General features: G+C 44.2%; 9 protein-coding genes across 17 annotated transcripts; 7 read left to right on the top strand and 2 right to left on the bottom strand.

The window, feature by feature from the left end:
* The first annotated feature begins 14,011 nt into the window (after nucleotides 1-14,011).
* Nucleotides 14,012-16,209, top strand: HJV (hemojuvelin BMP co-receptor). The gene is made up of 3 exons (XM_060087065.1): nucleotides 14,012-14,108; nucleotides 14,523-15,085; nucleotides 15,586-16,209. The coding sequence occupies exons 1-3, from the start codon at nucleotides 14,012-14,014 to the stop codon at nucleotides 16,207-16,209; spliced, it is 1,284 nt and encodes a 427-aa protein (XP_059943048.1).
* Nucleotides 16,210-27,664: 11,455 nt separating this feature from the next.
* Nucleotides 27,665-31,843, top strand: TXNIP (thioredoxin interacting protein). Its single transcript, XM_060087053.1, has 8 exons — nucleotides 27,665-28,186; nucleotides 28,710-28,782; nucleotides 28,885-29,032; nucleotides 29,242-29,344; nucleotides 29,478-29,734; nucleotides 29,836-29,992; nucleotides 30,106-30,257; nucleotides 30,387-31,843. Exons 1-8 carry the CDS (start codon nucleotides 27,937-27,939, stop codon nucleotides 30,420-30,422), a joined length of 1,176 nt encoding a protein of 391 aa, XP_059943036.1. The 5' UTR covers nucleotides 27,665-27,936; the 3' UTR covers nucleotides 30,423-31,843.
* Nucleotides 31,844-43,511: 11,668 nt separating this feature from the next.
* POLR3GL (RNA polymerase III subunit GL) lies at nucleotides 43,512-53,760 on the bottom strand. Its single transcript, XM_060120134.1, is given in 9 exon segments — nucleotides 43,512-44,015; nucleotides 44,299-44,412; nucleotides 44,537-44,610; nucleotides 44,851-44,907; nucleotides 45,250-45,318; nucleotides 46,177-46,306; nucleotides 46,648-46,815; nucleotides 53,487-53,649; nucleotides 53,756-53,760. Coding segments are annotated over 9 exon segments (867 nt in total). The 3' UTR covers nucleotides 43,512-43,928.
* A 1,578-nt stretch (nucleotides 53,761-55,338) lies between these two features.
* On the top strand, nucleotides 55,339-58,753 carry ANKRD34A (ankyrin repeat domain 34A). 3 transcript variants are annotated; one of them, XM_060087044.1, is made up of 3 exons: nucleotides 55,339-55,409; nucleotides 55,659-55,790; nucleotides 56,338-58,753. In XM_060087044.1, exon 3 carries the CDS (start codon nucleotides 56,454-56,456, stop codon nucleotides 57,942-57,944), a length of 1,491 nt encoding a protein of 496 aa, XP_059943027.1. In that variant the 5' UTR covers nucleotides 55,339-55,409; nucleotides 55,659-55,790; nucleotides 56,338-56,453; the 3' UTR covers nucleotides 57,945-58,753. The 3 variants fall into 3 exon arrangements, with proteins under 3 accessions (XP_059943027.1, XP_059943016.1, XP_059943008.1); XM_060087033.1 differs by lacking the exon at nucleotides 55,339-55,409 and adding an exon at nucleotides 55,894-55,957 and having other exon boundaries at nucleotides 55,600-55,790; XM_060087025.1 differs by lacking the exon at nucleotides 55,339-55,409 and having other exon boundaries at nucleotides 55,600-55,790.
* Nucleotides 58,754-60,223: 1,470 nt separating this feature from the next.
* LIX1L (limb and CNS expressed 1 like) lies at nucleotides 60,224-81,485 on the top strand. Its single transcript, XM_060090429.1, has 6 exons — nucleotides 60,224-60,614; nucleotides 69,469-69,632; nucleotides 72,123-72,263; nucleotides 78,242-78,337; nucleotides 78,652-78,729; nucleotides 79,262-81,485. The coding sequence occupies exons 1-6, from the start codon at nucleotides 60,323-60,325 to the stop codon at nucleotides 79,502-79,504; spliced, it is 1,014 nt and encodes a 337-aa protein (XP_059946412.1). The 5' UTR covers nucleotides 60,224-60,322; the 3' UTR covers nucleotides 79,505-81,485.
* A 3,008-nt stretch (nucleotides 81,486-84,493) lies between these two features.
* Nucleotides 84,494-86,257, top strand: RBM8A (RNA binding motif protein 8A). 2 transcript variants are annotated; one of them, XM_060090427.1, is made up of 6 exons: nucleotides 84,494-84,644; nucleotides 84,923-84,982; nucleotides 85,113-85,187; nucleotides 85,369-85,505; nucleotides 85,796-85,932; nucleotides 86,044-86,257. In XM_060090427.1, exons 1-6 carry the CDS (start codon nucleotides 84,578-84,580, stop codon nucleotides 86,087-86,089), a joined length of 522 nt encoding a protein of 173 aa, XP_059946410.1. In that variant the 5' UTR covers nucleotides 84,494-84,577; the 3' UTR covers nucleotides 86,090-86,257. The 2 variants fall into 2 exon arrangements, with proteins under 2 accessions (XP_059946410.1, XP_059946407.1); XM_060090424.1 differs by having other exon boundaries at nucleotides 84,501-84,644; nucleotides 85,110-85,187.
* A 3,171-nt stretch (nucleotides 86,258-89,428) lies between these two features.
* Nucleotides 89,429-91,957, bottom strand: LOC132484183 (gonadotropin-releasing hormone II receptor-like). Its single transcript, XM_060090428.1, is given in 5 exon segments — nucleotides 89,429-89,509; nucleotides 90,869-90,993; nucleotides 91,163-91,247; nucleotides 91,249-91,388; nucleotides 91,881-91,957. Coding segments are annotated over 4 exon segments (357 nt in total). The 5' UTR covers nucleotides 91,383-91,388; nucleotides 91,881-91,957; the 3' UTR covers nucleotides 89,429-89,496.
* An 11-nt stretch (nucleotides 91,958-91,968) lies between these two features.
* Nucleotides 91,969-97,759, top strand: PEX11B (peroxisomal biogenesis factor 11 beta). Of its 2 annotated transcripts, none has more exons than XM_060090422.1 (4): nucleotides 91,969-92,186; nucleotides 92,948-93,063; nucleotides 93,469-93,670; nucleotides 96,552-97,759. In XM_060090422.1, the coding sequence occupies exons 1-4, from the start codon at nucleotides 91,969-91,971 to the stop codon at nucleotides 96,955-96,957; spliced, it is 942 nt and encodes a 313-aa protein (XP_059946405.1). In that variant the 3' UTR covers nucleotides 96,958-97,759. The 2 variants fall into 2 exon arrangements, with proteins under 2 accessions (XP_059946405.1, XP_059946406.1); XM_060090423.1 differs by having other exon boundaries at nucleotides 92,036-92,128.
* Nucleotides 97,760-98,544: 785 nt separating this feature from the next.
* On the top strand, nucleotides 98,545-114,288 carry ITGA10 (integrin subunit alpha 10). Of its 5 annotated transcripts, none has more exons than XM_060090418.1 (30): nucleotides 98,545-98,668; nucleotides 100,136-100,247; nucleotides 100,447-100,556; nucleotides 101,152-101,243; nucleotides 101,470-101,584; nucleotides 102,288-102,415; nucleotides 102,587-102,735; nucleotides 103,383-103,533; nucleotides 103,662-103,902; nucleotides 104,041-104,114; nucleotides 104,346-104,490; nucleotides 104,716-104,864; nucleotides 105,086-105,229; nucleotides 105,368-105,568; nucleotides 105,869-105,999; nucleotides 106,734-106,900; nucleotides 106,997-107,139; nucleotides 107,569-107,682; nucleotides 107,879-107,964; nucleotides 108,119-108,260; nucleotides 108,410-108,502; nucleotides 108,678-108,754; nucleotides 108,914-109,003; nucleotides 109,446-109,530; nucleotides 109,701-109,814; nucleotides 110,075-110,155; nucleotides 110,301-110,414; nucleotides 111,784-111,879; nucleotides 112,156-112,269; nucleotides 112,567-114,288. In XM_060090418.1, the coding sequence occupies exons 1-30, from the start codon at nucleotides 98,617-98,619 to the stop codon at nucleotides 112,630-112,632; spliced, it is 3,576 nt and encodes a 1,191-aa protein (XP_059946401.1). In that variant the 5' UTR covers nucleotides 98,545-98,616; the 3' UTR covers nucleotides 112,633-114,288. The 5 variants fall into 5 exon arrangements, with proteins under 5 accessions (XP_059946401.1, XP_059946400.1, XP_059946403.1 ...); XM_060090417.1 differs by having other exon boundaries at nucleotides 105,365-105,568; XM_060090420.1 differs by having other exon boundaries at nucleotides 103,737-103,902; nucleotides 105,365-105,568; nucleotides 112,567-114,287.
* The last annotated feature ends 843 nt before the right edge of the window (nucleotides 114,289-115,131 follow it).

Below are 115,131 nucleotides of genomic sequence, written 5' to 3'. Positions count from 1 at the left end.
AAATGGTTAAAATTGTGAACTTTATGTTTTATGTATTTTACCACAATTTAAAACTTAGTAAAGGGGAAATCCTAGCAAGATTTTTTTGTAGATATAGACAAAATTATTCTAAAACTTGTATGGAAAGGCAAAGGAACTAGAATAGCTAAAACACGTTTTGAAAAAGAATTAAGTGAGAGGAATCAGCTTATCCATTTTCAAGACTTATTAAAAGGCTACAATAGTAAAGATGGTATGGTATTGGCAGAAAAATAAATATACAGATCAATGAAACAGAATAGAGAACCCAACAGTTGACCCATACAAATATGCCAACTCATGTTTTTTTTAACAAAGGTGAAAAAGCTATTCCGTGGAGAAAAAATAGCTCTTTCAATACATATTGCTGAAGAAATTGGACATCCATAGGCAAACAAATAAACAAAAAGCAAACAAATAAACAAAACCCTCAACCTAAGTCTCATACCTTATACAAAAACTAACTCCAAAGTGGATCAGGAGCTTAAATGTGAAGTATAAAACATTTAGAAAAAACATAGGAGAAACTCTTCATGGTCTAAGGCTAGGCAAAGTTTTGACACCAAAAGCAATCCGTAAAAGGAAAAATCAGTAAAGTAGACTTCATCAAAATTAAATGTTTGCTCTGCAAAAGACCTTATTATGAGAATGAAAAGACAAGCTGCTAGCTGGGAGAAAATATGTGTAAACCACATACCCAACAAAGGACTATTGTCTAGAATATATAAGAACTCTCTAACTCAACAGTATAAAAAACAGTCCAGTGAGGAAATGGTCAAAAGTCAAGAAGGAACATTTCCCCAAGAGGATATACAGACAGCAATAAGCACATGAAAAGATGTTCAGCATCATTAGCCATTGGAGAAATACAAATTAAAACCACAATTAGATATCACTACATACCTATCAGAATGTCTAAAATTAAAAATAATGACAACCTCAAATGCTGGTGAGGATAATGCAGGGAAACTGGATCACTCATACATTGCTTGTGGGAATGTAGAATGGTACAAGCACTCTGGAAAACAGTTTATTTTTTAAAAAAACAGTTTATTAAAAAAACCCTAAATATGCCATTTTCATATGAAGCAGAATTTGCACTCCTGGGCATTTATCCCAGAGAAATAAAAACTAATGTTCATATAAAAACTTATGCACAAACCAGTGTAAAGCAATTATACTCCAATAAAGATGTTACCAAAAAAACCTATGCACAAATGTTTATAGCAAATTTATTAATGAAAGCCAAAAACTGGAAACAAGGCAGATGTCCTTCAGCAAGTGAATGGTACATCTATAGCATGGAATACTACTCAGCAATAAAAAGGAACAAACTATTGATATACACACAACTTGGATGAATCTCCAGAAAATTATGCTGAGCAAAAAAAGCTAATCCCCAAACGTTACATACTGTAACCTGTTTATATAACATTCTTAAAATAACAAAATTTTACAAATGGAGAATGGATTAGTTGTTGCTAGATGTTAATGTGGAGATGGAGATTGGAGGGAAGTGAACGTGGCTACATGGGGGATCCTTGTGATGGAAATGTCCTGTATCTTGCTAAAGCAAGGATAGTCCATACAGTGAAAAGACTTCTGCTAAACCAGTTTAGGTCATGGTGGTGTGAGACCACCTAGGATTAAGAATATCTAGTAGTATTCCCTCAACCAGAGTGGTACCACCTCCTGGGAGGCCTTTGGAAATATGCAGGGGCATTAAAAATTTACATTGACTGGAGATGCAGATGGCATTTGACAGGGGAGGGGAGACAAAAATGCTAAATGTACTGCACTGGGCAGGACAGCTCCACACACACACAAAATTGTCCCTCCCATAATGTCAATAAGGCCTCACTGAGGAACACTGAAGGCAGCTTTACACTCAAGGTCCCTAAGACACACCTCAATATGTTTTGAACCCTAATCTCTCTTTTTTCATTACTTTCACTGCCTGCTCTACCTTTTCTCAGTTACTCACATTCACCTTCATATTCAAAAGGATAATCCTTTTTTCAGATGTTAGAAGATCTGTGGCTTCCATAGAGTCCAGGAGCCTCTGGTGGTTGGCTCCATAAAAAATAAATAAATAAATAAATAATGTCTTTTTAATAGTGTGCTAGTGGTCAGGACTTTGCACACACCACAAAAGAAACATGAAACATAAAAACACTTTATGGCAACATGACATAATTTTCTACCCAAATAGTTAATAGAGAGTTCCCCCTCTGTAAGACCTCAAGATAGAAATTAATAGAAACCCAAATAAACAAAACAAAATCTATGAGGGCATATACTGTAGGGGATATTCTTCAGCAACTTGGGTATTTTTTAGAACTACTTGATGACCATAATAGAATTGCTTCAAAGAGAACGCAAAATGCTCTTGGAGCAGGAAGAGCAGAATCTGTTTGCCTATGATTCTATTATTGCTTTGAGCTACATATTGACTGACTTACTCAAGGTTGATTTAGCAAGTGTCTACCTTGCTCTTACTGCTATCCACAATAAAGGCTCCCTGCCTAGGTTGTGACTAGGAATCTGCACTATCACAGCAAAGAGGGGTCACATCTTATCTAGTCTAGCCTTCTAGTAAGAGGCATATATATCCCCGAGAAATTGTGGTTGAAAAGTCAAGTACTCGTACTTGAGCATTCTTCTGAGGACAGGGCCCATATCTCTCATTAGGTTTTCAAAAGGAGTTTGTGACCCAAAAAGTTCAGAACCATTAATTTATAAACTCTCAATCCCAAGTAATCTCACACGGCCAACCTCCTAATCAGTTCAACAAGAGGAAACTTATCTTTTACTGCGTTGGCAGTCTTAGATTTTAGAAACATTTTATATTTGGAACTCTTACCTTCATACAGGGAAATGTAAGCACCACTTTCTTCACCTTTGCAGGAATTGATAAAAACATCAAATGTGTGGGTAAAGGTGGCACAAAGCCCTGGTGGCACAGTGGTTGAGAGTTCGCCTGCCGATGCAGGGGACACGGGTTCGTAACCCGGTCCATGAGGATCCCACATGCCGTGGAGCGGCTGGGCCCGTGGGCCATGGCTGCTGAGCCTGCACGTCTGGAGCCTGTGCTTTTCAATGGGAGAGGCCACGGCAGTGAGAGGCCCACATACCACAAAAAAAAAAAAAAAAAAAAGGTGGCACAAAGAATACGTCTTTATATAATAGCTCCAAATGAATAAAATGGCAAAATTCCAAGCTATGAAAAAGTGAATGCTCTTTTATTTAATTTAAATTTCCAAAAATATTTGATTTACTTTTATGTTTTGGGAACGTTTTTCCAAAAAGAGATTTGAAGTGAGGTGTTAAAAGTAAACACCTCACTTGTAACCACATACAGCAAACAGCTAACATAAAAATAGAAGATTCAAAAGCTTTAGAAAAGACAAACTATAGAGCAAAAACCTGAGCTAATATAAATACTATAATTGAGCATTATATTTACCTCTGGATTTATGAACAGTAAAAAAGAAAAAGAAAATGAGTTATATAATTCCCATTGCTTCTTAAAAGGAAACACATCAAGCTGTCAAAAGAGGCAAACTTTTTTTTTGTTTTGCTTTGGCTGCATTGGGTCTTCGTTGCTGCACGTGGGCTTTCTCTAGTTGCTGCGAGTGGAGGCTACTCTTCGTTGCGGTGTGTGGGCTTCTCATTGTGGTGGCTTCTTTTGTTGTGGAGCATCGGATCTAGGGCCACGGGCTTCAGTTGTTGCAGCACGCGGGCTCCAGTTGTTGCAGCACGCGGCCTCAGTAGTTATGGCACACTGGCCCAGCTGCTCCGTGGCACGTGGGACCCTCTCGCACCAGGGATCAAACCCATGTCCCCTCGCACTGACAGGCAGATTCTCAACCACCGCGCCACCAAGGAAGTCCCACAAACTTTTATTACAAGGTGAATTTATCAAGTAGGCCCTTATACCCATAACAAGGGAACACCATAACCGTCACTGGCTTTATCTGAAATGAATTTGAAAAAGTATCTTGTTTCCTTGTTTTTTTTTTTTTTTTTCATTTGACACAAAATAAAGAGGCTATCAAATGATTATCTTCTTTTTTTTTTAGCATACTGCTATAAGTTAAGGGTTTAGTAACATAGCTTAAATGAGTCACAACACAAATTTTGTTGAACTCCTTAGGTATATAAAAGCTGGATGCCAGCCTGTCTCTATTCTTATTATTTACTAATGATAGGCCCATTCTCCAAGCCAGCATTCTAATTTGAAGATCTAGAGATTGTTCCTTCTGTTCTGCCAATACTGTCTCTCACATCCCTGTCTAAATCTGTATCTTTTCTGTTTTCCTTTTCATCCTTTAAACTCAGCCACCTTTGAACCTATAAACGACATTATAATGCAAAGAGTATTGGCTCCTGAGTCAGGTAAATCTGGGCTTGAATTAGGTAAACCTTGGGCAAGATGGTCCTTTGAACTTCAGCTTCCATATCTATAAAATCTACCTTTCAGGGTTGTTGTAAGGATTAGAAATATTATCATGCAGATCACTCAGCATAGCATATGGCACCAGCAGATATTCAGCAATGCTATTATTTAAACTACTTTTATTATTATGATTACCCTTATCCAGATCGGTCTGCTTTACTGTGTCGCATGACAATTCTCCCTACCCATTTCTAAGACTACTCCCCTATTGTAAAACCAACATAATACTCTCTGCTGTGTTTCTCCTATCATTTAACCTTGTCTATACTTTCAAAGGTAGCACTACCCTCAGCCACAGCTGGGATGTTTTTTATCCTAGCACAAAGAGTATACAAATTAGTAGCTGTTATCTAGTTCATTCCACTACTTTTCCTGTTGCAGCTTCTTTACAGCTTCCTAACACTGAATGAACATGTAGTAACTTACAACTACAATATAAGTGAATCCAAAGGGGTAAAGGAGACAGGTCTGTAAATGGGATGGGAAAAATCTAAAGGACCTGAGCCATGCTCCAAATCATCCTGGGGCAACAATGAGTTAGTGACCATCTTCTAGGACAGAAGGGAAACTTTTCCTATCAAAAGCCATGGATTTAGAGAAAATAGACTAGTTTATAGCTTTATAAGGAACAGAATCATGAGAGAAATGATCTACCTTTAAAAATAGACATTGTTGGGGCTTCCCTGGTGGCGCAGTGTTTGAGAGTCTGCCTGTCGATGCAGGGGACACGGGTTCGTCCCCCGGCCCAGAAAGATCCCACATGCCGTGGAGCGGCTGGGCCCGTGAGCCATGGCCGCCGAGCCTGTGCGTCAGGAGCCTGTGCTCCGCAACGGGGGAGGCCACAACAGTGAGTGGCCCAAGTACCAAAAAAAAAAAAAATTGACATTGTCAAAAGTAGTAAAAATTAGTCTCAAGAACAATATCTGAGCATCAGCAAGTCCTATAGCTTTACCTGGATTATGATATTATGGTGTTTTGATTTATACTTTTTTTCCTCCTCTTTCTTATCTTCTTTTGAATTAATCAAGTTTTAGTCTTATTTTGTTATTTTAATTCCCCTTTTTCTCCTCTTGGTTCAGAAATAACATACTCTATTTTTTCCTATTATTTTGGTACCTACCCTTACAATACATATTTAAATATTAATTAATTAAAATAATTAATTAAAGCATAAATCCAATAAATCTTGACAAACAATATGACAGCTTTAATTACAATTCCTCTCCTGCTTTATGTGTTACTATTGTGTTTTTTTTTTTACTGCCAGAAGCAGTCATTTTTTTTTTCTGTGGGTTTGTCATATCTGGCATTTATTATGTTGAGATGGGTTCCCTCTATGCCCACTTTCTGGAGAGTTTGTATAATAAATCGGTGTTGAATTTTGTCAAAAGCTTTTTCTGCATCTATGGACCTGATCATATGATTTTTATTCTTCAGGTTGTTAATATGGTGTATCACATTGATTGATTTGCTTATATTGAAGAATCCTTGATCCCTGGGATAAATCCCATGTGATCATAGTGTATGATCCTTTTGATGTATTGTTGGATTTTGTTTGCTAGTATTTTTTTTTTTTTTTTTTTTTTTTTTCGGTATGCGGGCCTCTCACTGTTGTGGCCTCTCCCGTTGCGGAGCACAGGCTCCGGACGCGCAGGCTCAGCGGCCATGGCTCACGGGCCCAGCCGCTCCGCGGCATATGGGATCCTCCCAGACCGGGGCACGAACCCGTATCCCCTGCATCGGCAGGCGGACTCTCAACCACTTGCGCCACCAGGGAGGCCCTGCTAGTATTTTTTGAGGATTATTTCATCTATATTCATCAGTGATATTGGTCTGTAATTTTCTTTTTTTGTAGTATCTCTGTCTGGTTTTGGTATCAGGGTGATCGTGGCCTCATAGAATGAGTTTGGGAGTGTTCCTTCCTCTGCAATTTTTTGGAAGAGTTTGAGAAGGATGAGTGTTAGCTATTCTCTAAATGTTTGATAGAATTCACCTGTGAAGCCATCTGGTCCTGCAGTTTTGTTTGTTGGAAGATTTTTAATCACCTTTTCAGTTTCATTACTTGTGATTGGTCTCTTCATACTTTCTATTTCTTCCTGATTCAGTCTTGGAAGATTATACCTTTCTTAGAATTTGTCCATTTCTTCCAGGTTGTCCATTTTATTGGCATAGAGTTGCTTGTAATAGTCTCTTAGGGTGCTTTGTATTTCTGCGGTGTCCATTGTAACTTTCCTTTTTCATTTCTGATTTTATTGATTTGAGTCCTCTCCCTCTTTTTCTTGATGAGTATGGCTAAAGGTTTCTCAATTTTGTTTATCTTCTCAAAGAACCAGCTTTTGGTTTATTGATCTTTCCTGTTGTTTTCTTTGTTTCTATTTCATTTATTTCTGCTGTGATCTTTACGATTTCTTTCCTTCTCCTAACTTTGGGTTTTGTTTGTTCTTCTTTCTCTGGTTCCTTTAGGTGTAAGGTTAGATTGTTTATTTGAGATTTTTCTTGTTTCTTGAGGTAGGATTGTATTTGTATAATATTTCCTCTTAGAACTGCTTTTGCTGCATTCCATAGGTTTTTGATCATCCAATTTTCATTGTCATTTGCCTCTAGGTATTTTTTGATTTCCTCTTTGATTTCTTCAGTGATCTCTTGCTTATTTAGTAACATATTGTTTAGCCTCCATGTATTTGTGATTTTTACTTTTTTTCCCCTGTAATTGATTTCTAATCTCATAGCGTTGTGGTCAGAAAAGATACTTGATATGATTTCAGTATTCTTAAATTTACTGTGGCTTGATTTGTGACCCAAGATGTGATCTATGTTGGAGAATGTTCCATGTGCACTTGAGAAGAAAGTGTAATCTGCTGTTTTTGGATGGAATATCCTATAAATATCAATTAAATCTATCTGGTCTATTGTGTTATTTAAAGCTTGTGTTTCCTTATTAATTTTCTCCCTGGATGATCTGTCCATTGGTGTAAGTGAGGTGTTTAAGTCCCCCACTATTATTGTGTTACTATCAATTTCCTCTTTTATAGCTGTTAACAGTTGCCTTATGTATTGAGGTTCTCCTATGTTGGGTGTATATATATTATAATTGTTATATATTCTTCTTGGATTGATCCCTTGATCATTATGTAATGTGCTTCTTGTCTCTTGAAACATTCTTTATTTTAAAGTCAATTTTATCTGATTTGAGTATTGCTACTCCAGCGTTCTTTTGATTTCCATCTGCATGGAATATCTTTTTCCAGCCCCTCACTTTCAGTCTGTATGTGTCCCTAGTTCTGAAGTGGGTCTCTTGTAGACAGCATATATATATGGGTCTTGTTTTTGTATCCATTCAGTGAGCCTGTGTCTTTTGGTTGGAGCATTTAATCCATTCACATTTAAGGTAATTATTGATATGTATGTTCCTGTTACCATTTTCTTAATTGTTATCAGGTCTCTTTTGTAGGTTCTTTTCTTCTTTTGTGTTTCACACTTAGAGAAGTTCCTTTAGCGTTTTTTGTAGAGCTGGTTTGGTGGTGCTGAATTCTCTTAGCTTTTGCTTGTCTGTAAAGCTTTTGATTTCTCCGTCAAACCTGAATGGGATCCTTGCCACGTAGAGTAATATTGGTTGTAGTTTCTTCCCTTTCATCACTTTAAATATATCATACCACTCCCTTCTGGCTTGTATAGAGTTTCTGCTGAGAAATCAGCTGTTAACCTTATGGGAGTTCCTTTGTGGGTTATTTGTCATTTTTCCCTTCTTGCTTTCAATAATTTTTCTTTGTCTTTAATTTTTGTCAGTTTGATTACCGTGTGTCTCTGCGTGTTTCTCCTTGGGTTTATCCTGCCTGGGACTCTCTGTGCTTCCTGGACTTGGGTGGCTATTTCCTTTCTCATGTTAGGGAAATTTTCGACTACAATCCCTTCAGATATTTTCTTTGGTCCTTTCTCTCTTTCTTCTCCTTCGGGGACCTGTATAATGTGAATGTTGTTGCGTTTAATGTTGTCCCAGAGATCTCTTAGGCTGTCTTCATTTCTTTCCATTCTTTTTTCTTTATTCTGTTCCACAGCAGTGAATTCCACCATTCTGTCTTGTAGGTCACTTATCCATTCTTCTGCCTCAGATTCCTTCTAGTGTAGTTTTCATTTCAGTTATTGTATTGTTCATCCCTGTTTGTTTGTTCTTTAATTCTTCTAGGTGTTTGCTGTTTAATTCTTCTAGGTCTTAGTTAAATGTTTCTTCCATCTTCTCGATCTTTGCCTCCATTTTTTCCCCGACATCCTGGATCATCTTCACTGTCATTATTCTGAGTTCTTTTTCTGGAAGGTTGCCTATGTGCACTTCATTTAGTTGTTTTTCTGGGGTTTAACCTTGTTCCTTCATCTGGTACGTAGTCTTCTGCCTTTTCATTCTGTCTATCTTTCTGTGAATGTGGTTTTCATTCCGTAGGCTGTAGAATTATAGTTCTTCTTGCTTCTGCTGTCTGCCCTCTGGTCGCAGTCATTTTTTAAATGCAGTATTTATTGGTTCAGATTTAGCCACACATTTCTTTGTTTACCAGTTCTTCTCCCATCTAATCCATCCTCTTTGCTCAAATCATCCTTTCTGTAGTAAATCTTTTTAACAGTTTTTTTTTTTATTAACAGTTCTTTTGACAAGGATATATTAGTGGTAAATTCCTTCAGGTTTCAATCTGTTTGAAATGTTTTACTTATTTTTAATTCTGGAATAATATTTTAGCTGAGTATAAAAGTCAAGGTTGGCAATTATTATCTCTCAGCTTATCGGACCCACATTGCAACTTCGTTTGGAATAAAACAGAGACAAGACCACTCTGCAATTACAAAAATGTGCAAACATCTCCTCTTAACATGCATATTTGCTACTTTTTGTTGTTGTTTTGACCAATCTTAGCTCCAATCCCTCTTTAATCCTTCCACCTCCTAGATAAAAATTTAGACACCCAACCATTGAAATGCCCCTGCTTCTTGACAATATTCAGTCCAGAATTGGCCCTTACTATTCTAAACTCTAGTTGAGAATCATCCAACAGCAGCCCAGTCTCTACAAGAGGCTCCTCCTAACCTCCCCTTACTGAACTGATCCCATAGTCCCACTGCAGCATTCTCTTCCTTGCTGCAGCAAGAAACCCAATTTTTTTACTTCAGGTTTGTTCCCAGTGGTCTTTGGTCAATGGGCTTTGACAAGGATGTTGGTAAAAATTCTCCAATAATCTCAAAGGGCCCACAGATGACTTCTGATTTTTAAATCTTATTATGGAAATTTTCAAACATTTACAAAAAGAAAGAGACTAGTATAACAAATCCCTGTGTATCCATCGCCCAGTTTTAACAATGATCACTTCATGTTTCAATCTTATTTTACCTCCACCCACTTCTCCCCCACCTTGGATTATTTGGAAGCAAACCCCAAGTGTCATATCTTTTCACCTGCAAATATTTCAAGATGTATTGCTAAAAGATAAGCACTTTTTAAAAAATGTATCACATCAACAACTCTAATAATAATTCCTTATAAATCATTAAGTATCCAGTAAGTGTTCATCAACATTCAAGTTTCCCCATATATCTCAAAATTTTTTTTCTTGAATTAGAATACAATAAAGCCCGTACTCTGCAACTGCTTGATGTCTCTTAATTCTTTTAGGCTATAGGTTTCCTCTCCATCTTTATCTTTTTTTTTTCCCCCATTTTATTTGTTGAAGAACCCAGGTCATTTGTTCTGAAGAGTATGCCCATAGTCCGGATTTGCACCTCTGAGATACCATTTTATGTCTCCTGCATTCCTTCTAAATAAGTAGTAAGCTGACTACCGGTTGATCAGATTCAGACCGAAGGGGTTGTTTATTTTTTTGCAGGACTACTTCGTAGGTGGAATTGTGTACTCCACCTATGATCAGAAGGACGTGTTTGTCTCTCCTTTTGTGATGGATAACAGCTATCGTTGATCATTGCCTAGATACATTAATTCATTAGGAGTTACAAAATGCTGATATTGTAGTGCTGATATTGTAAAATGCCATTCCTTCTTCATTCATTTGCTGGGAAACTTCTATAAAGAGAAAATTTCCCCTCATCTTGTGTTCCCACAGAAAAAATAGGATAAATGCTTAATGCTTTCCAGTTTCAACATAATGAATTAGTTGTTCCCCTAGCATTCTCCAACAATGACCAATGAGTTTGTATGTTTAAGAATCATTGTGAACTCATAGATTTAAACATACCTGATATGTTTAGATCCATTGCATACAGTATCCATTTTGACACTCAAATTGTCCCATCTTTGGCCAGTGGGAACTGTTCTAGTTGCTTCTGAGTCCTTTTGATAGAATTCTAACAGTTTTTGAAAACTTCCTTGCTTATCTTGGACAATTCCTGCCCCATACCTGAAATTAGCCATTTCTCCAAGGAGTTCCTTTTAGTGTGAAATGGTATTGAGATAGCTCAGATTGGACACCAGGGGTGCTTATTGCTACTGGGTTATCGTTTCTAGGCCTTTTCAGGATAAAGTTAGGATATGTTTTAGGATAAAATACACCATGAGCTCTGTATAGCTATGAGTATATACCATATATAAAAGTATAACTCTGAATTATACTTCCAATTTAAATTCAGAATATAGAGTTTTTACTTAACTTCATCAATCATAAATCTGTATCTCTTTATTCTACATCAAAAATCCTGGTTCACAAAGACACTAACATTATTACTCATTTGTTTTATCCCACAGTACACCCACAATACTTTCAGAATAACAATAACAACAGTACCACCAACAATATGACTACCTAAAATGTTTTTGCAGTTCTTTTTGTCCTTAGAGTATATCCCACTTGGGATGTCATAGTCAAATTATTGTGTTTTAAAATCATTTGGATAGTTTGGTTGGGGTCATTTTACATTTTTATAATAAAAGCCCTTGTGATATGGCTTCATGTGGTGGAGAGAAAAATTTTCAGATCTATATGTATAAAAAAGAGAAGAGTACTCTGTGGACTTCTAAATTCTGAATTAAATGTAGAGCAACTTAAGATGCTTTAATGACAGTATTTGGAATCAGTCCTTCTGTTAATTTCACTTGGCAAGTACTAAGAGATGATGATGATCCCTGGTGCCTATGGCTGCAAAAATACAACATGGCTAAATTCCTTGGTTGCAATATCTTAAAAGGTCACTGGATTATGCTACTTCACAAAAGTATCTTTCTGAATCTCTTTTTCTCTCATTTTCTCTCTCCAAGTTCTTCTTCCCTGTGGATTACTAACCTTCAAAAAATTCTATCCCCATTCCTTCTTCTTCTCTTTGCCTTTGCTAGCTTCCTCCCCAGAAACTCAGGAGCTTATATGTTTGTATGTATACTTGGGAAGAGGAATTGCTACATAAACAAGGGAGTGAGAATGGAGGAGGTAGGGGGATAGACAGCTGCAAGGATCTGAGCTGGTAGACTGAAACAAACCCTCATCCTAAACAACTCAGAGCTCAGATTTCTTCTTTAGACAGCTGGCTTTTTTAGTCCTTCTGAAATCTCTACAAAAATGGGGGAGGGGCTGTGAACTACCTCTGCTATGCACCTTATTTAAAGTCAGCTACCTCCTAGATATGTTCTGTAGAAACTAAACGCAATATTCAGTACAGCAGGGATGAGGATGGTGAATGAAATGCGTACAGTTGTCCACTCTAATTTTTAAAGGCCAGGAGCTCATTACTGACAATGCTGAAGGGCTGCCTGCAGTAGGCAGTGACTAGAATCATATAAGCTTGAACTGGATATCTGACTTGCTTGTCATATTTCTGTCCTCCCCCCCGCACTTGGCACCCTATACTCCATATTGTTTCTAATCCTCCTACCCTCCCCACTCCCCCCACTCCAACACCCTACCCCCACCAATGCTCCTGGAATCTTGGACTTAGCTATTTTTAAAACAGTCAACTCAGTAGCCACCTCCCTCCCCTGCTCAGCTGTCCAGTACTCCAGCCACCCACACCAGACCTTCTCTGGTTCCCTGACCTCAGTGAGATTGCAGCCGGTCTGGGGACCTAGGGGAGACATGGAGAAAGAGACGGGGGATCCCCTGGCTGGAGCTGACTGACAGTAGACAGTCATGGCTGGAGAATTGGATATCAGACTAATGTTTGACCTCTGGAAACAGTAAGTCAAAATGAAACTGCAATTCCTTTAATAAGCTTTTGGAGTTAGAATTGAAGTTAGAATTTCATAAAATTATGACATCTACTTGGATGTCTCTGGTCCAAAAGCTAGGATCTCTCCCATACCAAGGTGCCCCAATCTCCATTTCTCCTTCTGTCTTATTTCTTTCTGGCCTCTGGCCATTAGAAATTTAAACCTCCGTCTCTCCTCTGAGAGTCAGCTCTCTTCTTATCTTGTTACCTCAAGACTTCTGATGAAGTCTCCTTCTTTAATATGTGTCCCACATTTCCTATTTTGTGTTTTTCTCACCAAGGCCAAATTTAGCCTGAGATGATTAGTCACTGATACCCTTCTATCCTGCTCCTACTTAGCAGTGCCCTTCACATTGCGCTTCCAAGGGTGGGGGTTACTCCTTGTTGTAAATGATTTCTCCCCACAACTCTAGTCCCATCATCCTATTCTTCCTCCTGCATGACTCTCCCTCAATCGTATCCTTATCCCAGGAGAGGGTAATTTGGCAAAAGGGAGTTAGCCTCTCCCCAACCTCTGTTCTCATCAAAAGATTGAGAACTTCTAAACTTGCAAGGTAAGGTTAATGGAAAGAGTGGTTCTTCAGTGAGGTTTGGAAAAATACAAGAAGAAATGTTGACTTACAAACAAATATTTATTTGCATGCTTGGCTTGCATCCCATTATCCCCTGAGAGAGAGGGATTATAATTTTTGCACTCTAGAGTAGATGAAAGAGACTGGTTCCCTTTTCATTTGAATACTGACGTTCTAGAGAACAGGGATGGTTATACCACCCTTACCCCTTCTCGCTGAAAATTCTGACACAAAGGAGGAAAATAAATGAATGACCTCTGGAGGGTGTCCCCTCCTGATAGGGAAGGGCAAATAAGAGGTATGTTTCTGAAGTATTTTCAGATCCTAATTCTGTTGGGGAGCCCACTGGTATGATTGAGATCTGATCTATCCACATGATTCCTCCTTTTTTGACATTTCTGCTGTTTGGTAGCTCAGAATGGGGCAATACAGTGGACTCTGCCCCCCTGAGTTCACTCAACCTTTCTTCCACCCCCACCTAGGGGTATTGCATAAGGGACCTGAAAGTGGCCACAAGAGCAGGGCACAGAGGCTTAACAGCCTTGCTTTTACTTCAGGGAGCCCCATTCTCCCCAAACTCCAGTCTGCTCATCTTTTTCCTGATCTCCAGAGATTCTCTTCACACGATTCTGAACAATCTTCAACTCTTCTCTTTCCCCATGCCCAGCCAAATTTCTTTTTTCAGTCCCTTACAGGACGTCCGGTCAAAATTCACTAGGTAGGAGGGTCACCAGCTGGAAAGAACCGGAACCTGGGGGGACCTGGCTGGATAGGTATGGGGGATCCAGGCCAGTCCCCTAGTCCCTGGTGCCCCCATGGCAGTCCCCCAACTCTAAGCATTCTCACTCTCCTGCTGCTCCTCTGTGGACATGGTAAGGAAGGGTTAGATAAGGGTTTGGGGAATCTAGGGGGTAGGCTGCTATGTAGGGGTGGGCATGTGAGCTTGGGTGAGTGAGAAGAGATGGGTGCTGAGGAATTCCAGTCACTCGCCCCACTCTCAGATAGGTATATTTTATTCTCCATTCAACTTGGGGAAGGGCACTGGGAAAGCCCTTGATCCACAGGGAGAATAGATCTAGCAGGGCTTACACATGTTTAGCAAGATTGAAAGAGGACAAGACTAGAAAGCTGGGGGGCTGGGGGCTCGCGGCTGTGCACTGGGGTCTGTGGAAGGCTCTCAGTTGGGTTTTAGGACCGGCTGGAATCCCCTGATGAGGTTTGGGAGAGTTATGGTTGAGCGGGGATCTGGGGACCATCTCACAATCCTCTCTCCCTTCCGTCCTCAGCTCATTCTCAGTGCAAGATCCTCCGCTGCAATGCTGAGTATGTATCTTCCACTCTGAGCCTTAGAGGTGGGGGTTCACCAGGAGCCCTTCGAGGAGGAGGCCGGGGTGGAGGGGTGGGCTCCAGCGGCCTCTGCCGAGCCCTCCGCTCCTACGCGCTCTGCACTCGGCGCACGGCCCGCACCTGCCGCGGGGACCTCGCCTTCCATTCTGCTGTGCACGGCATCGAAGACCTGATGATCCAGCACAACTGCTCCCGCCAGGGCCCCACGGCCCCTCCCCCACCCCGGGGCCCAGCCCTTCCAGGCGCAGGCCCGGTGCGCTCCTCTGGTCCCCCAGCCCCGGACCCCTGTGACTATGAAGGCCGGTTTTTCCGGCTGAACGGTCAGCCCCCAGGCTTCTTGCATTGCGCCTCCTTCGGGGACCCTCACGTGCGCAGCTTCCATCACCACTTTCACACGTGCCGTGTCCAAGGAGCTTGGCCCTTGCTGGATAATGACTTCCTTTTTGTCCAGGCCACCAGCTCCCCCGTGGCAGCGGGGGCCAACGCCACCACCACCCGGAAGGTCAGGGACTCAATTGCTCCTCCAGATCCTCCCAGGGTCACCTCAGGGTACCACTCCCATGCCATTGCCACTATTTCTCAGCAATGCTCCCTATTCCCTTTCCTCCTCAACCGCTCTCACATCTTGAATCACGCCCTCCTACCAAACACTCGCTCCTGTAAATCACTTTCCCTCAGTGGGAATTTCACGCCAATGCAGAAAACACTGAAGAGAAATTTGGAAAGAGGAAAGTTGAGGAGCCCTGGGTTGAGGAGATACAGAAAGGAAACTTTTCCTTCTCTTGTGGGAGCTTCCGAGGTTGAGACCAAATAAGAAAGAGAGGGGTTGAGCAGGGATAAAGCAATATTGGAACATAAAGAAGGGATCAAGGAGTGAGAACCATGATAAGCCTTTCATCTCTGCTGGGATCAGATCCCTGACTATGTAATGAGGCCTGACTGGTGGAAGCGGGTAGGATGTACTGAGCCCAAAATAAACTGTTTTCCCTCTTGCCCTCACAGCTCACCATTATATTTAAGAACATGCAGGAATGCATTGATCAGAAGGTCTACCAGGCTGAGGTGGACAATCTTCCCGCAGCCTTTGAAGATGGTTCTATCAATGGAGGTGACCGACCTGGGGGCTCAAGTTTATCCATTCGAACTGCTAACCCTGGGAGCCATGTGGAGATCCGAGCTGCCTACATTGGCACAACTATAATCATTCGGCAGACAGCTGGGCAGCTCTCCTTCTCCATCAAAGTAGCAGAGGATGTGGCCAGGGCCTTCTCAGCTGAGCAGGACTTGCAGCTCTGCGTTGGCGGATGCCCTCCAAGTCAGCGACTCTCACGCTCAGAGCGCAGTCGTCGAGGAGCTATAACCATTGATACTGCCAGACAGCTGTGCAAGGAAGGGCTGCCAGTTGAAGATGCTTACTTCCATTCCTGTGTCTTTGATGTTTTAATCTCTGGTGACCCCAACTTTACTGTGGCAGCTCAGGCAGCTCTGGAGGATGCCCGAGCCTTCCTGCCAGACTTGGAAAAACTGCACCTCTTCCCCTCGGATGCTGGGGTTCCTCTTTCCTCAGCAACCCTCCTAGCCCCACTCCTTTCTGGGGTCTTTGTTCTGTGGCTTTGCATTCAATAACTAGGCCAGAAATCTCATGACTGGTTTAGAAGTGATTTGTGGATAGAGATGGGCCAGGAAGAACATAAAGAATCACTGAAGGAAACAGTGGGGACTAAGAGACACATGAAACAGTGACATTTATCTAGAGTGAGAGAGGCTGCAGTCCAGGGTTGAAATGATCACAGAGTGAGGATTCTGGGCAAGGTTTCTGCATTCCAGACCTCAGTAGGGGCTCTTCACTAATTTTCCCAGTCTTATTTATAGTAAGCAAATTGTTCCAGTCCATCTATTCCTGAGATCACCCCTACAAGCTTAGAGGTTATGGGGTCCTGACCATCAGTAGAAAATTTAAGGGTTGAGACCTTTAATAAAGAAGAACTGAAAGAGAAAGAGATGATCATTACCCATCAGAAACTCAAAATCTAATGATATTTTCTCTTGGAAGGTGGAAAGAGGAGGAAATGATAGGGAGAAGAGTCTATTTGATAAGTATATGTGGGTAAGATGTGTTCTGCTTTCTTGGTTCAGAGATGAAGTGGGGGTTGTCTGGATTTTTGGTGAAGGGAATCTCTGTCTTTGGAGAATAGCACAGATAGGAAAGAAACTATCATCCCCACCCCTAACTAATCTGTTATTAAAGTTATGAATTCTTCACATTTATTGCCTATGTTGAATCTCTTTACAGACGCTTAAGATGGCATAAAGACAATGTGTTCACTCCACTGAAAGAGGGCTCAGAAGTATCAGATATTGTTTCTGCCCTCAGGAAGTTTACAGAGAGACAAAACTGATTCACATGAAGGAGTGATGAGCGTGTAATTATTCACTAAATTCTATGGTACTATAAATCCAAATGGGAAGATGGTTGATGAGAACTCAAGATATAATAAGAGGTAGTAGAGGAGATGGGATTTGAAGTGATCTTTGAAGATTAGGTAGGATTTGAATTAAGGACCTTCCAGGCAACGGACACCATCTGGAGTTATACATAGATTCATGATTCAGTGAGGAAATCAGCAAAACTCAAATGAAGTAGACAAGAAGCAATGGGATAGAAGGGTAGATGGACAGAGGCCAGATTATGAAGTGCCTTGAAAGTGGGGCCAAAGAGTTTAAATTCAATTAACAGCTAACATTTATTGAGAGCTTAAAACTTGCCAGGTAATGTTCTAAACACTTTTTTTTTTTTTTTTTTTTTTGGCCATGCGGCATGGCTTAGTTCCCCAACAAGGGATTGGACCTGGGCCCATGGCAGTGAAAGCGCCAAGTCTTAACCACTGGACCACCAGTGGTTCCCTAAACACTTTAAAATTATTAATGCATTTAATCCTCACAACTCTCTAAGGAAGGTAATATTCTTATCTCTATTTTTATACAAGGAAACTGAGGTACAGGAAGATTAAGCAACTTGCCCACAGTAATACAGCTAATAAATGGTAGAGCTAGAGACTGAACCCAGGCAATTTGGCTCCAGAGACCTAACTAACTCTAAACCACAAAACTATGCTGTCAAGGAAACAGCCATTAAAGATTTTGGTTGTGGAGCTTGGCAGGGAAGGGGAGCTGCAGGCAGTGGCTGCCACCACAAAAACTATTCTCTTCTTCTATCATATGAAACCCAAAAGGGAGAGCTGGAAAGGGGTGGGAAAGGCCCCAAATTGAAGGAATCTAGTTTGTAGAAGAAAAGACTGAAAATAGAAGCTGTTCTAGTTCAGGATGTTCTAAAGTAACAGTTCTGTTCTGAACAAAACTATGAAGCCTGCTTCTGGTCTCAGTCTCCCCTTTAGGCACTCCATTATCTAGGGCCTGCCCTCCCTAACATAATTGTGTATTCACCCTGTCTCATCCCTCTTCTCTCAGTCTCACCCACCTGAGCAAACTCCCCCAGGATACATATACACACCAGCCATTGCTTACCAGACGGGGTCCTATCTGGGCTGCCATTTCAAATTTCTTTTGCAATTCTTCATCCTCTATTCCGGTCTCTCCACCTTCTCTTAAGGACCATAGCCACTCTGCCATTCCCACAAAGTACAGTCTCTACAATTTTTTTCTTTTTTTTTTTTTTTTTGGCCACACCACGAGGCATGTGGGGTCTTAGTTCCCTGACCAGGGATGGCACCCACACCCCCTGCAGTGGAAGCAGGAGTCTTAACCACTGGACCGCCAGGGAAGTCCCTATATGACCTTTAGCTAATCTAGAAAACAATCTGTTCTAATGGAAGAAAACTGAAGGAAACACATCCATTGCTGTCTTCACTTACAGATAACTTAGGCATTTTAACTCAAAACATCTTTTTTAGAAACTGCTCCTTATATTGGTTCTCTTAACTCAAAAGAGTATGTAACTTTGTCCCTCAGGTGTGGGAATTTCAAGTGAGTTAAGAAGAATTTCATAGCGAATTGGTGAGTGAGATTCTCTTATGGCACCTGTCATGCAACACTGCTTCCTTTGCCCAAACTTAGGTTAACCCTATTACCAATGGAGTATTTAAAAATGGGGAGCTCAAAATAAGCACATGAAAAAATGCTCAACATCATTACTCATTATGGAAATGCAAATCAAATTAAAAAAAATAAGAAAACACTACACACCCACCAGAATGGCTAAAATTTAAAAGATTGACCATATCAAGTGTTGGCAAATTGTGAAGCTCTCACATACTACTGGTGGGAAAGTAAAATGGTACAACTACTTTGTAAAATGGTTTGGCAGTTTCTTTAAAAGCATATACTTACCTTACAATCTAAACATTCCACTTCTAAGTATTGATACAAGAGAAATGATAACGTGTCTGCACAATGACTTGCATACAATATCACTCAGCAATAAAATGAAATAAACTACTGATACACACAACAATATGATGAATTTCAAAATAAGAATGGAAGTGAAAGAAGCCAAACAACAACAAAAAAGACTACATACTGTATACTTCCATTTATATAAAATTACAGAAAGTGTAAACTAATATATAGTGACACGAAAAAGATCAATGGTTGCCTGGGGATGGTCAGGGGGAGGGAGGGAGGGATGGTTTACAAAGACACCTGAAGAAATTTTTTGGAGTAACATGTTCATTATCTTGATTGTGGCAGTGATTTCATTTCAAAAGCCATGAAAATACACACTTCAAATATGTGCAGTTCATCAAACATCCAGTATACCCAATAAACATGTAATTTATAAAAATAGGTAGCCTGCATTTCCCTCTTCCTTTGGTGGATCAGTCGAAGGCTTAGAATGACCACAGTATAAAAAGGAAGATTAGAACAGAATTTCCTTCTTCTAGGAAAACACAGAAAAGAGGAGGATGATGGGGAAAGGAAAGAGAATATTTAAATATTGTACACTCTCTCTTCTACTCTTATCACAAGGACCATATTCCTTCCTCCAGATTGTCATTCTCCAGGTCAGAGATCATAGAAAGGACATTTTCTGGTTTAAAAACATCAGCCCTGTGCCTCAGTTTTGTCTTTCCAATTCACTTCACTTCACAGTCAGCAGATAGTACTGATGACTAAAAAGAATTACCCAGTGGGGATGGAGCAAGCCTTCAGGAAAAAGAAAATTAATTTCTTCGATTATCTGATCTGTTGACCATTTGAGAGAAAATATTAATAAGTATTTGACAGAATTGGCATTTCAGACATAAACTGAGGATAGGTGCATAATAAACTAAATAAATTGCTTAAATAATTATAACTTCATAACAAACAAAGCGTTGTTCAGGACACAAAACAATCAAAATACACTACTTGGCTCCACAATTGATGCTATTTACACAGTGATAATAATGTAAACAATGACTACTGATTTGGCCAAAACTGTTATATAACTCTATAAGGAGGATGAGGTAGGAGGAACAGGAAGGTAGGGATACAATGTGATGTAAGATGCTTAAAATTTCAAATACTATAACAAAAAAAGAGCAGATATGTCTAATATTTCTAAATTAAGAAACAAAAGAAGAAACATATAATTTAGAAATATGAAGTAAATACCAGATGAAAAAGCTGAAATAATTGGAAGAGACTATCTCAGTGGAGTGAACTGAGGACTGCTGGGTTTTTGCATAAGCATCAAATATTATGTGATTTTTAACTTCATTATGTTACATTATTTTGATTTTAAAAAGAGAGGGCATTTCCACCTTGGCCAGTCCTGAGCATTTTCCCTTAGCTTCTTATACTTGTGGACACCGCAACCATTTCTCAGGTCTACCCAACCCCCTTCTTACCCACTTCACCCCTCCTTGTATACTTCATGGCAAGTTCCTTCCCACATTTCTTCTCAAGGAAACAGATAATTTTCACGGTCCAGTAATTACACGTTCTCAAAATCAGTGCCAAGAAACTGCACCAGCACTAAGGAAAGGAAGGAAAGTAGAACATTAGAAAATAATAGGCCTTCCTCAATTTTTCTGCCTACTCCCACACCAAATTATTCATCACCCTCCTAATAGTTAATAAGAAGAAATAAGTTACATACGTTTCCTGAGGTAAAATTTGTGTGTGAATGGAGGGTGGGTTTTGAGAAAGTGAAAGAGAAATCAGGAAAGATAACTGGATTCTGCCTCCACTGAAGGGCTATTATGGAATCATTCTTTGCTACTGGTTCAATATTTTTAGTATCAAGGGTTTTGTGTAATCGGTCTTTGATACAGCATTTCTACTTCTACCTATGAGGAACTAGTTAAGCTGGATTTTTTTGAAAAAGTAATCAGTGTCTTCATCCTGCCCTCCAACCCTGTCTCACCCCAGCGAAGAATCGAAAGGTCCTTTGCTGAAACTGTAGCACCTGGAACAGAAAATGTTCTGCCATGGTTTAATTTTCTCTTTATGGAGATCACTGGCCTGCATCTACCATGACCAAGCCTGGGGAGAATACCATCAGTGCTGGAGAAGAAGCCAAAACCAGAAGGATGAGCAAAGGGATGGGCTAAATATGCTACACATTAGCTGATCAGGCTAAAATAATCCTCTATGGACTGACTTTTACCCTTATTTAGAATTTTTGAAGCACCTAAACTATGCCAGGCCATAAGACAACATGGTTCCTATCTTTGGGAAACTCAGTTTAGTGGGAAGGAACAGACAAATAAACAGATAAATGATCAATATTCATAATATATATAAGTATGTCCAATATGCTGTTAGGAATACAAAGAAAGTGACAATTAAATCTGCTTGTAGAAATCAGAGAAATCTCTACAAAGGAGGTGACTTTTTTTTTTTTAAAGGATAAGAGATGCTCTAGTGGAAAGATTTTTGAGCCATAAATTAGATGAATTTTGTCCTAATTGCGTGAAGTTAAAGTCACTTGAGCTCTCTACATTGCAATATTCCTTTCTACAAAATATCTGCCTGCCTATCTAGTGAGAATCTAATGTTTGTGCAATTGCTTTACAATGCACATGTATATTTAGCTCTATGTACATTTATAAAATGCTATTAACATAGAAAGTACTGTTAAATGGATAAAAAACAGAAAACTGTTTTAATATGTAATTTCTTCCTCTCAGTCACGAACACCATATTCCCTCCTCTGCTCCCTTCTCAGGATCAAAGAATCATCTTCGTCGCTCAGGGGAGTGGTCTGGGTCAAGTTTCAGGTCTCAGAAAAGCTCCTGTATGGACTAAGGATCTCAATAGTACTTTAATTTATCCACTGGGGGGCAGGGCTGAGCCAACTGGATTACTGAATTGTGTAAGAAAGAATTTCTCAGAAAAGGGGAAGTTGGTTTAAGCACAAAATGTCCCATCTCTCTCATGTTTATAAACATCAATACAGTCCAAATTTCCCTCATAGAGAAATAAACCGTCACCCCTCACCACCTCACCACCCTCACCACCCTTGCTCTATACATAATTGGGCCACAGGCTTTGAGGAGGGACTGGTTATGTTCAAGTATAGCAGAAGGAACTGAGATTGAGGTTTCTTATTGTTGATAAGAAACTATACTAGGTTCTGAATTAGTAACATATTCTACTCCAGAGACATATCCCAGTCTACCAATGCAGTTTATATTTAATAACATATTTTCTCTATGAAATGTACTCTGCTAGATGCTCTGAAGAATAAAAAGATTAAAAAGACAAAGATCCTGCTCTCTAGGAATTCATTACCTAGCAGAGAAAAGAAACTTTACATATAGGTTCCATATGAGAAATATAAACAATGTGGAATGGAGTATTCAAAGAGAATGAAATCCTATGTGGTTACAAGGTGAGAGATGAGGGGATTTGGGAATCAGGAAAGGTTTCATACAGGAAAATTCATTTGGCTGTCTACTGAAGAGTGGGTAGGATTTCAAAAAGTAGAGATGGGGAGAAAAGTCAGGCATTCCAGGTAGAGAGAAAAGCATAAACAAATGCAGAGAACAATATATTAGAGGAATACTGAGTACTCAGGTTTGGCTGATGTGTAGGGTACATTTCTGAGGAAGCAGAGAGAAATGAGACTGGAAAGTTTGGTTTAGGTCAATTTGTGAAGGCTTTAAATACCAGATTGAAGCATTTGAATTTGATTCAATAAGCAGTGGGTTTTGGAGCATCACAGGAACAGATAGGGACTCAATTGTGTTAGATTAATCTACTCACGGTCTATAGATTATAGCAGAAAGATCAGCTAAAAGCTATTAAAATAATCTAGGCAAAAGTAACAAGGACATGAACCAGAGTGATGGCAGTGGAGTAAGAAATAAGAAATTCTAGAAACACTGGAAAGATTGCCTCTTCAGAATTTGGCAGTCGACTGAACGTGGGGAATGTCAGAGAGGAAGGAACTGAAGACAATTTCGGGACTTTATGCCTTGATAACCAGGGGAATATATAATGGTCCCATTAAAAGAAACAAGGGTAAGACCTGAGGTTGAGCACAGGGGAAGATTATGAGCTCCACACTAGACAAGTTGAATTTGAGATGCCAACTGGAAATCTCAAGACAGGCTAGAGGTTTCCTTGAGTGATGTACAGATGGGCAAACTGAACAGCAAAGCTTGAAGACAGAAAAGGAGAGGGCCAAGGAGAAAAGCTTTCGGGAGGGGGTGGGCAGAAAAAAAATGAATTGCTAGCAAGGGAGAAAAAGGATAAAATCCAAAAGTCAAGGTGAACGTTTAAATTTAAAAAGATGGCAATTTTCAAATCATATAGGAGTCAAGGGAAATAAGGCCTAAAAAACTACTCTGGTTTCCTCTGGAAAACTTTAAGAAAAGCATTTCAGTGATAGCAGAAGCCAGACTACAAAGGGGCAAGTTTAGCCAACAGAGAAAGCTGGTATAAGTTACTCTCTTAAGAAATTTGACAGTAAAGGAAAGAAAAGATATGGGTAATAGCATGAGAGGGGGAAACAATTTTTTTATATAATAAGGCAACTTTAAGAAATATGTCTGCAGTAGTTCTGAGCAAATTAATTTACCTCCTCTCCCCATCTTTCCCTGAAGTTGGACAACTTCTACATCTCCATTCCTTCCTCAACATAGTAGAAAAATAACCCCAATAAACATGAAATGTGGGCTTCCAGATGAGGGTTTTTTTTTAATTGAGGTGTAATTGCCATACAACATTATATTAGTTTCAAGTGTACAACATAATGATTGGATATTTGAATATGTTGCAAAATGATCACTACAATAAGTCTAGTTAACATCTGTCACCATATATAGTTACAGAATTTTTTTTTCTCGTGATGAGAACTTTTAAGATGTACCCTCTTAGCAACTTGCACATATGCAATACAGTATTATTAACTATGGTTGTCATGCTGTACATTACATCCCCATGACTTATTTATGACTAGAAGTTTATACCTTTTGACTCCCTTCACCCATTTCGCCCACCCCACAACCCCTGGCAACCACCAATCTGTTCAGATGAAGTATTTTTTGATAATTAAAGCTAAACTGAAAAACAAGAACCCTTACAAAGCAAACTAGAGATAAGACTCTAGATTAAGTATTAAGAATCCTGGGTTTGGAGAGTGGCTCCACCAGTTACTAGCTGTATGTCCTAGGGCAAGTCACTTAACTAAAATAAGGGAATAGTCTTTTTTAAAAAAGACTGCTAGAGTCCCCTTTAACTCTAACATTTTATGAGTCTTGCTCTGAATCGTTTACAGTGAAGATCAAACAGGATACCATGTGTTAAAGCACTGAGAGGCAGGACAACACATTAGAAAGGGTACATATAGACAGATCTCGGCTCAACATCTTGCTCTATTTACAAAATCTGTGACTGCAGGCAAATTACTTAACCCTTTGAGCCTGACTTCATCAACCCTGAGTCACAGGGTTATTGTGAGAATTAAATGAAATAATCTACCCTTAAATCCTTTCTGGAACAAGATGACAGATGAACCTATAAATAAAATATTATTGAGGTAATTATGTAAAGGAACTGGTCCATTATAGGTGCTCAATAAATAGCCAAAAAGTCACTTTGAACTCTAAGTTCTCAGTTATCTATGACTTGGAGGCATACGCAAACTTGGTCAGCCTCACATGCCACACTCCCTTTATTTGTCTCTAAAATAATATTCCCTAGAGGAGAATGGAAAAGATAAGAGTAAAAGGGAAGTTTACAGAGTGGAGATGACAGTAGCAATTAAAAGGAAAAGAGAAGGGGTTATTAGGAAACTTGAGTCTTTAGAGTCCTAAATGTTTATCACACCAGAGGTTAAAGAAAAGAGAAATGCAACCAGCTCCTTGTCTCTGATTGGCAGTTGAGCACTGAGGGCACTTCTCTTCATGAACCCTTTGGCTTTACTCAACCACCTCCTGTAAAGCAAACAACAATCACCACTTGGTTTCCTATTGGCACTGGGATTGAAGAGGGTGGGGAAGGAGCAGGTAAAGATGATCTAATTTGCACAACTGGACTTAGCCCTCCTTTGCTGTTCCTTACTGGACCTGCCCTTTTTCTCTCTTGCACCCCACAAGTGTTTGTACTCTGTTTTCAGGACAGCAGTTTACAAGATTTTTTCTTCTTTGGCACAGGAACTGAGAAAGAAGAATCAGAAGGCACATTTTCATCAGAATACCAGGTTATAAGGTGAAAGGTTGTAAACAACTCTGCCAGGGGGGGACTCCATTTCAGAACATGCTTTGGCTACAAGCCTGGTAGGCAGCAGCTGCTGCCAAAGTGAAATAGGTTTTTGGCATTTAAGGGAACCCAGTCCCCGTAGCACAGCCCAAACAAGTGGTCTGTACCAAGTTTTGAACGGGAAAGAAGAAACTGGAGCCCAAGAGAGGAACTTAGAGCAAAAGGGAATGGTACTATGGGTTTTTTTTAAAGTCAGAAGTTCACAGATGTGTCCAAATAGATATCAGCATTCCCTTTTTCTAAGATGTCCCAAATCAACACCACCCTGGTCTGTTACACTCACCTCTCCTCTCAGTCCCTCAAAATTTATGTAGTTACACATCACACAGTTTAACAATATTGATTCATGTATTTCTTTGTAAACATTTTGATATTTCATATTTATGTACTTTCATATCTATCAAGCTAAAAATTCTCTCAGAAGCTACAATTCAAAATTTAAAAATCACTTTAATGAGAGCCCCACCTTCCCTGCTCCAGATAACTCAATCAATGCTGTTTACCGACTGAAAATAACTCAGGCCTTATTGGTTAACTTTCTTGAACAGGGTGCTGACTCAAACCCACATATCCTAAGGATCAACATGTTCCCCTTTTTGTTCCTGGGGGTTGGTGCCGTGCGTGTGTGTGTGTTTTCCAGTAGTCTTGATGCCTGATTTTTGAGTTTGCTTAATGGTGGAGTTGAGTTGTAACTTGTTAGTCTTAGAGTGTCAACCCACTTAGGGTGTGTGAGGAAGGAAGAAGGATCTTTCACAGCAATGAATAGCCGTCTTTTTGCTGAGAGGGTAGGATTTCTGGATATTCTAATGCTTCTTATTTACTTCCCCATCTCAATCTTGGGAACATTGTCTTTCTCTTTCCAGCACAAGAAATGAGGTCATCTCCTGATTCCCCAACAAATGGGAGGGAATCAGGAATCAAAGACAAGGGAGAAGAATCCCTGTATCTCTGCACACAAGTTTTTCTTATTGCATTCATGAAAACTATCTCAGGAGTCGGTTCCTAAGGCATCTCATGGCCACCAAGGAAAAGCCCATCTGACAGAGAGCCAAACGACAACACAGGACGAAGAGTCAAGGCTTCTTTTAGCATGAATATATAGTGTGCTAGTAATCCTTCTGTTTTCTCTTCCCTTTCTCAACAATTTCTAAACAGCTTAGGGAAAAAAACAAAACACAACAAAAAACGAAAAACTTTTCAAAGACAGGAATGCTTCCTTCAAACAGGAATACGGCCATCTTTCCTCGGACACTTTGGTTACAAACAAGAGAACTTTCCTGCTTTTCACTAATTTGAAGGCTGTGAGGAACACAGGCAGCAGATTTAGGATGTACCTTTGATTTCGTAAGTTGGAGAGGGGACGAAGACAAGAAAGAGTTAAAGTAACAGCGGGGGGCAGTGAAAAGAGTGAAACACCCTTTTTTTTCCTTTCCTGGAGAAGCTGGGAGTGAGAGATAATCAGAGCCTAAAAAACACACTACTAAAGAGGTAATTAGGTAACTGGCGGAACATAGTGTTCCCCAACTTTGCAGTTAGGGACTGAAGAGATGAGGGGATAAGCAAGAGGATGTGGACACGCCCGCACTGTTTCCGGTCCCGAGAACAGAGTGGAGGGCACATGGGCTGAGGCACACAGCCCCGAGCCCGGGGGGCTAGAAAAGGAGGGAGAAGGCCGACCAGTCCCACATACTCGCTTTCCTGTGAGCGCTGAAGAGAGGTTAAAATTTTGTGACAAGCTCTCTTTTCCTTCCCACACAGCAGGTTTTTTTGGGGGGTGGGGTGTTGTTTGTTGGTTTTTAAGAGGTGCGGGGCAACAGAAGGACAAAGGGGATGTTCCTGAACAGTAACAGCGGCACTCTCTGTCCTCCGCCCCGATCCTAAATTATTCTGGAGCTCTGAGATTGTTTTTCACACGACTTGCGATTTGTGAGTCGGAAATAAACAGTTGCCTCTAAATTAATTGCATTGGCTGAGGCTAGGCACGAAATTCCCTCATAAGCACATTTTCCTTTTACCTCAAAACACCGCTGGCACCCCAAAAGTATTCTTCGAAGGACTCCGGCCTCGGATAAATTTTAGGGGCAGCGAAGCCTTACTTCCTTTGGGCCCAAGGGAAGCCGCCCCACAGCCCCTCCGCCCCCTCCTCCTGGCCCTGCAGCGATGCACAACAACTATTTTCCCCGCCAGGAGCACACTGTGTCCACGCGCTGGTGCGACCTCACTGATTGGCCGGGCTCCTGGTAAACAAGGAACGGGCAGCCAATGGGAGGGCTGTGCACGAGGGCAGCACGAGCCTCCAGGCCAGCGCTCGCGTGGCCCTGCCTGCCGGGCTACTATATAGAGCAGTTTCCGGCTCTTAGTTGCACTCTCTTTTCCTCTCCTCAGGCGGTGTCATTTTAGCCTTTCCGCAGAGATCCGGGGCTCTCTTCCAGCTGTTGGAGGAAAGAAAGAAAAGAAAGGGTTTATTTTTCTCTTGAAATCTCTTGGCCTAAGCCGCAGCTTACAATTTTTGTGGACATTTTATCGAAACTTTAGTAGAGGATTGAAGAGTGAAATAATTTTAACTTAATGCTAAGGGTCCTTTAATTTGGGGTTCTGTTTTTCCTCCCTCGTTTTTAACTTTTAAGCCAACCCAGCCCGATTATGGTGATGTTCAAGAAGATCAAGTCTTTCGAGGTGGTCTTTAACGACCCCGAAAAGGTGTACGGCAGTGGGGAGAAGGTGGCTGGCCGGGTGATAGTGGAGGTGTGTGAAGTCACTGGAGTCAAAGCTGTCAGGATCCTGGCTTGCGGAATGGCCAAAGTCCTGTGGATGCAGGGATCCCAACAGTGCAAACAGACATTGAACTACCTGCGCTACGAAGACACGCTTCTCCTGGACGACCAGCCAACAGGTGAGTGACCCAGCTGTTTGCTGGAAGGTGAAAGCTGATTCGAGAAGAGAATTGATACGAATAAATGGAGCCTACAGTATAGATTCTAAGTTGCTCAGATTGTGTGGTTTGCATTTTGTGTGGCTTCTTTATCTTTTTTAGTTTTAATTTGCAAACTCCTCCCACCCCCCACCCAAAAAAGGGTGATGTGTTCAATTTCTTATGGTGCTGTGTTCTGTAGTTGATCCTGAGGGATGTTGCCTTAGCTATTGAAAGATTTTCTGTGTGCATAACTTGTTTATTCTGTTTGCTTCCTGTTTGAGATGATAGTAGCTTAACTGTCCTGGTTGAGCCTTTGAGCACTGCAGGGCTTTGCAATTTTTTGGCCCAACGAAATGCATCAGAATCTCTCGTTTAATAACATAAGGGATGAAAATGGGGGTTCTACAATACTCTTGTGTGCTGCCCAAGAATTCCATATCGCACAGATGCATTTTAAGTGTAACAAGAAACCTAATGGCTACTCGCTTTTCTCTCCCTTCAGGTGAGAATGAGATGGTGATCATGAGACCTGGAAACAAATATGAATACAAGTTTGGTTTTGAGCTTCCTCAGGGGTATGTATCAGCTAAATGCATCTGTGGACTTATCTTCCCCTCCTTTGATCAGTTACTCTTCCTGGAGAGCATTTTTTAATTGTTTCTTTTTTCTTGATAAAGGCCTCTGGGAACATCTTTCAAAGGAAAATATGGGTGTGTAGACTACTGGGTGAAGGCTTTTCTTGATCGCCCCAGCCACCCAACTCAGGAGACAAAGAAAAACTTTGAAGTGATGGATCTAGTGGATGTCAATACCCCTGATTTACTGGTGAGGTTCATTTTAAGATTCTATTTTTCTGGGTTTCAGAGATAATAAGTGTCTAGGGCATTAGAGTGAAGCCCCTCAGGGAATCAAGTCCTAAGTCATCAAGGTGGGAGGGAAAGCTGCCTATTCTGAATTAGCAGTGGAAAGGAAAGAGAAGCAGAGAAAGGATCTCTAGAAATTCTCAAAACGTTTTTCCCCTCCATTCTACATAGGCACCTGTGTCTGCTAAAAAGGAGAAGAAAGTTTCCTGCATGTTTATTCCTGATGGGCGGGTGTCCGTCTCTGCCCAAATAGACAGAAAAGGATTCTGTGAAGGTAAGGATTTAGTGCTTAAAATGGGAGACTATTAAAACAGGAACTGTGGGTTTGGGGGTGAGGGCAGGAGACAGGGACAGATGAAAAGTCATCAACTGTACTAAGCATCAGTTTTCATCTTTCTCATTGCTAGGTGATGAGATTAACATCCATGCTGACTTTGAGAATACAAGTTCCCGCATTGTGGTCCCCAAAGCAGCCATTGTAGCCCGCCACACTTACCTTGCCAATGGCCAAACCAAGATGCTGACGCAGAAGTTGTCATCGGTCAGAGGCAATCATATTATCTCAGGAACTTGCGCATCATGGCGTGGCAAGAGCCTTAGGGTGCAGAAGATCAGGCCTTCTATCTTGGGCTGCAACATCCTTCGAGTTGAATACTCCTTACTGGTGAGTGGGTGGGGCTGGAGAGAGAAATTGTTCATCTGTCAGAATAATAGTGATGTTTTCTCCAGATCTCCAGTCTAACGAACTGCCGTCTCCTTTTCTAGATCTATGTTAGCGTTCCTGGCTCCAAGAAAGTCATTCTTGACCTGCCCCTGGTAATTGGCAGCAGGTCAGGCCTCAGTAGCCGGACATCCAGCATGGCCAGCCGAACCAGTTCTGAGATGAGTTGGGTAGATCTAAACATCCCCGATACCCCAGAAGGTGAGCTAGACCTAACGTCTGTTCTTCCTCTCTGGCCTGCTTGGATTTGTAAAATTGGTGATGCTCAAGCATTCCTTGGCCAGGCTTCTTATCCCCATACTTTCTCTCCCTAGCTCCTCCTTGCTATATGGATATCATTCCTGAAGATCACCGATTGGAGAGCCCCACTACTCCTCTGCTAGATGACACAGATGGTTCTCAAGACAGCCCTATTTTTATGTATGCTCCTGAGTTCAAGTTCATGCCACCACCTACTTACACTGAGGTGAGAATTGTCATTTTACCACTACATTTGCCCTAAGCCTACTATAGGAAGTTGACTTGGAGGGATTGCTAAACTGGGTTGTTCTTTTAGTTCTTACCCAAACTAAAATGTTTTCTTTCTTCCTCCCAGGTGGATCCCTGCATCCTCAACAACAATGTGCAGTGAGCATGTGGAAGAAAAGAAGCAGCTGTACCTACTTGTTTCTTTTCATCTCTCTTCCCGGACTCGTACTTTTTTAGAGACTCGGCAGTCTCTACAGTGGGGTACCGGTCCACCCCAGCCTCTGACTCTCCAGTGTAGGAGGTGATCAGCGTGCAATCTCCTGGGCTTTAATGGGTGCGCACTCGTCCTCAGCCAGTGAGATGTGATACGGGGTATTTTACTGGATGGGTTTAAAAACATACTAGAAAAATTCAAGCCAATCCCATTTTCTTAAATCTCTTTGAAAATTGAGGCATTTTCAGTCCTTTTGAATAAGGGGTAGAAATGGCCTCCTGGCATGGTCTTCCCAGTGTTTTATGGAGGGGATTATAGATTGGTATAACAATAGACCTTGAACCTCTGCCATGTAGAGGAGAGCCAATTTAGCAAACTAGGAAAATGAAAAGGAAAAAAATCACGGCCAAAACTTTGGGAAAAGGATGTTCTTAGAATCGTTGCTCCCTTTGTTTGTACACTTATAGAAAAAAAAAAAAAACCCTCCAGAGCTGATTTGGTTTGGACTTTGGAGTGAGCTTCCCATGTGAATTAAAGGGAAGAAGCTCAAAGGTTGTCTTTGTTCAGAAAGTACTTTAATCAGGTGTAAAGCGGTAGTAATTGTGCCCCACCAAAGGTCTTAAAAGCCATTTTTAGAGCCTATTGCACTGTGTTCTCCTGTTGGCAAACGTTTTCACGTGGGAGAATGTGTTTTTCTTTCCGTGTGACTCCTTGGAATTGATTCTGAGGTGATGTTCTTAGCACTTTAGTTTGTGTCAAATTTGGGATTTTTTTCCTTTCTCAAGTGTAAGCTAAAACTGGTCTACTATGTCTCTAGGGGTAAGCACAATGACAAAAAAAAAAAAAAAAAGTGTTAGTGCTTTTGAGACTTTGTCCCAGTGTACAGAATTCTGCAATTCTGACACTCTAATTATATGAGAAGGGTTGCTGCTATCAGCCTTGCCCACTGTGACTTCTGCAAACCCAAGGAGGAACTCTAGATCAAAATGCCCCAACACTGTGATTAGAGCATCCAGATGTTGCCATGAGAAACTAGAGGGCAGGTCTTCACAAAAGCTGTGCGGGCTCCCTTCCTGCCCAGTGTTAGGAGACAGGGATGTTGACAGCCCCTCTCTCACTGCAGCCTCTAGCACTTGCTCAGTCTCCCTCAGCCTTAGCACTTTGTTCACTGTCCTGTGTCAGAGCACTGAGCTCTACCCTTTCCTGAGAAAGTATGTGGGCTGAAGGTGGTTTCATTGTTTTTGTTGTTTTTTAATTGTATATCTTTTTGTATGACAAAAACTATATTTTGTACTTAACCAGATATATTTTTTCACCCCAGGTGGGGGTATTCTTTGTAAAAAATAAATAAATAAAATAAAGTTTTTTTTAATGGCAAAAAAGTTTGTTTTCTTGTCTCTGAGATGGTGTTGAAGACATTATTAGAAAGAAAATGTGCCCAAAGGAGCTTTCCCCCTACTTCACAATTCACATTGTTGAAAACCCTGTAGAGAAAACATTTCCTATTGACCAAAATGAATATAGTCAGAATGCGGGTTGGTGGGGTGAAGAGGGAAGGAATTTGAGCTACATTGTCTTTTGTCGAATTCACTGAAGAACTGTAGTGGGATCTTCTGGTGGTCCAAGCTAGTTTTCTACATCTATAGTTAATCATTACTAAATTCCTTCAACTTCGGAGTGCATGAAGCTTTGATTTTTGTTTTGTTTAATGAGCTCTTGAAATACAGGGAAATGAAGTTTGTGAGGGGATTTGGAAGGAAAAGGTTATGGGTCTTTTTCATAATTTGGTTTCATCATAGTTTCTTCCCAGTATAAGCCTGGTCTATATGGATTTAGAGTTACGACCATCAAGTTATTTGAAGGCAGCTACTGTTTTTTTTTTAAACATTTATTTATTTTATTTGGTTGTGCTGGGTCTTAGTTGCTGCATGTGGGCTCCTTAGTCGTGGCATGTGAACTCTTAGTTGCAGCATGCATGTGGGATCTAGTTCCCTGTCCAGGGATTGAACCCCAGGCCCCCTGCAGTGGGAGCACGGAGTCTTAGCCACTGCGCCACCAGGGAAGTCCCCAGCTACCATTTTTTATCTCTGCAGCTCCCATTACAGTTCGTATCCAAGTACACGATCATAACCTAGTAAATGTTTGCTGAATATTCAAACCAACCCTCATTCCTTACGATATGCTTCAGCAGTTTCTGTTACTTCCTTGTAGAGTAATAACAGATTGATGGCGCAATTCCACCTCTAATTGAAATGATTTTTATTATTCCGAAAGGAGTGACTAGTGATGAGAAACCCTGAGATGGCAGAGGTTAGCGTACGTTCTGATTTCTGGTTCATTTAAATCTTTGCAGACAAATCTAGTCCTAGCCCTTATTTGGGGGTTGGCTTTTCTATGGACCTCCACATAGTAATTCCAGACCTCAAGCTCTTGGAAGTTCATAAAATCAATGTAAATTGAACAGAAAGTAGGATTGAAAAGATTCTTTTCCACTTCAGTCTTTGTCTGCATCTTTCATTTGCAGCAGCTCTTTTGCTTTCTCCTGGCCGTTGTCATTTTTTTTTTTTTTACCAAGGTGTCAGTCTCTAGCTCTGCTGCCATGGTGACTGTGACCTTCACTCTCACCTCTGCCTCCTTTTCTTACCTGTTCAAGAATTTAGTGCCTCCGCCCTTTTTCAACTCTGACCAGGAAACTAAGTCAAAGTTGATGGAAAAGTTTTTCTGGAGCTTGTTTTGCAGGGACTGGAGGGATAGAGCAAGGACAAGAGCAGGCCAGAGGGCAGGACAAAGAGATGGAGAGACCATGGAGCACAAAAGCCTGGTTGTTTGTGTATACAGCCTGGCTACTGGTACGTGATATGAGAAGGGGATGGAGAGGGTAGATAACTTACACCCAAGGTCTGATAGAGATTTGATCCTTGAAGGGCCAGAACATATGCACCACCTACTGATACCCTAATACCTCAAATCCAGCACTGTCCAACAGAACTTTCTGTAATGATGGAAAAGTTCTATATTTGCCCTAATACGGTAGCCACTATCCACATGTGACTAATGAGCTCTGAAATGTGGCTACTCTTCCTGATGAACTGACTTTATTTCTGTTTATTTTAAATTTAGTTAGCTCCCTGTGACTAGTGACTATCATATTGAACAGCACAGCAAAATCTGAGGAAGGAAGGAAGCATCTATAGCTGTTCACCCAGAGGAAATGCATCCCTCCCTTAGAGCACAAAAGTCTCCACTGGACTTCCTTTTGCCTTCAATACACAACTTCTACCCCACCCCAGGACATCTGCACATAGGCTTGCTTTAAGTACTCTTCCTTAGGTCCCCGCCCAGCTGTTTCTCCACTTAAGTGGGTGGATATCTTGGGTCTTCCTTTCCTTTGCTCTTCTCATATGCCTTTTAATTTTTAAAGAGCTATAACCTACATGTACAGCCATTTGAGGAGATCCAGTTCTTGGTATCATTTATTCATTAGGCCCAATCTGGTATAGGAAGATCTGAGAGAAGACAGAAAGAAAACTAAAGAGAGAAAAGAGCTAGAGAAAGTAAAATTAACAAGGAAAGAACAGATACTTCCACAACCAGGATCCTTGGCTACCTTGATAACTCTAAACAGACTGGAAAAACAAGGATATAACTTGGGTTGAGGCATCGGGAGGGAAAAGTATGGAGAGAAGATCTGACCAAACACCTGGTCAACAAAAAACAATCACCTAAGAGCTGAAGGTTATGAAGTGGGGTAAAAGAGTTACTTTTGCCCAATTCTTTCAGTAGTATACAGACCCCTTCCTAGTATTCTTTCCTCGGACTATCTCTAGGTGATGGAATGCATAAGATGGCTAAGGAAAATGTTTTACTGACCCTCTGATGGCCCCTGTCCCAAGCATCCTGACCTCAGTAGTTCTGGAGTGGAAAGAAACTTTTGTCCCATTCTCTGTTCTGACCCTACATTCACTTCCATTTCCAAAGCTGAAAAACTCCCTCTCAGAGATGACTGCAGAACAAGGGCTGCAGGTCCTGGCCCAATAGGTGAGTCTATAGCCTAGAAAAAGTTTGGGGATCAGCCTCCCTATACTATTAAGGAGAAATAGTATAGTGTGGTAATTAAGCACAATACCAACTGGAGCCAAACGATCTAAATTCAAATCCTACTTCCCCCACTTTACTAGCTGTATGACCTTGCAACTTGTTTAACCTTCTCTGTGCTACAGTTTATCTGTAAAATGGGAAAGAGTAATAGTAACTACCTTAGAAGTGAGGATTTTAAAAATATATGTGGGGAGGGGAGTCGCCATGGCGGCGGCGGGAGCACATGTGGCGGCTTCGGGGCCCACGTGGTGGCTGGTGGGGCTGCAGGAGGAAGACGCTTCCCGCCCGCGCCCCAACCTGTGAAAAGGGGTCATGCCCGCTCCTCCCGGCACCGTGCCTTCATTTCCGGCCGCCCCGCGCAGTTTATCCCCACCTTCTCAGTGATGATTGAGGCTGGATTTTCATCACTTTCAGTTATTTCCAGAATGCAGCCACTTTAGCCAGTTCTGGGGGAGAACACTGAACCCGCCTTCCTGGATGGTCCCAGCCACAGACTGTGATCCACATCCAGCGAGGAAACTCCACTCTTTGTGCAACTACTAAGTGGCTATTGACTGGCTTCTGACCAACAGAATACAGCAAGTCATGGGAGGCAATGGAAAAAATGATGCTGACTGAACCAGAATATCCATGATGCTTTAGAGATCAGTGACCTTTGAAGACGTGTTTGTAGAACTCACTCACAAAGAGTGGGACCTGCTGGACACATTGCAGAGAAATAGGTACATAGATGTGATGCTGGAGGACATCCATTGTCTCATCTTCTGGCAAAAATCGTGACCATTAAAAGCAAGAAATAATATCCAGGCAAGTCATTTTCCTGGTGGTCCAATGTAGCTGTAAGAAAATAGTAAAGTTCTTTAAGTGTGAACCCTGGTCATCCACATGTGAAACCTGGGAATGAGGAAAAATGAAAGACATTCTCACACAAAAGCTGAAGGAGTTCAGTACCATAATACCTACCCTTCAAGAAATGCTAAAGGGAGTACTGGAGGATGCCAGTAACTTGAGGCCATATGAAAATATAAATTTCTCTGATAAAGTGTTCCAGGACTGACACCCTCCTCAACCCCAGCACCTATAACACGGATTTGATTGAACTAACCTGGTGATGCACCTGCTTCCCAACTAGGATGTGACATCTAATTTCTCACTGTCTTCAGCTCCTGTGTTCATGGCTTGCCTCAGCATATTGGAGACACTTATATGGTTCCTCAGTGAGTTGTGTGCCTTCCAAGGCCAACCACTTGGTGACAAAAACATAACTTCTTTACTTCTTTTGTGAATACGTGGCCTCACAAAGGCTGAAATATTTAGTGAAAACGTACTAAGGACATAATTTCTTTTTCACTCCCTGACCTACACTCTTAGTCACAGAGGCATGTGGTAAAACAACAGGGAATCACAGTCATGGTCATGACTTGGCTGGGTCAAGTTCTAGGCCATGTGGGAAGACTCCTCTCTCCTCTGAGAAGAGACTTCTGCTTCAACTAACAGGGAGCAGCTGCTCTTATGGTCTGAACTGAAACCCCATAAATTCATATGTTGAAGTCCAGACCCTAGTACTTCAGAATGTGACTGTATTTGGAAACAGGGCCTTAAGAGAGGTGATGAAGTTAAAATGAGGTCATATGGCTGGGCCCTAACCCAATGTGCTGGTGCCCCTATAAGAAGAGAAGATTAGGACACAGACATGCACACTCAGCTTATAGAGGAAAGTCCATGTGAGGACACAGCAAGAATGTGGCCAGGGGCTTCCCTGGTGGTACAGTGGTTAAGAATCTGTCTGCCAATGCAGGGAACACGGGTTCAAGCTCTGGTCTGAGAAGATCCCACATGCCGCGGAGCAACTAAGCCCGTGCACCACAACTACTGCACCTGCGCTCTAGAGCCCGTGAGCCACAACTACGGAAGCCCATGCACCTAGAGCCCTTGCTCCGCAATAAGAGAAGCCACTGCAATGAGGAACCTGCATGCAGCAACGAAGACCCAACACAGCCAAAAATAAATAAAATAAAATAATTTTTTAATTAAATGAAGAAAAAAAGAATGCGGCCATCTGCAAGCAAGGGACGGAGGCCTCAGAAGAAACTAAACCTGTGGACACCTTGATCTTGGACTCAAAGCCTCCAGAACTGTGAGAAAATTAATTAAGCCTCCCAGTCAGTGGCATTTTGTTCTGACAACCCTAGCAAACTAATACAGCTTTATTTCTCCTCAAAAAAAAAGTATGTGTATATATATACATATATATATATATATGAAGTGTTAGAACAATGGCGAAGTTATTGTGCTTGTTATCTAAAATAAAAGAGGAGGCATATTCACCACCACTACCTTGATTAGCTCACTCCCAGGCATGTCCCCAAATTTGTTCCTCCTCTCTGACCTATCATAAGTAACACCACTCTCTCTTTGCTCCTCTTGATTCCCTTCCTGTGTTGGGGGAGCAAAACAGTCTGAGAAGAGGTCAGTGTACAGAAGCTGACTCAACCTGTAGTTAATTTTGTGGTGGGAGAGGTGGCCCACTACTGGGACTCCCACCCCCGGGCCAGGACAGGCCTTCTGCACACCCCCATGGTATAGCTCTGGGACCACTAGAGTTTTCTCTCTCATACTCCCAGCGTGCTTCACAGGCCTCTGGAGTAACTCTATCACCTTCTGGGAATTAATTAATTGAGCTTTCTTAACTTTTCAGTATACAACTCCAGGGGAAAGCTTCCCACCATCTGGAGTGATAATCTGAGAAACAGAGAGTGCTGTTTGTGACACTACAAAGAACTGTCAGACTACTTATTTGAAGGTATTGCATCTCATTTGATTTATTTCCCTGAGGTGGGCTAGACTGAGTAGCACAAAAGCCAGTGGAGGTGAGCCCCACTGATGAGGCCCAATTTAGCCTATTTAGGCTATCCCTGTCTTGTCCTGACCTTTCCCTTGGTGTGACTCTGCTGTACTTTCTATGGAGCCCGTTATGAAAAGGATGGACAGATTGAAGACTGGGATTTTTCTGACTACCAACTGATTGGTCATCTCCAGGCCATGGAGTGATGGAAGAAGGAAGAGGAAAGGCAGAACATGGGGACAGAATTGTGACACCCATGGGCCTTGAGTCCTGGAATGTCAAGCAAGGTCCATTCTCATTCCCTGTTGGGTGATGGAGCTGCTGACCACCTCTCCCAAGTCAATCAGATGGTCGGTAAACAGGTTCATGGAAATGTCTGGCTGGGTACCCAGCTAAGATATTTTTAACCTCTTGGACAGTTGGACAGGGGAAGGATTTCAGTTGCTGGGAGGGGAGGTGGGGTTCAGGAGCGTGAGAACTGTGTTTCCCTTATATGGTTCTGTGGCTAAAGACCCCTCCCTCTCCAGTTTAACTGTCTAAATTCTGACTTCCTCCTTCATCTATCCAGACTCACAGCTTCCTTCCTTCATCTCCTGTTCTCCCATTTCTCTCCATGCGTGGGCTTTCATGCTTGTCTCATCTTCCAACTCTGAGGAATCTTTGGTTTCTGTTCCAGACCCCAATGTTTTTAGCTCCATATCCCTGATCCCAAGATCAGGGAAAAGGTGGTTGGGCAGGGACCAATGGCTCCTTCTCTCCCGCTGGAGAAAGGTGTCACCTGCCATTGGTACCCAAAGGCTTCTCTTCAGTTCTACCTCCCCAAGCTGTCCTGCAGGAGAGCTCCATTCTCCCCTGTAACCTCATGAAGCTCACTGCCCCCAGCACTTGGGAACAGAATTTGAGACCTTGGAAGCCCAGATTTGGGCCACATACACCTTTGGGAAGTGGAAGAAATGTTGATAGAGGTCAGAGGCAGCAAACCGAGGGCCCATAGGTGGAATCAGCTTGCAGGCATTTAGAAACTTGTACAGCTTCTTCCTAAATATTTGAATTGGTTGTAAACATTAAAAAACCAGATCCCACTAAAATCTATTGTCTGGCTTCCCTTAAAAAGCAACCACATTTGGTAACACTGAGCCCACATTCCTTCATGGCATCAACCTGCTAGAGCTAAAAGGGTCAGGCAGACTTATATCTGCCAGTTCTCACCACTCCCTATTGCATTACACTCACCTGCTTCACTCATTTATACCCTTGGCTCTTGTCTGGTGTTAAGGTTTTTGCCTTAGGTTGTCACCTCTGCTCTAAGTAGAGCTTCTCAAATATTTCCTCTGAAGGACCCCTAAGATTAGGGAAACTGAATTTTCCCCCGAGCTTCTGGAACAGTCCAAAGTAGCCTGTCACAAGCCAGAAATGTCTTTGAAGTACCCGTTTTATGTTTAAAAAGTGCAAATTTTGATTCACACTGCATAATATATTTGTGTAAATTTAGTATAAGAATAATTTATCTTCCCCCAGCAAATCTTTTTTTTTTTTTTTTTTTTCTTTTTGCGGTATGCGGGCCTCTCACTGTTGTGGCCTCTCCCGTTGCGGAGCACAGGCTCCGGATGCGCAGGCCCAGCGGCCATGGCTCACGGGCCCAGCCGCTCCGCGGCATATGGGATCCTCCCAGACCGGGGCACGAACCCGTATCCCCTGCATCGGCAGGCGGACTCTCAACCACTGCGCCACCAGGGAGGCCCCCCCAGCAAATCTTAAAAGTAAAATTGACATTCTGGAAGATGTGTAGTCTGTGGCTCCAAATATTCCTCACCATATCACCCATTGATAACCTAATTTAAGTAGCATAATGCTAAAGACGTGAGGCAAAGAGAGACATGGAGAGGAAGACGTGGTTAGAGAGTCAGAAAAGGAAAGGAATCTGAAAGACAATAAGAATGAGTATGAGTGACAAGCTCTCTTTCTGGCTCTTAGCCACCCCTCCTGACCTGGCCCAGTCCAGCTCCTGAGAAGTTTATAAACATCCCTGATAGCTCTGGACAGGTGTTAGAATGGTGGCTCAGGATGCAAAGCAAGTCTCAAAACAGGAGCCAAGTAAGGAAGAGGTGAGGGGCCAAGAGCATCCAAGTATGGTCAGACAAGAAAGACTGTCCAAGGGCCAAGAGAGAGGCTTGGAGACAGGAAGCAGAGGGCTGAGGAAAGGACCGGTCAGCATTTGTCCTTCCTCTCACTGAGGCCATCTTTGTTTCACATCTTCTTACCACCCCTGCCCGCGAAAAATGAGGTAAAAGAGTTATCTTGACCTCCTTAGATGAGGGAATTTCCCCTCTAGAATGGCTACTTCTCTGGCCATAGCAGAGCACAAGGAGGATGAGTACCAGGGCTTCTTTCCCTGTCCACATGGGATTTCATCTATTCTCTCCAGGATAGGAAATATCACAGATCTGTGTCTGTGACTCAGGTTAGTTTGTCCCCCCCATCCTTTTGGGTAAGGCAAAGACAGGTCTAACCTCCTTCCTATTCTAGCACTATTAAGGCTGCCCTGAGTGTAACAGAGAACGTAAGAGAGAGGATTTGGATATTTCTCCTTGTCTATTTTATACCAAGGGAAATGGAATTAGAGAATGGAGAAGACTCAAGGAGAGGCAGGGGTCCAAGTCTTGGGAACCTCAGCCCATAGCTGAGAATCCCAGGAGGAGGAGAGGTTTGAGAATGGAGAACAGTCCCAGAGTCAGAGGTCACCGGGGCATAGCCCCTCCCTGCATTGGTCAGGACTGGGTCTGAGGAATCCCTGGATTCCTTCCCCCCAAATTTTGGGTGCCCAGGGTGCCCACTTAGTCTCTCAGGTCCCGCACTTAGGGTTGGATCACTGTCTTTCTACTGACTCCCATTAGAGTTGCAGGGGGAACCTCCCTTCCCTCCGGAGTACAAAATGGCAAATTAAGTCCTGTTGGGGATAAGGCAAAGACCTTTCTGAGGTGATACTAGGAAACTAGAACTTGTTATTTCCCACTTTATGGTCCCAAATGACCTTGGGGAAAAAGTGAGCCTCAGTAGGGGAAAGGTCAGTGGAGAAAGGGTCACCACTGGTCTGGCCAGATTAGCTAACTGAACTATTCCTGTCTAGCTCATTTCTCTTCTCTGTCCTCTGGCCAGACATGCTACATGAGGGGAGATAGGGAGGACCTGCCCCACAGGCCCCCTCCTCAGTCAGAAATTCCTTGGTGGCCTGCTTGATTTGAGTCCTGGCTTGCTGATTGTGACCTTGAACTCTGCTGCAGGGGTATCTCCTTCCTTGCTAGTTAATGGACTTGCTGATCCTTCTGCTACTTGGGCTGAAGCAGGTTCCTGGAAAGGACTGGCTAGTTGCCTGAGGTATGTTTAGCCTGCCCAGCTGAGATTAAGATGGGGAAATCCAGCAGACGGAATGAATTCAGCAAAAGTTGGACACATCCTGACCTTTGTTCTCAGAACCATTTGGATTCTTGCAGGTGGATCAACATCAGCTTGAAGGATTTCCTCGTGGACATCTAACTCAAATTCTTTTTCATACATGAGGAATTTGATGCTTGAAGACTAAATGACTTTCCCAAGGGTACAGAGCTCTGGAGTGGTGAAACTAGGACCATAAACCAGTGCTTTGCCCAGTTGAGATGGCAACTTTTCCCTTTGGCTTAGTTCTTAAACTAGCCTAGGCCTACAAGCCACCCTTCGTTCCTTTCAAACAGCAATAAAAATGAATTGAGGAAAATACGTGTCTTTACCTCACCAACCATGGGTGTCCTGTCCACCCAATAGTTTACCCTCCAATTTTCTTTGGTCTCTACTCCCAATCTTCTAAACTGCATGTTGTATCCAGGTCTCTCATTCAGCCCTCCCTCAAATCACTTGAGTCCCTGAGCTTAAATTTGCAGACCCCAATCTCAAGCTTCCTGCCCAAGGTGGGAGGGGACCAGTAGGCTAGGGATGGAACATGGGGTATGGAAGGATAGGATTCTTGACTGAGAACCTACCCTGCCTGGGGCCAGAGCAGCCTAGGCTGTGGGCATGGGAGCAATCTGTTCAACATAAGCAGGCACGCAGTACAGGGCTGAGCAAGAACCGCGTGGGGCCTCTCTAAATGTTTGCAAGTAGTGCTTGGACCTCTACCCTCTCAGGTGGTCCTCCGGAGGACTAGCAGCCCTGACTCTATTTACTGAGTCTTAGGCTTCTGCCTCAGCCTGCCCAATAGTACCTATGGAAAGTAGGGGAAAGGTCAATGGAAACAGTCTAGCTCATTCCTGGAACTGTTCCGGAATCCGGGGAAGCTGCTGGGTCCCCTGTCTCTGGCTTTGTTCAGCAAGGTCACCTGCCAGGAAGGGCAGGAGGCCAGATAGGAAAGAGTCCAAGAATGGTCTGGTCTCTCTGACACTTTGTCTTTGAGGAAGTACAAGTGATCCCAAGAGGCCACTCTAACCTTTATCCTTCCCCTATTTCATGGGAAAAGGATGTGTGTGTATAGAGGTGGGGGCAGGGGTGTGTTCAGTTCTCCTCTACTGTCTCTTGTCTAGAATCTTCTTTGTTCCCACTCTTTTAAGTACACATGCTGGCATTAGGTGGGATTTAGGAGGTCAACTGTGCCCCCAACATAGACACAAACATAGTTAACCAGATTAGGTCTGGTATGTGTGTATATGCAGGGGAGAAAGGTAAAAGGAGATTTTCCAGGGTCTTTTATTTTTGTTTTCTGCTAATTTCTCCCAAGCCATAATCACAGGCTACAGTGTGACTATGGGAAACCCCAGTGACAGGTCCCCTGGCCCCTCCTCCTACTCCACTCACACAATACCTCAGAGAACTAGAAAAGGAAACACATCATCATCCAAATTGCTCAATAACTCTGGAATATTCTATTTTATTCCTGTTTCCTTCTCTGTTCTCTTGGCTCCTACCTTAACACCTACTACCACACCCAAACCAGGCTTTTAAGGTGCTTTCCCTCAATGGAGTCACAGCCCCTATTCATTCTTTACAATTGGGTCAGAAATATCTAACATTAGATTGCCAGTCTCTATCACTTGATGCCATAGGGAATTCAGTCTGCCTACCTGAATATGTCTGGGGAATTTCTTGAAGATTCTCCTACATCCCATCTTTATGGCTTTCAAATGTTTAGTAAGGTCGCTATGACAGCATCCCAGCTATCTGTGCCTGCTTCCTTATCCAGTCCCTGTTCTGGACATGCAGCTCGCCCGTGACTGTTGCATGTCAAGTGGCTGGAACCAATCAGTACATCTAGGGCTTCCTCGGAAGCCAATCAGAGCCCAGGGAAGTGACCTCACCCAAGGGAGAACTGTGTGGGTGAGAAAGCACCTCTCAGAGCTGAGTGTCCCTAAGTCACCCCCTTCCTCCGCACCCTCCTTACTTCCTGTAAAGCAACACTGCCTACCCCCTCCCCCTCCCCACAAAAAGGGAGTGAGAGAAAGGCTAACTAAATTCCACAAAGGAAGAACTAAATTCCACAGAAGGGAAACTGCAACTCAGCCACACAGCAGCTTCCGGAAGTGGAGAATAGGATATTTACGGGGCTCCTGCTTCACAGACACAGCTTTCAAAGTGGGGTCTCCAGGGCCTGGAAGAGGGTGAGTGTGCTGAAGAATCAGCACTTCCTCCCTACTTCCTCCCCACACCTGGCTTTCTTGACTCTCCCCACAAAAATAGTTGTAATCATTCTTTGTAAACAAGGACAAGATCAAGGTCAAGCGTGGGAAAGTGAGGGCCTGTGTCCCTGTGAACACATGTGAACACACGTGAATCATGTCGTCCCCACTGCCTGAGGCCCAGAAGCCCAGAAGCCAGCTGGTCTTCAGGGCGTGGGTTGTATACAACTCTCTCTGAGCAGCCCTGCAGATGAGCCCCTGAATGTGCCTTGGCAGAGCTAGATGGGGATTAGGTGTCCCATCATGGGGGTAGGAGGGAAGGGGCAAAGGACAGGAAGGCTGTAACCCCCCGTGTGTCACACTGGACGCTTAACAGGTGAGCAGAGAAGAATGGCTTACTAGGTATCCCGTTCATTCCTCCAGCCCTCTCCCACTAGGCTTCACCTTGGACAGAGAGACAGATAAAAATATTTTATTTAAAAATATAAAACTGGCCTTGTTCCTCCTAACTGTTCGCACCCCCAATTATCTCCCCAAAGAACTATAACTGGGTAGGGGCATGTGCACAGCTGTCTCAGCTCTAATGACTCCAGTCCTTCCTTCGACCGTCCTTTCTCCTTTTCATACAATTGAGACATTGGTCCTTTGCCCTTTCCCCAAGATATCAGAGGTGATACAATACCACAGGAGAGAGGGAGCGGAAGGGTAGAAAAGAGAGCTATCTGTTGTCACTCTCTATTCCTATCTCCAGGTTATCTGGATTCTGAGCAAATGCTTTGCTTGTCCACAAGACCTAATAATAGGGGACAGCTACTCTCTGTGTCCTAAATCAAGAAAGATATGAATGTCCAGGATATTGTGTAGAGTCCTTCTTCAGTATATAGCCTCATCCATGTTTTCATCACTGTCACCCCCAAAGTCCTCTCCATTGTCAAAATATGACATGATGTAATCAGTCTCCTGAAAGAGAAAGAAAGAAAGGTATGTCGGCATGCTTTCAGCATTCTCCTTCATCCCTGTGTACCAGTCCCCTTCCCTCGCAATCACAGCATTCCAGGTCTATAGTTCACTCTGCATTCAAGCTGTAGTTCACTCCTGAGAAGAGCCTAGGGACAGGTAAAGTGGAGGGCGCTATCCTTTGGAGGCACTATCTCCTTTGGCCCTCCAGCCTTCTGAAGTTGAGATCCCCAGAGCTTATGAGTGGAAGAAAGGGGGCCTGAGAATGAAAGGAGGTCCCCTTCACCTCTTCATGCTCTTCTTCATCATACTCCTCTTCTTCTTCCTCTTCCTTCTCTTCTTCTTCTTCTTTCTCCTCATCTTCCTCTGAAGTCACTTCTTCTTCCTTCTTCTCCAGGGTCTTATGTGAGGATGAATAGGAAGAGAAACTCAGCTCACAGAAGGGAAAAATTGAGGCACACATGGGCCAAAGGGGAAGAATGAATCTGGGGCCCAGGTGGTCTCTATGCGCATTTCTTCCTTACCTCTAGTTTCTGTATTGTTTCCTCCTTATCTTCTGTGGTCTTAGGGGGCCTCTTGGGGAGTAGAATGGTGGTCCCTGGTGAGAGGATCAAAAGGTGAACCGTCAGAGCAAACTTCCTAGATCACTTTCTACCCCACCCTCTTGCATAGACCATGTCACTCTGCTGCCCTCATGTGGCCACCATGGCACCCAGCAACAATACTGGGTAGACTGGGTAGGTAGGACTTGGGAGGGCAGGCAAGACCACCAGCAGCCTTGGCCCTACAGCTGATGAAGGAAACCTCTCATTTCCCTCCTTTTTCCAGATACACTCACGCTCCTTCTGTAGCTTCCGTACTCGGATCTTTAGCTCCCGGGGTAGACGTCGCCAATCTAGGAATAGCGGGAATGAAAAAGTCAGCAAGACTCTGCCCTGTGGTTGTCCTATGAATGATGACTCTTTGAAAGGACAGGTAAGGATCAGGGTTAAGGGTGAGGAAGGAAGGGGCTGGGTCATAGTTGCTTGGAACAAAACTGTGGCTTGGATGCCTCCAGAGGAGTGTGGGCCATTTAATAGGTTTTTAGGTACAGTCTGAGAGTGTTTTGGAGCACATCTAAGGCTCCTGAATAGGGTGAAGGTGGAGACAGAGGAGGGTGGGTAGGGTGGTGGCTTGTGGCTTGAGGCATCTCAAGCATTTGAAAGAAGGGAGGTCAATGAAAGGGCCCATCACCTACCAGGGTTCCAATCTATGGCGTTGTCAATCGGCCCTGACATCTGATATTTGTCTGAGTAACGCTCCACATCTGAGGGATCAGAGGTCAAGGGTCAAAGTTTTATCCTTTCAGAGCCCTAGAACAGGGTTCTTCCTGAGGTCCAGCCCTCTCAAAACTCAGAAATTGTCTTTTTCCTCACCCCAGACTCAGAGCCCAGGGGGTCAGCTTCCATGAGGACCTTCAACACTCTTCTAACCTGTCCTTTTGCCACCTCAAATTACAATGTTTTTGTTATCTCCCTTAATGCAAAGGCACGGCTATATTGACTGGTAGTGTGGTACGGTGGAAAGTATACTAGAGCAAGAAACGAGGGTTTCAGTGTTCTCTTTACTCCTCGTTAATGGGACTAACTTAGTCAAGTGTTTCATCTCTCTGAACTTTAGCTTCTAGGGCTTAGTAGGAAAGCACTGGTTGTCAATACATTGAAATACTGTACTTCCACACCAGTTGGTAAATATCCACTATCTCAGACCTCCCAAGTACACCCTGTTCTCCAGTCCCTCCTGGCTCCCTGACATCTCCATGATCCACAAACCAAAGGGGTAATATTTTAATTACAGGGCTTCTCAGAGACCCCTTCTCAAGTTCTTCTGATTAGTTGGTACCTGCAATATCCAGATTGTTAAAAATTTTAATACATCTCCTCATTTATATCTGTAAAATGGGCATCTTAATACTTAACCTCCTACTGTCTAAGACTATTGTGAGACTCAAAACAAACCATGGATACCATAATGCATTTCAAATGCAGGGGTAATTACTATGATCTCCCCAGTTAGGCAGTGAGCTTTCTGTGCCTCTTCTGGCCTCTCTGGGCCCCAGCGGTGCTAAGTACAAGGTACTAATTATGCAAGGCACTCAGAACATGACACTAGCATTCCAACTGACCTCTCTTGGGGACAGCAGGCCGGATGAAGTAAGGGAGCTGCCTCATGGCCCCTCGAAGCTCCTGCTTCAGTGCCAGGACATATTCCCCTTCCTCTCCTGAGGGCAGAGGCACTGGGCGGAACTCCAAGGGCTAAGGAGGCAGAGGCAATGGTCAATTCAGGGAGAAAAATGCTGGAGTACAAATCTGGGAGGGCCTCTCCTCTCCCCACAATTCAATCCAATGCTCCCACTGAGCAGAGGACCAAGGCAAATGGGTGGAGCAACACAGCATTTTGAAAGCTGGGGAGCTGAGAATGTAAAAAGTGAGGGTAGACACTTCCTTGTCTGGAAAACATCCCATATAAGATGGGAGTATACAGACAGGGAGGGGCAAGATGAGGATGATTTTATGATGGCTCAGGAGGAATCCAGGATCATACACAGTCGGCCAGGGGCATATGGGAGTCTTGGGAAAGGAGGGCAGACACTCACAGGGAAGAGTGGAGAAGGCTGCAGGGTGGGTGGGGGCAAAGCATCCCCCTTCCCAATGCCCACAGCCTCCATGCTGAAGGTCAACTGGCCACGGCCACGACCCCGGCCCCCACCCCGGCTGGCCATGATGGAGGGGGCCTGGGGATTCAGACATCCAATAGGAAAAACCTGATAAAGACAAAAACACAGAGAAAAAGTACAGTAGAACAGACAGGAAGCCAGGGAGGTACAAGACACTCAATCTTTTCTCCCAGAGACCTGAAAAGCCAGTTTAATTCAACAAATTTTGAGAAGGCATAGTGCCAAGCAAGGTATTTCTAAAAATATAAAATATGGATGAGACACGGTTCCAACAGGACAGATAACTGCAATATGGTGTGACTGTAGCACAAAGAGGAAAGTGACTAGACCCTTGGATAAAACTTTCCTACGCCCCTAAGTTAATTTGATGCTTATCACCATCTGCATATCTACATATGATCTTTGAATTCTTTCTCTCCCTCACTTTCCAAACCCAACCAGGCCTAAACTCAATCTAATGCAATGCATTTCAGCAAAACTTTTATTAAGCATCTACCATGAAAAAGGTAGTGTGCCAGACACTGGGTGGGAACAGGAATGAGTCATCAGTCTCATTGTCATTTGATTGAGGGTGGGGATGTATGTGATAAGAGCCATTACAATCAAGTTGATCTTTTTAAACACCACCTGGAAACACAGAATCTTAGAATGGAAGGACCCATGGAGTCTTCTAGCCCAAACACCCTCCCAGTAGAGTACTACCCTCTGTAAGTTGTTGGTCATTCAGCTTCTGGTGTCATTTTCCTAAAGAGAGGGTATCCATTTTCCTCCAAGGCAGCCCATTCCACTGTGATCAACTGTGATGAACTGAAAGTTCCTCCTGCTACCATAACTGAACTTTGCCTCTTGTCACCATTTTTGAGAAGCCAGTCAGATAGCATGGGGGATAAAGAAAGTCATCAAATGAAAATGAAACTTGAAGAAAATGAAATCCCAGTAGCAGGGAAGATACCTAGCGCCCAGATCTTGGCTCCTAACACCATCTTCCAATAAAAGGAACCAGGGCTTCTTGGAGAAATGGCCGATTCTAGGACTGGGGCAGGAAATATACAAGATGAGACTGAAACATCTTGTAGTGCCAGAAAGTAAGAAAGTGCTCAAAAAAACAACACACACATTGATGGCGCTGTGTCAAAGGGGCATAAGAGTCGACTGAAAGAGCTCCCAATGGCCAAAGCCTGAACAATTTGAGCAATAAAGTAGTATTGGATTATAACACCAAAGTATAAAATAAATATCCAAGAGACCATACTGATATAAATAAACGTTTGAACAAATTAATACATGGTAGAGAAAAAACAAATTTCTTATGCAGAATTCCAAATAAATTATGTAGATTCCACCCTAAAAAGGGAGAGTGTAATTCCCCACTCCTTAAGTATGGCCTGTGTATAGGGAATTTTGTCCAAAACAATTTTGGAAAGGTGGAGGGAGTAACTTTACAGTGTAGAAACTGAACAAGCATTACTTCAGTCAGATGACCAAGGTTTCAACATGAACAAAATTAAATCATAGTGGTAGTATGTACCCTTAATATGATGTGATATCCTCTTCTCCCAAACTGATAACCCCAGTCTAATCAGGAGAAAAAAGCCAACAAATTCCAAAAGAGGAACATCCTATAATATATCTGAACCAGTACTCTTCAAAACTGTCAAGGTCACCAAAAACAAGGAAAGTTCACACTTCCATTGTAAAAGAGAGAGAGCTGTCCTAGTGGTGACCTTCATAAAAACAAAGAAAACCATTCCTTTTGTTTTCTAATTATAGAAGTAGTATATATTTATTCTAGAAAACTTGGAAAAACATAAAGGTATATATAAAAATACCTATTATTTCATGACCATGATGTAGTAATAATCATTATTAGTATTTGCTTATGTATCCTTTCAATTTCAGTTATGTATGTATACATACATATACATATATGTTTGTGCATGTAAGTATATGTATGTATAGACATATTCAATACATAATAGGGCCATGATAACTAAATGTAATGTGGTATCCTGGATGGGATCCTGGAACAGAAAAAGAGCATTAGGTAAAACTAAGGAACGCCAAATCAAGTATGGACCTTGAATAATAATAATGTATCAATATTTGTTCATTAATTGTAACAAATATACCATATTAATATATGACATTAATAATAGGGGAAACTGGTGCCAGGGCATATGGAAACTTTTGGTACTATCTGCTCAGTTTTTCTGTAAATCTAAAACTGTTTTAAGAAATAAATTTTCTTAACAAAAAAAGCAAGAAACCTGAGTAGCAATTCAAAATTCACAGTTTCTCAGACATTCCTTGTCTTTCATTACCCTGACAGTTTTAAGGAGTACTGGTTAGGTGTATTATAGGATGTTCCTCTGTTTGAATTTTTCTGATGTTTTTCTCTTGATTAGACTGGGGTTGTGTGTTTCAGGGAGGAAGATCACAGAGATAAAGAGCCATTTTCATCACATCATATTAAGGGTACATACTAACAATATGTTAGCTATGGAGCAATAAGAGACAATATAGTATAGAATTATGATCTCTTAAATTAGTGATTCATAATATAATTCCTCCCACGGAAAGCTAAGAGGACTGCGATGGTGAGGGGAGGCTTTAGGAATCACAAGGTCTCAAGTTTGGAACAGACCTTAGATATCATGTATTCATTCATTCATTCTTTTAACAAATATTTATTGAGCATCTACCATATGCCAGACGTAATGCTAGACAATGGGGATCATATTGAATCCTCTACTTTAGACCTGCATCCTTCCTTTGATAAACCATATTTAGTAAATTGCTATCCACCTTCAACTTAAACTTTTTAGTAAGAGAACTCCCTCTCTCACTTTGCAGGTCATTCCATTTTTGGATATTTGTTCTTCAATCAATATTCAACAAATAAATCAAGAAATACATGGCTCAACAAGATGCACTGCACTAAAGATTAGTTAGGGGGAAAAAGATTTTAAAATATGTACAAGGTAATCTGTTTTGTCAAACACATACACTCACCCAGATATATGAATTAAAAAGTTGTTCTTGAAGGATATACAATAAAAATTAACATTGGTTAATTGGAGGTGATGGGGTTTTGGTTTTTTTTGATGATGTGTATTTTATGGTTTTTTTTTTTTCCTGTACTGAATAGGTGCTGCTTTTGTAATAAGAAAAAAATATTCATTAAAAAAATTAAAAATATAGGGCCTCCCTGGTGGCGCAAGTGGTTGAGAGTCCGCCTGCCGATGCAGGGGATACGGGTTCGTGCCCCGGTCTGGGAGGATCCCATATGCCGCGGAGCGGCTGGGCCCGTGAGCCATGGCCGCTGAGCCTGCGCGTCCGGAGCCTGTGCGTCCGGAGCCTGTGCTCCGCGACGGGGGAGGCCACAACAGTGAGAGGCCCGCATACCGCAAAAAAAAAAAAAAAAAAAAAAAAAAAAAAAAAAAAAAATTAAAAATATAGTAAAACAGCATAGTAGATGAGATTAATAATATGCAGCAGGAAGGAGAGGTGGGAAAATGTGTGCCTGAGGAATTTGGAAAGTTTCAAGTCCAAGTGCCAAGAAAAATGTCAGGAAAAGATGGCTGTTAGTTAATAGATTAAACTGTGATCTGACTTAAAGAACACATTAGAGGAGAGAGGATGTCTTACGGACACTAGAGAAGCAGTAAGAATTTGCCACCATGGCTTCAGGCCCTTTCAAGGGAAAAGACACTCTAACTAGCCAGCTTAGATGTCTTTCCACTGATAGATACAGTTCTAGCAGTGGACACAGGAACTGTTTTGACTGCAAAGCAGTGAGGAGTTAAGAAAAGGCCATGAGCTTTCAGGTTAGACAAATCTAATTCCATTTCCACATACTAACCAAGTGACCCTCAAGGATGTGGGGTAAAACGAAGACAAAATTTTAGTTAATTAAGGCACTAAACTGGTTGGGAAACTGTAAACTATCTGTACCCCACTCAGCTCAGGAATCTACAATGAGTCTCTTCTATTTAAGATTGTGATTGAGTCTAAATTCTTGAAGATGTTTAAGGTTTCCCATAACCTGGTCCCAGACCGCTCCTCCATAAACATCAACCCTCCCTAGTGTTTACCCCTGTACTCTCCTTCCCCTGAAAACAACAACATCTCATATACATTATACTCATTCCCAATTAAGCATAACTGTGTGATGTGGTGGAAGTCACTATGAAGCAGGTTTCAACAGAATATACAGAAAAACAATTACATCAAATTTAAGGAAGGCAGTACATGTAGTGGTTAAGAACATGGATTTGAATCCCAGTTCAGTCATTTTCTAGCTATACAACCTTCAGTAATTTATTTAATAACTGTAAACCTGTTTCCTTATCTGTAAAATGGGAATAATAATAATTAAAAAACCATCTAAATTCATTCAATGAATACTTACTGAGTTCTTATTAAGTGCCAGGCACTGTTCTAAGTGCTAGGGATGGATCAGTGAGCAAAATGGACAAAAAACTCCTGCACCCATGGAGTTTAAATGGAGCTTACATTCTAGTGGCGTTCTCAGTATACAAATGTTTCAAGCCATGAGACTGGGTGAGATTCCTAAAGGAGTGGATGTGAAGAGAGAAAAGAAGAGGTCCAGGGACTGAGGTCTGGAGCACTCTAATGTTTACAGTTTGCTATATTTGTAATAAATAAGACAAGGAGTTAACACTCATATTAGAACTCATGGAAATCCAAACAAAAAAAAATCATCCCAATAGAATAAATGTGCAAAGAACATGAATAGAATAAATGTGCAAATAGGCAATTAAGAAAAGAATAGCCAATAAAACCATTCTTTACCTATCAAATTGACAAAGATTTAAAAAATAATCAGGCTGGGCTTGCCTGGTAGCGCAGTGGCTGAGAGTCCACCTGGCGATGCAGGGGACACGGGTTCGTGCCCCGGTCCGGGAGGATCCCACATGCTGCGGAGCGGCTAGGCCCATGAGCCATGGCCGCTGAGCCTGCGCGTCCGGAGCCTGTGCTCCACAACGAGAGAGGCCACAACAGTGAGAGGCCCGCGCACCGCAAAAAAAAAAAAAAAATCAGGCTGCCATGGGTTTTTTTGAGATGGACACTCTCACACCTTACTGGAAGGACTATAAACACAGTCTTTTGGGGGAGCAATTTGACCACTTGAATCTACAGCCTTTTAAAAGTTCATATCCTCAACCCAGTAATCCCACTTTAAACACTTATCCTAAAGAAATCATCAGATATATAGTCAGAGATATAAGTAAAAGCATGTTTATCAAAGAGCTATCCATGGTTGCACAAATTCTGAAATAACCTAAATGGTCCAACAAAAAAAATGAATGGTTAAAAAAAAATCAAACATCCATCTTAGACTATTATGTAGACATAATTATTTCAAATAATATTTAAAGGCAGAAAATGTTCACAATATAATGTAAAGTGGGGGAAGCATGATATAAAGTTGTATTTGTTGTATGGCCCTCTGTGTGTAATATACACACAAACACACAGATTTATACATATGTATACAAGCAGAAAATAAATTGAAAGGATACATATTAAAATAATAACACTATATCACGGTCATGAAATAATAGATATTTTATATCTTTATGTATTTCCAAGTTTTCTAGGATAAATGTATATTATTTCTATAATCAGAAAACAAAAGGGATGATTTTCTTTATCTTTAAGAATGTTACCACTAGGACAGCTCTTCCTCTTTACAGTGGAAATGTGGAATGCATTTTGTTGAGCCACGTATTTGTTTTATTTGTTAGATACTGATTGAAGAACAAAGTGAGATAGGAAGTTCTCTTACTAAGACGTTTAAACTGAAGCTGGATAACCATTTACTAAATATGGTTTATCAAAGGAAGGATGCATATCTAAAGTAGAGGATTCACTATGATCCCCATTGTCTAGCATTATGTCTGGTGTATAGTAGATGCTCAATAAATATTTGCTTAAAAATGAATGAATGAATGAATATATGATTTCTAAGGTCTGTTCCAAACTTAAGACTTTGTGACTCCTAAAGCCTCCCCTCACCATCCCAGTCCTCTTAGCTTTCTCCCTTCTCTGGACTGTGGGAGCAATTATATTATGAACCACTAATTTAAGAGGTCATAATTATATACTGCATTTTATTTTGTTTTATCTTTTATTAATTTTCCCCTAATTACATCAGGAGTTTAAATTCTTCCTCCCCAATTAATTCCATCCAATTAACCTTTATTGGGCACTGTGCATTAAATATTAGAACCTGCCCTACAAAACCTTATATTCTAAAAAGAATAGAAACATTAAAGAGGGATAGAGCACTAAGTGCTCCAACAGAGGTATGCCTAAAATGCTATCGTCAGACTGGGGAACAATTAATTCTGCAAAAAAAGGTGAACCAGGAAAGCTACAGGTAAAGGTAACATTTCATCAGAGTCTTGATAGATAACAGGAGTTTGTCAGGCTCTTAACAGTAATAGATTTAGGGGAAGCTGACGCCATAGCAAAGAGTCAGAGGTACCAGAGTGAGTCTTTCACTTTCTCCTTTAATATATCTCCCCTTTGCGCGAAAGAAAACTACGGTTCTCTGGTACAAAATCAACAGAGCAATGGGAGCCCAGAGGAAAAGGGTAGGGAACTAGAAGGGGGCTGATCCAACAGGCTGCCGGAAAGCGTTGTCTATCTATCTAGCAGCTTGGCCCTGGTAAACTAGTTCGGAAGGTGTGGAACGGAACCAGGTCAGAGCCACCAAGTCGGGGCCTTACCTGCTGCCCCTCCCCCACGCGGAAAACACGCCGCAGCCAACTTGAAATTTGCTTGTCTTCCTCAAGCTGTTGGCGTTCTAGGTCCGCCTCCTAGAGCTCCCCATTGGTGAGTTCTCCCGGCCAATCTTGGAGAAGCCGAGGAGGGAGGTCCGCCCACTTGAAGCTGAGGAGGGGAGGGAGGGAGAGAGTTCGCCGGAACTCAGGCTAGAGAAGCCGGGTGAGGAGACAGATGGAGTTGCAGAATCAACTAGGGGTCAGTCATTTCACACCTCATCTCAGATGGAGGATCCCCCTGGCTAGCGGCAGTTCACAGAGGGAACCTGACTCTCACATCTCACCGAGGGACTCTGTTGACGGAGCTTCCACAGAGAAATGAACCTCTGTGAAACCTGCTTCCTAGGGGTCGTTCTTTTTGTGACTGTCTTCACACTGGGCCTCTCCTCCGTTACTCCAACCTTCCCTTCGATCCTGCACTGCCTCCCTCCAGCACCACCAATGAATATTTCTTTTCTAGAAAAATATTTTCCTGTGGGTTGCTGTCATGTCTGTGCGAAGATGGAAAGAGGGTTTGGGAAAGGAAGGATTAGGAATCAGATAACCAGAGGTGAGGAGACAGGGAAGGAATCCAGTGTTTTCTGCATTTCCCACTGCCTTCCAGTTCCTCCTAGCCCTTGGTAAAAGGGGGCACGGTGGGAGTAGGAGTCCCACTTTCGCAAAAGACAGAGGGAAAGAGTTCAGAGTAGAGATAGAATGTAGGAGTTCGTCAAGAACAATAACCCAGACGTCAGAGAAAATGGCCCTGGGAGTGAAGCCTCTGGACTGGGAAGGCTGTAGGTGGAGTGGCAAGCACCAAGTCTTTGGAATAGGACAGAAACAGAGCTGTGAGGCTTTGGAGAACTTGCTTATCTTTACTAAGTCTCAGTTTCTTCATCTATAACAAGAAAATAATTCCTACTTTATAGCATTGTTGTGAGGATTGGAGATAATGTATGTAAAATACTTGGCACATGGTTGGTTTCCAATAAATGGCAGCTACTAAAAATGAGTAGCTTCCCGGCAAATATTTCTCTCTCCCCCTTCTCCAGGAACATTGTATCTTGTGTCTGGTGGCCTCCAGCCTCTGAATTACCTCAGGTGAGTTTTCCAAATCCTTAGGATTTTTTCCTCACTCCCCCTCCCACTCCCCCTGATGCCTTCCAGCTGGACACAAACTCATTCCTAAAATATGCAGATGGAAGCTATGGTAACCATGGAGACAGGGCAGATGGTGAGGAGAGGCAGAGACAGACAGTGAGAGAAACCGACTGCTACAGACAGGGAGAAGAAGACTTTAAGGAGCGATTCGAACAGAGACCTTTAAGCGAGATGGAAAAATAATGATTCTAAGCAAGACTGAGAGTAAAGAGATGCAATGAGAGAGGATGTGTTACAAGGTTCACTCTTCTCTGCCCCTTTTCTATCTCTCTCCTTCCCACCCCTCCAAGAATATGGAGAGGAGACAACTGGGAATGCCCCTTGCTGTATCTAAAAATGACCCCAGATATCCAATCTCCTCATACTTATCTAAGAGGTGTGTACAAGGGAGCTGAGGTCCAAGTTTATTTGTGGTACACGTTCCGTTTTGGGGGAGGTGGAATGAAGATGTATCGCTGTGTGACTCCAGCTCCCCTTGACATTTAAACTACGAGAAGGCAGCCACAACTCTTGCCTTTCTCTGCACAGTAAGGACCCCGGCTGTGGATCGCCATCGCCTCTCTCCACCCCTCTGCACAGTGTGCCATGTGCTGTGTGTAGCAGGTCAGATCTGGCGCACAGGCGCGCATCAACACACCAAGCTCGGAGAATGGGGATCTGCTGAAGCTCAACGAAGAACTGGGATGGTCCCAGTCTGGGTCGCGGAGGAGTCTCCTAAGGAACACTTAGGTTTGTTGTGACTGAGGGGAGGTCGGCTAAGCAAGGGAAGTCAGGATTGGAGCCTCTAGCTTTTGAGGGTTTATGTGTGCATGGGTGGGGTAACGGTTTGGTGCCCGACGCCCCCACCCTCACAGACTAGGCTATAAATAGAGAGGCAGAGCTCCGCCCCCCCCCCCCCCCCAGCTTCTCTCCTCCCGAGCCGGCGCTGTGCCCGGGGCGCACCGGGAGGAGGGACCAGGATTCTGTGCCCGGGCGCAGATACTGACACCCAGGGAATCCGGCTGCCCACCCCCACGCCATGTGGGCCCCCAGGAACCCGGCTCCGCCACCCCAGCTGCCCCATGGCTCTGGCCTCAGTCCTGGCCCGGAGGAGATTCTGCGGACTTACAGGTATCTATTTGGGTGCACAGCCTGGGAAGGGGAAAGAGCAAGGAGTGATGGGGAATGTAGCAGGGGCAAAAGAAACCCGCAATTCTCCCCCCACCCGTTTTAGGTCCCAAACGCAAGCTGCCTCCCTCCCCCCATTCAGTTTGTGGGGCTGTGGCAACCTAAAAGAGGTTAGGAATGGGACTGTGTGTGAATGTATGGGTGCATGTGTCGGGGGGTGGCGTTCAGCATCCTAGGAAGGGGGATTCCAAGTACGGATAAGAAAAGGGGGATGCTGGAAAGGTCTGATAAGCCATGGGGTGAGGGTGGCGGTGCGGATATCCCTGCGCGTGCACGTACGCATTTGCACTGGCGCTCGTACTTCAGTGCGGGTGCACCCTTCCCACCTCCTCAGGCATGCGCTGGGGGGATGGGGGCGGCTCAAGGCAGGAGTTAGAAGAAGGACTGTGTGCAGTGCCGGGGAGATCTCCCCCGCCCCACGCCGGTCCTTCCATCAGTGCCTCAGTTTCCCTGCCTGAATCAGTAAATAAGATCTTTCTCTTTTTTGCAGGGATTGGCTTCGCCACTGAGCCTTCGGGCCTCTGCCAGCCACCACCCCCACTCCCCTAGCCATCCTCGGCAGGTCCCAGTCCCGGCTCCATCGGTGCTTTCGCCCCAGCGGCAGCTATGCTGCACACCGAGGGCCACGCTCTTCTTCGGGCCGTGGGTCAGGGTAAGCTACGCTTGGCCCGTTTGCTTCTGGAGGGGGGCGCCTACGTGAATGAGGGTGATGCCCAAGGGGAGACTGCGCTAATGGCGGCCTGTCGGGCCCGCTACGACGACCCCCAGAACAAGGCGCGCATGGTACGCTACCTTCTGGAGCAAGGCGCGGACCCCAACATCGCAGATCGCCTAGGGCGCACGGCGCTTATGCACGCTTGCGCCGGCGGCGGGGGCGCAGCGGTGGCCTCCCTGCTCCTTGCCCATGGCGCAGACCCTTCAGTCCGAGATCACGCTGGCGCCTCGGCGCTTGTCCACGCCCTGGACCGCGGGGATCGCGAGACCCTTGCCACGCTGCTGGACGCCTGTAAGGCCAAGGGCACGGAGGTCATCATCATCACCACCGACACCTCGCCCTCGGGCACCAAGAAGACCCGGCAGTATCTCAATTCCCCACCGTCCCCGGGGGTGGAGGACCCCGCTCCCGCTCCTCCTAGCCCGGGGGTCTGCACGTCGCCGTCGGAAATCCAACTGCAGACTGCAGGAGTAGGAGGACAGGGATTGTTATCCCCTCGCGCCCAGGAAGAAGAGGAGAAGCGGGACGTATTTGAATTCCCTCTTCCTAAGCCCCCTGATGACCCCTCCCCTTCTGAGCCACTCCCCAAACCACCCCGTCATCCTCCAAAACCACTCAAAAGGCTCAACTCCGAGCCTTGGGGCCTAGTGGCCCCTCCTCAACCGGTCCCTCCTGCCGAAGGGAGGCCGGGGATTGAGCGGCTGACCACCGAATTCAACGGCCTGACCCTGACAGGTCGACCGCGTCTTTCCAGGCGTCATAGCACTGAAGGCCCAGAGGACCCGCCCCCGTGGGCGGAGAAAGTGACGGGTGGGGGTCCTCTCTCGCGCCGAAACACAGCGCCAGAAGCTCAGGAGCCTGGTCCCCCTTCAGGGCTGAGGCAGAAACTGAGCCGCATGGAACCGGTGGAGCTCGATATCCCCGGAAATCTTTGCCCCGACTCGCCGGAGTGCAGCCGCCCGTCCCTGGAGCGCCGCAGATACAGCGCCTCCCCGCTGACCCTCCCTCCAGCCGGCTCTGTTCCCTCCCCGCGCCAGTCCCAGGAGAGTCTGCCTGGGGCTGTGTCTCCGCTGAGCGGGCGGAGGCGGAGTCCGGGGTTGCTGGAGCGGAGGGGCTCGGGGACGTTGCTTCTGGACCACATCGCGCAAACACGGCCTGGTTTCCTGCCCCCGCTCAATGTCAGTCCCCACCCTCCCATCCCTGACATTCGCCCCCAACCCGGAGGTCGGGCGCCTTCGCTGCCCGCCCCTCCCCAGGCGGGGGCGCCAGGCTCTCCCAGGACCAAGCGCAAGTTGGTGAGGCGCCACTCCATGCAGACTGAGCAGATCCGCCTGCTAGGGGGCTTCCAGAGTCTAGGCGGGCCAGGGGAGCCTGGGCGCTGAGAGGAGTGAGAGGAGCCAAGGAGGGTGGGGATCAAGACCTTGGGAAGGGTGGGTGGAAGAACCAGCTCACACACACACCTCGGACATAGGGGTCTGTTGCATGTGCTCATGGGCTCGGCGCACGCACACATGGGTAAACATGTGTCTACAAGCACAGTACTCGCACTTGCAGGGAAGGGTAAGTACTCTTATTTATTGGTCATATAGACACATGCACTCATGCCGTGGCCACTTCACATGCATATGGGAATTACTCACACACAGGACCATTTGTGCTAGGGCCCCAAAAGGGTCCCAAGCTCACTCGCATTTGTTCAGAAGCTTTAGGGAGCCCCTACTTATGGGTAGTCTCCAATTTCTTTGACCTCCTGCAATAGTAACCCCTTGCTTTCCATGTATGCCCTGCAACACAGCCCACTCATGATTTTGGACACTCTACCCTCTTCGTGAATATCCCACCCCATTCTGCAGGTCTTGCTTCTCTCTCCAGGCTTGGCTCCTTGTTCACACCCTGCTTCCAGCCCTAACCACTTTTCAGGATATCTTCTTCACTCTCCTTGGGAATTTCCTGCAGCAATCCCCAGCCTCAGTTCTGCTGCTGCCCTTCCTGCTCTCAGCTTTACTTCTCAGCTTCCTGCTTTTTCTTCCCATCCTGTTCCCCCAACGAATACAACAGGTTGTCTCATTTTTCCAGGAGGTGGGTCATGGGCTCTAAGCTGCTGTTCTGTCTGTCTGAGCTTATGAACACCCCCACAGGTAGAAGTGGGGAGTAACCCTAAATCACTCCTCTCTCCACTTGACATATCAAATAAATGTGTTCAGAAGTCTCTGTTTGGTCACTTCTGCTGGGGGTGGAGGGTGTGGGGAATGAGGAATAGGGAGGGAGGGTGATGCTGACTATAGCTATAATGATCTAGGGGATACTTCGAGGTTCCAGCCACCTTCTTTCCAGGAGACCAACTGTGGTTGTAGAAGAAAAGGCAAGTGTCCCATGTCCTGAAGGTTTTAAGCCATCTGATAGGTTTTCATTTCCCTCAGTCTCCCCTATGTCCATCCTCAAATTCTTTAACTTAAGATTCCTACAAAGAATCCCTCCCTCCACCATCAGCAGATATATCCCAATAGATTAACTGTCCCTCTTTCAAGCTTCCTATGTCTTGACCACTCACAGTTTTTCCTTGGGGGCCTAACTTTTATCTCACCAGGTGCATTTCATCCATTTTCTTCTACTTCTTGCTTCTGTTTCTGCATCCTTGAGTTCTGAGCCACTGTAGGGTGGAGAGAGAGAGTGAGAGAGGAATCGTATAATCTCGCCTAGGTAAAAATGGTATGATAGTCAACTGACAAACAGGGTGTGTGTGTGTGTGTATGCGCGTGTGTGTGCATGTAAGAGTAATTGGAGGAACCCAGCCTGACAGGTACCTGTGAACGAAGGTACCTGTCTTAATCTGTCCCCTTGGACCTTTCAGCTTGCTGGTTTTCTTCCTATAATCTAACTCTTCCTTGCTCTAATGAGAGGTATGGGAGCAACCCCTTCTACTCTTCCTTACTCCCTCCCTCAACCTAGAATAGGTGAAATCGGAAAATGACCCAACGATGTGGTATAACGAAAAGATTAAAATATTGGGGATCAGAAGATCTATGTCTGAACCCTCCTTTGCCATCTCCTGGCTATTTAATTTTGGACAATTTATCTAGCCTCTCTGTCAATTTCTTTATCCGTAAAATAATAAAGTCTAGTTAGTGATTGTGACTATTAGATGACAGTGCACTAAAGTACATTGTATAGTGTCTGACAAACACTAAGTATATGCTCATTAAATGCCAGTGTCTTTCCTTGCTTTAGCTCCACCACCAATTGTATGTGATCTTGGACAAGTCACGTCACTTCTCTGAGCCAGTTTCCTCATCTACATCTGTAAAATGAAGTGGTCGGACAAAGGCTCTCTAAGAATCCTCTCACTCTGTCTACAGTTCTCCCCAGCCATGCATCCAGGCCTTTTTTTTTTTTTTTTTTTTTTTTGCCTCTAGCCTCGGTCCTGGGGTCTGGCCCGCTTTCTAGTACTCCCCACAGGACTCCCAGAAACGCGCCCAAGCTAAGCTTCTCCGGTATAGAGGATATCGCCTTTTCTCTTTGTAATTGGTTCCTCAGAACCTCCGCCCTCCTCAGTAATTTGCCTATGGCGGAGCAGCAGCCGGCCAGCTCCCGCCCCCTCTCTGGTGATTGGCATAGGACCTGGCTCCCCCCAGCCCCGGCTTGACTGACGGCTGGGCTCCGGCACCTCCTTCAGTCCCTGGGCGCTCGCTGGCGGGGGAGGCTGGGACCGTTAGCTCGCCAGGCTGGCAGGCTCTGGGCCGCTACTCCACTGGCGGCCGGGATGGAGACGTTGCGAGCGCAGCGGCTGCAGCCTGGAGTGGGCACCAGCGGGAGGGGCACTCTGCGAGCGCTTCGGCCCGGAGTGACTGGGGCCGCTGCCGCCACCGCCACACCCCAGGCGGGCCCCCCGCCGGCCCCGCCGCCCCCCGCACCGCCCCCGCCGCCTCTGCTCCTGTCCGGGGCCGCCGGGCTGCCGCTGCCCCCCGGCGCTGCCGGCAGCCCCGCAGTGCTGCGGGAGGCCGTGGAGGCCGTGGTGAGGAGCTTCGCCAAACACACGCAGGGCTATGGCCGAGGTGAGTCTGCGGGGTCTGGCCTCCTGTGGGACACCCTCTCTGTAAGGGAGCTTTGCTCCCACAGTCCTTTGGATCGCTTTTCCTGGCGCAGAGCCTTCACATGCATTTCCTTTTGGGGAGTTTCCTTCTGGGCTACACACACACACAGAGACTCGCACACACACAGACGCACACATTCATACACACGTTTAAGCCTCCCACCCCTCCCCTTTATTGAGTTACTACTATGTTCTCCAGGGACCCCTTTTTACAGATATAACCCTCTTTTCTATCCAACCTTTTCTCCTTTAGAAATGGAATTCCTCTTGTAGCTTAATGCCTTAACATCTCTCTGCCTTTAGTCCCTGTTGTGTGGGATCCTATCCTTTATCTCAGATCCAAGACATTTCTTATCCGTATCCTCTCAATCTTTCTTCTGTGATCTCAGCAATTCCTGGGCTCCCTGCTAGTTTACTCCATCCCTTAACCTTGACTTTTAAATTATTTTCTTACTTATGTCACTCTGAGATTTCCAATGCAACTTCAGATTTGCTGGGGAATTAGGCAGTGCTTTCACAAGTTCGCTATAATTGTGCCTTTAAATCTGGACCCATACCATTGAGCCCACACCAGCTTCCTGTGACTTAATACCTCTTTGGTGTCTTTTTAAGTATGGAGCCTCACAACTCCAGCCTCTCTGTCTGGCTGGCTCTGTTTTCCTGGCCTTTGCCCAGGAACTGAGGATAAATCCCAGGCCTTGGCTCTCTCAATGTTAAATTCAGTGGAAATGAGCCAGGCAGAAACCCTATTTCCATTAGAAATCTTCATCTTAAAGATGTCTAATTTCCAGCGTTTCTGAAAAGGGGGATGTGAGAATTTTTTTTGTTGTTTTTGTTTAACCAGTGCAGAATTTCCTGGGTTTGAGTTCCAGATTTATAGTGTAACAAGAAATATATAGTGAGCGGTGTGGGATACAGCATTCAGGTCTGGAATTTCTGAGACATCACTTCTCTCTGCTTGGCTAGGTCCTGCCTGACCTGGAAGTGACTGTATCTTTAATTTTCTAGTTTAACATTAATACAGAGAAAGGTTGTGGGGCTTTCTCTGTAGATAGTAATGACTTTTTTTTTTTTCCTCCCTGAGAAAGTGCAGTGAAAACAGCACACACACACAGGCTTTGGAGTCAGACTAGTCTGGATTAAATCCCAGATTAAGTCTCTGTCACTTGCCAGCTGTGTCTCTGTGGAAGCAACTTAACCTCATTGAGCTTCAGTTTCCTCAAGAATTATGATGTGGACTAAATGAGATATTGCACCTGACACATAATGGGTACTTTAAAAAATGCTAAGTATTCTCTCAAATTTATTGGTTCATGTTTCTTTGGGAAGAACACATCATTTTCTCTCATTCTTAAATCCTAACAGTGTAAAACCAATGATGCCTATGAAAACAGATTTTTAGATCCATTTTGCTTTATTTGTGCAATGATACATTTCCCATCAGTCTCCCTTTGTTCTTCAGCATTTTGAACTCCTACCATGGAGCAGTCACTCTGCTAGGTGCTGGGAATGCAAATGCACATGATCCTGAAATTCATCATGAGGGAATATAATTGTTTTTCTAGTTTAATTCCTAGACTTAACAGAGCAATGTAGTGGAATTGCCATTAGCTATTGTCCTGTTGCTTCAGGTCTCTTTTAAGTCGAGACCAAGGGAAGGTCTTTGCCTCTGGGCATAGGGGTAGCCAGGAGTGAGCGCCCTAAATCTGAAGCCTTCTTCTTAGAAACTTATAGGTGTTTATTAAAATTGTAGAGGAGTGACAGTTTTCTTGTCTGGGTTACCTGGAGAGGCTCTTGTCTAAACTGAGCATCCTGTAAAACCTATTTCATTTCCTTAGAAAGGATGAGGGAACAAGGGGATTGTACTGACCAAGAGCAATCAGTCAGGATTCAGACTCTCCAGCAATTCTCCCTTCCAACCTCCCTACCTCCCACCACAGTCCTTCTCATTATTCTTGAGTTTCTCATTTCCAGTCTGGGTGTCCAGCCAGTACTTTGGGAAAGTTTGGCAGATAGTTTAGCTTCAGGCAAGCGGAATCTCTGCTGATTTGGCTCAGAAGTCCTTCACCACATGGAATCACTTATTCTGCTTCAATTAATAGGTAAAACTGCCATTGGCATATGTCCACATACCTTTGTGACTGATGGCATGGTATTTGGGGGCTGGCTGTATTCCCCTGAATATAATTTACTTTAGTCTTTGCCCAGACCAGTCCTCAATCCAGCAATGCTTTACTGCATCATCTTCAATTCAGATCTTTCATCATCTTCTTCCTGACTGCTCTAAATTCACCTTTTCCAGGCACAGTCTTTAGATTTACCTGACTCATGTAGGATCTCAGCATTTATTTTTTTAAATTCTTCTGTTATTTCACTTGTTTGTCCTATATCTCTCCCCACAGTCCCTGCCCAAGATACACACCTAGCTCAGTACGCTACAGGATCTTAATCAGTCTATAGTGCATAGGATTTGGAATCAGAGAACCTGGCCCTGTCAAATAATGGCTGTGTGATCTTGGATAAATTACTTTATCTCTCTAGGCCTCATCTGTTCCATTCATTCATTTAACGAATATTTATTGATCACCAGTGGTGAACAAGACAGGTACTCAGTCCCTGTCTTCATGGAGCTCACAGTCCACTTTATAGAGCCTCTGTGAGGATTAATGGTGCAATAAAACAGGATAGTACAACAGAAAGAGGGTTGGTTTTGGAGACAAACAAACCTTGGTTCTAAATCCTGGTTCTGCCACTGTGGCCTGTTCCTTAGCTTGTTCACCATTTGTGCAATAGGTATTATAATACCTATCTTAATAGTGCCACATGGATTAAATGAGATAATGAATGTAAAGCACGCAGCACATAGTTAGTACTCAATGAGGGGCTGCTATTATTATGCATGTGGATATGCTTTGATAACTGTGCATTTGATAGGTATTGTTAGCATCACCGTTTCCTTTGCCCCTTTTTCCACATGGCATATAGACCCCTTCTTCTACTGGCTGACAGCTGGTAGTCTCTAAGCTGGCACGATTGCCCGAGTGACCAAGTCACTTTCCTTGCTCTGTAACTTCTGTGTTGCCCTCTTCAAACCTATCTATTTTAAAATTATTGCTGTCCCTTTATATCACAGTATGGTTACATGATTGGAAATTCTGCCCAGCTACTCCACTAGGCTGAACAAATGAATCTTGTGTGGTATTTTCTGTTTATAGTTTTTCCTTTCCCTCAGAATCACAGACAGCTTCTTTGTTGTAAGTGAGTATGTAGTTAAAATGATTGATCTGAAAATGTTTCTAATTTTTGGAATGTTGGATTAGACCCTGTATTAGTTTCCTGTGGCTGCTGTAACACATTATCATGAAGTTGGCTTAAAACAACAGAAATTTATTCTCTCACAGTTCTGGAGTCCAGAAGTTCAAAATCAGTATCACCGGGCCAAAGTCAAGGTGTCACAGCAGGTCTGTGCTCCCTCCAGAGGCTCTAGGGGAGAATCTTCTTCCTTGCCTCTTCCAGCTTCTGGGGGCTGCCAGCATTCCTTGGCTTGTGACTGCATCATTCCAATTTCTGCCTCCATGTTCATGCTGCCTTCTCCTCTTCTGTGTTTCATCAAGTCTCCTTCCCTAAGGACACCTGTGATTACATTTAGGGCCCACCAAAAATCCATGATAATTTCCCCATCCTTGGGCCTCCCTGGTGGCGCAGTGGTTGAGAGTCCGCCTGCCGATGCAGGGGATACGGGTTCGTGCCCCGGTCTGGGAGGATCCCATATGCCGCGGAGCGGCTGGGCCCGTGAGCCATGGCCGCTGGGCCTGCGCATCCGGAGCCTGTGCTCCGCAACGGGAGAGGCCACAACAGTGAGAGGCCCACATACCGCAAAAAGGAAAAAAAAAAAAAAAAAAATTTCCCCATCCTCAGATCCGTAACTTAATCACGTCTGCAAAATTGTTGCCACATAAGGTAACATTTACAGGTTCCAAGGATTAGGACATGGGCCTCGTGGCAGGGGGCATTATTCAGCTTACCATAGTCCTCTCCCAAAGTCACATTGCTTTTCATTCCTTCCCTTCCATCCCTTCCAGAGACTATGCACTATGGGCTATTCAGGGATACCTTCTACAAATTGAAATAGGAAATGTCAGATGAAGTATTGTTAACCAGCTTCCCTATCTTCATAATAATGTGAATTAAGCCAGGCCAGACTATTCTCATCATCCTGTATGATCAGAGAGAACCTTCTCACTCACCTCTCAATTTCATTATCTGTTTATTATCTATTGATCCATGCTGCCCCACTACAAGATTGTATTTATTTTTATAAAATTTTTATTATAGTTTCATGTGGTGTTTTATTTTATTTTATTAAAAATATTTATTTATTTAGCTGCGCTGGGTCTTAGTTGCAGCAAGTGGGATCTTCATTGCAGCATGCAGGCTTTTAGTTGCAGCATGCAGGATCTAGTTCCCTGACCAGGGATCAAACCCAGGCCCCCTGCCTTGGGAGCATGGAGTCTTAACCACTGGACCACGAGGGAAGTCCCCATGTGTTGTTTTAATGTTTTTACTCTGGTGGGTATACAATCTGTCTGTCTTACCTCTTAGACATTCATCTAATATTTTTATCTCCTAAGGAAAAACCAAAAGTATTATCTTTCTTGTTGTTCAACATTACGGTACAAGCGCTTAAATATTCCTCACTATCTTGGTCTTTCGTGTCCCTTTCAGCCCAGCATCCATCAGTGACTTCCAAAAATTAATTGTAGCTGTCAGATATGTATGTTTCAGTAATTGCTACCCTCCTACCTCACTGTCTCTTTAACCATCCTTACATAAACCATTATATCCATGATTCTTCACTGAAAATCTGATCAAAACTATGAGCACCCTCCCTACACCCACACACACACAAATACTCATATGCACACCCACACACAGACACACACACATGCTTAATTTTACTTAGAGTTTTAGGGGACTTGTGAACCCCCACGAAGTTCAACCATGGACTGGACCTTGGACCCTGGGTTAAGATTCCCAAATTGGAAAAAACATTGGCATCAGAATTTCTACATTCATGCCCCACTTCTGCCACAGCTATGTGACCTCAACCAAGTCATTTCTTAGCCTGAGTTGGACTAGATAATCTCTAAAGTCCCTTTCAGCTCTAGAAATGAACGAGTTTTATGAGCATTTTCAAATGCAGATCACAATTCATTGCTTTTTTCCTGATCACTTTGACCAGTTTCTCATTCCATGCTCACATTTCTGAAATAAGACTCCCTGTTTCATTTGGCTTTGAGTAATCATTAAAAAATAGTCCTGTACTCTGTGCCAAAAGGGATTTAACTGGACGTGGAATGGACATATGCTTTTTAATAGGACCTTCCCCATTATAGCAGTCTCCTCCCCTTCCTCTTTATTTCAATATTCTCCCTGTTGTTTGCATGTCAGAAGAGCTGTCACCCAGCACATTGTGCTAAATTGTCTCAAAGAGGGAACTGGGCCTGAAAAGATCTCAATGAAAAGAACAAGGGTGGCTAAGCTTTCTGGGCAGCAGTGACCTCTGAAGAGCCTCTGCTAAAACCAAGGGTGGGAAAAAGAGAGTTTTCTTTTCATGCTGTCTTTTAATGGAAGAATGAACATTTTTAAAAGTCAGTTAAATGTATAGTATTAGTAAAGAGCTTATGCTGCTTTTCAAACCCTGGCTGGTACATGGAGTGCTTGCTTCAGTTGCAGAGCAGGTAAGATAAGTTATTATTGGCCACTAGCTTTTGAACACCTTCCTGGCAGGGAATGTATGTTCTTCATCTTTGCATCTCTAATGCCTAGAATAGAGCTATGCATCTATTAAGTGCTCACATTTTTGTTTAATGTGTGTGTGGCAGCCATGAAAACGTGTTTAATATCTCCTGCTGCAGGGAGCATAATTGACTGACAGCCTTAAACTGCTGTCCCCTCTGAGTTCATCACCACATTTGCACTGAGGCCACACATCCTGCAGGCTGCTCCCAGTCAATGACTGAGCACAGCAGGGGTACTAACTCAGGCACATCCTAGTGAGATGTGGGATTCCTTTGGCTTGAGGACTTCCTACTGGCCTGGCCAAACCTTTCTTGGAATGGTGCTGCAGTCTGAGACTCACATATCCAAACTTTCTGCCTTCCCTTTCTCCTTCCACAGGTGTCAGACCTAGAACATGGTCTGAAGGCTCTCCCTTCTCCTGCTTCCTCCCCAGTAAATCTCTTGCCTGTCTGTCCCATCTTGGTATCTTCTCCTTGTCCGATCTTAACTGATGTAATATAATAGAATTAATGAGTCCTTGTTGTAACTAAGAGTAGAGAGTGGTCATGTTGGAAGATATTGGAGAATGTGTGTGATGAATTTTTATTACGAGGCTTTAGTTAAAGCCATTTGAAATGTTTGGAACCTTAGAGTCAAAGAGATCCTTTCCAGGGCTTCCCCGGTGGCGCAGTGGTTGAGAGTCTGCCTGCCAATGCAGGGGACATGGGTTCGAGCCCTGGTCTGGGAAGATCCCACATGCCACGGAGCAACTAGGCCTGTGAGCCACAATTACTGAGCCTGCACGTCTGGAGCCTGTGCCTCGCAACAAGAGAGGCCGCGATAGTGAGAGGCCCACGCACCGTGATGAAGAGTGGCCCCCGCTTGCCTGCCGCAACTGGAGAAAGCCCTCGCACAGGAATGAGGACCCAACACAGCCATAAATAAATAAATAAAATTTTTTAAAAAAAGAGATCCTTTCCAAAAACAAACTGATTTTATCCCTCCTTCCATTTAAAACCCTTCAATAGATTTCCATTGCTCCTAGGATAAAGCCAATATTCTAACATGACCCACCAGGTCTGACCTGATCTGGTCCCTTCTGTTTTTTGTGTGTGTGTGTGTGCAACCTCACCTTGCATTTATACTACCCCTCACTCTCTCTTTTCTGGCCACACTAGTCCCTTTATTCACCATATTTCCTGCTGCTGCAGAGCCATCGTACATGCTATTCCTTCTGCTCAGAGCACTATTCTCTCATCTTTTTGCCTAGGGAATTCATACTTATATCTGAGCTTAAATATTACCTTGTCAGGGTAGCTTTCTTTGGCCTTCTTAATTAGTCAGATGCTCCTACATTTACCACCATTTACCACTCCTTTATAGCATTTATCACTGTTGCAATTTTTCATTTGTATGAGATTATATATTTGGTTAATCTCTCTCTCCCTCTTTAGACTGTAAGTTGCATAGGAAAAGGAACAGTGTATGGTTTTGCTCACTATTGTAGCCTAGCACCCAGCACACAGTCTAGCACAGAGTAGGTAATCAATACATATTTGTGGAATAATTGAATCCAAGTACTGAGGGATGAAGGGAACTGTTCTGGAATTTCTGGAATACAGTGTCAAGTCTGGAGTTTGATTTTACCCTATATACAACTAATAACATAGCTGGTTGCTGTTTCATGGATGCTGGCAGAAGTCAAGAGACTTCTGGGTCAGAGACAAAGGACTTCATTACTCATAGAACAGCAAGTAGCATGAGCATCCTGTTTGCTTGCATTGGTTTCCCTTGTCTCCCAAGTCTGATGTGGAGGGCTCAGGTGGATGCTCACAGGCCATGGGTTGCATTACAGGAGAGGAACACCGAGCTTGGGGAACCTGCCATTTTATAGCAAACAGTAAACAAACTTGTTCTTTGTCCCAGAGGGAGACATTACTTCATCCCTCAAGGTTTCTTGCTGCAAATTCAATCCTGAGAAAGGGCCCAAGTAAGGAGCAGTCAGGGCCTTGAAATCCTGGCATACCTAGCAAGATGGAAAGTAGTGCAAGAGACCTGTGGAGGAGTGTTTCCCAATATACAGTCCTTCCAAAGATCATTTATGCCTAGGGAAAGCCTCAGAATTCATTCCCTTCCTCCCTTCCCTCCTTCCCTCCTTCCTTCCTTCCTTCCTTCCTTCCTTCCTTTCTTTCTTTCTCTCTTTCTCTCTTTCTTTCTCTCTCTTTCTTTCTCTCCCTTTCTCTCTCTCTCTCTCTCTTTCTCTCTGTGTGTGTGTCTCTCTCTCTCTTTCTCATATATATATAGTATACACATAGTATTCCAGGATGGAAAAGGAATCTAGTCATGGGTTTGCTCACCAGAAGCACAGCCTTGAGAATGGCTAATAGGGCCATATTTCCTTGAGTGACAGTGTTATATAATGGTTAAGAACATTGACTCTGGAACCAAGACTGCCTGGGTTTGAGTTCTTGCTCTTCTGCTTTCTAGCTGTTATATCCTTGGGCAAGTTATTTAACCTCCCTATGCCTCATTTCCCTCATCTGTAAAATGGGGAAAATAAAAGTACCTGCCTCATACGGTTGTTGTGATTAAATAGGTAAAGCACTTGGAGAAAATGTGACATACAGTAGGTGTTCAGTCAATGTTAGCACTTATGATCATGGTGGTTATTACTATTCTAGGCCAGCTGACCAACTGTGGAATCATCTACTTGTCCTTCATCAGTCAGTGATAATGGTATGCTGACCTTGGAAACTCTGGCCTCCAATATTTATGCTCTTCTCCTTTAGTGTCTAGGACTAATCAAATGTGAACTAGGGAGGTGGCGGAGGAGGGCAGGCATACTCTGGTCTTCCTATGCAAATGGACTTAATCACAGCATAGGCTTATTAATTAAAATGATTTTAAATGGTAAGAGGTAGGGAGATAAGGGGGCTCAATTCTTAGTGTAAGTACAGGTTACAGATACTGTATTGAGGCAGAGCGCTGCTTGGAAGTGTTCTTACTGCTGAACTTAACTACTTCTCTTTTTGTAGTGAATGTGGTGGAGGCACTTCAGGAATTCTGGCAGATGAAACAGTCCCGTGGGGCTGACTTGAAGAATGGGGCTCTCGTGGTTTATGAGATGGTTCCCTCCAACAGCCCTCCCTATGTCTGCTATGTCACCCTGCCTGGGGGAAGTTGCTTTGGGAGTTTCCAGGTAAGAGTTCTGAGGCAACAGTAGCAAAGATAAACCCTTAGGTGCTACTAATGTCTTTCTCTATCACTTTGGCCATGACATCTCTATCCAAAGTCACATATTTGAGGACTTGGACCAATTCTGGGCAAATCATTCTGATAAGCATCTGAGGCTCATTTGAGCAGAAAAAACCTCAGTAGCATGCATTTCTTTTAACCATGCTCAAATTCAAAGTGGGTTTGGGTTTTTGAAGGCTGAAAGAAAAGCAGACTACTAGCATCTAACTCACATTCTAATCTGGATTTCCAACTTCCTGCTATCTCTTTTTGAGGACATAGAATAATACTCATTGCCCCCGGTACTTTTTCATAGGCTATCACTAAGGAAAGCAATGTTTGAGTTCTCTAAGAGATCAAAGGAGAGGGACTATATATGGTGGAAATAGTACTCATCTAAGAGTTAGGAGATCCAAATTCTTGTTGCCCTGACTGCTAACAGGGCAAGTCGAGTAATTTCTCTGGGCCTCAGTTTCCCCATCTATAATATGAAGGAGATAGATTAGATTATTTCTAACCAGTATTTCTCGTACTAGCATTCTACAATTATATGAAAGTCCTGTAGTATATGATGATGAAAAGCGTTGATGCTATTACAGAGTAACGAGAAATTTGACTAGTGTGAATATTTTCATCAAAGATGGATTTTTCACATTGCAGATAGGAAGGTAGCCTCCTGAAATGTCAACTTAGAGCCTGAGTAGGAATTTAGAGAAGAGACTAGACACTTTTGTTCTGTTTTCTGTATGGTTTGTATAACCCTTAGACAAAGTTATACCCTCTGCTCTGTGCTTCCATAGTGCCTTGAACTTCCCCTATCATATCATTTATCAAAACATATCATAATTGACTGTTTCTCTCTCCTAGTGGACTATGCTCCATGGAGGCAGAGGTAGTGTCTGTCTTCTTTCTTGTTCAGTTTTAAATCTCTACCATCAAACTCAGTGCCCAGCAGAGAATAGACACTTAATAAATCTGTTGCATGAATGAGTGCCATTGTAGCTCGGTTCCTGCCTCAAACGGAAACAGACCTAAGGAAGCTTCATTTCAAATCGGGTGACTAAATTTTTCTCTCAGAGCCCCAGCCATTTCAGAGAAATAAACATATGCCCAAGATGACTAATGTTTATCTTTTGCTACTAGAAAATAAGACCTTTCCTTCCTTTTCCCACCTCATCATACTGTTGATTAAAGATTTAATAATTTTATGGGGATGCCCCAAACTGGACCATTAGAGTAATTTGATTTCTGTTATTTCCTGAAAGAGTAGAATTATCTATCTTGGCCCCTTTTAGCTTATATCTTTTATATCCACTTTGGCAGGTGAAATTTCTCCTGGTGGTTTTCTTCATAGATGACTTTTCAGAAAGAGCACTATATAGTAGAAAGAGCAGCAGGCTAATAAATAGTGAGAGAAGTGGAAACAGAGAAACTGAATAAGCAAGAAGACAGGATTAATGTACCAAACTCCATATGTTGTTTCAGAGAGACCTGTCAGCTAAAGGAAACTGGGAATTACTGATATTATGGATGGTTAAGTAGCAAACATAACCTGATCTACTTTTTAAAACTATAACATCACTTTCTTCCTTTTCTCTCATCCTAATCATAAATGACAGAGGGCACAGAAGCCTTTGAGGCAGCCAGTGAAGATGAATTATAAAGGTGGCTAGGTATCTGCAATTGAGTGATTTAAGACTTTTGAAAATCAGTCTTGTTCTATGATACTACATACGTTGGATACAATGTAAAAACATGAATTAATTTAAAATTTTTTCTTGTTTTCCTCGGGTCAGCTTTCCTTTCCCTAGCCACCTCTCTTCTCTTTGCTTCTACTGGGAGGGGGTGGGGGAATACTATAAAATCCTTCCTCAGACCTTAGACTCTGTTCAGGGATAGCTCCGTAGCTGACTACATTATTGGGGAAACTGCCTGCACATAGTGAAAAGTCCAAGAATCCCAAATGGGTGCTTCTGATAGAGACTAGAGGGCTCCTCTGCAGAAGCAGCCTAGACATAGCTTTGTTTTAATCTTAGGTTATCTAGAGGGATGAAAAAATTCTTGCCTGTCTGCAGAATAAGAGAACAAGATACAGATTTCTAACAGACTGGCCAGAATCTGGCTTTTGAGTAATTAATTCTCTTGACAGTTTAAACAGGGGTATTTTTCATATCCAGTGATTATATGCTGACCTCAGCAGTCTTCTTCATCCTGCGTTCAATTTGGTATGAGCTACAGCTGTCTCCAGCTCCTTAATGACTTCAGGATGTTGAATCAAATTTATGTTTCCAAATGCCCCAACCATTTTACAATAAAAACTTTGGAGGGTGTGTTGAACAAACTGATTTTGCCAAAGAGTATCCAAGTGTCTTCTATCCCAAGTGTTTCCCTCCCACTTTTCCTTCCTCTCTCTCAGATACACATGCACACATATTTTCTCTGTCTCCCTGCCTAGTTTTGCCCCACAAAAGCTGAAGCCCGGCGGAGTGCTGCAAAGATTGCGCTAATGAACTCTGTGTTTAATGAACATCCTTCCCGAAGAATCACTGATGAGTTCATTGAGAAGAGTGTCTCTGAGGCCCTGGCATCTTTCAATGTAAGTTACTTGGAGTTGGAAGGGAGGAGAGTGGGGGATGGGAGAATTGGCTGATTGGGAAATCTTGTATATTCCTGGGAAACAGAGCGTGAATTCTTGGTTTTCTTTCCTGTCTGCATTTCTGTTCTTTCTGTTTATTTTCTGTCAGTCTTTTGTATTATATACTCCACATGTCTCAGTCTCTAATTCTATGTGTGTTTTTGTTTTTGTCATTTTGTCTCTTTCATTATGTCTCTTTGGTATCTAGAAACCTTTATTTCAAGATTTATGGAAGTTTAGAGGTATTACAAAATAAAAATTGAGCTTGAATTTCACTTTTCCCAACTTTTTTTTTTTTTAATTTTTTATTGGAGTATAGTTGCTTTACAATGTTGTGTTAGTTTCTGCTGTACAGCAAAGTGAATCAGCTATATGTATACATATATCCCCCTTTTTATTGGATTTTCTTCCCATAGGTCACCACAGAGCATTGAGTAGAGTTCACTGTGCTATACAGTAGGTTCTCATTAGTTACGTATTTTATACATAGTAGTGTATATATGTCGATCTCAATCTCCCAATTCATCCCACCCCCTCTTTCCCCCTTGGTATCCATATGTTTGTTCTCTATGTCTGTGTCTGTATTTCTGCTTTGCAGATAAGTTCATCTGTATAATTTTTCTAGATTCCACATATAAGCGATATCATATGACATTTGTTTTTCTCTTTCTGACTTACTTCACTCTGTATGACAGTCTCTAGGTCCATCCACGTCTCTGCCAATGGCACAATTTTGTTCCTTTTTATGGCTGAGTAATATTCCATTGTATATATGTACCACATCTTCTTTATCCATTCTGCTGTTGATGGACATTTAGGTTGCTTCCATGTCCTGGCTATTGTAAATAGTGCTGCAATGAGCACTGGGGTGCATGCATCTTTTTGAATTATGTTTTTGTCTGGGTATATTGTTTTCTTGGATTTTCTCTGAGTGGGATTGCTGGGTCATATGCAAAGCAACTGACAAGGGATTAATCTCCAAAATATACAGACAGCTCATGCAGCTCAATATCAAAAAAACAAACAACCCAATCCCAAAATGGGCAGAAGACCCAAATAGACATCTCCCCAAAGAAGACACACAGATGGCCAAGAAGCACATGAAAGGATGCTCAACATCACCAATTATTAGAGAAATGCAAATCACAACTACAATGAGGCATCACCTCACACCAGTCAGAATGGCCATCATCAGAAAATCTACAAACAATAAATGCTGGAGAGGGTGTGGAGAAAATGGAACACTCTTACACTGTTGGTGGAAATGTAAACTGATACAGCCACTGTGGAGAAAAGTATGGAGGTTCCTTAAAAAACTAAAAATAGAACTACCAAATCCAATATGGTTTATGTCACCTAATTTAGTCATATTTTATGACCAAACTAGTTTTTGCTAGATATATACATCTTCAAGAATATTGTTCTAGGGGCTTCCCTGGTGGCACAGTGGTTGGGAGTCCTCCTGCCGATGCAGGGGACACGAGTTTGTGCCCCAGTCTGGGAAGATCCCACATGCCGCGGAGCTGCTGGGCCCGTGAGCCATGGCCGCTGAGCCTGCACGTCCGGAACCTGTGCTCCACGATGGGAGAGGCCACAACAGTGAGAGGCCTGCGTCCTGCTAGTGTTGGAGGGTCTCCTGCAGAGCTGGTGGTGGCTGTGGCATACCATGGGGACAAGGGCACGGGCAGCAGTTCTGGGAAGTATTCCTTGGCATGAACCCTCCCAGAGACCACCATTAGCCCCACTAAAGAGCGGGGTAGGCTCCAGTGCTGGGTCGCCTCAGGCCAAACAACCCACTTTTCCCAACTTTGGTTTAAGACCTTAGTCCCTTCTTCCTTCACTGTTCTTTTTTTTATGACTGTTTTTATTGTCACTTGTTTCCTGCCTCCATTACTTCATCTTATTAATGAAGAACACTTTATAATACAAGTGTCTTTTCTTTTTATGTTTCTAGGAATGGGGAGTGTAATTTATTTACTCCCTTTAAAAAGAACATCTGTTCTTTCAAATGATAATGATAATGATGATAACCATAGCTAATCCTAATTGAGTATTAATTTTGTGCCAGGGACTATTTTAGGGGATTTATATGTATTTTATCTCATTTGATCTTCACAACAATCCTATGAGGTATAAGTACTATTATTACCCCTATTTTACAGATGAGGAAACTAAAAACACAGAAGTGAAGTTTTGCCCAAAGTAATACAGCTTGTAAATGGTAGAGCCAAGACTAGAACCCGTCAACTTACAGACTTTTCTAGCTTAGAGGTACATCTTAGAAATTAGCACTGCCTTCTTCCTCCCTCTGCACAAGACCATTGATAGGGAGATAAAGTCAGATCAATCTTCTGTTTATGTTTTCTTTGCATTTATGATGTAATTACATATACTAAACTCCTTCAGTTATCTGTTTTGTAGATTAGTATTGAACACTCTGAATCATAATCCCTCTGTAACCTAGGACCCATCTGTTTTTCTCCTATTACTTTTTGCCCCAGTCAGCAGTATCTGCAGGGAATAAAAACATTTTTATATTAATCAAATCAGTTAAAATTAAGAAAGCACATTTTTCACTCTTAAGTCACCTAGTGTATTATAAAATGAAACATTAGATTGGATTATAGAAAGCAGTGGTTATGAGCACGGGCTCTGAATTCATCCTTTTGAAATTATGGTTCTACTTGTTATGTGACTTTGAACAAGATATTTAATCTGTCTTGGTTTCCTCATCTGTAGAATAGGATAACAATTATACCTGTCACATAGGATTATTGGATAAAAGAGAATATGTTCCAGCGCTTAGTACATGTTATCTGTTTAGGTGCCTTTGGATGCAAGTAATAGAAAATCTCACTTCAAGTTGACTTAATAAATAAAGGAAGGAAATGTATTATCTAACATGATAGGAAGTCTAGAAGTAAGGCAGATTTCAGGGTTAGATAATTCAATGGATCAAGAATGTCATCATCTAGGATGGCAGCCCCAACCTGTACTTCAAGCCTGGAGACCAGTCCCATTTTGACATAAAGGATGAGTTCTGATGTCCCATCTGTAGGAGCACACTCTTGGGAGGGTGAGGCAGGGAGACACTCAGGTGCAAAATCTCCTGCAAAATTGGCTGCCTGGGCCTCTGGATCTGAATAAAGGAGACATTTAACCTGGGGGAAAAAAAAAGAATGTCATCATCTACTGGTCCAAATTCTTTCCATCTCTCAACTCAGCCATCCTCTAGATATTGGCTTTGCCCTTGGGCTGACTCCCCTCAAGGTGCAAGACAGCTACAGAGTTCCAGTTGTTAAATACAGACAAAACTAAACTCAGAGACAGAAAGAGACCATCTTTTCTCATGTCTCTTTAGTAGTAAGGAATCTTTTCCCAGAAGCTCTCCAGCAGAACTCCCCTCTACCACCCAATGCCCAGAATTCCCTCCCACCTTAAAACCAGTTACAGGCAAAAGGGATTAGGATTTACCTACTGGAGTTAGGATAAAATCACTCTTCTCTGAGGCAATTGGGAGATGTATAAGCACTAGAATAAGATTAAGGTTCTTTAGTAAGGAAGAAGGAAATAGATATTGGATAGGTCACCAGCAGTGTCTGCTACAAAGTGTTTAAGAAATGTAAACTATTATTCTTCTCATGCCACTATTCTTTTTTGATTAACCCCCCAAATTGAGAACTTAATGGATTTCTCATTAATATCCCAATGGAATTCCCATAGTCCAGAATAACAATTTTCATTTGATCTTAGCCATGGGCAGAGTGATGTCCACATTCTTTGCTTTTAGCTTTTGTCCTTCAAAAGTCCTGAATCTGACACTATATTATGTCTTTTGACAAATCACCTAGGCTCTGTGGGTCTGAGTTTCCTCATTTGTAAAATAAGTAGGTTAAATTAAAATTAACTCTAATTCCTTTCCAATTATATTCTAATGTTCCTACCACTAATCAAGTATTCTGTGATTAAATGTTTATTGACTAAATGGAGCTCATTTATCACCTTGTTAGGTGTAGAAGTGTCGTATGTGGTGGAACTTGCCAATGGTGGGTCATTCCACACTCGTGTACTCCAAATAGGTTACAGATGTGCCATGATATTGATTCCCCTCAACTCTCAGGGAAATTGAACAAGGCCTAGGGCAGATGGACTCCTCTGCCCCACAGCCTCTGCTGGCAGCTGCTCTGCCAGCAGCCTTCTCTGTATATCCCAGTTGGCTGTACAGATAGGGTCATTATTTTCTTTGGGCCATATCATGGAAAAGTTTGGAGGTACTGAATAAGGTATCGCATTGAACTATTATAGATAAAAATGAAAACTATTGCTTGCTTTAGAGCCCTAAATCCTAATGGTGAAAATTACCACCATTTTCCTTCCTGCCTCTAGATTTTCACTTCTAAATCCAAATTTTGTGATCTTTGCTTCACCACAAAGATTAACTACATGTGGCATGATTGTTTCTCATGAGCCACAAAACAAAGTGGGTTGACTTTGAGTAGTTCTGACTTCTTGTTAATTCTAGCACAGTGAAAGCAAATAATAATAATAAACTAGCACTTATGGTATACTTACTAAGTGCCTGGCACTATTTTAGGTGTGATACATATACAGTAAAACCTCATGATAAAGCATCCCACAATAAACTGAATTTGGATATAACTTGATTGGCTCCTGACCCCTATCCAGTCCCCTTGCTCAAAGAGAGCAGAATAAAGTTCTTATCTTGGGAGGTGGGGGGTGTGTGGAACTGGCTAGAAAGAGCAGGAAACCTCTCAGGAAGCAGGAGGAGAAAGTTGGATCCCTGTGTTCCCAGTAGTCTCCTGGCCTTACTCTTCTAGATCAGGTTGACAAAAGGGTCACTAGTAAACCAGGAGATGCCCTTATTTTGGGAGTCCCTGCAAGACCTAGGATCTGGAATTATCTCCAATAATATGAAACCACCACCAAATAGCACAAACCAGAGCCAGTACCTGAATGGATTTGGATTGTGTAACTGGACACCAGGTCCAATACAATAATGCACCCAAATTATATGATTGGAATTGTTAGACTGCATTTATCTCTTTTTAAGTTTAAATTTAAAAACTCTTTAATTCTTAAAACAATCCCGTAAGGTAGATCTATGATTGTTCTCATTTTACAGTTAAGGTAGCTAGAAACAGAGAAGTTAAATAACTTCACCAAGGCCGCAAGACTAGTAGGAGCTCTAGTCCATGCTCTTAACTTCTATACTGTATTGTCTTTTTGTACACACTAGGCTTGCAGGTAGGACAATGTATCTTAGTTCTACCCCTGCAGGGTCATGTCGCCAGTAGAAGACACACGAAGCAAATGTCCAGGAGGCCAAACTGCTACCCAGAATTTGCCATGCTATGACTTTTATTTTTGCCCTTTAAAATGCATTTGTCAATTGTCCTCTAGGCTAGTCCAATGCTGTATGCTGAACTCACTCTGTTATTTTAGCTAAATCAGGACTCTTCTCTATGTTTCAGTGTTCCCCCTTTTGTAAAATAGGGAAAACCAGGTTGACTTTTCTCTGTCACCTAAGTTAAAATGTGTGGTGACTTTGGAGGTCTCTAGGACTGTGCTGACCAGCAGAATAGCCACTAGCCACATATAGCTATTGAGCATTTGAGATGTGGCTAGTATGAATTGAGATGTGCTGTAAGATGAAAGAGACACCAGATTTTGAAAACTTAGTACAAGAAAAAGAATGTTTCATTAATAATTTTTATAATGATTATAGTTTAAATAATATTTTGAGTTTATTAGGTTAAATAAAATATGCTATTAAAATTAATATTTATTGTATATTTTTACTGTAATGTGGCAACTACATTAAACATGTGGCTTGCGTTTATATTTCTCTTGGACAGTGCTCTTTGAGGTGATAATCTTGATTGAAAATCTATTTGTCTTTTCCTTTCCTCTGTTACCAGGGCAACAGGGAAGAAGCTGACAACCCAAATACAGGGATTGGTGCCTTCCGATTCATGTTGGAATCCAACAAGGGCAAGTCAATGTTGGAGTTCCAGGTACTATACTATTCCACCTACTTCCCTGGCTCTAATAACATGGGTCAGCCTGTACACACACACACACACACACACACACACACACACACACATGCGCGAGCACCTCCTACTAATACTGAATTGGAAAGGAAGGCAGAAAAGATTATTAGGATATTTTTCAAAATATAAATATCTTCCTTCCCCCAAGGACGTATCAGAGTTGGTATAAGAGATGCTGCCACAAATACATTTTGTGAAAGTTTCCCCATTTAATTCTGATGCAACCCCCCAATATATATGCCACTGTCCTGGCACTTCATATTTTCTTCCTCCAGGAGCTAATGACAGTTTTTCAACTGCTGCACTGGAATGGCAGCCTTAAGGCCATGAGAGAAAGACAGTGCTCTCGGCAGGTAAGAGTTCCTATGGGTGAGGGAGTCTGGCAGAAGGACTATTTTTTTAAAAATATGTATTTATTTATTTAGGTTGCACTGGGTCTTAGTTGCGGCACATGGGCCCCTTAGTTGTGGCATGCGAACTCTTAGTTGCAGCGTGCACGTGGAATCTAGTTCCCTGACCAGGGATTGAACCCGGGTCCCCTGCATTGAGAGCACACAGTCTTAACCACTGTGCCACCAGGGAAGTCCCAGAAGGACTATTTGGAGGTGGCTGTTGTGTTAGAATAAGCAAGCCTACCGGGTTGTGAATCTTAAAAGCCTTACTTAAAGGCTTCATTCCCATAATCTTTCCTTTTAAAATCTTAACTGTGATTCTTTTACCTGCCTTGCTTCTCCCACCAGGAAATTCCCCATAAGAATCTCCTCAAAGGACTCTAGTGCTGACTTCAGTTACGACTCAAAGGCTGAGAGTTCCTATTCCCAGTTGGGTCAATGTGGTATGAACCTTTACTTTGTCCGTGACCTTGACATTCCTCTCCCCCTCCAGGAAGTGTTGGCTCATTATTCACACCGGGCCCTAGACGATGATATTCGCCACCAAATGGCATTGGACTGGGTGAGCCGGGAGCAGAGTGTGCCAGGAGCGCTGTCTAGAGAGCTGGCCTCTACTGAGCGGGAGCTGGATGAAGCCCGGCTGGCAGGCAAGGAGCTGCGCTTCCACAAGGAGAAGAAAGATATTCTCATGCTGGCTGCTGGGCAGTTGGGCAACATGCATTCTTCCAATTGCTAGGCATCTACCCACATACTCCCCATCCTCTCCAGGCCCGTTTTTTATATGTCCTTTCTAAGACTTAGTGTGATTTCTGTACATACTTTCTCAATTTTATACTTTAAAGTACATATATATATATATATATATATATATGTATAAATTCTACACCTGGATTCCTACTTGCTGAGAGATCCCTTTTCTTACTTGTAGTTTTTGGATGTAGTTGCTTTTAAAACATCCCCACACCACTTTACAAGAAGAGCAGGCTGTCTTTGGAGCTTTGTTAGCTCTTACACTCCAGTAACTCTGTGTAGTCATTTCAATAGCACAAAATGATTGATTAATTGTTCATGTCTCCTTCTTTTAAAGTAACAGGGAGCTTGAATAAGGACTGTATGCCCCACCCTCACCCTCATTCCTGCTTTCTCTTGGACCCAGCAGGACATGAAAATGAAGACTTCGGCTTTGGTTTCTCTTGAGCTGGGGCTACTTGGTACCAAGTTGTTCCTCCAGTAACTAGATATTTCCTAACCTACACCCCGCCACACACACCACTACCTTACTCCTCCTCTGCCTCCAAATGGTACTGCATTTTTGGGGCTTCCTTACTTTATTATTTGGAAGGAAGTGGAGATCTGGTTTCTTATTTTTAAAATCATTGCTGAGAAACTGCCCAGAAACAAGAGAGGGAGTATAAACACAATCTGTAAGGGTTTATCACCTATGTTGCTTCTGGGGCATGCATACCATACCATACCAGTAGTCCAGATTTCCAGTATACTCTACTGTACTGAAGGGGTCAGGGCTGAAGTTGCTTACCTTTCAGTATTCTTTTTTTACTCCTCCTCCCCTGCTCACCTAGCTTAGTTAAGCCCTGGCTATAGATCTTCCTGCCTGCAAAGATTGGTAGAAGATAAAGCATATTTCCCTCCTTTTTGTCCTCCCATCGTTTTGCTCTTTGGAAACATTATCTGTCCAATTTGGTGAGGGCTATGTTCCTCCTACTCCCACGAAGTGGCTGCTGTTTACGACCTTAGATGTATATACCTTACATTCACATTTGTTTTCCCTCTTTTCTTTCCTCTTCCTCCACATTGATTATTAGAGCATGAGTTGATCAGAAAAATTAGATGAGACTTTGGCATTATGGCACTTCCTAATTGGAACCATGAGAGACTGCAGGAGGGGAAAAAGAAGCAATGATCAGCTACCTGTGTTTTTAATACTATTCTCTTCCCCCACCTCTTTCCTGGGTAAAATAGGAGAGAAATGATCTGGAGTACAGCTAAATCATTTCCCTTTGGGAGAATTTTTTGTAGGTCTCTCTAAGATATATTTTCTCCTTGTTTCTGTAATCGCCTTTATACTATATTATGGGTCAGTGCACTTCGTAAACTGAGTTTGGGAAATTTAATGTTCCTGCAATTACACTTTCCATTTAACAGTTATACACTTGGCTTTTAGAAATGGGTTAGGAGACAGGCTACAGTTTGCTCTTTTGGATCAGATAGGGAAAAGATGAAAGTCAGCTTTCTTGCTTTTGAAGTCATCTTAGTGACCAGTACATATGGGATCAGAGGCAAGGAATCTAGCAACAACTGTATTAGTGCTTGAAAGGGATTTCCTTGAATTCTCCAAGCTCCATCTCTGTATTCCATGAAGCACATGTAGGGTTGGAGCAGAGGCTCCTACATTAAATAATAGGTGTGTCTATTCAATTTTTATTGATATTTATAATCCAGATATCATAAACCCTCATTTCTCCTTTGCTCTTTTCTCTGGGAAGTGTTAAGGGGTGTTGAGTTACGGGAAGAACTTGTCTTTGCACCCCCTGGATTATTTTTCTCAAATACCAACCAGTAAGATCCCAAAGAACTTGAGAAAAATTGTTCCCTGATCTGTCTACTTTTGGTGTTAAAGTTTTACTTACCTTTTAGTACTTTTTATGTATTTTATATGTATAATTTTATACAATTAAAAATAGATTTTTGTCTAGTGAGCCAGATTGATTCTTTCTTGAGACCTGTGTATCAGAGGAGCTCCAAAATGACCCTTTCTTTTACATATATATGAAAAAAGAACTTTTCTTAGTATTTTTTGGGTGGTAGAAATAAGGTTGTACTGCTGGGGGAAGGCATCTGCCTCTGCTTCTCCAGACATTTGAGGAGGCTGGACTTTGTTCTTGGCCCTTTCTCCTGAAGCTCTGCCCATTCCACTGGCAATCTCACCCACTATCATACAACGCTTAAAACTATTCCTCCCACCCCAAACTGTTTTGAGCTTTTACATCTATATTTCCACATATTGGACATTACCACCTGAATGACACAAACTCTTTGAACTTACATATCTAAAATAAAACCATTTCTCCCTACGTGCTCCTCTTTGACTCCCCAGATCTGCTATTGAAATTATTATCTGCCCAGCTACCTAAGCTAGAACCTCAGATCCATCCTCAATGCCTCCCTATTATCATCTAATCAGTCACTTACTGTTGAGTTTACTTTCTGTACAAACTTCCCAATCTGTTTTGTCCATATCTACTGTCTTAGTTCAGTCCTTTATCATCTCGGGGCTGGACCACTGCAGTAGCTTCCTAATTAGTCTCTACCTTCATTCTTAACATCCTCCACACTACTATCAGATTTCTTTCTAAAATATTTATGACTGTACCACTCCCTTGCTTAAACCATCACTTAGCTATCTGTACCTTTAGCAGCACTTCCCAAATTTTATATGTGAACCCTTGCTATTATCTGAGAAGATTTTAGGTGGTACATGGCCAAACATTTTTCATTTTAACTAGTTATGCTTTTAGCTGAATTTGTAATAGAAAAATATGTTTTCCATTTATGGCAGTGATATTTAAATTTAGTGTAAATTTGTTTAAAACGCCAGTCTCTTTAAGGAAAAAACACAAATTGAAAATAGTATGGGGACTATTTGCAAATGTTAAAAATTATGAATACTAAAATATTGAATTAGAAAAATTTCTTGCCTATAGGGTAAGTTCCAAATCCTTAGCATGACATACAGTTTGGCCCTAAACTATATTTCCAGCTTTATTTCCTGATTACACAGCATCAAGCATATAGAATTTCTTGCCATTCTGATATTCATTCAATAATATTTACCAAATGTCTACTATGAACCAGGCACTGGTCTAAACTTTGAGGATATAGTTGTACATAAGAATCTCTGCCATAAGGATTATATTCTAAGGGGAAAAACAGAAAATAAACAAGTTATAAAGTAAACAAGGTAATTAAAGATTTGAATTTAAGTTCTGTGAAGGAAATAAGAATGCAAGATAAGAGAAGACCCCTCTGGGTGACAGTAGTATCTCAGGGAGACCTACAGGACGGGGTTGAACTAGCCATGTGAAAAGCTGGAGCAAGAGCATCAGGGACAGAGAGCTACAAAAAGTCCAGAGATGGGAGAGAGGAGAACACAGTTGAGGGAAAGTATAGGGAGAGCTTAATGGGTGAGAGGGAAGAATGGTGGTGGAAGAGTTTGGAGACACAGGCAGAGCAGGCTGTGTGAGTCTGAACTTTATTCTAAGTGCAAAAATAAGTCAAGTAAGGGTTTTTAGTAGAGATGTGACCAACTGATTTTTTAAAAGATCACACTACATACTGCAGAGAATGGATTAGTGTATCTTAGTCTCAATACAACTCCTTTGCCAGGAAAACTACCCAGACTTAAAGGCCCAGTTTAAATGGAAGCCCTCCCTTAAATGCACTCTCCTTACTTCCTGTCCTATTAGAAACTTTCTTTGTATTGCCTTAGTGCGTTGTGATGGCAACGATCACTTTCATAGTGTTATAAATGATTGTTGATAAGGCAAGTATTTCCCCTTGTCTTGCTAGCACCTCTTCTAATATTAGACACATATAGGCATTCTTAACTGATTTAAAAATTAATAAGTGAATATGCAGTCCACTATTGTTTGTGTAAGGCCTACGTCGGATTCCAGAATGTGGGGGCAATATTTTCCTTGCCTCAACTCCTGGGTTTTTAAACGTGAAATATCTGTATTATCCTCAAAGAAGCTAAAGCCCCTATTTTGTTTAAAGCCATGATTCTTTAATTCCCAGAGGTGGTAGGCAGAGTTTGAGATATTTTTAGTTTTATTTTTTTGGCCGCGCCAGGCAGCTTGCAGGATCTTAGTTCCCTGACCAGGGATTGAACCCTGCCTGCAGTGAAAGCGGGAGTCCTAACCACTGGACCACCAGGGAATTCCCAGAGATTATTTTTTAAAAAAGAAAAGTTTAGGCTTCCGTGGTGGCGTACTGGTTGCGAGTCCGCCTGCCGATGCAGGGGACACGGGTTCATGCCCCGGTCCGGGAAGATCCCACATGCCGCGGAGCGGCTGGGCCCGTGAGCCATGGCTGCTGAGCCTGCGCGTCCGGAGCCTGTGCTCCGCAACGGGAGAGGCCACAACAGTGAGAGGCCCGCGTACCGCAAAAAAAAATAATAAATACATAGAATTAAAAAAAGAAAGAAAAGTTGATATCTGTCTCATCAATCAACACGGACACCCAGGTCTGCTGATTTTCTGAGAGAGAAAGCCCGTGCTGCAGTACGTTCCAGAAGCAGCTTTTTGAGGCAGCATTGCTGACTGAACAATTTTTTTTTTCAATGCTTCCATCACAGATCCGGCTGCTCCTCGGAACAGTATAGGCCTGCAAGTTTTTAGAGAAAAAACTTTCTTCAACTTCCATTTCCTGGTATGGAATGAAAAGAGACGAAAAGCAACCCTCTAATAAAATTAGGCTGGGTTTCACTGTCAGTAGTGTTTCTCGTCGTCTGCTCTAGGTAAGAGGAAGTCACTAACTCCGCCCACACCCCCAGCGTGTCCCACACGGGATTGCCCCCTTCTGCTAGCGACCCGCTCAAGATGGCTACAGGAGCACTTCCGGTATCTTCCCAAAGTAGGCCCTCCTCCTTGCGTATTATTACCGCGCCGAGGGCAGGACTTAGAGTTAGTTTTTAATTGGTCAACTTGACTGGCGACCTTTCCCATCCGCGACAGTTTCCCGAGGAGCCAAGTGCTTGAGCGTCACGGACGAGAGTTAGAGCTTAGGCAAGATGGCGGACGTACTGGATCTTCATGAGGCCGGGGGCGAGGATTTCGCCATGGATGAGGATGGGGACGGTGAGGACAGTGGAGGCGGCCGCGGGAAGCGGGGAAGGTGCGAGAGAAGGACGTATTAGGAAAATATAATCTTTCTCCCCAGCAGGGAGGATGGGAGCCGGGGAACTGGGTTTCGGTTGGTTGGAGACTCCGCCCCCGATGGGAGCAATGGGGGCGGGCCGGGAAGGGACTGAGCCTGGAGGTGGTGGGGTCTGGTTTCAGATAATGTCTTGGAAGGAGACTATTGTTGTAAATAACTATTATCTTTCTCACTTATTCTTTCACTTCTGGGGCTGCAGAGAGCATCCACAAACTGAAAGAAAAAGCGAAGAAACGGAAAGGCCGTGGCTTTGGCTCCGGTGAGTGTTTGTGGGTGGAATGGGGTCTAGAATGGCGAGAGCGACGAGTTTTGGAGTCCCCATAAAGACTCATGGTGAACAGTGGGAGGAGGGGGATTTCCGGTGATCTCCTGTGTCTTTCTAATAGAAGAGGGGTCTCGAGCGCGGATGCGTGAGGATTATGACAGCGTGGAGCAGGATGGCGATGAACCCGGACCACAGCGCTGTAAGTAAATGGAGCCTGTCTGTCTGTAGAGAATTAGGGGCCAATGAAATAAAACCCAGTAGGAATGGGGTCAGAGGTAGCTTAACCAATCTCTGTGGAGTCTGCACACACTCTACTTCTGTGATCTTGCTTGAAGTTTTTCTTTCATGTGCTCAAACAACCTTCCTCCCTTCCCAAACAGCTGTTGAAGGTTGGATTCTCTTTGTTACTGGAGTCCATGAGGAAGCCACGGAAGAAGACATCCATGATAAATTTGCAGAGTATGGAGAAATAAAAAACATCCACCTCAACCTGGACAGACGTACAGGATATCTAAAGGTATTCTGAGTGATACTCCATTGCTTCTCTTCACCCATAACCCTTAGACAGCATTGGTAGTTCTCCCGTGTTTGCTGTGGTTGGCCAAGAGTAAAGTTGAAATAAAATGACTTTGGGAATTGATTTTGTTAGACATAGCAAAGAGACAGGCAGAAACAGACAAGTTGTATATATAATAGGGATATATGATGTACATTTGTTGTTTAGAGTTTATGGATTTTTCTGTTTGAGTAGAAAAAAGCTTGATGGAATAGGAGAGTGTTGATAATCTGTCTTTTCACTTGTTCCAGGGGTATACTCTAGTTGAGTATGAAACATACAAGGAGGCCCAAGCTGCTATGGAAGGACTCAATGGCCAGGATTTGATGGGACAGCCGATCAGCGTAGACTGGTGTTTTGTTCGGGGTCCACCCAAGGGCAAGAGGAGGTAAAGTGGAGAGGGGAAACACTATCTTAGTGGAGGAAATATGAGCAAAACAGAATAAGGACATGGTATTATGTCCCTCTGATGGACCCTGCCCCTTTTCCTTCTCCCTAGAGGTGGCCGCAGACGCAGCAGGAGTCCAGACCGGAGGCGTCGCTGACCCATCCTCTGTTGTCCAGGTGTTCTCTCCAGATATTCCATTTGACTATGCAGCCTTGGAGAAATAGGGCTGGGGTGGAACTCACTGTGTCTACACTTAATCTCTTACCCTACCTGCTTAGTGTTTCTTTTGAGTTATGAATAAATGTCCAATTTTTGTTTTCTAAAATTACTTTCCTGTTCTAACATTGCAAGCTCTGAAGCACTATTTACAGTAAGACACTTTGGGTCACTGTGAAGATACTTCTTCCAGGGACTGAATTCTCTGTGAGTTTCTACATTAAATATAGTCTCAAGTCTCACCTAGGGTCAAAGTAGAAACACTGCTCAGTATTTCTCTTAGTTGGAAGCTAAGGGAGCAGGGGTACAAGTGAGATGTTCTCGTGATACTAGAGAGTAATTGTTCTTATATATGCTCTCCTGAGCAAATGGATGTCGTAGGAATGTCTCTTGTTTCTCCTGCCTTTCTTGCTGCCACATTTGTTTGTACTTTCATCTGTCTAAGGGCCTGAATCTCCTGTTGGGGCATTCTCCCAGAACCTCCTTCCCTGGAGGAGTCTATACTAAGTTCTTGGTGCCCTCTTCGGCAGCCAAGGGTGAAGGCCCCATAAGAGGAGAGGATCCAGAGGAGCACTGAGGAGGCCAAAGAGGAAGAGGATGTGGCTGAGGCTGGGAGGCACTTCAGTTAGCATGGTGGGAGAGAACCAGTACCAAAGACCCAGCAGGTTATAAGATGTCCAGCAGAGGACGAAGGTCAGCAAGACAAGCAGGGCCAGTCACAAACCCTGAAGATGAACATGGGGGCGATTGTCTTAAGGAGCGGCAGAGGGCAAATTCACTGGCAGGGGCTGGGAACTTAGAAAATACACTCAAATTCAGAACCACTCAGCTTCTGAGTTGATGGATGGGCAGAAATAGTGAGATGGAGCTCTCCCCTTATAAGGAAGAGAATGGTACAAGCCCTTTTCCCCTTCCCATCCTGGGATTATACGCTCCCCTTCCCAAGCTGGGATTATACGCTCCCCTCCCACCAGAGATTATGACAGATGTGCTGCAAAAGTTTCGATTGAGGTGCTGTGTTACATGAAGCTACAAAGTCTATTTGAAGTCTTGTTGGTGTTCAAGAGCAAAGGAATACTGGTCACCCTTCTTAATTCTTGCCCAGCTAACTCCACTTCAGAGAATGATGGCTAGTGGCTGGTTAGAATTGAAGGCATTCAATAAAGTTATGTGCAGCATTAGCTGCTAGAGATACGGTTAGCAACTCACTTTTGGTTTGATAGATAGCTATCAAATTTATGAGGCTAGAGGCAATAGTTTCAGGGTACGGGTTAGGGCCTGGGGGTTGGGGTCTCACCATGGTTTCCCTTCCTTGTCTGGGGACTGGACACTGAGGACAGTGCGGCTATAGCAGACGGTCATGGCAGTCAGTGGCAGCAGAAAGAGACAGCAGAAGGTGAAGAGGTGGTCTCTTGCCATCGAGCCTTGAAGCTGCCTTTGGTGACACTGAGTGAAAGGGACTGGACCAGCTCAGCGGACAGTATGGAACAGGAACAGCTGGAGTGGAGTCAAGGACTATTAGAACTGGTCTACCTTTTCCCTCCCATGCCAACCTACCCACCAGTTCAACACCATCTCTTCCCAATTCATTCATTATTTTTTTTTTTAAATGAGATTGTTGAGAAAACTTGGGAGCTAATACAGTGCATAATCCCAATTCGTTCTTAATTTCCTGCAGTGCTGAGTAATGGTACATTCATGGTGCCATATTTAAAAGGTTAGGAATGTATCTTGAAAATCCCTATCTTCCTCTTAGGCTATGTTTGTTAAATCTGGGACTTAAAGAACCCTGTCTTCTCAAGTACTGTTCTAACATTGCATTTTATCAAAGGATAGCTCTACCACCTAACCAACATTTTTTTTTCCCTCACCAACATTTTTAGCTGAAATTATTTTCCTGATGTGTCTGTGATTCTGTGGAAAAAAGAAATCTTGTGTAAAATGGGTGCTGCTAAAATTTCAGGCCATTTTGCAGTCACTCTGTAAAGTGACCTTTAGTAATCGTTACAACTATAATGGTGAAACAACGTTAAATAATAAAATTTAACATTTTCTAAATGCTGTTGGCTGCCCCTTCTCCTTTTTGGTAAACTGCTAGGTTTTTGGTTTGAATCAGTAATGAGCATTTTTCAGTTGAGAGCTTCAGGGTTAGTACCTTGGTTTCAGGTAAGGTAGATTGAGTCACTACTAGTTTGATAAAAGGCAAGCTTAGTAGGTATCAAATTTCTAGATACAAGGAAGGCATTTGGAAAGTGATTTCAACAGGCATGAGGGACTTTTAGGAAAGGTGAATAGTATGAGCCACAGACATACAATTTTATGAACTGCTTGGAGTTACGATCAGGCTATTCTGAGCTAGTTGGGAAGTGGTCTTTCCTCTTCCCCTATCTTGAGTCCATATGTTTCTGGCCGTTTTCTTGTGGGGTGGGGGCACGATTTTGCACCGTGCCTAGAAATACTTGACACGTTGTGAGAAGGGGTTTAAAAATAGGCAGGACAGGACTTCCCTGGTGGCGTAGAAGACTCCACGCTCCCAGTGCAGGGGGCGGGGTTCGATCCCTGGTCAGGTAACTAGATCCCACATGCATGCCACAATTAAGAGTTCGAATGCCACAACTAAGGGGCCCACCTGCCGCTACTAAGACCTGGCACAACCTAATGAATGAATGAATTAATTAATTAAAAAAATAGGCAAGTCTCCTGGACTTAAACTTTGGTCCATAGCCATACCTCTGACTCTCCTTTCCCTATTTTATGTGCAATTTACCACCTACTGTAGAAGTCTTTACCTCTGATACTTGAAAACTTGAGTCTACAAAAATAATTTCTAACTACACCAGTATTCCCTTTACCATACTAACAATTTTTTTTTTTTTTTTTTTTTTTTCTTTTTGCGGTATGTGGGCCTCTCACTGTTGTGGCCTCTCCCGTTGCGGAGCACAGGCTCCAGATGCGCAGGCCCAGCGGCCATGGCTCACGGGCCCAGCCGCTCCGCGGCATATGGGATCCTCCCAGACCGGGGCACGAACCCGTATCCCCTGCATCGGCAGGCGGACTCTCAACCACTTGCGCCACCAGGGAGGCCCCCTAACAATTTTTTATTGACACTAATATTTTAAATGCAACATATGGGCAATGCAGAATTTATACAAGAGGTCGCTAATTTAGAACCCAAAATAACACCTTTTGCACCTGAATCATGTTACCGTCAGTTTGCTATTGAAGCAAATAGAGATTGCATTGTTGTCGTCGGATTGTCAGGCTCTAAGAAAGGAGGAAATGCATCTTCTATTCCATAATCTTGTGGCCTATATGTTTCAAGTGATTTATCCAAAGTCATCCAGCTAGTTAGTGGTAGAGCCTAGACTCAGGAAAAACAGAGCAAAGTAATACAAATGAACAACAAAAGCAATCCTAATGCTAATTCCCAGTCCACATCTAAAATTTGCTTCATATAAACCCAACTATTCCTTTTGCACGGAGGCAACATGCTGCTTTTTAAAACTTTGGGTAGCAGAGGTCCTGTTTGCAACATATTGTTGGAAGCAACATTTTTTGTTTGTCTTAGAACTGCAGTCAGACTAACTGTTGTTAGTTATATTTCTAATATTTGAGGATTTAAGGATCAAATCTTAAATCTGACTCTGTAATGCATTATTCCAGAGACTGAAATTTTAGCCCTCTCCCTTAAAATCCTAACCCTAGACTCAGAGATGCTGCTTTACACCCTCCTCCCAGATGGTGGTAGTGGTTTTGGTTGTTTTGAAGAAATTGCTTCATATTTAGCTTTTTTTTTCTAGATTTCTAGTTCATTTTCAATATTGAGATTTGATTAATTGGTACTCAAGTTCAGATGCTCCCTTTTGTTCCAGTTTTGACACCCACAATAAAGCTAGAGTAAAAAATACATATCTGATTATGTCATTCTCCACCTTTTACTTTAGTGTCTCTCCACTGCCCTCAGGATAAAGTACAAACTTAATATTTGTGATCTGGTTCTTCCTTCCCCTCCAGGCTTATTATTCACCATTTCTAGTCCTCAACTTTAGCTGCAGCTACTTTGAGATCATCCACCCTCCACCTTCTCCAGCATTCCTCCTGCTGTAATTTGTCTTAACACCTATCTCTCAAGAATCAAATTGTAACATCTCTGGGAAGTCAGGAAGCTTTCCCTGACTGTCCAAGAGTGGGTCTTGGACAGTTTAGTTCCTTATGCTTACCTTTAGCATAATGCTTAACTGCACGCTGTATTGTAATTGCATACTAATTTGACTCTGCACTAGTCTATAAATTTCTTGAAGGCAGGACTTTGTTGCTCTATCCTTGATAGAGCATTTGAACGCATCTGGGGGATGCACATTAGTTTCTGAATTGATGAATGAATGTACCACAAAGTTTTACCCAAAGCCCCTGATTTCACTGTCTTCTTAATGTCTTCCTGTATATGTTTCCACCATGCCCTAGAGTTTTTCTGCAATAATCTGAAGAAGGTGGGACTCGGAGGAGGCAAAAGGTGGAAGTCAAGTGTAGTAAAAACAAAGGCTCTTAACAGAAATACAAATTAACATGCAATGATCTTAACTTGCAAGAGAGATAGCAGAGGCCCCCACGCTGAGGATTAACGGTGACCACGGCCAAGCACACCCCTTGAATCCGAAGGCTCCTGTTGTGTACCCAAATTCTTATCCAGTCTAGCCCTGAGTTCCGACAAGTCACTCACCTTCCAGGCAAGCGGGAAAACGAGTACCCAGGCTGCTCCCAGAAGTTTCCTTCCAGTTGAGCGGGGTCCAAGCGGGTGGAGTACGGCTGCCTGGCGGTCGAGCCCAATGACCACAGGCAGGAAAGCTGCGGCATACATGGCCATTAGTTCAGGAACATGAGTGTCCGACATGCGATGTCCCCGGCCAGCCATTGAACAGTGATATTCCAGGTGGCATAACTATATCTAGGGTCATAACCACAAAAGTGACCAGTAAGTCGGCAGCTGCTAAATGGGCAAAGAGAGTCGTCTTACCGGAGAGGGGCGGAACTGGCTGGGTTGCGGCCGTGTCACTGACCACAGCATGGCCAGGTTCCCTCCAGCCGAAGAAACAAACAGCAACAGTCACTCCCACTCGGACCTTGGCGGCAGCTGAGAAGGTGAGCAGCTCTGCGACCTCCACCTCTACTCCTGATCCCGCCCAGATCTCCTCCCCCGCTGCTGACCCCCAAGGGGTGCCGTTGCCTGCCGACATGGTGACCTGGAAGGGAAAGGGGTAGGGGGATGAAGTGTGGGTTTGAAGAGGTTAGCTGCGTCCACTGTTTCTTCTCTCTCCTTTTAAGGATATGAGTTGGTTATTTTGCGAATTTCGTCCACTAAAGCCTCTGTCTCTGGAGACTCTCCTTCTGTATTCTGGAGGTTACCTGTCCAACTCTCAGGGTCCTGCAGGGAACAGGGATCTGGTGCTGGCTTCTACTTCTTTAGCCCCTACAGCCCTGGATTCGGTCGGAGCGTGCGAGTGAGTGTGTGTGTGTGTGTGTGTGTTGGGGGTGTTCTGCTGGAAACACCCCAGGGTTGGGGGCAACTCTATCCTAGCGGCCCTGGCGGGAGCACTGCGGCGCCGTCTCCCTACGCCCGGACTCCTGCAAGCCCCGCCCTTAGTCCAGAATATTTAAAGAAGAATGTGCCTCTGGAGGTGTGCTTAGGAAACAGAGATCATCTGATTAGAGGACAAGGCGACAGAGACACGCACAAAAAACACGCAGGTATAGGCCCAGAGACAAGGGCTTCTCGTTCTGAAATTCCGCTTCAGGGGCCGGCTCCACTCCCTTTATTTTCTGATGATGTTTGTCCCTCGCGCGGCACCGTTGGGTCGTCCAGGAGGCGTGACTAGGGGCGGGAAGTGGGGCGGGAGCGAAGCTGTGGAGCCGGGGCTGCCGCTGTCATGGACGCCTGGGTCCGCTTCAGCGCTCAGAGCCAGGCCCGGGAGCGGCTGTGTAGGTGCGGCCCGAATAGGAATGGGGGGAGGGCGGGCAGAGGAAGATCTTCTTGAGGCGAGGTCAGTTCACACTACGGGGGTCAAAAAGGGTCAAATCGGGCTACGGGGGCCCGGACGGACTGAGAGGGGCTGATTTGAGCCGGCCGTGAGGCCATGGTTCGTTTCTGCTCACGGGAAAGATGGGGAAACTGAGGCACGAGTGGGCCGGTGGGGAGGCCGCTCAGGGTTGCGTGTTCACCTAAGACCAGCACTTTCCTCACTGGGCGATGGTGGAATGAGGAGCGTTCGCCCCGTGGCAGATAGCGACCTGGACTCTTCCCAGAGCGGAGCAGGCACTCCGAAGTTCCCGTGTCCCCTCACCCTACTGTCACCCGCTAGCTCCTCTGCCTCCGCCTTGCCTTCTAGTCTCGATTCATCTCAAGGGCCTGGAAAATCTCTTAGTTCACCTATTTTGAAGAATAATCTGTCCTCCAACTATCCCCCACTCCCTCACATATCACATACATGCTCACACTGATGTGCTTGTGATGGACCCCCTGCCGCCTTCATTGTCCTCTTCAGGCCTTACATTATCAGATCTCTTACTTCCTCAATTCGAAGTAGTGCTTCCCAACCCCTTCTAGGCTCCTTTTTATTCTTACGCCTGTCTCTTCCCCTGGCCTGGAGGAGAAACAGTGAGATATGGCCATGAAGAGGAGGAAAGGGAATGGTCTCAAACAGGGGAAGGGGGAGTCCATACTTGCCTTTTGAAGTACATTTTTGAGGGGGAGAGGAGGGAGGTCTCCACCTTACCTTAACTCTTTCTCCTCTCTCTCCTCCAGGGCCGCCCAGTATGCTTGCTCCCTTCTTGGCCATGCACTGCAGAAACATGGGGCCAGTTCTGAGTTACAGAAACAGATTCGACAACTGGAGGGTCATCTGAGCCTAGGGAGAAAGCGTAAGTAATTGTGCCTTTCCTTTTATTACCTCAACACTTCCTCCATCCCCAGTTCTTCTTCCTTAGTCCCTCCTTCTTGTTTTTGACCTTCTCTGTCGATTCTCCCTCATTTGCCTCTGCCCATATCCTCTGCAAGCCTCCCGATTGAGGTGAGAGAACAGGTGTAAGAGTAATGAAGGATTGGGAAGAATGAGGCAAATTTGAGAAAACTAAACTGGGACACAAATTAATAAAAACGATGTAAAAAAATTGAACTATTTCTACTCTTTTTTAAAAAAAATGTTCATTATTGTTTCTATCATTTGCTTGACTTTCACTCTCTTGCTTTCTCTCTTTCTCTGTGTCTTGCTCTCTGTTTGCCTCTCTACTTTCAAATCCTTCCTTTTCTTTGCTAATCCCCACAAGTTCTACGCCTCGGTAACTCAGCAGATGCCCTTGAGTCGGCCAAACGAGCTGTGCACCTATCAGATGTTGTCCTGAGATTCTGCATCACTGTTAGTCACCTCAATAGAGCCTTGTACTTCGCCTGTGACAATGTCCTGTGGGCTGGAAAGTCTGGACTTGCTCCCCGTGTGGATCAGGAGAAGTGGGCCCAGCGTTCATTCAGGTTTGATATCCTTTTATCCTACAAGACCTATCGTATTCTCCATACTGCATAGCTTGCCTTTCATAAGAGAATGATCTTTTAGGGTCTTCCCATAATATACCCATCTTAATCACTTGGCTTCTAACCTTCATTTAGATCTTAAACCATCAGAGAATAATGAATGGGGGCAGATGGAAGACAGATGCTCTTTCATGATGAATGACTAAGATCGGACAAGACTAAATATTCATTACATTGCTTTAATTCCGCTTTTGTCTCTACCACAGGTTTATGCCCCTCACTGCTTACTCATTCATTCATGCATTCTAAAAATACTTAGTAGCTGCTTACTATGAGCCAGGGAATAAAGCAAAGAGCCAAAGAGCTGTAGTTCCTGCTCTCATGAAGCTTCTAGTCTAGTGGGGGAGTCAGATATTAAAACAAATCATCACCAAACCAAATATTTGTGGGAAGTACAGGGTGTTAAGAGATATATAACAGAGCGAGCTAATTTCGATTGAAAGATCAGAGAAGAACTCTTAGAGAAAATTAAATTTTATTTCAGACCTGATGTCTGAGTAGAAGTTATACAAAGCAAACAGTAGCAGAGAAGACCATTCCAAACAGAAAATAGCTCATTCTAAGGCCTTGAACCAAGAAAAACTTCATGGAATTAGAGCAGTAGAAAGAAAGCCAGTGTGGTGGGTGGTATTGAGTAAGGGCATAAGTTCAAACTGGACAGGTAGACATGGGCCAGATCATTCATGCAAGGACTTCTAGGTAATGGTAGGATTTTTTTCATTTAGTTTTGTTTAAATTTTATCCTAAGTACAATGGGTTCTAAGTAGGAGTGTGACATGATTCAAATTGCATTTAAAGAAGATCCCTCTTGCTGTAGTGTGGAAAATGGATTGCAGTAATGCTAAAGAGGAGAAGATGCCCTAATATGGCCAAGAAATGATGTTGGCTTGGACTAAGGAGCAGGCTGTAATGAAGGTGGAAAGGAATACGATTTGGGAATAAAATGATCTCTATACATATTATTTGTTTCCCTATGATTTGCTTTGTTATTTTACATTATATTAGCATCTTTCCATCTCCACTTACGTCTCTCTTTTCTCTTCATCTTTCTCAGTGATTACAGTTATAACAAGACTTATGGTGTATGAAGGGTGGGGGCAGAGGCATGGCTGGAGTGGTATGGAAAAGCAACTCCCTAGAAGAGTTTATATGCCATGTTTATACTTTCATTCAGTAAATATTTATTCGGCTCTTACTATGTGCTAGGCACTGGTCTAGACAAAGGGATACAGTGGTAAAGACAAACAACATCCCTGCTCCTATGGAGCTTACATTATAATGGGAGGGGACAAAGAAACAATAAATAAGAAAAACATCAGAGAGTGGTAAGTGCTGTGCAGGAAATTAAAATAGGGTCATGTGATAGACAGTAAATGGCTTGCTACTCTAGAATCGGGGGTCAGAGAAGGCTTCTCTGAAGAGGTGACATGTAAGCTCAGACCTAAAGTGCGAGGAAGAGCCAGCCATTTGAAGATTTTGGAGAGAGATTATCCCAGGTTGAGGGACGAGGTAGTGTAAAGGTCCTAAAGCAGGAACAAGCTTAATGGGATCAAAATATAGAAAGAAACCAATGTGGCTGGAGCATAGTGATTGAAGGAAAGAATGGTACAAGATGGAATTAGAGAGGCAGGGTCAGATGTTGAGTTCTGTAAGCCTGTCTAAGGTATTTTATTCTAAATGTGATAGGAAGGAAACCATGGAAAGTTTTAAGAAAGGGTATAATGTGATTTACGTTTATGCCAGCTACTATATGAAACTAGATTCTTGGGGGTGGGGGACAAGAGTGGCAGTGGAGAAACCAGTTAAAAGACTAAAGTAGTAGTTCAAGCAAGAGATGTTGGTGGCTTAGACTGTGGTGGTGGAGTACAATAGATAGATGTGGATTCAGGATATGTATTAGAGGTAGGGCAGTTATATTGAATACAGACCACTGTTGTCAGAATGGATTAAAAATCAAAAAAGGTAGACTGTTCTTAAGGAATTTATAATCTAACACATTTGGCAAGCTAGGTGTCATTTTTTTGTTTGTTTTCTTTTAACAAAAGTATTGGATTTAAGTGGTCTATGTGTTTGAGTCTTTGAAACAACTGAAGGTGTTTTTTTTAATAAATTTATTTTATTATTTTATTTTATTTATTTATTGTTTCTGGCTGCGTTGGGTCTTCATTGCTGTGCGCGGGCTTTTCTCTGGTTGGGGCGAGTGGGGGCTACTCTTCATTGCGGTTCACGGGCTTCTCATTGCAGTGGCTTCTCTTGTTGCGGAACACGGGCTCTAGGCGCGCGGGCTTCAATAGTTGTGGCACGTGGGCTCAGTAGTTGTGGCACGTGGGCTCAGTAGTTGTGGCTCGCGGGCTCTAGAGCGCAGGTTCAGTAGTTGTGGCACACGGGCTTAGTTACTCCGCACATGTGGGATCTTCCCGGATCAGGGATTGAACCTGTGTCCCCTGCACTGGCAGGCAGATTCTCAACCAGTGCATCACCAGGGAAGCCCTGAAGGTGTTCTTTAAAAAATTTTTGCATTATTGTAGTTCAAGTTGAATGTGTGTGTGCTAATGCATTGCCAAGTGGACAAGTGAAATATGAGGTTGATCTTGTAATATTTCATGATGCTCATTATTGTAAGCCAGGATCTTAAGGTACACATAAACTCATTAGTTACGGAAAGGTGGAAGGACATTTCTAATAGTGGGTAATAACATTCACTTCTGGTATTCTAATATGTAATCCTTTTGCACTATGGGGGAAAAAGTTTAAATGTTCTCTTGGATATGCTAAGTGGGTATATGTATCTGTACTGACCTTTCTCCCCTGTGTATCCCAGGTACTATCTGTTTTCCCTCATCATGAATTTGAGTCGTGATGCTTATGAGATTCGCCTACTGATGGAACAAGAGTCTTCAGCTTGTAGTCGGCGACTGAAGGGTTCTGGAGGAGGAGTCCCAGGAGGAATTGAAACTGGGGGACCTGGGGGTCCAGGGGCTCCAGGAGGAGGTCTGCCCCAGGTGGCTCTGAAGCTTCGGCTCCGAGTCCTGCTCCTGGCTCGGGTTCTTCGAGGTCATCCCCCTCTCCTGCTGGATGTGGTCAGAAATGCCTGTGATCTCTTCATTCCACTGGACAAACTAGGCCTCTGGCGCTGTGGTCCTGGAATTGTGGGACTTTGTGGCCTCGTGTCCTCCATCCTGTCTATTCTCACCCTAATCTGCCCTTGGCTCCGACTCAAGCCCTGATATTCTGGTACAGGATAAGGAGGGGATCTGAATTGGTGAGATGGAATTTTAGATTGTCCCCATGTACCGGCCTCATTCTAACTCCACTCCTTGGTTAAAGCTAAAATCCAGAGATTTGGGAGTAAGAGGAGGAGCTTTGGGGAAGATGAGGTGAGGAGAGGTGACTTGTTTAGTCACTTGGATGATTCACATGTTCCGGTCTGCTGGAGCTTTTGTTCTTTTCCTCCTTCATTGCATTGTCTGTGTCTCTCTTGACTCTTTTTACTGTCTCTTAAGTCTATTTAAGATTCTGTCTCTGTATCTCTTTTGTACCTTCTCAGTCCCCTGTCATAGGGATTTAATCAGCAGGATTACTTTTTGATATGGAAGGTAGAAGGTATGGTCTATAAGGTTCTAACTGCCTTCTTCTTTTTCCTCACAAAGGTGACTTGTGGCCGTTATTTTCCCCTTCAGACTCCAGATTATAATTTTGAAGGCTTTATATCCCAGTGGACTCTTCCCACATGCACCAGAAGTAGTTTCATGCTTCCTTTTCCTCTCTCATGTCTACCTCACCAACCTTTCTCATGATTTGCCCTTACCTTTCCCTCCACTCACACCTGCAGGTTTCTGCTTACACTTTGATTTCAGGGCTTTGTTCTAGCCTTTCCATACCCCTTCTTTGCCTATCCAGAATGATGCTATGTTTAGCATCTTGTTGTAAATACTGTACAGTGATTCCGTGTAAATAGCTGAGGCCCAAGTCCATGATGGATAGCAAAGCCTTCCAGGTTAGCAAATTAAAGATCAATTTGCTCATTGATGTTTGGTCTGGTCCCATGTGTTCTGGTCATCTGAGACCCCTGTTTCTGTCACTATGGTTTGGGTTTTCCATAGGATTAGCCACTGGCATCATTACCCACAGGCTTTTACTGAACATCTACAGTATGTAGGGCATAATACTAAGTGGTAGAGATACAGAAAGCTAAGAGGCTCCATGGTCCCAACTTCAGAAGTTTATAGCTTAGTTGAGGAGATGGGGGTCTAATGTTAAAGTAATAATACTGGTTCCACAAAGCATACCCCATACCAGTTCATGGTTTATAGTTTCTCCAAAAACTATAATGCCATAAGGTAGCATAGGCTAAGAGTCACAGAACTAAGTGGAATGCGGATGGTAAGTCTTGGTTTGTGGGTGGGCTGTGTCTTCACATGTTGGGACTCTGAGTAGGTGGGGAAATGATACCACTGTTATCAGCTCTTTCATTTTCCATATTCCAGGTCGAGATAAATAAGGTTAGGAGGTAAAAATAATCTATCTCCCACTCCTACCTTCTATTCCAAACCTGAGGATAGCATTATTGCTAGGCAACAACAAAGGATAGAAAAAAAAGGAGGAGAAAGAAAGGACAGAAAGTCAAGAATTGTGTTCTCTTTGGATACTGAGATGATGCCTCCAGGGGGCAGCACCAAGGCAGAGAAATACACTAAAATCGCTCATTCCTCCTTTCCTTGGTCTGGGGCTCCCCACACTTCCCCACCATTACTCCTCCCATTCCTTCCAACTTTATTTTTAGCTGCCAGTGGGAGGGGGCAGGATGGGAGGGAAAGTACAGAAAACAGAGAAGGAGAGGGACAGAGGCACAGAGGACTTCTCACGCAGACAGAGACCATCCAGACATGGAGTTCCCCCTCATCCCCCACCTGTTCTTGCCTCTGATGTTCCTGACAGGTGAGGGAGGTTAACTTCTTGGTTTCTGGTGGGAATGGAAGATATATGGATTGTTTAGCATTGGGATCTTTACGGTTAAAATTCTTTGGGATTTAGGTTAAGAGGTTAACTGATTGTATGTTTCGTGTGTGTGTGTGTGTGTGTGTGTGGTGTGTGTGTGTGCGCGTACACATGCGCATGGGTTTGCATTCTTTTGCCCACACATATTACTGCCTGGCAAGGGCTGAAGCTGTCCAGTGCCTTGTGTAATATTTGTGTCCAATTAAATAAAACTTTGTCCCAAGCCCTGGAGGAGTGAGGCGACCAAAAAGAAACATGATGTGAACTTCCACATGGCTAGTCTGATTACTATTATCTCCCTCCCTACTTCTCCCTGCCCTTGGTGGTCTCTGGGTTCCTGAGACATAACTGACTAACAGTGTGGTCAGAACTCTGGGTTTATCTAACCAATGAGCTACAGTTCCTGGTCATACAGCCTTGCCAGTTTCCTGGATGCAAAAAGGCTCACATACAAAACACTTTTCTGAAAATGAGCTTGGTTTGAGACAGAGCTATAGCCATTGGTGAAAGTGGTGGTGGGGTGGCCTGACGGGGTTACTTGAAGGAACAAGCCACAGGAAAGGAACCGTGGGAGGGACAAGAGGCCTGGAATTTTTCCTCATCAGTGCCCTGTAATCTTCGTTTCCTAAAATACCAGCTCTGATTTTAAACAGATTGGGGTTGGGAGGGAAGAGTCAGCAAGAACATGATTGAGGGGGTCTTTAGAGTGGGCTGAGAGTTAAGGAAGAAATGCAAGTAGGCAGAGGGCAGTTGGGAGGGGGGATGAATTAGAAAGGAAGTGGATCGTGAGAAACTTTGGGAGTGATGGGACCCTTGGAAAGAATGTATGGCAAACCATGTATGTAGGCAGGCAAGTGGCTCCACCCAGTTAATTACCACTGAGGTTTCCAGGGCTGGAATCAGCCAGAGACCTAGACATTGGAGAAAGAGAGTGAGAGTGTAACAATGATATTGGGAGTCCAGAAGAGACAGGAAGAGAAGAAGAGACCCAGACATGCAGTGTTCACTAACCTCCTCTTGTTTTCCCTATGGTCCTGGGTTTAGGAGAATTTTTAAGGATTCACAGCTTGGAGAGGAGGATGTGTAGGAGGAATGATGTAGAAAAGAGGAACTTGACCCTTCCAGACATGTCTGTAAATGAAATTTGGGGGATAGGAATGGAAATACATCTGTGCAACAGCATGGCAGAGGGCCACAGTTTAGACATCTGGACCCAAACACAGGAAGAAAATCATCCTTGCTTGGAGTACATGACATTCACAGAGTCCAGGGCAGCTTATGAGTAAAAAGAAGGGAGATAGGCTGAGATCAAAAAGTTCCCTTCATGGTTTCTCTCTGGTTGTACCTCTGGGCATTCATTAGGCTCTCTGGCTGATTCCTGCTAACCTTATGATCCTGGCCCCCCAGGTCTCTGCTCCCCCTTTAACCTGGACGTGCATCACCCACGCCTATTTCCAGGGCCACCGGAGGCTGAATTTGGATACAGTGTCTTACAACATGTTGGGGGTGGACGCCGATGGTGAGGAGGAAACCAGAGGGCCATGGGATTGGGACTGTGATAGAGCTGTTAAAAGGGAGGCAAGGTAGATGGAAATATAAACTAATCTGTTTTTTTGGAAATGGCTGGGGCTCTAGACTTGCTGTCACCATGCCCTTTCCCTCTGGCCTATCTCAAGTGTCATATTTACGCTATGCTTGTATTCATTTCCTCCTCCCAGGATGTTGGTGGGTGCCCCCTGGGATGGGCCTTCAGGTGACCGAAGGGGGGATGTTTATCGCTGCCCTGTAGGGGGCTCCCACAATGCCCCATGTGCCAAGGGCCACTTGGGTAAGAAGACCCCTCACTCTTCCACTCCTAACCCCTAACATTGATTCACTAATAGCTTTGACCCCTTACACCTCACTTTTTTTTTATTTTTAAGTTTTTTGGAGCATAGTTGATTTACAATGCTGTGTTAGTTTCAGGGGTACAGCAAAGTGATTCAGTTATACATATACATATATTCATTCTTTTTCAGATTCTTTTCCCATATAGGTTATTATAGAAAACTGAGTAGAGTTCCCTGTGCTATATAGTAGGTCCTTGTTGATTATCTATTTTATATATAGTAGTGTGTGTATGTTAATCCCAAGCTCCTAATTTATCCCTCCCCCCTCCATGTTTCCCCTTTGGTAGCTGTAAGTTTGTTTTCAAAATCTGTGAGTCTGTTTCTGTTTTGTAAATAAGTTCATAGATAACATTAAAAAAAATTAGACTCCATATATGAGTGATATCACACCTTACTTCTTTACCTCCATATCCCATGTACTCCTCTTCCTGACTTGATCTGGACCTCTTCTCATCCTCTTCCAAAATCACCCTGAACTCAATCACCCCATCTGTGACCCCATGATCTCATGCTCTTCCACTCCACTCCAACCAGGTGACTACCCACTGGGAAATTCATCTTGTCCTGCTGTGAATATGCACCTGGGGATGTCTCTACTGGAGACAGTTGGTGATGGGGGATTCATGGTAAGCTAAGGAAAGGGTGGTGGTGGGGTCTCTGACGGTTTGTGGTAGAGAAAAGGGTGGTATGATAAGGGAAACTGGTCTATGTGGAGGGGTCAAGGAGTTAAAAACCCTAGAAAGCAAGGAGGGGCGTCTTGGGGAGTGGTCTCAATGCCTCTTTTGACAAAGAGCATGTTCTGAGGGTGCCCTCCCAAGCCTGGGAATAACTGTTTCCTCTACCCATCCCCAGGCTTGTGCCCCTCTCTGGTCTCGTGCTTGTGGCTCATCTGTCTTCAGTTCTGGGATATGTGCCCGTGTAGATGCTTCGTTCCGGCCCCAGGGAAGTCTGGCACCCACTGTACAACGTGAGCCAGGAGAAGGGCCTGAGGACTCAGTCCCTAGAACGGGGTGCAGGGTGGGAAAAAGATGGGGCCACAGGGTATGATGCTTGACAGGGGAACTGCATGGCTTATCCTCACTGCTACCTAACATGTCCGCAAAAGCTCCATGTTTCCTAACAGATGAGAATTCAGACTCTTTACCAGGTTGTGAAGGCTCCATGAACTGATTTAATCAACTTCAAAAACTCAACTCTCACTATATCCTTCATACCCTGCACCTTGGCTATAGCCTTCACCTCACCATTCTCCTATGTGTCATCTATTTTTATACCTCCATCTCTTTTTGTTTAAAGTGTTCTCCACCCAAATGCCTTCCTGTTTAGTCTCCTCTCCTCAAACATCTCCAGTCTTCAGTATCTTCTCAGTCGCTGCCTCCTTTGATTCTCCACCATCAGGACTGACCCTCCTTTTTTCTCTCACATCATATAGTGGTGCTATGTTTCTACTAGCACTTGATTCCTTCTTCTTTGTTTTTTTAGTCAATTGTATATATGCCCATCTTCTCTTTTATTCATTTTTATATTTACCCAGGACCTGGCACACTATCTTCCTTATATGTAAGAAGTGCCTAATAAATGTTTGAATTAAATGTGACCTCTTCCCTTGTTGCCCCCATGCCCAATGTCCTTTACCCCTCTGTTCCCCATCACCATACCCCTCCTCCTAGGCTGCCCCACATACATGGATGTCGTCATTGTGTTGGATGGCTCCAACAGCATCTACCCCTGGTCTGAAGTTCAGACCTTCCTGCGAAGACTAGTAGGGAGATTATTTATTGACCCGGAGCAGATACAGGTAAGAGAAGGCAACATGGATGGGCTTGGAGGGGGAGAGACAGGGAGAGAGGAGATAAATGTAGGTAGCATCTTCAGTAGTATCCAGGTGCTCATCTCCCCTCCCTCGCATACCTTCTCCACCCCCCACCCCCATACACACACTCCATTAGAGTGCACACTTTATTCTCAGGTGGGACTGGTACAGTATGGGGAGAGCTCTGTACATGAGTGGTCCCTGGGAGATTTCCGAACCAAAGAAGAAGTGGTGAGAGCAGCAAGGAACCTGAGTCGGCGGGAGGGACGAGAAACAAAGACTGCTCAAGCAATAATGATGGCCTGGTGAGGCACTGGGAAGGGCGGGTGGGAAGCCAGAAGGGTTAGGGGAGGCTTTGGAGTGCAGTGTGTACATCCCAAGATGTCTTGCCAGCTTATCTTTGTTTGCACACTAATGTAGGTGGGGGAAGGCTAAATTGGCTGTCATCGCACTCATTGCATTTCTACAAATTGTCTGTGTCTGTGTCTCTCCATGTTTCTGCTTTATTTATCTCTGCAGACAATTCTCTCTGGCTATATACCTCCACTCCCGCTTTGCTCTTGGCCCTCGGGTTTTCCACCACTCATGTCCTAGCCCATTTTCCAAACGTGACAAAACTCATCTCTGGGAAGACTCCCCTGACCTGACCATTCTCCTTTATTCTACGTTCCCTTAATATTTGTCTTCCTAAATACAATATTTGCTGAATGAATCTATGAGTGAATGGATTTTATACTTACTTGCATTGATGATATGCTGCTCTACATGTTCTATGACATTCAGACATTTGAGCTCTTACTGTGTGCCAGTCTCTACGCTAGACAGTTGGGGAGATGGGCTAAAAGGCAAGAGGCCTGGCCTCGGTGAACTGCCGACAGTGTTAAGTACTATGTGTATGTGTATCTATCTGCACACATCTGATCACACCTCACTCCTTTCTCTATCTTCTCAGCACAGAAGGATTCAGTCAGTCCCATGGGGGCCGACCAGAGGCTGCCAGGCTACTGGTGGTTGTCACTGATGGAGAGTCACATGATGGAGAGGAACTTCCTACAGCACTAAAGGCCTGCGAAGCTGGAAGAGTGACACGCTATGGGATTGCGGTGAGAACAGCTCTGGATCTGGAAGGATAGAAGGGATTGGGGAGGGTGACACTGAGGACTGGGAACTTAAGGAAAACGGACATTGACCACTTCCCAGACATCAGCCATATTCCCTTTCTTCTCTTTAGTTGGCTGTGTCCTGTACAGCTCTACCGTCTCACAGCACACAGCTAGCAGACCCCACCTTTATCTCCTGGCCCCAGGTCCTTGGTCACTACCTCCGGCGGCAGCGAGACCCCAGTTCTTTCCTGCGGGAAATCAGAGCTATTGCCAGTGATCCAGACGAGAGATTCTTCTTCAATGTCACAGATGAAGCAGCACTGACTGACATTGTGGATGCATTAGGGGACCGGATTTTTGGCCTTGAGGGTAATGATTACCCTGGAGAAACAGAGGACAGGGTAGGGGGAGTTCTGGGGTATAGGTGGGCTTCTGGAATAAGTTCAGAAGGTCAAAGGGGAAACTGTCTTCCCTTATATTGCCTCATGATGTTTTCTCACACTCAAGGGTCCCACGGAGAAAATGAAAGCTCCTTTGGGTTGGAAATGTCTCAGATTGGTTTCTCTACTCATCGGCTAAAGGTTGGACAGACTCTGACCCCTCTCAACATCTGACTCCTTCCAGCCTCTAACTCAGACAGCTTCAACCCCAGGGCTCTTCTGGATTCCTCCTTTAACCAATGTCCATGCTGACCTTCCCTTACCTCACCAACTAACCCCAGCATGCCCTCAGTGACCCTCTCACTCCTGGAGAGCTTTTTCTTCTTATTCCCCACTGTCTTTTTAGCGACCCCATCTGGTTCTGCCCTACAGGATGGGATTCTCTTCGGGATGGTAGGGGCTTATGACTGGGGGGGCTCAGTGTTATGGCTTGAAGAAGGTCGCCGCCTCTTCCCGCCACGGACGGCCCTGGAAGATGAGTTCCCCCCTGCATTGCAGAACCATGCAGCCTACCTGGGTGAGTAGCAGAGAGCTGCAAAGGATTAGACGGTGGAGGGGGGGAAAAATGCTTCCTCAGTGGGGGGTGGGATGGAGGGTATAAGGTACTCACTCTTAACTCATGCAATTTCTCACTGATCTCCTGCTACCTTCCTTTGGGACCCCCTTCTGTGCCTTTAGGGAAACCTCCTACTCTGACCCCATCTTCTTTCCCTTTCACCCCCGATTCCTTGTCCACTTCTAGGTTACTCTGTTTCCTCCATGCTTTTGCGGGGTGGACGCCGCCTCTTTCTCTCAGGAGCTCCTCGGTTTAGACATCGAGGAAAGGTCATCGCCTTCCAGCTTAAGAAAGATGGGGCTGTGAGGGTCGCCCAGAGCCTCCAGGGGGAGCAGGTAGGGCATCCAAGGGAGGGTGAGACCCTTGGCTTCGGAGGGACCTTCAGGCTGTGGGGGAAGAGAGTGAAGGGACAAGAGAGGGGCCTTAAAAGTCTGTGTTGAATTCTGGTTGGCAGAGTCTGTCAGGGATGTGAGGAGCAGATTGGCAGGTGCTTCCTAATTGTCCATAATCTTGCCTTCCCTTTCCTCTGGGGTCACCACTACCCACCGCTCTCCAGATTGGCTCGTACTTTGGCAGTGAGCTCTGCCCATTGGATACGGATGGGGATGGAACAACTGACGTCTTGCTTGTGGCTGCCCCCATGTTCCTGGGGCCCCAGAACAAGGAGACAGGACGTGTTTATGTGTATCTGGTGGGCCAGGTGAGACTTGCTGGGATACCCTAGAACTTGTCTGTGGGGGCAAAGGGAGTGAGGGAAGGCACACACATTTGAGGGCTGGCTGAGAGGTTGGGACTGTCAAATCAGCATCTTCTGTCTTCTCCTCACCTCCACCAGCAGTCCTTGCTGACACTCCAGGGAACACTTCAGCCAGAACCCCCGCAGGATGCTCGGTTTGGCTTTGCCATGGCTGCCCTTCCTGATCTGAACCAAGATGGTTTTGCTGATGTGGCTATGGGAGCGCCCCTGGAGGATGGGCACCGTGGAGCACTGTACCTCTATCACGGGACCCAGAGTGGAGTCAAGCCCTGTCCTGCCCAGGTCAGGAGTGCCCCGACGAGGCAGGGACATGGTGGGAGGAAGGGGAAAGGAGGTGCACCCTTTGGTCATCATTGCTCCCCTGGGCTTGAGACCCAAACGGAACAAGTGCCTTTTTCATCAGTAGTCAAAAAGGTGAGGCGGTGGGGTAGGAAACATGTTGTTGTACTAGAGACTCCTGAACACAGGCAAGTTTCTCTCATTCCTCCTCGTGCCTGAGGGGAGAATGAGAAAAAGCCAGGCGGGAGGCCTGGGAAACCAGCTGTGTGAGTCTCTGCTCAGTGTCTCCTCTCTCCCTCTCAGCGGATTGCTGCTGTCTCCATGCCACAGGCCCTCAGCTACTTTGGCCGAAGTGTGGATGGCCGGTTAGATCTGGATGGAGATGACCTGGTAGATGTCGCTGTGGGTGCCCAAGGGGCAGCCATCCTGCTCAGGTGAGTGGCCCCAGCTCAGGTGGCAGTAGACAGCACGGCAGCATGGTTAAAAGCGAGGGCTTTGGAGTCACAAAGTTACATTTGGCTTTCTTGATCAACTTACTCTGTGCCTCCGTTTCCTAGTTTATAAAATGGGAATAATAATCGTACCTGTCTTAGAGGTTTGTTGTGAGGATTAAACGCGATAATCTGTGAAAAGATCTAAACACAGTGCCTAGCACACGGCAAGTGCTGATTAAATGTTAGCTATTGGGACTTGCCTGGTGGTGCAGTGGTTAAGAATCCGCCTGCCAATGCAGGGGACATGGGTTCAAGCCCTGGTCCGGGAAGATCCCACATGCCGCGGAGCAACTAAGCCCGTGCGCCACAACTACTAAGCCCGCGTACCACAACTACTGAAACCCACACACCTAGAGCCCATGCTCCGCAACGGGAGAGGCCACTGCAATGAGAAGCCCATGCACCAAGGCCAAGAGTAGCCCCTGCTCGCCGCAGCTAGAGAGAAAGCCCACACGCAGCAGTGAAGACCTAGGCAGCCAAAAATAAAAATAAATTAATTTTTTAAAAATGTTAGCTATTATCTTACTTCTGTCAGAAGGTTCAGGGGAGGCGGACACATGTGTCCCCTAGCTCCTTATTCTTTCCTTTGACCTCAGGGAGGCAAACACTGGGGACTGCCTTTCTCAAAGGGCTTTCTTCCCTCTGCTGGACTTTCTTTCCCACCCTGTTCCCAGCTCCCGGCCCATTGTCCACCTGGCCCCTTCACTGGATGTGACCCCGCCGGCCATCAGTGTGGTTCAGAGGGACTGCAAGCGACGCAGCCAGGAGGCAGCCTGCCTATCCGCAGCCCTTTGCTTCCAAGTGACCTCCCGCACTCCCGGCCGCTGGGATCGCCAATTCCGTGAGTGACTAGCGTGCGTGCTAGGCAGCTCTCAACCCCTTGCCTGCCATGGTCTTGGGACCCCTCTCCACCTGCGCTCTTGCCTGCCCCATTCAGATGTGCGGTTCACAGCATCGCTGGATGAGTGGACAGCTGGGGCCCGTGCAGCGTTTGACGGCTCTGGCCAGAGGCTGTCCCCTCGGCGGCTCCGGCTCAGTGTGGGGACTATCACTTGTGAGCCACTGCACTTCCATGTGCTGGTGAGGAGGGGGCAGGAACTGCTTTGCATCAGGGCCTGGGAGTGAGAAGAAGACTGGATCAGAGGGAGGACTTTCTGCTGGATCGGCAAGAAAGCCAGAGTCAGGAAAGTGAGAAAGAGCAGACTGTGGAGTCAGGCTGATCTGGGTTTGAATCCTGCTCTGCCGTTTACCACCTATGAATTCTGGCAAGTCATATAACCTGCAAACCTTAGTTTCCTTGCCTGAAAAGGGGGGATAATAATAACAACTACAAAATAGGAGTTAGCTGTCTTAGAATTAAATGTAATAGTATTGATAAAACCTTAGGACAGTGCCCAGCACCTAGAAAGTGCTCAGTAAATATCGCCATCATTATCACATTCTGCTAGGATTCCTGGGTCGTATCCCTAATCCTGGCTCCCCATGATCCTTGACTCTGGTTTCTCTCAGGATACATCAGATTACCTCCGGCCAGTGGCCTTGACTGTGACCTTTGCTTTGGACAACACCACAAAGCCAGGGCCTGTGCTGGATGAGGGCTCACCCACCTCCATACGAAAGCTGGTCAGAAGTGCCAAGCCCTGCCCTGCCCTGGGTCCCAACACTGCCCTTCTCAGTGAATTCAAGAGAAAGGGGAGGGAGGAGACATGAGATCACAGTGAAATCTAACTTGGGCACCCACTCTTTTCACTTTTCCCTCAATCCCATTCCTTTCTCCCACGCCTTCCTCTCAGCCCTCAGCCCCTTCTCTCTCCTCTAGGTCCCCTTCTCGAAGGACTGTGGCCCTGACAATGAATGTGTCACAGATCTGGTACTTCGAGCTAATATGGACATCAGAGGCTCCAGGTGGGGTGGACGTGAACTGGCCAAATGGGGGTGACCCGAGACAGATCAGAAGGGACTTGAAGGGAGATGGAGAGTTGTTTCTTGCCCAGGAAGACAGAAGCGAGGCTTCTGGCGCTCCTTCAACTCTGGGCTCTCTTTTATCCACGACTCCTAGGAAGGACCCATTCGTGGTTCGAGGTGGTCGGAGGAAAGTGCTGGTGTCAGCAACTCTGAAGAACAGGAAGGAAAATGCCTACAACACTAGCCTGAGTCTCAGCTTCTCCAGAAACCTTCACCTATCCAGTTTTACTCCTCAGGTGCCCTTGGAGGAGGGAATATGGGAGGAGGATGATTGGGGTACTGGCTGTGAGGGGCCCTAGGGAAAGGCTTGCAGTGTTTAGAGGCTGCAGGCAGGAGGGCAGTTGCAGCCCCACCTTAGCCTCCACCCCCCTTCCTCTGCTCTCAGGGGGACGGCCCAGTGAAGGTGGAGTGTGCAGCCCCTTCCCCTCATGCCCGCCTCTGCAGCGTGGGGCATCCTGTCTTCCAGGCTGGAGCCAAGGTGAGTTGGGGCCCAGGATGAGAAAGGGCCTCTGAGAGATCAGGGGCTGGAATCTGATCTAAACTCAGATCCTAAACTCCCAGGGCCTGGGAGTTTAGGAAAGGAGGCACACAAGAGCTCCTGTTCCTCTGTAGTTGTCCCATGAGGAGACATCTACCATGTCCCTCTCCCCCAGGTGACCTTTCTGCTAGAGTTTGAGTTTAGCTGCTCCTTCCTCCTGAGCCAGGTCCTTGTGAGGCTGACTGCCACCAGGTGAGAACAATGGGCATTTCCTCCCAGGCCTCTCCTGTTGGGTCTTGGTGGTGGTGGTGTGCGGGTGGGAGCAGGGGTGGAAACAGCGTGACTCCTTTACTCTAGAGAGGGGTGTCTGAGACAGGGCTGGGATGCGAGCCTCTCCCCCTGACCCTACAGCAATAGCCTGGAGAGAAATGGCACGCTTCATGATAACACAGCCCAGACCTCAGCCTACATCCAGTATGAGCCTCACCTCCTATTCTCTAGGTATGGCTCAGCTCCCCCACTGAGACCCCATTCTGACCCCAGACTCATACTCTTTATGTTTCCCCCCTCTCCCTCCATGTGCTTCAGTGTTCCCAAACACCAAACCCTTAGGGCTGCTCTATCTTTTTGCCCTCAGTCCCACTCATGCTGAAGCTTCTCTTAAGCACCTTTCTTTCTTAGGTATAGGTATACCTATGCATCCTAGTTGTAGGGCTTTGCTGGGCCCTGGGGGTTGGAGCTGGTGTGATGGGATATGGGATGTGGCCATAAAGTTTGTACCAAGTCTGTGTCATGTCTCATTTCTATCTTCTCTATGTACCCCCATCTGTTTATCCATGTGCTGGCCCTACCTTCCCTGAATCCATGTCTGTGTGCTGATCATGTGCCCCTGTGTCTGTGTCATGGCTGTGACCATGTGCTTCCTGACTTGGTGTCCACGCAGTGAGTCCACTCTGCACCGCTATGAGGTTCACCCATATGGGACCCTCCCAGTGGGCCCTGGCCCTGAATTCAAAACCACTCTTAGGGTGAGAAGCTGGAGGGACCTTGGCCTAAGCAGAGGGAGGGGGAGGAGTTCCTGGGAAAAGGATGGGAGGAGTCTCTCTTAGATTTCAGTGGTATCGAGGGTAAAGGGGAACAGATGAGGAAGGGTCTTTCTCTGTCTCTCACCTCTTCCCATTTCCAATCCTCCTTTTAGGTTCAGAACCTTGGCTGCTATGTGGTCAGTGGCCTCATCATCTCAGCCCTCCTTCCAGCTGTGGCCCATGGGGGCAATTACTTCCTGTCACTGTCTCAAGTCATCACTAACAATGTGAGTCTGGGCTAGGGGCGTATGGAACCCTGCCATCTTGATTTGGTGGACTCACCCAGCTCCCAGTGTCCTGGGTCACTGCTCTCAGGGCTCCTCCCTCCCTGGGGGCGCCTTTCTTTCACATATGTAGCTTCTTTGAGAAGAAAGAAAGGGATCACCCAGGGGAGAACTACAAGAGTGTGGGTGGTGTGCTCCTGCTCAGCCTGGAGTGGCCGGCCTCTCACCATCAAGAGGGTCCCTCAAGTTGGATCTTCCTCTAGGCAAGCTGCACAGTGCAGAACCTGACTGAGCCCCCAGAGCCCCCTGTGCATCCAGAGGAGCTTCAGCACACAAGCTGGCTGGTATGAGTCACAAGAGGGTGAAGAAGTGTCCAGAGTGGGAATGCAGGGGGGAGCAGTAGAGTTTGGAGCCTTGGGCTGGAGAGTAGAGTGGGGAGTGAGGGATATTTCCACCCCAGCGTCCTGATCTGTCTCTCTCTTCTGGTAGAATGGGAACAATTCCCGGTGTCAGGTCATGAGGTGCCACCTTGGACGACTGGCAAAGGGGACTGAGGTCTCTGTTGGACTACTGAGGCTGGTTCACAATGAATTTTTCCGAAGGGTAAACTTTTCCTTTTCCACTGCTTTCCCCTGCTGCTCCTATCTGAGACTTTAGCATAGCCTTTTCCAGTAGACAGACTCATGTTCAAGTTCGAGCTTTGCCTCCTACTCACAAAGTTATTTCATTTTTCTAAGTTTCTTTCTCCTTATCTCTAAAATGGGGAAGAAAAGACCTACTTCATGGGGTTGTTGTAAAGACTAAGTGAATAATGAGATGAACTCACTAGAAGCTAGTTACTATTCTTGTATTTTCCTCCATTTATCAACTCTTAGTGTTATATCAATAATCAATCAACATTTATAGGATACCTAAATTCAATCAACCCATCAAATGCCTGCTATATAAAAAGCCCTCTATTAGGTAGACACTGAGGAGAATATCCCCAACATTTAGCACCATGCCTAACTCATTGTAGTGATTTAATACATTTTTATTAAATGAATGAGTAAATAGTTGATATTACATGCAGGGTAAGCATGGAGGGTAGTGGGAAGTGATATTGTATAGTGAAAGAGATCTAGATTATGAAAGTTCTTTAAAGCCGGGAAGATGAAATCGAACCTAATATGATAGGCAGTCAGGAGTCGTGTGAGTTCCTGAGCAGGGAAATGACCTCTTAATTATAACAGCTGTTTAGTACTAGGGGTTTATATTGTGCTTTCCCGTGTTCCGTATACTTTGAATTACACAAGGTCCCTGGGATGTAGGCATCTTTCAGGGAAGTTAAGTCTGACAGGCCATGCTTCCCTAAGTCTGGTTCTCTCTTTATCTCTCTTTGGTATCCTTTTTTCATTCATTTATTTATTCTTTTAACAAAGATTTATTGAGAAACTGTGCTAGGCACTAGGGACACATAAATTGCTAACACACAACCCTTGACCTCAAGGATCTTATAGTTCAGAGGTGAAAGACAGAGAAGTAAACAGAATATTATAACCTGATCCAGGGTGATGGGGGTTAGGAGGGAACACTTCCCTACTTCCCAGAGGGGATGACATCTAAAGGAAGGGTAAGAGTTAGCCAAAGAAAGAGGAGTTGAATGCATTTCAGGTAGAGCCAACAGAGTATATGAAGGGCCATAGGCTTTCCATCTGTTACCCTTCTTTTCTTTCCCCATCGGTCTCCAACCTTTTCCTCTGGTTTTGAACGTCCTGGAAGTTGTGCCCCTCAGCCTCATCTTGGCCATTAGGGTTCTGAGAGCCTTATCACCTGATGATGGCTCACTTTATTTTTTAAAAATTTTTTTTGAATTTTATTTTATTTTTTTATACAGCAGATTCTTATTAGTTATCCATTTTATACATATATTAGTCAATCCCAATCTCCCAGTTCAGATGATGGCTCACTTTAAATGTCTTTCCATTCACAGGCCAAATTCAAGTCTCTGACAGTGGTCAGCACCTTCGAGCTGGGAACTGAGGAGGGCAGTGTCCTACAGCTGACTGAAGCCTCCCGTTGGAGTGAGGTGGGGCTGGAGACTGAGTCTGAGAGTTGTGGAACTAGTAAGGGTGGCAGTGGCCTAAGGGCACCTGTGAGCTTTTTCAGAACAGAGGTGTCTTCACTAGGCAGCAGTCAGGGAGTCAGAAGCGATAAATCAGAATGGTGGGGTCCCACTGCCTCCATTCCTACCTCAGTCTCTTTCCTTTTAGTCTTCTGTTTTGCGGCTGGCTTTGCTACAATGTGGGGTGAGGCTAGCTGGGCAAAAGGGTGGAAATAAAAAACAACTCTCCTTCCTATGCAGAGCCTCCTGGAGGTGATTCAGTCCCGCCCTGTCCTCATCTCCCTGTGGATCCTCATTGGCAGTGCCCTGGGAGGGCTGCTTCTGCTTGCTCTCCTTGTCTTCTGCCTTTGGAAGGTAAGCACTGCTGTCGTGGGGAGTAGGGGGCATGGTGCTCATGAATTAAGGAATCCTTGATTATAGCCGGGAGAACTGGATTTGTGCTGGGCAGCTAAGCAGGCTGTGGGTGTCATGCCCAGATCTCCTTCACTGTCCTCCACAAATGTTGGTTGAATTAAACTAAGCCAAATAAAATAAATTTGAATCTCAGTTTTGGAAGCAGAACAAAATTGAAGACTTCAGATACATCTGAGGGCTGTTGGCCGGGTCCCCAGGCAGGGCATTTGGTGAAGACTCTTATCTCTTTCCCTACAGCTTGGCTTCTTTGCCCGTAAGAAAATCCCCGAGGAAGAAAAAAGAGAAGAGAAATTGGAGCAATGAATGTAGAATAAAGCCCTAGAAAGTCCTCCCTGGCAGCTTCTCCAAAAGACTTGCATAACAGCAGAGGTTTGGGGGCTCAGATGGGACAAGAAGAAGCCTCTGGACTATCTCCCCAGACCTGCAGCCTGACTTGACCTTTGAGTCATGAGGATGCTGCTGGCAAGAGATGAGGCCTTACCTCAGACGAGAAGGGCTGGCACTAAACACTCCTACCCTGTGCTTCCCTCCTTACCATCCTGGTTCCAGAGCCAACACTGGGGCCTTAGTGTAGGGCCCTTTTTTCCCCATCCCCAGGAATCAAGAATTTTTTGCCTAGGTCCCTGACTTCTTTCAGTTTCCCTCTACATCCTCCCTCACAATTTGGAAAGAACGAGGGTTATCTTCCTCCATTTCCCACCTCTCACCTTCCTGCCTTCTCCCCACTCCACAGGAGAGAGCTGACGTTGGCTTGAACGAAGTAAAGTCAACATCTGCTGCTTTCCTGTGGAGTCTGGTGATTCAGAGGGCCGGATGGGGAGAGTCAACAGGAAAAAAGGAGGGAGGAGGAAAAGCCACAAGAGACATTCTGTACAATTCCAAGGAACAGAGAAGCCTTTAGACAGGCAACTGCCATCCCCCTGAAACCTGAGACTTTGGTGGTGCACTCGCCCGCCCTCAGGTGCTGGTGAAACGGAGCTGCCCCAGGCCTGCTGGGTAAGGGTTTCCCAACTCTCCAGCCTTCCCTGGGAGCAAAGCCAGAGCTGGGTGCCCGATTCTCTGGAGCCAGGGGCCCCCACGTGGCTAGAGCTGGAATAACAGAGAAGACTGGATACCCTAGGCAGTCTTCTCTCTCAGGCCTCACACACTCATGAGCCCTCCTTGGAGCCTCCTTATAGAAACTAGAGAGAAGGGAGTTGATGGTGGGAAACGCTTTCACCTTACTAGATTTGGGAAGCAGCAGCTCCATGGGGTCTGAATTAAGGAAGAAGCTGAAGTAGGTGGCAAGAGGTCTCTGGGAAGGAAGCCCTTACTTACTTGGCACTGTTTATGTAGCACAAATAGCTCCTAGGAAAAGTTTCTGGGGCATCTCCAGTCATACCTTGTAGGGCTTCTCTGGTACAATCAGTTGGACAGCCCTTGCTTGATGTTTACTGGAAATTCTCAAGTTAGTTTCTATCTCTGGACCACCCCACCACCTGCCTCCCATTTTTTGGTCATGGCCAGTAAAGAGAATTGGTTTCTCATTGACAACTGGGTAACACTGTTCTCTGTAATCAAGACTTTGGACACCAAAGTTAGTTACTGGTCTCCAGAGGGCAGCTCTGACAGCCATTTAAAGAATTAGCACCCATTTAGAGCTGAGAAGAGAGGGGACCCGATTGGGCAGTTGACTAGCCGCCACAGACTCTGTCCTCCAGGGCTGTTCTTGAGATCTGGTCACAGTGTTTATTTTGGCATGTCTCTGGCCTTTTGCAGACAACATTGTCTCTGTTTCCTAGCAGGGTAGACAGTATATCAGATGGTCAGAACAAATAAAAGTTCAGTGTCAAATGACTTCTGGCTCTATTTGAGTTCCCTGGGATATAGACTGTTCACAAAGGGTGAGAGGTGGAGTCTCGGTTTACCTTGAGACCTTATACAATTGAGTCCCTGGAAGGCAAGGTTATGAAGTATTTGAAATGTTTTCTGTGACTCTCCCACTGGAGATGTACTCTAGCCTCCTGCAATCCTCACCTACTTAAGTGAGCGTAGAGTGTAAAATGTGTAGGTTTGGTAAACACATAGGCCTATACTGAAATCCCAGGTCTGCCATTTATGAGCTAAGCAGCTTTGGGCAAGTCATAACTACCCTGAGGCTCAGATAAAAGGCTGTGTAGAGCAGTGGTTAAGAATGAAGACAGAGGCTTCCCTGGTGGTGCAGTGGTTGAGAGTCCGCCTGCCGATGCAGGGGACACGGGTTCGTGCCCCGGTCCAGGAGGATCCCACATGCCGCGGAGCGGCTGGGCCCGTGAGTCATGGCCGCTGAGCCTGCGTGTCCGGAGCCTGTGCTCTGCAACTGGAGAGGCCACAACAGTGAGAGGCCCGCGTACCGCAAAAAAAAAAAAAAAAAGAATGAAGACAGACTTGGGTTTAAATCTAAGCTTTACCACTTAAATCCTGCTTGACCTTGAACAGATTTAACTTCTCAATGTCTTGACTTTCTTGACTTTAAACTTATTAGGGTTGTGAGGACTAAATGAGATGATTCAAGTGAACATATAGTAAGTACTTAATAAATGGTAACTATTGTTATAGTTACCTGGCCTATTAGGCTGGGACAACCATTCTGTGCCAAGCTGGTGAGTTATTTTGTGGCAGGAGGATCCATGGTGGCCCTTAGTACAATTCATATAGGCTATAGTTTGATCAACATTTATGCAGCACACTTGTTTCTGGGGCAAGGACTAAGGCCATGGTTATGTTGACAGATTTCCCCTCTTTATCCCCAGTCAGCCTGCAAAGGGTGATGGATATCCTTGA

This window comes from Mesoplodon densirostris, chromosome 2 (assembly GCF_025265405.1).
Source record: "Mesoplodon densirostris isolate mMesDen1 chromosome 2, mMesDen1 primary haplotype, whole genome shotgun sequence".
NCBI classification, from domain to species: Eukaryota; Metazoa; Chordata; class Mammalia; order Artiodactyla; family Ziphiidae; genus Mesoplodon; species Mesoplodon densirostris.
The sequence above is the reverse complement of the archived record's forward strand: the minus strand, read 5'-3'. Positions and strand labels throughout refer to the sequence as shown.

Excerpts from the sequence above, each read along its gene's own strand:
- HJV (XM_060087065.1), top strand. The coding sequence starts at position 14,012 with ATGGGGGATCCAGGCCAGTCCCCTAGTCCCTGGTGCCCCCATGGCAGT. Across the intron at positions 14,109-14,522 it reads GCTGCTCCTCTGTGGACATG|CTCATTCTCAGTGCAAGATC; the intron begins GTAAGGAAGGGT and ends TTCCGTCCTCAG. Across the intron at positions 15,086-15,585 it reads ACGCCACCACCACCCGGAAG|CTCACCATTATATTTAAGAA; the intron begins GTCAGGGACTCA and ends TTGCCCTCACAG.
- RBM8A (XM_060090424.1), top strand. The coding sequence starts at position 84,578 with ATGGCGGACGTACTGGATCTTCATGAGGCCGGGGGCGAGGATTTCGCC. Across the intron at positions 85,188-85,368 it reads TGAACCCGGACCACAGCGCT|CTGTTGAAGGTTGGATTCTC; the intron begins GTAAGTAAATGG and ends CTTCCCAAACAG. Across the intron at positions 85,933-86,043 it reads CCACCCAAGGGCAAGAGGAG|AGGTGGCCGCAGACGCAGCA; the intron begins GTAAAGTGGAGA and ends CCTTCTCCCTAG.
- LIX1L (XM_060090429.1), top strand. The coding sequence starts at position 60,323 with ATGGAGACGTTGCGAGCGCAGCGGCTGCAGCCTGGAGTGGGCACCAGC. Across the intron at positions 60,615-69,468 it reads CACGCAGGGCTATGGCCGAG|TGAATGTGGTGGAGGCACTT; the intron begins GTGAGTCTGCGG and ends CTCTTTTTGTAG. Across the intron at positions 72,264-78,241 it reads AGGCCCTGGCATCTTTCAAT|GGCAACAGGGAAGAAGCTGA; the intron begins GTAAGTTACTTG and ends CTCTGTTACCAG.
- ITGA10 (XM_060090417.1), top strand. The coding sequence starts at position 98,617 with ATGGAGTTCCCCCTCATCCCCCACCTGTTCTTGCCTCTGATGTTCCTG. Across the intron at positions 106,000-106,733 it reads GGGGCAGCCATCCTGCTCAG|CTCCCGGCCCATTGTCCACC; the intron begins GTGAGTGGCCCC and ends CCCTGTTCCCAG. Across the intron at positions 107,965-108,118 it reads ATGGACATCAGAGGCTCCAG|GAAGGACCCATTCGTGGTTC; the intron begins GTGGGGTGGACG and ends CACGACTCCTAG.
- TXNIP (XM_060087053.1), top strand. The coding sequence starts at position 27,937 with ATGGTGATGTTCAAGAAGATCAAGTCTTTCGAGGTGGTCTTTAACGAC. Across the intron at positions 29,033-29,241 it reads TCAATACCCCTGATTTACTG|GCACCTGTGTCTGCTAAAAA; the intron begins GTGAGGTTCATT and ends CATTCTACATAG. Across the intron at positions 29,993-30,105 it reads CATCCCCGATACCCCAGAAG|CTCCTCCTTGCTATATGGAT; the intron begins GTGAGCTAGACC and ends TTCTCTCCCTAG.
- PEX11B (XM_060090422.1), top strand. The coding sequence starts at position 91,969 with ATGATGTTTGTCCCTCGCGCGGCACCGTTGGGTCGTCCAGGAGGCGTG. Across the intron at positions 92,187-92,947 it reads GAAGATCTTCTTGAGGCGAG|GGCCGCCCAGTATGCTTGCT; the intron begins GTCAGTTCACAC and ends TCTCTCCTCCAG. Across the intron at positions 93,671-96,551 it reads TGGGCCCAGCGTTCATTCAG|GTACTATCTGTTTTCCCTCA; the intron begins GTTTGATATCCT and ends TGTGTATCCCAG.
- ANKRD34A (XM_060087044.1), top strand. The coding sequence starts at position 56,454 with ATGCTGCACACCGAGGGCCACGCTCTTCTTCGGGCCGTGGGTCAGGGT.